The 144,179-nt window shown below is 45.6% G+C and overlaps 2 protein-coding genes across 2 annotated transcripts; one reads left to right on the top strand and one right to left on the bottom strand.

Annotated features, from left to right (window-relative positions):
- Positions 1 to 30,600: 30,600 nt before the first annotated feature.
- YIPF5 (Yip1 domain family member 5) lies at positions 30,601 to 38,284 on the bottom strand. Its single transcript, XM_052816568.1, has 6 exons — positions 38,152 to 38,284; positions 37,713 to 37,823; positions 36,094 to 36,266; positions 34,651 to 34,796; positions 32,413 to 32,594; positions 30,601 to 31,745 (listed from the first exon to the last, which is right to left on the bottom strand). The coding sequence occupies exons 2-6, from the start codon at positions 37,811 to 37,813 to the stop codon at positions 31,583 to 31,585; spliced, it is 765 nt and encodes a 254-aa protein (XP_052672528.1). The 5' UTR covers positions 37,814 to 37,823; positions 38,152 to 38,284; the 3' UTR covers positions 30,601 to 31,582.
- Positions 38,285 to 46,940: 8,656 nt separating this feature from the next.
- KCTD16 (potassium channel tetramerization domain containing 16) lies at positions 46,941 to 138,695 on the top strand. Its single transcript, XM_052771936.1, has 3 exons — positions 46,941 to 47,414; positions 47,687 to 48,817; positions 126,661 to 138,695. Exons 2-3 carry the CDS (start codon positions 47,986 to 47,988, stop codon positions 127,110 to 127,112), a joined length of 1,284 nt encoding a protein of 427 aa, XP_052627896.1. The 5' UTR covers positions 46,941 to 47,414; positions 47,687 to 47,985; the 3' UTR covers positions 127,113 to 138,695.
- The last annotated feature ends 5,484 nt before the right edge of the window (positions 138,696 to 144,179 follow it).

Below are 144,179 nucleotides of genomic sequence, written 5' to 3'. Positions count from 1 at the left end.
TCCACAGCCAGCCCCACGCACAGCTGACTGCTCACATTTGAGGGTGGCAGCTTTTCTCCCCAGCACGCTCTTTAATGAAGTCTCCGGTTCTTTTGTAATCTTAAAGCTAATTAATCCAGCAAGAGGAAAAGCTCAGTGTGGGGTTTCTTCTTTTGTCATTCTTGTTTGGTTTTGTTTTTAATTTCTACCTTGACTTTTCTTCTTGCTTTCTGAAGAACCTCAGTTCTCTTTAAAATACATTCCAACCAGACCTCAGGACTTATGTTTGTTATTGTAAAAACCCTGTAATGACTCCTGGCTTTCTTATTCAAGGGACCTCTTGCCAAACTAGGACTTACTGAGTGCAGCAGCTGAAGTTGGCAGCCACCGCTTTCAGAGAAACCTCAAAACTTTGCAGAGGATTAACTAAGGTGACATTGAGATTCAACAGCATCTTAGCACCATCTGTTCCCTGCTAAAAACCTCCTAGAGGGGAAAACGCACTAACCAGCTTTGTCTCGACCTCGAAGCTTCACAGCATGCTCCTGCTACCAGGCAGTCGTGCCCTCCCCGCTTCTCCCACCCGGGACTGCTGCAGGGACCTCCGAGCATGAAATGGGATTTGTTGCCTCTGCTGGGAAAGGGGCACCTCACCCAGGCTGCCGGGTCTTCGTCAGATGTGTTTGCAGCCTCGGAAGAACCTAGCATCTTCCTTGGTTTTTCCAGGCAGCATTTAGATCAGATGAGTAGGCTTTTACCACTCACACATCGCACCCCAGAAAAAGCTGGACAGACACCGGTTATTACAACTGCAGGCTCTTCAGGTCTGTGTTGTGACAAACGCCACCTTTACCTGAAGACACCCCCCAGAATTATTTTTTGTTGCTCTTGGGGAAGATGCTCAGAGGAAACTGTTCTCTCAAACAAACAAGCCGGGTCTGTTTTCCTCGGGTCTTGCAGCCAGCGCTCCAGCCACGGCTCTGCCCCCCGCACAAATGCTCCTTGCTCAGCACCGTTCCCTTCTCACCAATCCCCACACCTCATACTGACGTGGAGGGTGAATATAATCTCTTTAAAAGGAGATAAAGCAAACCATGCACCTCCTTCACCAGAGGTACCTGGTTTAGCTTGGGTCCCCGAGCAGCTGTGCGCACCCTGGACCACGGGTCCCTGCGCAGGATCAGATCCCTGAAGGAGAACCAGGCAGATCAGCTGCGTCCTCCTGCAGCCAGCCCCTTCCTCCCACCGCAGCCAGCTGAGGTGCCTCTGGTTTCTTTCCTTTGGGGTGGAGGTTTTTTTGGTTGTTTTGCTTTTTTTTTGGAAGTTAAAGGATACATAGTAAATAGCTTGCAAGAAGCAACATTGTGGGCTGGAGAAAAGCGTATAGTTAACAGAATTTAAATGATTAGCTGAGCTCAGGAGATGCAACCACCTCCTAAGTGACTATGAATATTCAGGTAAATATGTTTAGCTGAAACATTGAGTCATCAGCAGACACTACATGCACAAAATGTACTCCTGCCTGTTTTTCATTAATTTAAAACACAGTACTGGCCAGCACTCTTGACAGCTTGCCATGACACATCTGTAGTATTTCTCAGGTATGCTATCTTTCAGGTTTGTTTGCTTTCTTCTGGCATGTTACAGAAAACAGAAGATAACAGCTTTGCATAGAACAGCTAAATCTATATAGATAAAACTCAAAAGCTGGGGTTGGAGCAGGGACGAGAGGAAGAAAATAATTCGATAGCATGTTTTTCCTTACAGAGAAAAGACTTATTTACCATAAGACAGTGCTCCTGAAGTGACAATCTTCAAGGATTTCCAGACAGCAAGGATGCAAGTCTGGCCCAAGGCATCCACCCTTTCCTAGCTCTTGCGTGCAATGTATGCAAGCACAGAAATGGCAGATGAGGAGTGGGACGAAGCGGGAGCATTGTCCTGCATCTTGTACAATCAGAGGAGCAGTGGGCACTGGGCAGAATAAAACTTAAACAGAAGTAGACAATGCATGAGGATTAGGAAATGGAGATAAAACCATGCAGAAAAGGAATGTCTGCTGGGGGGGGGGGGGGGCAGGCAGGGAGGCAGAACAGCGTAATATTTTTCATTAATTGCTGAGAAATGGGGAGAGCTGAACTGGCTTGGATGAAGTTCTACACAACAGCAATGAAATAAAGACAATATATTTTGGGGATGCTAGAAACAGGGAAAACCAAGCAAAATTAGAGGAGGAGCTAAGCAAGGAAGAAGTCTGAAACAATGGTCCATAGCTATTATGAACATGATGGAAAGGAACTAGAAAGGAACACAGGAGGAAAGCTGAATCCCCTGCTCAGCCTGTTGAGAGCCAGTTGGCAGCTCAGCGTGCACAATGATACAAGGACCAGCCGAGATACGCTGCATGAACTGGCAAGAAGAGCTGTCTCATGTGTTTCTCACTAAACTGTTTGAAACGGGCTTATACTCATTGTTCCAAGACAGCATTTTTTTACACATCATTGTCCTAACAAGTTGTTTCAAGTCATACATTGTCTGATCCTGTGACAAATCTGGCCCCATACACTGATGCAACAAATTGCAAACCAACACGGAGGCTGGAAAGACGGTGACTAAGGGTCAACTGCCAGTGCTCCACTGAACTTTGCAAATCTACAGCAGCCTGCACCAGGTGAGAGATGAGTGCTGCACTGATTTTTAGGTACTTGTTTTATAACAGATGGGTATTGGGTAACAGGACCAGGAGCAGCTCCTGCAGAAGCCCCTGCCGATGGTCCCACACCGCACGGCTGCCGAGCGGGAGGCAGAGCAGCTCGGGTCACGCTGCTGCAGGGACATGCACCATCCCCGCTGACCCAGTGCTCCCACCAGACAGCATGACGTCAGCTTACAGTGGCAGAGGCTTGTGGAGAAAAACATCATTCTGGTAACTCCAGTGTTTGGCCATCCGGATCCCCCATGGGTCCCCGCCGTTCTGGTTTGGAGCAGATGCTCAAGCTGCAGTTTTACAGCCTGCTCTGAACAGAGGCCAATATAACTCTGTCACCCTGGGACAGCACTAGGAAGTCAGACGAGGAAAGCAGGAGGTAAAGATGTGACTCAGATCTCAAAGGGAAAGTGTTTAATCCATTTCACTTAGAAGTCACATTCTCCCCTCCAAGTCTGGCAACAGCTTGGAGGTTGAAGCTCAGCGGGGCTCTGGCAGTCAGCATCAGCATCTCTTCCCCTCCCAGCACACCCAGGGCTGGCTGAGGGAAGGGGCATTCTCATCTTTTTCTTTTTAAAGTCTGTCTATTCTTCTAGAAGGGTCTACAGCTACCACCTCTCTCCTTGTTCTGTGTTCAATTTGGAAGCCATGCATTCGTAGCTGGAGAAATCCCTGTTCCTGAAGGACACAGGATTTGCCAATGTCAACAAATGGTTTGTGTTTGTTTCAGTAAACCCTGCCATCTCATATTTTTAATGTGCTTATGGACTAGGACCAAAGCTTTCCTTACTAGCTGGTGTAGACTTCAGACTGCCTGTGATCTATTTCTATAGCTTGGCTACATTAACTTTTCCTCCCAGATCTCTTGTTTCTGTTGCATGGAATTTATGCTTTTGTTCAGCTGTTGCTGTGTGACTCCAGTTCTTTTCAAGGCTGCATACAGTCTTTGGTCATTCTGTGCTCGGTTCCCTATAAGAAAACCTCGTCTACCATACAAAGCCTATACTGTTCTGGAAGAAAATCTTAAGTACTACTGTCGTGGTTTAACCCCAGCCAGCAACTAAGCACCACACGGCCACTATAACCCAAACTATCCGCTGCCACTTCTCCAAGGGCACGTTAAAAATGCATGCTCTGCATTTTCAGAGTAACTCATTGGAAAGTTACCACCATCAGAAGCAAACCTATTTACCTGGTATCACCTTTTAACCCAGAACTTTGTCTTACATGCAGCAGAAGGCGTTCCATGGTTTGGGGAAGGAGTGAGAAGGGGAGAAGGGCTATGCATTTTGCTAACAGGTCTGGATTAGAAGGTGCACAATGGGATTTCTTTAAAGCTTTCCTTTGGCATCTTAAGAGAATATAATCTTTAAATTTGACCTCTCATCCCCAAGCCATTTTTTTTAATCTTATCAACAAAACACAAGTCATACAGAAGCCCAATTTACTGTTGCAATTAATCAATGTCTTTACATCTCCCCTTGTTTTAACGAGTGGAGGCCAGCGTCTATTTAGTGCAGATTTAATACGCAATACACATCTCAAAAGTTTTCTGATATTCCTTAGTCTTTCTTCCTTGAAGTACAAGTCACATGAATACACTTAAAAAGCCAACCACTGGCATCTCCTTCCTAATTTAAAGAAGTCTTCTGAAGATGAACACAAAAGGACCTTACCCTGCCACAGGGTAAATGGTATCTCAAACCTGTGAGTATGTGATAAAGCGAGCAACCACAACACAAAGTCCGCCTCCTGGTGTGTTTCTCAGAGAACTACAAAGTGAATGCAGACACGCTAACCAGCTACCACTGCATCACGACTCACCCCATGGGAGACTGAAGCCCCAGACAAACCATACAACCCAGGAGGAGACAGCTTCTTCAGCGGGTCTCCTGCTCTTGTTCAAACCAGCTGCGCTACGCAATGGTTCAAGCACTCCATCTCAGCAGGAGATGCTGACCTCTGAGGACTTGCACTCAAAACAGAGCTGCAGGTACCCAGCAACAGGGAGCGGGCAGTAAGTAATAATGAAAGCAAAAGCAAGAGGCAGAGTCCTGCCCCAGTAGCTGCAGGGGAAGGGGCCCAGTGCTCAGGGGGGGGACAGCTCGGAGGGACACCCTCTGCTCTTGCAGCCTCCAGCAGCCACTTAGTCCCCAGGGAAACCACAGATGTGGTGGGGCAAAAGGGAAGCTAAACTACAGGCAGCGATGAGCACTAACAGTCCTCAAGAGCTAATAAGCTACTACACCTTCCCATTAATTATCATTTACTAAGAGTGGAAGCCTCAGAAAAGGAGGGCTTCAGCATTTTCCAACACTCATGTGCTTCTCTGTCCTCTCCATATCCCAGGCATCAGTTCCTCCAGGTCAGCATCCAGAGGACAACCACCTCCTGAACATCCACAGCAACGAAGTCTCTCCGTGGCTTCTTGTGTGAACTTGCCACACTAGGACAGCAGTCCCACACCACCCTCCCCAAGAGGGCATCAGCCTCAGAAGTCCTTAGGGCTTGGCCCCACAGCCACGGCCGTTTCAGAGTTTGACAACCTAATGGTTTAAGGAGGAAGCTGCCACTAAGGCTTGAGGTAAAGTTTTGGCAATAAATAAAAACAAAAAAAACCCACAGCACCCTTAAGTGAAGATTTAGCATGCATAGAGTGTCTCTCTGGGGAATTGGTTAGCAAGTGGTTAACAGCACTGGAAGACTAGTTTGAAAGTGAAAGGTACCTGTTACTGAGGTTTGCTAACAAACCAAGAGAAGCGCAGGGTAGCGAGGCTGATGACAGCCCAGCACACTGAAACTGCACAGCCAGCTGGGAGAATAAATGTTTGATGAAACAAAGAATCCTTAGATAAGCAAAGCTGGTTTACTGAAGAGCTGTGAAAAAATACATTGCTAAGGAGCAGAGAGTATTGGTAATTAACCTCTGGCACTTCATCATAATGTATTCAGCAAAACTTAAGATTTGTTTATCAGCTTTAAAACAATTTTACTAGTAACAATTCAGGCTTATTTTGCTATCGCTTTGCCTTGCTGCTTTAATTTGTATTCTCCTGCCATTTCTGAGCATTCCCCGCTCTTCCCAGCCAGCGCTATGCACCAACCCAGTGCAGGCTGCAGTGGTATCGCCAGCTGTCACTCATCAGTGAGAGCTGGGAAACACTACAAACCTTCTTCAGCTCAAGTTTGGTACCCAGGCACAGCCCCTGCTGTAAAGATTTCCATCTTTATAAAAGATTCCCATCACTCTAAGGCCCACGATAGCCTTAATCACTTGCAATGGTCACAGTAAATGGAGCTGAACAAGGACAAACAGTGACGAGCCAGGTGCAGGTGAAGCACACAGCAGCACCTTCCTCCTCCTCCTCCTCCCACCGATGCTGCGGTGGCTGTCCCTGTGCCAGCCCCGCTCAGCCGGGGCTGTCCTGGCCGAGAGCCCTCCCTGCAAGGCTTGCTGCAGCTCCCGGCGAGGGCTGGCTTGTGCCAGGGCTGGCATGAGAAAACAGGCAATGCAACACTGCCCGGAGGGGGAGGCTGGAGCTGGAAGGTCTTTGTTTGATGGCAACTCTACTTCTTGGGTTGGCTTAATTGCGAAGTCAAACCGCACCTTGAGAGACAAGTTATGCGTGTGCAAACACAACTGTTGTAGGATCATTGAACGTTATTGTGCCATTCACCTTAGTAACCCCAAGGTATAACGTCCTGCTCACAAGGGTAGCTCTGATGCTCCTCTATCCCAAAGCTGTCTGACTTCAGCCTGCCCAGAAAAGCTTAAACTCTTGCCAGAGAATCATCCCTTGGGGCCTATAGAGCTGGCAGACATTTGCAGAAACACAGAAAAGCTTGTTTCAAATCAAGACCACCTTTTTTTTTTTTTTCTCTCTCAACTGGAATAAGATGCTCAGGACATTAAAAAGCAAAGTCCGTGCAAGTGAGCATCACCTCCTTCCTGGCCAAGGTATCCCAGCCCCGTGATGCTCTGCTCAGTACCAGCACTTTTGTCACCGCCTCAACACCACAGGACCTTCCGGGCCAACAGTCAGTGAAAGTTAAACATCCAGACGATGGTTTCAATTATTGGTAAAGAGCAACTTCATTTGCATACTGGCAACTCTTTACAGATTAACTACATTCAGCCCGATGCATGGATATTTCATCCCAATATTATGAAAGCAAGAAAGAAAACAGAGTTCCATAATTTCCTTAAAAATAATCTGGCCCTTTATCTATGAACTGAGGGGGTACCAAATATCTGTATTATTGACTGCAGAGAACCAGCTGTATTATCTCTAACCTTCGAGTGAGCTGTGTTGTAGCGCTCAGTGAACATTTTCTTTACAGTACACAAGCTCTTCTCACTTCACTCAACACATGGATCTTATTTAAACAGGCTTAGTGGTACAAGGAGTAAAGGAGAACTGGGAATAAAAAGTGGTGAGGGAGAAGTTAGGAGAACAATAAAGTAACAAGTTTCCAAAATCTTACATTTATTTACAAATTTCTAGCCATTTCAGGTCTGCAGGGTACAGAAATATATGCTTAGGAATACCAGTCTGCAAAAGTGTAACAATTAAGAAAAATGGTTAAAAAGCAAACTAGCCACAGAAAAGAAGGGCAAACCCAACAACTAAATGCATGTAAATTTCCATTAACTTAAGCAAAATCAGGATTTTATCCAAAAGTTAGTAGATATTTAGCCAATAAAATGGCCAAGGAAAACAAGGTATAGTGAGGAATGCCCATAGTCTTCCAAGCACTGGTTTAAGTATAGCGTATGGATAATACTGGACTTGCTTGAATCTACTCCCACTTGGCAGCAAAGCTAATCTTTTTTCCTCCCACAGCTGTCTATATAGATGTCCTGTCTTTTTTTTTTAATATGTCTAACATCTAATTTAATGCCTATTAAGTGTTCTCAATCAGATACCATTTCTTTCGTTTTAGGGGGGAAAAGAGATATATCAAACACACAGTTTGCTCACACCACAAGAAGAGCACAGAGATATTAATGAGACGATATTAACAGAAAACCAGTTGCTAAGGAGTCCTCCTGCAAGGCCACCTCTATGCCAACCAGTGGAATATTGCAGAAACTGAAGATAAAGCTAATGGAGGGAAGCCCGTACCAGCCATGGGCAGTGAAGTGCTCTAGGTCCTGGAGCAATCAGTGGGCGTTCTCCAGTTCCAGAAATACAATAGCACCTACAAAATGTTATAATAAGCAAGTGTCTGAAATGATTTTGTAAAGGACAAGTGATTGGTCATATAGCATCACTGTGAAAAAAAGCTAGTGCACTTTTTTCCGATGCATAGGCTAAGAGGGTAACTCACCAAAATGTCTCATTACAAACATTTTAAATATTTCTCTTCAGTTTCAGCATTTCCCTTTTAACTTTTTTCCAGTATAAGTTAATGACAGTTTTGAAAAGTTACTCCCAGCTTAACAGGTCATTTTGAAAAAGGTCCTCTTCTCTGAGCTTAAATTAGAAGACTTGGAAGAAACATACTGTTTTTATGAACAGTTTTTGTTTTATAAATGAATATTTTCCAATGGAAAAAAGAGGTCTTCACAACTTTCCAGACACTGCCATACACAAAATGTCGTGATTACTTTGGTAATTAGAAACATAATGACTCCTATCATACATTCCCTCAAATTCTGGTAACTGCATGCTGCATTTCTATATTCTTCCAATAGCTTTAAGACCTGACAGCATCATTCTTCCTTGCCTGTCCCAAACAGCTGAGTTTATCTGTAAAATATTCAAACTTCCTTCCCAGACTGGGGGAGGCAGAAACCCCTCTCATGCAGGAAAAAGTCTTGCCAAGTCCATCCAGAGCAGACAAAAAGGCCAACTTTATTTTGAAATCAACATTAAAAAAAAAAGTAAGATTGTGCTGGTCATTCTCTAACAAGACTGGAACAGATCAAGGGTACCTCTCCCTGCCTGCACAATGGCAATTCCTTTTGTTTCAGGTATGTTTAATAATTTTATTTACACAACATTCTCCACAAAAGCAGGCTAAAATTTGAGGACACCATGCAAGTTAAAGGAAGCAAAACTTACTGAAGAGATGTGAATATATTTAGATGACTGCACTGAACTTCATAGAAACACACCCCATGCTACAAAATATGTTAGTGTAGCCTACAAAAAACATGACCAGTAACAAATGCTGCTGTTCTACTTTACCAACCCTATCCACATTATAATATCAATCACAGTAATGTATCAGAACAGCAACCAGTTGAAACACCTGGATATGCAACTTTTTGAGCCTACTCCACCCGATGTTTCAATAGTTTCGGCTTTGCATTCAAGTATACTGACTCTTCAGTACCACATCGAGAGTCTTCCCCGGCAGTTCTAACAGCACATTTGTTTGCTAAATAATGACACTTCATCCATCAGGCTGTTGGCTTTTAAAATAGTCCTAAAGGTAACATCATATTTTTACTAAATGTTCATTTTAAATCCAACTGGTTTTCTATATTTCAATACACATATTACTGTCCAGCAAGGGCACTTGAGGATAGAGGGGTCACCATATGGAGACACAAGTCTTGCTCCAGAGAGCAAACACTCTTAATAGAAAAGACTGATGGAGTAAATAGGGCAATAGTTCAAGCAGCCTCTTGGTTCAGCATAAAATGCAAACATTGCAATGCAGCATTAAGTGTCACACTGGCTTAGATATGTGGCTCGCTGCCATTTCTTTGCATGTTTATATAGCTACACAGCACCGCAAAGCAGAGACCGCTACATTATTGACCTCTTTTTGGTGCACCAAGTGCCTATATCTTATGCTGCTTCCTCTTAAATTTAACCCTGGACAAATCCATAAGCTAAGGGCTGGCATTTATTATCAGTTTAACAGAGTAAAGCTATTAGACAAAAACAGTCATAGTTGAAACAGAAGGTTGGAGACCCAGAAAAGTAGGTTGCTTTACAAATCACACCATACATTTTATTTGTCATCCAGTAAAGATGGCAAGGTCTTTCTGGACAGAGATTCCTCATGTAAAAATGAAGCTGCAAACGCCTGTATTGCCACAGACGGTTGTAAAAGCTTCGACATACCAAGTGACAAATGTTGAAGTGTTACTTTAGGATAACCCAAACTCCCAGCATTTACAGTGAGACAGAGGATAATTCCCTGTGTTTGGGTTTCATTGGGGGTTTTGGCGGGGGTTTTGGTTTTTTGGTTTTTTTTTTACACTGGGAAATCAGACCAGCCATTCCCTAGGCTGCCCCAGTAACAAATGCTGGGAGCACAAGGGAGTTTGGTGGCATCAGGCTGGATTCCCTCGGGACACTCAGAGTCCCCAGAGGGTTTGGGTTTCCCATTTACCAGCATCCCCAACAGGCCATGGGCAGCTCTTCTCCCTCCCACAGCCCTGACCTTGGGCTTCAGCAGCCGGGGTTGGGGTGCCTGTACCCACACCTATGCCCAAGCTTGCCAGAGCCTCTGCACACACTGCTGCTTTCCATGAAGGGTGAAGGGTGGGAATCGCAGGTGGTAAGGAAAGAAAATACTCTGGATGCCATGCCTCCTACTCTAACGCACCCCTTGGCAGCAGGGCTGAGCCCATCTCTCCATGCCCGCTCCCCTCTACTACTACGGCTACTGCTGCTGGCCCCCCCTTGCCCCACACAGCGGTTGCCCAGAGCAGAGCCAGGAGAGCTGCCCCAGGCAACCATCAGCTCTTAGAGGCCCTTTCATCCCAAAACAGCGATAGAAGAAGAGGAGATGAGGGATGAAGCCAAACAGAGCAATGGTATAGCTGTAGAGACATCATCGACAGGAGATTTCAGAACCTCGTGCAGAAACCACAAGTTTTACTGTCTATTACCCCAGAATGCCACATCCCGCTGCAATGAGGGAAACTACTACGACAACCAGCAGCCATTTGCTGCAGTCTCAGAAGAGCAATTGAACAGACACAGCATCAGTGATGGCTCAAACACTCATTAACAAAACACGAATCAAATCACAAATCCAGGAGGGGCTCCTTGGTGGGACAAGGCATGCAAGGAGAATGCTCAGAGAGGGTGGAAAAAGCCAGACTTCTGCAAGCACAGCACCGCTCTCAGGCCATCGCTTCTCTGGATTCAAAGCACTTCCCGTCAGGAGCAGCCTCTCTCCTCCATATTTGCAATTTTTCATGCTGTTGCAATATAAACAGTAATGACTATGGGTAAATGTTAGCTTTCAAAGACAACCACTGTACATATAGATTTCATACAGTTTACTTTTTGTGTTTTGGTTAAAAGGTCAGAGTAGTGCTCAAATATTTGGAAGAGGCATGAAATTTATAGCACCTAAGAAATTACAGCACATAGTAAACACACATGCACCCTATTTGTATGTCTATACATATAAAGAGAAACAGCATGCCTCTGGCAGTTAATTTGTTCCTGCTGGAAGGCAGGATACAAGAAGTAAACCCGTGTGCACAGCCTCACCCCTCCCTGCTCTTTGGAAGTGCCTTCATTCGATGGCACACATTAAGCTAATGCATATTTCTATTTACATTATCTTTAATTAAATGCCGCTTTTCATACACACATACTATTTAGCTGACACTCACAGCTCTCCCTGTGAATCGAGGAAAATTTCCTTTCTGTGGCCCCTTCTCCAGATGTTTGCCTTTCAGCAGCAATGTGGGATTAACCCAGCTGCAGGAGAAGCAAGCGGTGTGCCTGAAACCATCCCACCTCAAGCCCAGCCGAGCCAGGGAGGTGCATGTTCCTGCCCCAAGGCTTGGGGGGGGGCATAAAGGCAGCAGAGGGGCTGTAATGTGTGGACCCCCCCCAGCTGGCTCCCACTGCAGTCATGGCACCAAGCAGAGGGGTGCAGGCAGCTCCCTGCATCCCTAAAAACCTCCCTCCTGAGCCCTGCTCCTGGCAGGGAAGCCTGACCCCCCCTTTTCCTCTGCACATTTTACTATCAGGAGGAAGGGCACAGGTTTTCCCGACTTCCATATAGGCAGCTTCACAGTCTGCTGGCGGGCACTGGCTCTGGAGGGGACACCCCACCATCAGGAAGGGATCACTGCCTCTCACCACACCTATGAGGCTACGCAGATGTTTAATCACAGCATTACAAGTCAAGAAACCTCAGCAGCAAGCCCCAGCAGATAGCCCCTCTCTCTTTTTTGCACTGAATACCCCAAAAAAGGGCAACTGTGAAACCCAGGGAAATCAGCAAAACCTCTCCAGGGAGCCCAGGAGACATGCTGCCATCCAGGGCAGAGTGCTACCTCTGGTTGTAAGGTGTCTGCCACACAGGGACCTATAGGTAAGGCAGAAAAAGCACACTAAATAGTCCTCTCCAAGCAAAGCGAAACATCGAAGCCTTAACCCCGGCACATGCGTGAGCGCAGGCAGGGGCAGAGCCGCGTCCTGCAGCGGGGAGCTGCCGCTCTCGGCCATCGGCAACAGCACCAGCCCCAGGATTTCCATCTGGGTCACCGCAGGCTGCTGGGATAAGGATGGAAAGCCCATTCTTCAGTGTGAATTTGCTGTTCTGGCAAACGCAGTAACCGAATGCCCTCCCCGCAGCCCATCTTCCTAGCAAGGGCTTTATTGCTCAGTCAGGCCGATGCAGCAGAAGGGAGCTGACTTGCCCAGCCTAGCTAGCACGTTCACGAGCAACTCCATGAAAGTTTAATTATGATTAATAAAAGGATTGCAGCTGCAGCTTGGATTTGACATAATAAAACTCATTTCTCTGGTTGTTCCAAGAATGACTTAAGTTCACTGTTCTTTGCGATTCAAACGTTAGCTCCCAAGCAGCACCCAGCGGTAGGAACAGTGGGCTCTCTTTCTGATAAAGCAGAGCCTTAAGATTTTGCAGTGTAAACCAGCTATATTTCATGAGTCCACCAAAGCAAGAATATGTTTCTTAATAATAATAATAGAAAACAGTACACTCAGTTTCAAGAATTGTCTTTCACAACACAGAACTAGTGGAAAAAGCAAAAAAAGTAAGAGCTCCTGACCTGAGTTACAAGGGATGGGGAAGGCAGCCAGTTCTGGACAGACACAGCACATGCACAGCAATGCAACTGGATGAAGATTACCTATAAAGTCACTTGTTCAAAATGTCAATATATGATTATTAGGATTAGCCTAATAATTGTTACTATTTGCCTGTAGAACTGCCAGCCCAGAAGCCCTATCCTCCCCCAGTATTTGCAGGTACAACCATAAAACAGCTATTGCTGCCGCCCTGGGTGGTACCACAAGGTCCAAGAACAGGATTTTGCACAGAAAGATTTTTAAGCTCTCTCAAAGGTGAAGCTCCAATTTCTTTTCCCTCAAAGGGGGTTTTATGACTACACATTCGAATTCTGAGCAGGAACCCCCAATAGATTTAGTTCCTATCCTTTATGTTCCAGTATGGCAGCTGCCACCATGGCTGAGCTGCTGCAAAGGCACACTAGAGCTGTCACTTGGCAGCTTCCGCAAACATTTTTGCAGTACCTGACTCCTACTAGGCTGTAAGTCACAAAGAGAAGGAAAACTTAAAAATAAACTTCAGAATTCTTTGCATAGAAAGCATTTAAAAACTCCTCATAATTGAAATAAAATGTGGTCATTTTGATGTACATCATCGCTTTTTCCTCGGTTTATTTTTAGCATTTTAGTTGCCATAACAACGTAAAGTATTTTACTGTATAGCATATCCTGAAATGAGTTTGTTCTTCCTTCTAGTGCACAGCAGAACCCTGACCACCACCCCTGCCCCAGAGGGGAGGAACGCTCCCCCTGCTCCAGGGCACTCCCAGGGCACCCGCAGCACCAGCACAGAACATTTGCGTGCCACACGTGGCCAGCAAGAACGAACCCAGGAGCCAGGACGACAGCTGCAGCAACCTGGGCACACGCAGCATTAGGCACGTGGAGAAACAAGTGGCCAGAGGAGCAGATACAGCAGTCCGATGGTGCCAGCCCAGCTATTTTCTGGGTTGCAATAACTATTGCACAGCCCTCAGGGAGCCCCTCTCTCACCCCCCAACTCCCCAAGACACCCTTACCTGCACCCAGCACCCTCCACAAGCAAAGTGACCCTCAGAAAAAAAGCAACCCCCCCTGTGGCTGCACAGATAAGCAGGGCTGTGTGGATGGGGCACACCTGTGTATATAGGGCACACCTGTGTGTGTGGATGGGGCACACCTGAATTGGTCAGGCAGTTGGACTAGATGATGGTTATAGGTCCCTTCCAACTGAAATTCTTCTTCTTCTCTCCCTCTTCTTCTTTCCCACGTGGATGAGGCACACCGGCAGTCCTTCTGCCCCTTTTAAACCAACACGCTGCCCAGCTGGCAAACGTCACGACCTGGAAGCGAAGAAGATGCTCTGTGCTGCCCGAGGGCAGGCCAAGCAATAACTGCATTTGCTGGAGGTCTCTGGCGATGGTTAACGGGCTGAGCTGCAGCCGGCTGGGCCTGAAGCAGGCAGCGATGGATCTCCTTGCTGCCATCCCGCCTCGGCTCCTACGGTCTCATCTCCCTATTTGCCTGCTCCGATTGCATGTGACTTTTTGAGTAGATATGTTTTTGCTAGTAAATAGCGTTGCTGCTGTAGCCACGATGACCTAAGACCATAAGCAAGAGAGGAGGAGATGCAAGAGTGCCTCTTGTGCTGGTGCCAATTGCGTACGGCTGGGGACCGAGGGGCCTTGTTAAAACTTGTCCTGCCGGCCAGAGAGCTCAGGAGGTGAAGGAGAAGGGGCAACACGCAGGAGAAGAGGGAGCAGAGCTTCAGCCTGTTCGCTCTGTGCTTTACTCGCCATCCAGCGAGCGCAGGAGGGCTTCGGGGGGGCTGCTGCTGCCAGGCTCCGGCAGCCCCAGGGCCCTCTGCAGCAGGCAGAGCCCCCTCGGGATTAGTTGTGTATGTAAACTGTTTATTGTTTCAAAACATGTTTTGTCTGAAATGCGTTTCTTTTGCTTAAATGGTACTTTACTTCCCAAGAGCTGCCTGGTCACCAGGTAACTACAAGAAGGGAGCTGTGGATGCTAAACCCAATTCAGACAGCTGAATGATTGCTAAATACAGTTTTAAAATGTTTTCAAATATTTACTCTCTTCTGTATACCTTTTTTTCAGCAAAAAATGACAGTATTATTTTCAAACAAAATAAACCAGAGGCAGTGACAGCAGGTTAATGCTCCTGGATGCTTCTGCCATTTCAAATCTGCATGGAAAAGCTCTGCCGATGGCAGCTCCCGCAGCAAACCAGGCTCCGTTGCCCGGTCCTGGTGGAGACGGATACGCTCAACCACAGTGCGTGGCTGAAGAAAGCACATTCCGTGTTCAAGCAACTGAAGGACTTTAATTAAAACCAGTGAAAAGAGTTTTAAGTATAGAAAATACTGATCTTGTGCAAAATTATTTGCTCTGCTTGAAAGCTAATGCTCTGCTTTAAGTCTGTTTTTATATGTCTCTTGGACTTGAATTATGGCACATTAATTATGGCCAGAGGCAATGAAGAAGTGTTATTCCTTTACAAAGAAGATGGAGAAATTAAGTTAAAAATAGATTATAAAACAGTGTTGTCAGGCACAGGCATTTTCCTGCCTCTGCTGGGTTTCTGTTTTCCATAGACCAAGGAGGAATTTGCTCACAGAACATATGGAATTTTTATATTACTCAGCATAATTAAGTGTAACTGGTTAAATGAGTGCAGCAACTGTGGAGGTCACTAGAACAGCCATTAACTTTTCCCTGCTAAGTGAAGTGGCAGTTCGCCAAAAAATCATTATCTTCCTCCACTCCCCCCCCCCTTTTTTTTTTATTGTTGTTGCACAGGATTTTTAGCTTCTGTCGGAAAGAATGAGGAGAAGCTGTGTGCACGTAACACACGAGTGTGCTGTAGAACTGCACTCCCTGTATGAGACAAAATTTGTTGCAAGATCTGAAATCAAACCTAGAACACCAGACCCAAGTGACCCAATGATCTTGTAGGACCTCGTGCCACCTGGAAACGTTGCTCAGCTTTATTCAACAGGAAAGGAGTAGAGAAACAATAAATGCCTACCACCTCCTTTGGAAGAAGAATGGAGTTTTCTTTAAAAATGTAAGCCATACAGTAAATGGAAGCTTTTTATAATTCACAGATCAACGTGAGGATTTCTTTCCTTATGCTCCGACCTTTTAGTGAATATTATTAAAATAGCATCGCTACTTCGACTGTCTGCTGGGCCACATTGTCATCCAACTCTGCTGAAGAGGATGCTCTGGCTCGTTGCCCCGTCCCGTCCTGCAGTGTTCGTGTGGTCCTGCCACAAGTCTAGGATCAGGGAACTGATTCAGCTGAAAACTAACCCAATCAAGTTAAAAGAGAACCAGTCGTTAGCAGGAGCAGTTCCTTGGGCCAGCGCCCTGAGCCCCGTGCACCCCTAGCACCCACCGGGCAGCGTTGGCACTTCCCAGGAGAAGGTATCCAGCAGCCTCCAGAGCGGATCCCATGAGCTAGTGAACATTAGAGCAGCGAAGAGAAGTTGGTATACACAGATTGCCATCTAGTGGCACATGAAAATGGGCGTTCATAACTTACTTGCTCCAAGTTTTGTTGATAGGGGATGCTGATTGAGTCTAAATATTGCTGCAAGGCTGCTCTGAAATTCTTACCGTTCCTCCTGCTGCCTGTAACAGTGCCCTCACCACTGCGATCAACAGGTTTGGAGGTCAGATTATATTTGCCCTGCTTCCTTCCTTTGTTAATCCTGTGTTTTAAATTTTCAGGATATTTTGGCTAGAAAGTAAGGCCGAAGAGTGACTTTGGGAAGAAGGTTCATTGTTGGTGCTACTTCTCCTGGGTGAAATACAGATTCGAGGTCAGAGATGCTCTGACCATGCTCGCGCCTTGCACCAGGAGGTGCAGGGAAACCCCAGTGACCTGGTCAAAACCCTCATGCGTGTGGCCAGCACGTATGAACCTGTAGGACGTGGCATTTTCAAGCAGTTAGCTTGAATTCAGCAGTGGCACTGGGTCAAGGCGTTACTGCCCAACTTTTAGTTCACTGCGGAGCACGAGGCTCCTGCTCGCCCTCGACTGCAAGGTGCCATATTGCACAGGAGATCCCCTCCTGCGAGGAAAGCTGGACGCGTGCTCTACGTGAGCCAGCCTTGCTAACCAGCGATCTGCATACCTCCTTCTGCCTTGGGAAGGATTCATCTCACAAGTTCGAGATCTCGTGTGTGCGTCTGAGTCACCCTGGCTTGACTTTACGGTCAAAGGGTGTGACTCATCTGACTTATTATGGTAGTCTGCTTTTAAGATAAGAAAAGTGCCTTATACAGCCTATTTCTTTCCATTGCCTGTAAAGCCTCGAATGATGTACTCATATCTACATCTGCATTACAGATATCCATCTGATAAGGCGAATCCCACAGCAGATGAGTTGAAATGAAGGCCAAAAACACTAAGTATTGAGAACCACAGCAATATAAATATAGCAGTTAAAAATAGTTCATTGGTGCAGAGAATGATGCCGATAAGTTGCTGATAATGGTATAGGTTAATGAGCAAAACATAAAGGTATGCTTTTATTCTGGTTTTGTTTTCCCAGCAGAACTAGGGCCCTAGACTGTGGTTCTGCTTTGCCTGCTTAGTGACCTCCAGACAAACTCTTCCCCTTCTCATGTCGCAATTTCTCCCTCTGTGATATAGAAATTGTAATAATTACCCAATGCCTTTGTAAACCGGATTGGCTGAAACTGGTGAAAAGGGAAAATGTATTTTATTGTAGGAGAAAACCGGAGCAGAATTATAATCCATGAAGCTTTGTTGGCTTTCTAAGCTTCATCAAGTGTTGCATTCATGGATAACTCTTGTGCTTGAAAGTCAGCGCTCTTGCCAAGATGTATCATCTGAAGATTTGCCACCTTGCTTAGCTGCAGGTTGTAAATAAAAGAAACTTGATGAGAAAAGAAAAAAGCTGCAAGGACCCGAGCTGGGAAAAGACATCGGCGTTTTGGTTTGGATGACCCGGGTCCGAGCCCACCACGTGTGTGTTGCACAAGCCACCCGCACCAAGTCACGAGCAATGTTGATCTTGGTTTGTGAGGGGCTGGAGCTGGATGTGCTGTAAATCACAGGCAACCCGGCGGGGCTGTGAGCGGGCTCCGGCACCGAGTGATGGGGTGGGGATGACGGCTGAAAAAAAATCTGCAGTTAAGAAATCTTGGCAGCGGTGCGGAGGGGATTGAGATACTATATAAGCGCAGGCCAAGGCTGTTTATACTGCCAGAGTTTCTTGGAAGAAACTAGTGGCGTTTCTGCATCTAGCGAGCCCATCTCTACCCAGCACGCACCATATGGTGTGTTCGTATACCAGTCCTCCAGCTTGTTGTGATGGTTAGTGTATTAATCAAAGGTTATATGAAAAAGAAAACAGGACCATAGCAACCAGACTAACACAGCCGGGTGGTATCTAAACATCAAGCCCATATACATTAGAGCGAAGTGAGTTGTTTGGGGGATTACACTTCAGGTTTCCATGGAAAAAACTCCCATAGAACATACTTCCAGCCGAATTACTGTGTAAACTGAAGAGAGGTTTCAGAGCTTCAGCTTGATGTTTTTAATGAGTATTATCTAGCTGCTGCCAGCACTTCACAATTTCAAAATTTAGCTTAGCTGTATTTTCTCCAGGGTCTAGAATTCTGCCTGTATTTGCTTTGAAAATAATGAAGGAACAAGAAATGGCCTCTGCGGTTATTCAATCATCTGCTTAGCAATCCAGAGTGAAAACAAGCAAACAAATGTGCTGGAGGTAGAAGCTGGGAGAGAGCTGAATGTGACTGCTTCAGAGCTACTTACAGCATGAAAACACTGGTGTCTCCTCAAAAAAGCTGCACACACAAAGAGCATGCCGACTCGTTTATACAGACAAAACAATCAAAGAAATAGGAGCAAAAATCCCTACAAATCACCAAAGCCAATTAATTACAGATTGTGGCAGAAAGGCAAGAACTGTTGTTGTATTTCTCCAATGTATATTTAAGAAGCTTTTGAGTGCCATGGTTAAAGGGGAATTCAGCATAACTTAAGGAAGATACCTTCTCTGTTTAGGGATGCATTGCCTCCTTTCAGCAATGCAGTGGAAAGTCATTAGCATGCTTAAAAGTAGCCTGGATTATGCACAGAAAGGAATAGCTCGGCATTGGCGAGGAAAGGGGCCGTATGATTTTAAAGACTTTTTTTTTTTTCCTTACCGTCAGCATTTGAAGTCCATTGGGATCCCCAGTGTATTAAACTCTGCTGAGTTTCAGCCAGTGAGATTCTCCAGGTCAGTAAAATTAATTTTCTCACCAAGAGCTGGACTCCAGGGTAAGAATAAGGTATTGTGCGGCAGAATTACTGTACTATTGAAAAACAATATTTTGCATATCAACTTGACACCTATTTCTGGCTGTGAGTTGCAGGTACTGTGCAGTATTGCTAGGACATATTTTAATAACAAAATAAGAAATTCTTCCTTGCTTTTAAAAACATGATCTGAAATAATCTAATTTGAATACTTTCATGCTACTCAAAATGGGTTAATTTTTAATAGATTATGAATACTTACCACATTCATATATAATTCATGACAGAGAAAAATTATTTTAATAACATTTATTATTTGAGAATAAGAAGGAATATTTGGTATGACTACTTAACAGTTACAGAAGTTAGGCTGATAGCGATTTTTACTGCTTCTGTGATTCAATCGGAAATCATTATTCTCATAGCTCCCTGCCAGTTCTTCCTTCTCTGCCCCTCTCCACCCAGCAGCACACAACCTTAACTACAGCTCCTCACTCCTGCTACAGGGGTGCTCACGGCCGCACGGGGAGGACGGGTCACCCCCAGCCCGAGGCAAAGGCAGCCTGGAGAAAGGCTTAGGTGAAAGGCGAAATTAATAATAACGGTGCTCATGGGCCCCAGGTATGACCAGAAGAGCCAGACCTGTATTTGCAGGAGTGCAGATGTTCTGAGAGCTGACAGATGTTGCTCCAGCTGCCTGTCCGACAGAATTGAAAGGGCATGTGCAGCTGGGGGCAAAGTCTCCGTTTTGCCTGCAGTCGTGTACCGGGGGGAGCAGATGGGAGAGGTGACAGCCCCCACGGCCGCATCCTTCTGGGCAGCACAGGCTCCTGCACCCCTGCACCCCATCGGTGGTCCAGGGTGGTCCTGACGGGAGCCATCCGGGCTGGGAGAGCCCGCCACCGTGTTCCCAGTTTGGACTGGAAGGGCGAGCTGATGAGCAGCCGAAGCTGATAATAAAGGATGATTTCTGAGCACAAGTCACACGTACACCAAGTCAGATTTCATTGATAATTGAGCGTTTAAGAACTTTTAACTTTGCCTGTTCACCTCCTCACAGTTTTGTCCTCCTGCTTCTTATCTGTAATCTGCAATAGATAATCCGTTCACAACCCGATACGATTTAATGGCAAGTTAACATTCTGTTCCTCTCCTTAGCTTGGGTTTCTTTTGGTTTTTCCCCTGCTAGCGAGGCTTTGCTGAGAGAACTAACGATGGGTGGTTTTGTAGCTTGTGGACGAGCTGCAGAGCAGGCTCTGCATCGCGTGAATTCGCTCCGCGAGCACTGACTTCTGTGTGAATACACCTGCCTGCTTATAGACCCAGTATCTCGCTGTAAAGCTCATGCCGGGCCAAAAAAGAAGTGACAACTGGCTAAACATGCCAGATCTAGATGTGAATCTAAAATATGTCACTGTTGCAGCTCTGCCTGTAGGAAAATTTCCTTGTAATTTATAGGAAAACTGTTTCAATTCTGCCGTAGCAGAAGCCAGGAGACAACCCAGCTCTTTTTTTTGTCATCCATTTCCCAATCCCAAAGAAAAGGAACCTACAAAAAAAAAAAAAATTAGTTATTTTGCCATTTGCTTGCACGCAAACAGAAAAGGCATTGCTATTCTTTTTGTCCCGTATTCCCCAATTAAACCAATCTCTTTTTTCACAAGGTAAAATTTTGGATGCCTTGTAAAACTATCTGAAAGATACTGAATACAAAAAGCACAAAGAAGAACCAAGGGGTGGGTTTTGTTGTTGGTTTGGGGGTTTTTTGACCATTTATCCTCTGCACCCTGTCTATAGCCACAGGCAGATACTGGCAGGCAGGAGGCAGAAATCTGCCGCAGACCCCGCTATACTCGGACAGAAAGGGACACACTTGCTGTTTCTCAACAGGCAGCTCGCTCTCCGCTTTGGGCGAGCCGTGCAGCTCCCTGCAGGCTCCGCTGAGTCCCCGGCACTGCTCGGCTCCCAGCCCCGCTGACGGCCAGATGCAGCCCGGAGCATCCCGCGGCTGCATCCCCTGGGAGCATCCCGCGGCTGCATCCCAGGGCTGCTCGCACACATCACACCCCGAATCCCGCTCCAAGGCATCGTGTAGGGCTCGGTACCGCAACGGGGCGGGAAGCGAAGGGCTTGCAGGGTAGAATTTACTACATATCACCACGTCCACTATGTACGCTGTGATGATTTATTTATGTAGGGAAAAGCCAAGAAAATACTCCTGACTGAACAGTGCTCCTGCCTTTTACATTTAAACAACTTCATAGCCAGGGAATGTGTTTTTCCTCTCTCTTTTCCTGTGTTTTTCATGATCATTTGTTAAATATATTACAATCCACTACTTACCTCACTCTGAAGCTCTGAGACCTTTTGTGGCTTTATTCCCTCCTGGCATTCTCTAAATAAATCACTGTATATTCACAACAGATCTTAGGAGAAGTGATAGGAGTAACATGTGGAAAATGTAATCCCATGCATATGTTTAAACGATCTGCTATAAAACTACCTCAGCAGCTATAGCAGCACATCAGCACGGCTGCACTGTATGCTCCATCCTTGCGTGAAAGTTTGAGCCTATTAATGGAAGCAATGACTGGGTGGGAAAACTATCACTAGCTAATATGTAGACAGGAGGATCATTTTCAAATTTAAGCTCTACATTCACTCCAAGTCTGAAACAAAAATAAGAATAGATTTGAGGCAGAATTAGGCCTTTTAAGCCTAATTAAAGCTCAGGCAGAACATTAAGATCTTCATACTTAGCACCCAAGTTAAGATCACTTGATTACTGCAAATTTATTCCAAATTAACAGTGGTGTGAAGGAGTGAAGAATTAATCCAATGATGTGGGCTTGGACCAATCAATCATTTATAATTATGATATTCTTGTCTTTTGTCAATATGCATATTTAAAATTTAATTCTGATACTTTATTCAGATATGACAGTGAAATCACCAGAGATTAGCAACTGAAATGAGAGAGGCCTGTTCAATTAAAAAAAAACCAACAAAAAACCCCCACGCAAACCTTGATATTTAAAGCTGGCAATGTTATTTAAACAATAAGTAAATGAACAGAAATAAACTACCCCATAGCATCAGAATTATCTTGATTGTGTAAACATGTGAATAAATAAATTCATTCAGTTTAAAAGATACTGAAATTAACATGAAACATCTGTGTCTCTCAGAAAGCTGTTACTGACATATAAAACTGTGAATTCTCAACCTCCAGAACAAACCTACTATTACATGATAGTTAAGTACATCTAGTTTAGATTAAAGGATTTAGATTATAAGAATTCCAGGAGAGTATAAAATACCCAGAGAAAACATTAAAGCCAATTGCAGCTAATCAAGCAGATGTTCTTGCTACTGAAATCCATGCTCAGGGCATTCTTTTTCCACGTAAGATTACATTCACAGATCCCTTTTCATTCTTTAGCTTTTAAGAACAATACAACTGCTGTGGCTTTTATTCAAATAAAATGCAATTAAATGATTTAATTGTTTTACTGAAGCACACATTTTTTATGGGAAAAGCACCGGATTGAGAACTTGCACAAGCAGATTCCACTCATAGCACAGTGCTTACCTTTAGCTGTCGTTAAAAATGACATTGTTCTGTTTTGCTTCTGCTATTTCAGTCTGCCTTCAAACAACCCCCCCATACTCCTCCGCAGATTGCTGCAGCTCCAGAATTAGCAAACCCATTTTACAATTAACTGAACTCAGGCCACTTAATTCCCAGATTTGTTTAACTCAAGGCTGGCTGCTAAAACCAGTGACCTGATTTGCAGAGGATTGTGCAAATATTCCTCCAAACAAACAACAATTCAAAGTGAAATAAGGACCCTCTTCTCATGTGTTGCATAATCCAAAAGCACTCAAAGCCACCATTTTGCATGTATTTAAAGACTGAAGTAGACCCAAAATATTCAGTGGTGAAATTGTATGTCTAAAAGGCATTGAGAAGGTTAAAATACAGAGTGCTAGGCTGATTATTTCAGCTTCTTCTCTAAATAACATCTCAATGGTTGATGACAGTAAATGAGGCCATCAAAGAAAATTTGATGCATATTCTTCTAGTAAAGATGATGAAAAAATAAGCAGCCTATGCTAAGGTAAAAGGAAGAGTAATAAGTGACCAATAAACAAAGGTACAAACAAGACTAACAACAGTTTCTATTAATACATTAGAACAAAAAGTAAAAGCAAAGTACATGACCGTTACTTAACAGGGAAGGAAAGCAAGTGCTGCACGATGGTAAGGAGGTTAACATGCCCTTTTTATGTGAGCCCTCACCAAAACACTGGCTGTGACCAAATGCTTACACCCTTAAAAGGTTTAGACTATTTCTGTAAATTGTTGTGTCCATGGAGGCTTATTAAATGACACTAGAGGATTCTCAGGGAATTGGACAGAGCAATTGCTCAGCCACCTGCAACCATCTTGAGAACGCATGCAGCAAGTGCGGGGATGGGGCCACAAATGCTGTAGTTATGGAGGGACAAATAAAGCACTTTTTAACAGCAGGACCTGAGGAACAGATGTTAATGCCTATAAGGAGGCTGGAAAATAATTAAAGGAATCAGTCTGTAAATACATAGAGGAAAATGAGGTGACAAGAAACAGCAAATATGGGATTGAAAGGGAGAAAGCAGGTTAGGCAAACCTAGTTACCTTCTTTCACAAGTAACTGGTCTTATTAAAGACAGGGAAGCAGCAGATGGGATATCGTGATTTACAAGAAACACAGGTCAGAAAGGTTTACTGTAAAGATTGAACTGTGAGCACAAATTTATGACTGCATCACTATTAAGCACAGGTGATATACCCCACCCTCAGTCTGCACTAGTGACTATTTTAATCAACTTGGGGGATGAAATTTAAAGATGATAACAAAGTGGAAGGCATTGCAATCACTTTGGAGATGGGATTAGAGTTCAAATTGATCTACATAAATTGGAGAAATGATCTGAATTTTTCAGATGGAATTCAGTACAGTGCACAATGCTATTTTAAAGAAGAAATGTCAATGCCTATAAACAAGATGGGTAACCATGGGCTCAGTAGCATTTCTGTAGAAAAGAATTTGGGGCTTGCAGTGGAGAGTCAAACATTTTTTTTTCAAGAAAGAGAAGAATGACAGGGGAAATTAGAACGAGTTCACCGTTATGTAAGAGGCTGCTGCCAAAAGGAAGAGAATAAGGTGTCTTTCATGTCTACTGTGGCTAGAATAGTAATAATAAAGTGCATTAAAGGGAGGAAGAAATAGGAAGAAATAAGCCTGACATCATGAACCATTTTCTAATCATAAAGTTAGCAAAGCACTGACAAGGTGTTCAAGGGAGATTGTGCCATTTCCCTCCAGCTGGAGTTTTAAAGGACAGGTCAGATATATCTGTCAGAAATGAGATAATCTTGCCTTTACACCAGGTGATGGACTTCTCTGGGTCCCATCCAGACCGACCTTCTACAGCCGAGAACAGAGGAGGAGGTGGGAACAGGCAACCTTCACGCGGGGCACGGGAGAGGCAGCCACGGAGGTGGCCAAGGGAACAAACCATAGGCGTTAATCCAACAGGCAGCATTAGAAAACCAGCGTGACAGCGGAGGGCTCTGCGTTCAGCCCTACGGAGGGGTCCTGCCTGCTCTCCCGTGGTGGAGAAATGGGGCTTCACCACTGACTCCCTGTGCCCACCCCAGCCCCATAACGGGGGACCCAGAGGAAGGGGCTTCCCCCGGGGAACCAAACTAAGCGCTCACAGGAGGGTGATGAAATGGGGCATCCATATGATTTTCGGAGATCGGTTTTGAGGCCTCGCTTCAGAAGATCTGCATCCAATTCCATGAGTGTGGCCACTAGACTGATCTTCCGCTGAGTGCGATGAGGCAGCGACAAGCTGGCCAGAAGTCTGTGGTTTCACGGTGTATCTGCTGTGCAGAGAACCCCATCTGACTTTCCTGGAACATTCTATTCCAAAAGATAAAACCCACTCTTTGTATCCTCAAGGGGAATGTCAAAATTTCTCAAATCCCATATAAAATGATTAAAGGTAATCCTGTACCTTGCTGGCTCAGGGCTTTTAAAATAAACCAAATGGGTATCTGGCAGAATTTGGCTAAATGAATCTGTAAGAAAGCAGAGGGGCAAGTAATGTGACATCTGCTGCTGGCATTAGTTAAGTGCAGACACTGCATACCTTAGATCTCCTAACCTTGTCTGAACCAGTAATTTTTAACTGGGACAAAACACTGGAATGAGAAAATCATCCTGAATTTAAACGTTTCTATCTGTGATTCAATAAAGCAGCCACACTACCAGCACAGCCTTGCCAAGATCCTAGATCATCTTTCCATATTGACAATTAACATTTGAACTGGCCACTAAAACAATGAGAAGATTGACTCATATTAATAAAGTGAAGATTACACAAAGAGAGAAAAAGGCACTGAACTCATTAAAATCCTCCATAAGCTGTCGTGAGTCTTTAGTGTTTGTCTTGATGAGGACAATATGACCTTCAATTTTCTTGGGTAATTGAACATGAACAGGTTAATACAGTAAGTTTTTAAGATGGATTTTCACTTCTGCAGATTGTATCCTTCACTAAAACAAAAGGCCTCTATGCACATACTTCTCAGACTCTGTACATTTCTGAGGTAAGGAGCTGGCATCGATCTATCAACACTGAAATTCTTTTCTCTGTGGACGCAGCTAGTCCAAGCACAGGCTCGGGAGGCTGGGCATCACTTGGGCCTGACGTTGACTGGAGCGGAGGTACTAGCCAAGTGCCCTAGCCTGTCAGGTTTATTTGTAAATGAGGATATTTGTCCAGAGTTGCCTGACATAATTATTGGTCAAATATTCATCTTGTTGATTCAGCTAAGTCTCCTGTTGAGCTAAATGGGAATTCTGCCTGAAAAAGAACCGAGAAGCTGGCACCCACCAGAGTGGGATAAATCACACCCCAAGTAGGAACGCCTGGATTTTACCCTGAGGCCCAAATGGCCTTGAGTTTAGATTCATAAAAACTGCTGAAGATAAGCCTTCGCTGGTGCTTGCTGCCAATGGGCCTGGAAAGACTCTGCCAAAAAGTTTTGGGACCAGAACTCAGCTGGACCATTAAACTCTGCATCTCTAGTGACCTCCCTCTGACAGACTTACTGGTGGACAAGCTGCGCGGGAGGAAACCCTGTGCAGGTCCGAGAGGTGAAATATCCTCCTGTAATGCATTTACCAACATGAGATGCAAACCACACATTCACAAAGGGGAAAACACACGCCGTGCCGCAGGAGCTACCTAACACTTTGCGCCGGAGAACAGGCAGTCTAGAGGGAATTTTCCTGACTCCTCTTTAGCAGTAAATCATTATTCTCCAGACTTGAGAAAACACAGGTAGGTAAAGAGTGCCTTTGGCAAGGTCTGGTTCAAAGCCCGATGGTAACTTCATGTCACTGCAGTGGCCGCGTGCAGGACAGAGAGACAGGCTCATGGGAACTGGGGCCATCCTTCCGATGGAAGCACAAAATGCTTCTTACCTTTGGCTTCAGCTCTTGCATGGAAGTGGATGCAAATTCCGTGTCTGAAAAGCCAATAGGTTGGGTAGATCAGTAGGTAAGGCAGGTATCCAAAAACATTAGATTTTCCTATGCTAACAGCAGAAAAGCAAGAATGTTGGGAAAAAAATGAATAGAAGTATGTATGGTAAGACCATTGTAATTCCAAGAATGATGTGGTGTTTAGTATGTACAGAAACAGAGCAACGCCCTTCTTCCTAAAGACACATAATTACAGTACAATTTTTGAGAGAGGCCTATTCCAGGACGAGTGTCTAATTTTAGGCAATCTTCCACTTCACCATTCCCGATAAGGACCAGAGAGTCCTTGCTTTTCTAATGTCAGTACTTCCTGCAATAAAGCAAAGAAGTAGCAGGAGAAAAAAAAATGCCCTTAAGAGCACAATGCTTGCAGTCCTTCCCAAAGCATGGACTGCTGTTTGGCTAATGGCCTGCTGGCTTTGATTAGGAAAGCACAAAGCTGGCAAACACAATCGACGGACTTTCCAATTACAAAGCCTCCTCCCACTTTCAAACTGTGTCCCAGAGAGCTGGACTGAGAATTCCCCCCTGGAGAAATACCCCGTTATGTTTTGCTGGGATAAAGATGGTCAAATGCAGCAGGACTTACACAAATTACATACATCTGACTCCATTCCTCATCTACAAAACAGGACAACAGAACCTCCCCATCTCTCAGGACACTCAAGAATAACTGCAATAAATAATCTGAGGTCCTCACATCTTAATGTATTAGGGCTTGCAACTCCCAAACAACAAAAAATACTTTAAAAACTCTTCTAATCCCATAGATCGTGTAAATAAATTGTTTAGTTCTGAGAGGGATGCTATTTAACTAAATTTAAAAGTATAGCAAAGGAAGGATGTGTCCACTTACGGGGACAAAAGGTAGCGAGACAGTGCTACAACACAACGTGATCCACACTAGGGAAGAGCTTGCCTGTCTGTATCACCCAACGGTTGGAAAGGCAGTGAATTACCCAGAGAAAAATAATTTTATGTGTTTATGGACTGCATACAGAAAACAAAGAGACTTGCTGGTAATGCGAAAATAAAGGCTGGTCAGAAATATTACAGCTTTATACAAAGAATGAGATGTAGCAAACGTTTCCTATTGCCAGGAGGGCTACCCAGCACACACCGCCTCTCTGCTAATTTGACGGGCCACGACTGAACTGAATCCCTTGCCCATGACAAGGAACAGAAACCCAGCTTGACAACATTAGCGGTTTGACTACCTGGGAATGTAAGTGCTATTTATTGATGTTGTGGGAGACAAGCAAGGAGAGGAGAAGGAGGGGAAAGGCTTCCCAATGCTGAGCTGTGCCAGCCCTGAGTCCTGCCTTACCCTACGTCAGAAGCATTGCAGTACAGCAGATGTATAGTAGTACAGCGGACGTGTTGTAGCACATGAGGTATGCTGCAGGCCCACCCAGTGGAGAAGCAGGAAACAGCAAGCCCCAGTCCCTCCATTTTTTGTTAAGATGCAGCATGTAACATTAACAGCAGACACTCCAAGGCATCTCGGTGAAAACACAGAGACTGAAAGCTTGTTCAGGTAAATCAACTGGCACAGTGAAAAGATGCTCTCTCTTTTGCAAACCCTGCTTCTGTGGTGTAACGTGTTATACCCCAAAGCGCTGGCTGTTGTTTTAGCTAATGTTGTTCCTAAAAACATTAGCAAACTTTTAAGCAATGGTATCAATACAAACTAACGCACTGAACTGCAGTCCCCAGCTGCCTCATAGCAAAACAAGTGACCTGAAAATACAGAGTCACTGTCAAAACATTGACAAACTGGGACGAAAAATGGACAAACTGGGAAACTTTTAACTTTTGTAAAATAGGAAGTAATTTCAAGATTGGGTGCGATAACAAAAGTGGTTTTAAAAAAAGCAACACTAGCACTCATATTTGAATGCTTTGTGGGTTACATGAACACATCAAGAGACAACGCAGGATGGAAGCAAGTAATGTTAGTATTTCATCTGAAAACTAGATGAGAATACTGATGTTAACAGACTGTGGGGGAGAGTTCAGATTTAAAAAGTAAAAGGAAAAAAAAAGTCCTACTAAATATGAAATGCACATGTGGGAGTAAAGAATTACAGCATACAATCTTGTCATTCTATGTGATGGCAAGATTAAATTGTCTGAAATGTAACTAAAATTGAAGCAAGATCTAGGACAAAACATTATTACAGAAAATCAATGGAATTGATTTTGGAAAGGCAATAAACACAGTCAGTGGAATCACATTAATTAATGTACCAGAAATTTGGGATATTTAAGACTACCAGTCTAGACATAACATTCTGTTTTTATAAAGTCCTCTATGAATTGAAGTGTTTGACCTTCTACTCCCATCTGCTTCTCTCCTGCCCCAAGAGACCAGTTAGAAATTCACTGATCAATTCTCCACAATGTGAGCTGAAGAACACAATATGCTCCTGAAACTCACTGGTCAAACCTCACTGCTTGAGTAGAGCATGTAGTATCCTCTACTGCCAGAGCAAGGATGCTGTGAACATATATATCTAAATAAATCTTTTCATATGGTCTTTCCAAACTCAGCAGCTGTATTGCCAGTGCTATACTGAGACAAGCTAATTTTAATGTTTTTCATCTGCATTTAGTTTGCTCATGCTGTGGTGAGAGAAAAGGTTATTTCTAACAGTTTAACACATAAGTAATCACCCTGGAAGCTATCTACAGAATCAGTGCAAGCTTTAAGAACTGAACCACATTCGTATATGCAAGGTAAGCTTAATTAGCCCGCTTCACAAAAATACAATACTTCAGTATTAGAACCTGACGTGCTCAAGAAAGTATGTGAGCTTTTATACTTACTAGAACAATTCCGTATTTAATTAGGCCTCATTAGTAAAGGTAATCACTGTAATTTATTTGCACAAATACAGGACATCATGCTCTATCAGCAGGTAATGTTCTTCATTAAAAGGAGTAAGAACTTTGTGCACCAGGGCACATGTGGTCTACTAATCCAAAGAAATCAGAACTCCGAAGTGCAAAGTAAAACATTTTGTTAAATAAAATCGACCCACCATTTTTACTTAGTATAATTTGTAATAACATATCAAAGTAGAAAATTATCTGGGCTCTTGAATTGGCTTCTGGAAGGAAACTAAAGTTTCTTATGTGTATGTGTTTTAAAATTAATTGTAACAGTATAGAACGCAAGTCAGAACGGTTTTGTGTATCAGTGTTTGGTTCCTAATGGCTTTACACTCATATGACACTTCCCACAACTCCCACTGACACAAGCAAAAGCTGGCTCTGGCCAACAAAGAATGACCTTGTCAGTAACTTCTAGTGGCACTAGGAAAGTATTTTTAGGAGAATGTGCAGAACTAAGGGAAGAGTGAACAAAAATGCGTGCTGAGCCTTTGAAATTATTCATTCATGTATCAGTAAGATGAAAGCTTTTCTCTGAAGATGCATTCGCACATTGAATCTTACCAGAAGGTGTTAATGTAACACGTCTGACCAGTGATTCAACTCCTGAAGTCTACAAATAGATCACTCCATGGACATGACAGATGAACATCAGACTAACACCTGTGGTAAATTCAACAAAATGAAATCCCTTGGATTAAATTGATGAAGAAATGATAGTTATAATCTACCATTTTGTTAGAGCTTTTTCATTTCCAAGGCAGGGGCAGGGAGTTACTACCTATGTAAGTAACCTCCCCTCCCCAGTATGAGTTAAAATATGTCTGTATCCTCTTCTTGCTTAAGAATTAGCAAGTGCTTACATGAAGAACAACCATTTTGCTGTCCCACTTCTCACACTTGTTAGTCACAAGAAGTCTTACATCACAAACTAGATTATACTTCTCATGTAAGATTAAGTATTTGTGACTGAAGCAAGTATCAAATCCACTAACTGAATACAATTTTAAATATGATTTTGCCTCAATATTGAAGTTTCTATTTTAGTAACTGAACTCCATTAAAAAAGAAAAATTAGAAAAATCAAACACCTTTTTCAAAATTTAAGGAAAATTTAATCAATATGCCTTAAATTATTTTACAGTAACTACAATACTGACAAGCATAACGTTTTCAAAATGGTGTTTTTCTTGGAAGTACTGCAAAAGAGATTACTCTTCATCTACTAGTATGTGCACCATTAGGAAAAGAAACTCTAGTTGAAGTCATTTTCAGAAATCCAAGTTAACATATAGCTACTTAGACATCCAAATGTATTCATATTTCAAGTGTGACAGAATTACAGATCCCTTTAACTTTTTAAGCATCTGTTTTCTAATTCATAATTTAAGTATCTTAAATCCTGAAATACTATCACATCAAATGAACAAATAAATGAGACCAAAGAGCTTAAGAGTATATTTGTTAAAATACAGAAAATTCTCTAATTGCTTGTGTTCATTTGTGCATTTTGCTTTTGGTAAGAGGGGACAGGAAATGGGTTCCATATTACTGCAGATTTATTCAAAGAGTACCCCAAATCTATGGCATCTGCAGTTCTGTTAACGTTTTCGGATAAAAATCTATCAATTTATAACTGCAACCCTTCTCCCTCCCTCACTCCCCTAAAAAAAACAAACAAAAACAAAAAAACCCCCCAACAAAACCCAAACACAAAAACAAACAAACAAACCCCCACCCACCCCCCAAACAAACAAAAAACACAACCCTCAAATAAACAACCAAAAGTTACTTTTCTAAAGATATAGGAATGGGAAAGAAATTACATTAACTTGATAAGCATGAACACTTATTAAAGCTATAGACACCTCAGGTCAATTGAAAACAGTATTCAAAGTCCTAAAAAAGTCAACACAAGACATTTGTTTTCATTGTTCCAGATGATTCAAAACAGGTCTAGGTTTTGCGATAGCAACACTATACAGTTGTTTGCAGCTGCTTCTGGTCCAACTAAGTGTTCCAAGTTGATGTTTTCATTTTGGCCCACTGGAGTCCAACAGTTTGGACAGTCTACTCAAAACACAGAAATGAGAGCAAAGACTCCATACAATAAAGCACAAGGGTATGCTACTAGAAGTTGTTGTCCTTCCATTGCTAAGGCAGAAATAAAGATTTTGGAAGCAGAAAAGCTGCACCAGCCAATAATCCCAGCTGTGAGAATAATCCCCATCACTCCCCTGCAAAGACAGAAATAAAAAGAGAAATCATGTAAGACTTGTAAGAATATATGCTTATAGGAGTCGTAACTGGACTCCTCCTAACACCTTTTACAGACTCTAAGATGAATTCCAGCATTTATCTTTGACTTTTTAAATGAAATAGTTCCAGTAAAGACTTCAGAATGATGTTATTCAATTATGACAGCATAAAAAAACCCCAAAATTAACTTTGTGCATATGAAATGTAAAAGCAGTGAGTAAAATTAACTGTAGCAAGTTCCTTCTTTCTAGTCCCTAATTTCATATAGCTATGAGTAATCACACTGATTTTCTTCTGTTTGTCAAATTCAAATATGCATCTTAAATTATAATTACTTTTAGACTTTACAGGTACTAAGATTTGTCAGATTCAAAGCTGACTGAAAACAAACTTGATATTGTTATTTCAGTCTATGTATTTAAAAACTGTGAATTGACTTAGAGATAAAACCAGTATTCACCTATCTTTCATCAAATAAACACCTGAAGACTGTTGATATTTATGTTTTTACACTTAGTACAAATTCCTGTCATATTCAAATTATATGCAGCTTCATCACTGAATATGAAAATTCCTTTTAATAACTTCCTTCACCATCTCATAGGAGAGGAATCTTTTACCAAATTATAAAGTTTAGGTACTTACTGCAACGAAAATACAATTGCAAAAGTGGAAAGTAGAATCATAGGAAGAAGACAGTATCCAAGGACACTGGCAACGCAGCCAAAGGAGACACCCGTCATGCTCATTAAGTTCAGGAGACAAAACATCCCTAAACATCCGATTGCACTTATTCCATAGACATAACCAAACTGAATTTTACCAGCCTGAAAGTCAAGCAGAGTAATGCACGTTAGTTACCAGAACAAGTAATGCCTCCCACAAACAAAGGGAAAAGGAAAGCTTTCTCCCCATTGTCCTCCACCCCTAATTCTTATACTCAAATTCAACAGGCAGTATTTTCCCACAACCTGAATTCCAAGACACATGTATATTCCAGGCACCCAAGAGGCACATTTATCCTAACTTTACCTATCTTGATGAACAGATTTTGATTGAATTGTTATTCTTTGATCTGGGCTGCAAAAGCCTATGAATTCTTCAGGGTTTAATCAACTACCTTCTCATGCCAATTGATTACTTGCAATAATAATCTTTACAGAACTGGTGTATAAAGACCAAAAAATTGTTATTCAGGAACTTCTTGACAAATCCAGAGCTAAAGTCCTTTAATTTGTGAGACTCCATGAAGTTACAGCACAACGTAAATTATAAAAAATTCCCAGAAACAGTTGAAGCTGAGCTGTAAAGCACTGTATATGAACAGCAGAATTAACTTGCATAAATTTTAAAAAGTCAAAATCAGAACTTTGTTTCCTAACAAGTATGCAGAAAGCATGCATGCATTATTTCAAAATGTATGTATCCTACGTCATCATCTGTTTTTCCAACGAGATCGACGCTTCCCTTATAACATCTACCAAAATGTGCACAAATGCATGGTGCTCATCACTGCAGGAACACAGGACTGTGCAGTTACTGAAGCTACGATGGTGTGTAGCTTCGAGGTCTGTCTCTCACCAACAACTTCCAAACTAAGTTTATTTATAATCCAGCTCTCTTCTTCTTCAAACGCTACAGAAAGCAATCACATCCGCTTTAATCTTTTTGCTAGGATAAGCTTGTTTTCTCTCACTACACTCAAGGTATTTAAAAAAAAATAAAAAGCACATAGGAAAAAGTGATAATTTCTTAGAAAAATAACATTCAAATATATCTATTACAAACATGTTCATTAATTCTACTGGTCTAGTTTCCATAAATAAAGGTTACTTATTAAAGTAGGCTTAAAGTGCCCTTGGTACCAAAACACTGTTCTAAGTGTCATAGCAATGGGAAGTTTTAGGCAAAAATTAAATGCAGTGCCTGAAGCCAAAAAAAGAGGAAAAAAACCTGCTTAAAAATATTGATGCTTTCAGTGACAAGGAAGGCTGTTTGCCGCTACTCTGTCATTTCGTAATTGAGGCTTTTAAGTCATTAAAGCAAAATCTTATTTCAATTAAGCTCAACTAAATAAACCACCAGGCTTCAACAGCTGCTGACGTATTAAGAAGTATAAACAATTTGAAAACAGGTTTGCTTTAGAAGTGTTTTACCAGACTGACTCTTGATAGTGAAAGCCATGCCTAATACATCAGTACTTATGAAATCACTTTTTACACATGAATTTTGAGTCTCCTTGCCACTTGAGTATCAGTAAAGAACAATGAATAGAGTATGGAACAAAGAAATACAATGAAACAAATCAGAGAAATAGACTCAAGTATTAAACATAGTAAGAGTTAAAAGATAAAAGAAATTCCTAAATGAAGAAATGAAATAAATATTCAAATATTTAATGTGTCCATTGTTCTGATTCCTGGTAAGACGGAAGATAACAGAGATGCTGCAAAAATCCAAGGTATGATTCTGAAAGTAAAATATCTCAATCTATTAAAAAAAACCCCAAACAGGTAAAAATCTGAGAACATGGGTCACACCCATTCCTGTGACAAAAGAGCGCCATATTCCTCAAAAGCAAAGTATGAAAAGAAATATCAATTACATTGAAATAATTGCCATGTAAAAACCAAGCACGAAGACTTAGATTCAAACTCCACTGAAGTAAAGTCATAGTGAACCCATTAATTTCAATCAGTGATGTGTGAAGCCCCAGCTCCTCTTCCATGTATACAGCTACAAATTCTTGGTCTGGATGTGCTTTTTTTGGCCTCCATGCCAAGAAGTCACTTGCAATAAACCTATAGGTAGCTTGGCTTTTTCCCCCAGTGTTTCCAAGAACATTAATGCACAAACAGTAATATTTTGCAATCAGTATCTTACCAGTAATAATGTGGCTCCAAAAGCTAGACAGAAGACCATTGGTCCAGCCAAATCAGTCTCATTCATGATGCTGCCATCTGCTACTTTTAATGGGTGGAGCACTGTTAGCGTCTTCTGCCAGATGTGGTCAAAATTGATCCCCAATTCTACAAATTACATGAAAAGAATTATGCATATTTATTTCATATTTTCCCTTCCTGTCACACCCATTTACTTCACTCTTAGTTTTCCCTGTCTCTCCACTTTTAAATCTCCAGATAACATCCTATGCAGATCCAGAGAATTGAGTCATTCCATCTTTCCTCAAGCTGCTAAGTGTGCTGCCTCCACAGATCCCAGGTCTCAAATGCTCGGAAAAGGTGTTTTCTAAAGGACCAGATAAGAGCATAAGCACAGTGTTCTGGGTCAACCCAAAAGTTCATTTAGCCCAGTACCCAGTCCTTGTAAGCGGCCAAAAGCAGATATGTACGAAAGAGTATAAGCACAGAACATGCAGACTCCCCATGCTTCCAATGACTGGTGGCTCAAGGATTTCTAATTCAAAGTAGTTTGTCTGTACTTAATTACCCTCAGTGGATTTCTCTTTCATAAACCAGCCATTGAGCCCACTAAAAAACCCACCCACCCCTTTTAACACTCAATGTCTCACGGAAAGGGAGTTTCACAGCCCCCTCCAGCTAGATATGATTTCAAGTCTCCATCCATACAGTTTGACCACAGTTGTGCATGAAAACCTAGCTATGAATGCAGTTACTATTTGCCCACCTCAGGCCCTGGGATGCATCTATGTAAACAAAATAGTTTTTCTTTAAGAATGCAAAAAAAGCACAGCAGGGTGGAAGGTATCATGAATAGGTATAGGTGATAGGCATCATGAATACCTATCTCTCTAAACAGTAGCAGTAAGGGTGTCTTTAGTTGTTTGGTACCGAACAATGATGGATATAAGCTGGAAACTGAAACTATCAATCCAGAGACTAACTACACATCCGTTCTGGCATTCTGCACAGGCTATATTCTACATAGGAATTTCTGCAGTGTTTAGCATTCCTCTTCAGCAATGAAAGATTTCAGTTCTAACCAAAGAATCAACTGAAACTAACTGCATCGATCTATTTTACAAAAAGTGGGCAAGTTTTATTTGCAACAACAGAAACAGTAAGTGTTGTCATGAGAGCTGTATGAAGTCAGGTTATCCCTTTAATTAATTATGTCTTCCACAGAACAACTAGTATGAAGTAATAAAGCACAATTCTAAAACTGCAGAAGTTCACACAGGAACATGTATTTCATATACCAAAATACAGATAAATAAAAAAAAAAATTATTAAGAATTTCAAATCAACTGTACACTTTCAGAAGTAGGGAATACACACCCTGTTACTCAACTTATCCCCAAATTGGGAGGAGTTTTGGATTTTGGCCATAAAGCATAAGTTATACCTTCTAATAGAGGAGGCTCATCCTCAAAATTACTTCCATAAAAAGACTGTGCTGAAGTTGGAGCGTATGTCTGTGTTGGCTGGTAAATCTGCCCTGTGTAAGGCTGCTGCTGCTGCATCATGTCGGGAGGGACAAATCCACTTTGTTGAGAGTATTCATAGCCTCCATACTGCCTACAAAGAATGACACTGCATTATGGACAAATACAGGATTTTACTTTAAACACCTCCCTGCAAAAGCAACGCTTATTTTCATTAAATAAGTCGCAGCAAACAATCCTTATTTCTTCTTTTTTAAAAAGTCACAGCAGATGATCTCCTACTCAGATCCAGGCCTTTTAGGCATAAAGCCACATCCATCAGTTCAAACCCTTATAAACAGTACTGTTAAGCTACAAGATAATTCTTGCTATATGTGCTAGTATTGCTTTTTGTTTGTAAGTCAGAGGCCTGGAGAAGTGAGTGTTACCCATTGACTGAATTACTACTACAGGCTGTAGACCTGTAAAAGAGTAGGAAAATTTTACATGTGAAGCTTATTTAAATATTGTCCATTAATTACTACTGACATCTCATTTGATGCCAGCATTAATTTGCTATTTAGAATGCTTATTTGCAAACTCACTGTTAGAAAACGAAGTCGCTCATACTATCACTTTTGGTCCCCACCATATTTTAAAAAATGAGCTTGTTTTCCCCTTCACTTCGGCACCATGTGTATCAAGTAGCATTATGACATATAAGAAGGACATATGATACGGATACTAAACAGATTATGACATCTACCTACAGGACATGATGTGGGGAAAAAAAAAAAAGGGTGATTTTCCATTTTCTATTTCACATATTCTCAATTATTTACTAACAATTCAATTTATACTGTCTTTGGAATACTTTCTATTATAGATTTTATATATATAAAAATATACATTGCAGTAATCCCTGCGATAGATGGAGCAGGTCAACGCCTGTTTGCGTCCTGAAAAGGATTACTGTGCTCTGATGAGGCTGAACTCTGCTAACACAAGGAAAAAAAGGAGAAGGAATTCTGGGTTTTCATTCTTTATATTAGTCACGTAACTGACCAAAACCCTCAGCCTGAGACTGGATATTCACACAGGACTCCTAAGAGCTCCCCTGACCTAGAAACATCCACCATGCTTTTCTACTAAAGCCTAGGAATCACCACTGACATCGCAGGCTCATTTATGTTGACACCATAACTAATTTTTTTCTCCCCGAGTGAGTACCTGGAGATGGACTTACAGAAAAACGGTATTTCTTTTCCCAAAGATGTGAAGACTGTTCATATAATTAAGACTACTCATATAATCTCTCTTTCAATTTCCTAATCTTTGCCTTACAATGTAGAAAGGAGAGTATTCAACATACAACTGCTTTACATCTCCATTTATGGAATGTAAGTTATGCCCTTCATAAAACAGAGCAACAGGAATTCAATTACAGGCGACAGTAGCTGGCTGAAATGCCAATCCTTTTCTGAATAAACAGACTATCCCAGAAAGTATCTTAACTTGGGCTTGGTCGCTAAAGAAGCGTGACTGAATGGCTCGACACAAGACATGCGTTACACAAGTTCGAAAGGCATGCACAAGTTACTTGCTGTACGGTCTCCCACTGTAGTCATAGGCCTGTGTCTGGTCATCAATACTGTAACTCGTCTGGAAGAAGTCTGTGTTGAAGCTGTCAAACCCAGACATCGCCAGTTATCTGTAAGAGAACGGCCAGCTTTGCTCGGGCCTCCAAACCTGGCCGGTGAGCCTCCCTGCCTGCCTGCCTCCCTCCCTCTCTCCCTCCCTCAGGGCCGCCGTGAGCTCCCGAAAGCACCGAGGCCCTTTCGGGAGTTCCCCTCCCCGCCGCCCTCTCCCTCAGGCCGACCGCAGCCGCGCCGTGCGCTGCCCCAGCGCCTCGCCTGCCGCCCCAGCGCCTCGCCTGCCGCCCCAGCGCCTCGCCTGCCGCCCCAGCCCCTCTCCTCCTCGCCGGGAAGCCGGGAGCGGGAGACGCGGGCCCGGACGGACAGAGGGACGGACGGACCCACCTGCAGCCCCTCCGGGCCCGGCCCCACACCCGCCACCGCGGCCCCTGCGACGTGTCAACCCAGCGGCCCGAGCACTTCCGGGGCCAGCGGGGCCGCGCACGGCGCGCTGGGCGGAGCGCCTCCACTGGGCATGCGCCGCCGCCGGCACCGCCCCCCGGCTGCGTGGCGCCTCCGCGTTGCCAAGGAGACGGGGCGCGGGGCGGAGGCAAGATGGCGGCGGAGCGGCGCGGGATGGCGGCCGCGGCTGGGAGCCGCTGCTCGCACCGCGCTGCTGCCGGCGCTGGTGGGGCTTGGTGGCCTCGGTCAGCCCCCTCAGGGCCGCGGGCGGCCCGGCGATCGCGCAGCTCCGGGAGCTGGCGTTTTTCCCCTGCGCTGTTCAGCCTTCCTGTTACAGCCGAGGCTTCGAAGCTTCAGGACTTGTGTCTCCCATTGTTTTGCCTAAAATCTGAAGAAAAGCAAAACATTGGCTTTTAAATACAAGCGAGGAATAAACTGCTGGCCGTATTTCACTGGGCATTAAAGCATTAGTAGTCGGTACCTCCTTTCACTGTGTTCGGCTGAGAGTCGGGTACCCCAGCTGTGACACGGGAAGAGTTACACTGATTTATCCTGAGGTGAAGCTGTAATGCACCGTGTAACCGCTGATTGTTATTTGTTTTAATGTCCTCTCCTGGTGCAGCCACCAGTGACATGTAAAAAAGTGAATAGCAGTTGTGAATCCTTCCATCAATATTACCCTGTCTAGAGAAGCCCAGTCAGCAAATCTTGCTGTGGTCATGAAGAGGAGATGCGATGCTGTAACAAAAATTACAGAAAAGCTGACCTTTTCTTCAGGAGGCATAGAAACGGACAAAGACAGGGCTCTAGCGATGGTAATGGTCACATGTTCCTCCAGTCTCTGTCACTCCCGCGTTTGCAATTAGTCCTCAATCAGTCTGGAAGAGCTGCAGGGGGAGCAAGGCAGGATTTGACAGGCACAAGGAGAGCAGGAGCCCAGAAGCGATGCCCGCTCCAGCAGCGGGGCTGCGGCTGGGGCCTGTGCTGCAGCCTCGTTGCCCAGGCTCGGGCTGGCTCACCCCCGCGCCTCCCTCCCACGCCATGGCACCTTCGTGGGACCAGACTGTTCAGGGTGTCGTGATGCGCCGCGCTGCATCCCTAGCGAGCAGCATACTCACTTTTAATGTAACTTCCTGAAGTAAAGCACAAAGACTATCGGGCTTACGGCACCTGCCAGGTTCCCTGTGTTTGTTTACTTAGCTTAGGCTCAGCACCATCATCTGCTTTCAACTGGATGCAAAATTTTGGTTTGACGACAGTTTACGTACGCAGGTAACATCAGAAGGTTTTCAGTGAGAGTTTAGTGTTAATGCATTTGACGTCACAGAGGAATGTATTACTAAGCAACTTTTTTATTGCCAAAAATCTCTTTCTTTCCAGGATTTTTTTTCCTATTATTCATGAAAAAAAAAAAGGTATTGTGAATCCTTGTATAAACATGGAGCAGAGTAGGAATAAAATGCTCTTCGCATGATTCAGACGAATTCTTGTTGACATCAGTGAAAGTAAGAGAGTAGACTTTGGCCCTAGAGATATTATTTTGCATAATGTTCACTTAAGGTGTGGTTTGTTTTTTTTCTCAAGGCCACAGCTTAGTTACATGAAGTGGTTTTGCCTGCAAGTTTAGCACCTTGCCCCGTGATCTGTCTAGATCTCCTAAAGGGAACAGGGTGTGCTCTGTTCACTGCATGGATGGGAGAGTTTATGTGAAACTGCACGTACTGAAGGAAATGGAGTAGGTGATGGTGCTGCTGAGTGAAAAGTAAATAATTGCTGCCATTTAATGTTAGACCTTCATACCCTTTCACATGTCCCCATCAAATAAAATTAATATTTTCCTGAGGCCAGACAAAAAATTTGCTAGAGCCATGAATCTTCGTGTCTTTACCAAAGACCAGCTGTTAGCCTGTCCCTCACAAATAAGCTGCGGGAGCCAGGAATACTGTGGAATTGAGAAAAAAATTGATTGGGACTGTGAGGACACTCTCCTGTGTAGAAGCTCCATTCCTTTGCAGTCCGTTGTCAGTCACTCCATGTATCCTTCTAATTTCATTATTTTGCTCCCTTATTTTCATGTAGGGCCAGGGGAAAAGGCTGTACTCAGACTATTAACTAGAATTTGTTTTTATTAGCTACCTAAAGTCCTGGCGCTGAGCACCGGAAGAAGTGAGCGTGCATTGCTGACTCAGGTGGGCTTTGTAGTGGACAGAGTCAGGGAAAACCCTGGCTGAGGTAGCTCAGCTGAAATTTCAGAATGAAATGAATCGTGATTGATTGCCGCTTTATTGTTGTTGCTGAATAGGTACATGGTAATGAGGTTTAGAAATACCTTAACTGTGCACACATAAACAGTTGCAATCCCATGCTTGATGTAGCCTAACTTCTTATCTGCATGCTGGAACAGAACGCTTGCCACTTGGGCACACATGCTTCTGCAAGTGTGAGTCCCTGTTTTGAAGTATGTATATGTTTTCTTTTTTTTTTTTTTTATTCATTTTGGCTCAGGACACAATTACAGTTATTTTGTAACAAACTCTCATGTATGTAATCTTCTTCTAGTGAGATTATTGTATTTAAATTATAGTCCTGTTACAAGCCTCTCCTGCAAAACCTATCTTGTGGTTCAGTGTACATGGTATCTCCTAAGAACAGCCTCCCAGAAAATACGTATGTTTGTAGAACTGAATGAAATAACGGTGGGGGAAATACAGCCATGGATAATACAGAGATCAGTAACTGTGGCATAAGCTGCTTCTTGCAAATTTATACTTTAGGTAAATTAGTGTCTGAAGGCTGAGAAGATCCCAGCTTTCATGGAAGACCTGTAGAGTGTGCAGGCTACATCTAATGTTGATGACTTAGTGCCACTTCACTGAACTGTGTGACTTGGTTGCAGTTCACTAGACAGTAAAATGAGACCCAAATCCCAGGCAGTGGGCTGTGTAATTGTGATCTGCTGGTGAAATGCTCTTTGGCTAGAAATCTGCTTGGATTTGCTTAGATTATTAGAATTTACTGACGGCTTAGGTTGAGCTTTCATTAATTAGTTCTCTCTGCACTAGGCATCTCAACACTGCTTTAGGGTATCATCTGCTTCAGCGTTGCAGGACACGATCACACTCATCTGTAGCAGTGTGTAGTCTGATACAGGCTGATGGGTTCAAGGGAAGGCAAGACACTGCAGCTACACAACTGCATCCTTCCTGCATCACTTGGAAAGGGCATTATGTGAACAGCCCAGCTCACTGTGCCCAGAGGTACAACCAAGTAAGGCACCAAACACTCCCTGGCAAACACCGTCCCTTTCTTGAGGGACCAGCTCCAGCTGCACCTGTGGTCATCTGGACAGGGGATCTGGCTTTGCAGGAGGCCTTGAAATGGCTCCATGATGGGAAGAGTAAAGATAATCATAAAATTAGTACATGGATTACACAGTGCTGGTACCATAATAATGCTACCCAGTGAGGATCAAACTTTGTTTTAGCTGTAACATTAAAAAACACACTATAATTACACCAGTGTTAATAACAGGATAATTTGAACCAGACTGAGAATAAAAGTATTATTCAAAGAACTTTGGAAGTGTGGGAGGAAGGGAAAAAGGAGGGGAGGAAGGAGTCTGTTGAAGTAGGCTTTGCTATGGCAGAACTTCTAAGAAAGAAAGGAAGTCCCTTACAGACGGGTGACTGAAAACAACAATTTTTGTTTGAGTTTAATCCTCGGCTGTTGATGTGAGTGCACACGAGGTCTCTGTCCGCCTATACATGCTGGGTCTATTGAAGTGTCAGAGACAGGATTGTCTGTATAGTGGATTGCTTTGTTGAACAGTGTCCATGAAATTCTAAAGGATTTATCAGCATTGGATATATCAACTCTTGGTCAAAATGTTATCTGATGTACAATGATTGTTATCTAAATCGGTGGAATATGATTCCCCTTTACTGTCAGTTTTTGAAAACCTAGAACCTTGTGCAATGCATTTGCTCTGGATTTAGTGTTTGACAGGAGCATACAGGTTTTTTTGCAGAAGCTGTGCCCACACTCTGTATGTTACATGATAGAAAAAAAATGTTGTTGCATGTCTTCTATTTGAATTGTCTGCCTTGCACCATGCCCATGCTCACGTGCTGAGCAGCTGTGAAAGCTATTCTTCCCCTTTGCCTTTTTTTGATGAAAATACATTATGCACTTGAGTTATGAATAAAAGATCAAGGGCAGATCTGTATAATGCTTTGCTACGTACTTGTTAATAAGTCCTACTTTATGGCACTTGCGCTCTCTTGCTAGCAGATCCTTTTCTTAGAGAGATTCTGCCATTTACTGTTTCTTTATGCTTATTCTTCAAAGCGCAAGATTTGCTAGGGCTTCTTATTCACACCTCCTGCTGGATTTCAGCAGATGAGATTTTCACTGTATGTAATTCACACTGCTGGATCAGTGGATCATGTGTTATTTTAGGTCAGTATCATACTTTTTCTTGCCTGGCTCACTTCTTGGGAACTCAGTTTCTAGAGCTACCTGAGCGATGTGAAGACCACTCCACTCTCAGAATGATATACCCCTTTTAGAAAAGTGTCTGGATTAAAAGTCTGTAACTCTTCAAGAGCCTGGAATTTATTCCTACCAGGGCTCTGTTACCGTTCTTTGCTATGGATTGAGATTGGATTGGAAGTCTTGTCTGGAAGCGCTAGCATCTGCCTATAGGACATGGTGACTGCTTCTCAGTGAAACCACTGTCCCTTTACGCTGCTCTGACAATAACCCAGGATCGGGCCCCACGCACCTGCTGGGGCCAGACATTTCTTTTTCTCTTTGCCATGCCACCCTTCTCAGAAACTGCACTCTTCTCTCTGGCTTGATGGAGTTTTGCCCTGGCGAAACGTTGCATTGGCCAGCATTTAGATATGAGACTGCAGAGGAGCACTGAATGTTACAGGCTATGTGGCTGAAGGATCCTTAGGTGGCACCTTGAAGTCATTTCTGAATCAAAGCGTAAGCCTAGAACTGGAAGTACTGTTTTTCTTTCTTTCTTTTTTAACTATTGTGTGTAAAAATCACCCAGAGTGATGAAAGTTCCCATGTGGCTTTTTAGCTGAAATCTTCTGTCCAAAATCCAACTTAGATATTTTTTTTCTTCCCAGAATTACTCCTTCAATTTCTGCTACTTTCAATTGCTATTTCTCTGAGTGCCTTGAAGTTCTGCACGGTGTTGCTAAATGCTGATAAACAGCTTCAACATTTCTCATTATGCGTGGGCGATTTGATTCGTATTTATAGCTTGTGTATTCACACTGTGAGATGTAAGGTGATATATATACATACCACTGCTACTACAGACCTAGCTGAATACTACCCTTTCTTTCTAACGTTCATTGCTGCTTCTTTTAAGACACCTTTTTTTAGCACCCACAGGATTTGATGAAGTCAGTTGTCCCATGATTTCCTGAAAGCATAAATGCTAATTTAGCACTTTGTCATAAGGAGTGACCTCAAACCTGTGAATGATGTCACATCATTAGTATATCGGGTTTAAGCATAGCTCTGCTGTGACTTTTGGAACATACACTTTAAGCACAGGCTAAATTTTCCCCTAGCTGTATTGAAGGTTATGTAGGCATCTGTTAAAAGTGGAACATGCTTCATCCTCCTCCCTTTGACAGATGCTGCTTTTCTTTTCCGTCAGAACTGTAGCTGCTCTTCAAATGAGCTGCGTTGGTTCTGCAGCTGAATAGGTGAGACCTTCGCATAGTGCTGACACATATTTTACATTTAGGTCACCAGTGTGTTTGGCCCAGATTTTCAAGTTTCACTCTTCTCAGGCTGCATTTTGATGGATTTGGCCAATGGTTTGTATTTAGCTGGGAAGCATTATGTGATGCTTTTACTACTGAAGTCATTTCATCAAAGGAAATTATATTGTGTTCCAGTAAAATGATTGGAACATCCTGTGTAAAGAAATAAAAGCAGGTGTTGAATTTCTTTCATTTATTATTTGAAAAGTGCAGATGCATTTCTAAAGCTGTTGTGATTAAAACTCTGAGGTTTTTGTTCTTTTCAAAGGGCAATTCTGATTATAATTTTTCAAAAAGACTTAGAGCTTGAATATCTCTGTATTCACTAATCACATGGTATCCATGTCAGAATGCTTCACAGAAGCTTGTCAGGAATCACAATTTTTTATAAGACTCCCATGTCACCACGCCATTCCCTAAGCGCCAGCGCATCAGACTTACTGTGTTGTCTCCACTCGCCCCTGAAAAGTTCTGCCCAGGTGGTCTTTATCCCCCGCCTTGGTGGTTTGGATCTTTACCATGCTGTGTGATCACAAATGGCTTCGGTGCTTGTTTGAACAAGGTTAGTTTTTACTGGGGAGAGTGAATTGATTCTTCAAGCCCTGCCAATATGGCATCACTGGATTTATTAAAGTTGATTTAAATATTATTACAGCATATTAACTAACATTAATAACTAAAATATTTGAAAAAGCTGATGCAATGCTCCTTGCTTTGAACCGGAGCAGCACTAATGAGTACCTAACGGGGGCCTACAAGAAAGCAGGAGAGGGGCTTTTTACAAGGGCACGTAGTGATAGGACGAGGGGTAATGTCTCTAAACTGAAAGAGGGTAGATTTAGATTAGATGTAAGGAAGAAATTCTTTACTGTGAGGGTGGTGAGGCACTGGACCAGGCTGCCCAGAGAGGCTGTGGATGCCCCATCCCTGGAAGCGTTCAAGGTTGGATGGGGCTTTGAGCAACCTCGTCTGGTGGAAGGTGTCCCTTGCCCACGGCAGGGTGGGTGGAACTAGGTGAACTTTAAGGTCCCTTCTAACCCAAACCATTCTAGGATTCATTCTATGGTTCTTAAATCCCAAAAGAAGCTATCTGACTGGTCATGTAGAAGTTAAAGCCCGTATGTGTTGACTGTACCAGACTCTTAAAAAAGTAACGAAGACATCTAAGTTAACATGTTCCCATATCACACCTTTAAATCCTCCTTGTACGGGTTATGGAGCACTTGGCAAGTACTTCTTCAGCTGGTCTACCAGAACTGCAAGGGAAGATGCACAATACTTTGTCTTTTCTCTTTCTGAGATACAATGAGCATTCTCTGTAGTAGTACCAGATTCTGCTGGTTTAAAAATTAGAAATTAGATCCAGAAGTTAGAGACAGAACCTTGGCTCAGGAGCCCAGCAGTTGCTTCAGAATTAAGGAATTGATTAAAGTAAAAATCGAGGGTTTGATTAACTGTTCAACTCTCAGGTCTGAATTTGAGAAGTCTTTAAGTATAGAAATGAATGATTTTCTGCCCTAGCCCTGAAAGTTGTACTTTTTACATTAGCATGATGTGGGTTTTGTTGTTTTGGTTTTGTTTTTTTTTTTAATTATAGCCATGTTTTCGGAAGAATCTCGCTGAACTATCTGCAGCTTAAATGCAGTCAGCAAAAACTGTCTGCGCGTGGTGACTTCCTCACACAAGGATTTCACTCTAAAGCTTCCCCTCCAGGTTTTGGTTAACGTTTGAGTAAAAGGCTTTATTTTACCGTACCTTTATCATGCTGACCAACCTATTTTTGCCCAGAACTGATGTGTGCTAGACAGAAAGCTGGACTTCCCTGTAACCCTTGCATGACCAGCCGTGAAATCGCTGGTGGGCCGCGTCTTGTGGTCGCGATTCGGTGAGCTCTTTAAGCAGCTTCATGGCTTTAATTGCAGCGGATGTTTTGCCCCGTGCTTATTTAACGTGAGGCAGCTGCTTAACGTCCCGCTGAGCGGAGCGGGCCGGTGTGTGTGGGGGGGGTCCGATTTACCGACCCGGAGCCCACACCCAGCAGCGGCAGCAGCCCGCACCGCAAATCCCGCCTGCCCCGCTCCCGTTCAGCTCTCCTCTTCCCGCAGCCCCGCTCCCGTTCAGCTCTCCTCCTTTTCCCGCAGCGCTTGACCCGGGAAGAGCAGCCGGGCCGATCCTGCGCGATCGCCGCCGCGGACGCGAGGTGGCGGTGCCGCCGCGGCCACGGGGCGCGGGCGGCGCGGGGCGGGCGCGGAGCCGCTCCCCCCCCCCCCCCCGCCCCGTTAAAGACCCGACAGATAAAGTCGGTGCGGGACCGCTCCCGCCGCGCCGAGCCTCCTTGGGGGTCCCACCTCCTCCCTCGGCGGATCACCTCGCTGCTGGCTCCTGTCCTTGCCGGGTCGCCGCTGGGGAGATGAGGAGCGCCAGCAGCGTGATAAAATCGCGGTCCTGCCTGAAAGCCACGGGCGTGCGTGCCGGCAGCCCCCACCCGCCGGGCGCTCCCGCCCTGCCCGCCCGCGTCGCCGGCTGAACCCGCCGCCGTTGTCTGCGCGGAGCCGGGAAAGGCCACGTTTCGGCGGGCGGGCGGGCAGGGGACGGGCGCTGCCGGCCGGCGGGGGACGGCGAGGAACGGAGCGGGGAGGAACTTTCCCCCAACTGGAGCCGGGCGGGCTGCGGCCCCTCCCGCAGCCCCGGCCCCGGCCCCGGCGCTGCCGCTGGCCCGGTCCCGGCCCGGGGCGCCCATCCCGGCCCGACTCCTTTAAGATGATGCAATCGGCATCGCCCTCCGCGCTCCCCTCCCCGCGCCGCTGAGCAGAGCCGCGCAGCGCGGCGCAGGGGCGCGGGAGCGGCCCCACGGCCCGGCCCGGCCCGGCGCAGCGGGGCGGGGCGGAGCGGAGCGGAGCGGGGCGGCCCCGCAGCGCCCCGGCCCCGGCCCCGGCCCCGGTCCCGGTCCCGGCGGGGACATGGGCGCGCCGCCGGCCGCGCTGCCCGGCTGGCTGCCGCCGCGGGAACCGCCGGAGCCCGCCAGCCCTTAGCGCAGGCTGCGGGGTTTCTGCAAGTCATCTGAGCCAGCCGAAACGGCGCGCCCCCCGCGCTGCCCTGCCCGCCCTCACGGAGCCCGGCCGGATTCATTCGGGGGGGTTGTTGCGGCTTTTTTTTTTTTTTTTTTTTCCTCCTTCTCCCCCATCGCGCTGTGTGTATTGGTTTCTCTCGTCACCTGCCACGGTTAACTTTCCTGTGACTCGGTTTAACTCTCGAGACCTACACGGATGTTGCTCCGAGCACTTCTCTTGCCTTTGCTGTCCCTTGCTGGGATCGGATTTCATACTAACTGGACTCTGTGTGCCTGTATGCGTGTTCCGAGTGTCTTGAAATTTTGCTTTCCTTTACAAGAGCTATGCATTAATTGTAACCAAGGTAAGACTCGCTGTTCTTGGTCCCTCATGTGCATGTCTAAATTAGATGTTTCTTTAAAGATGAAGTGTGTATTTTCTTTTAAACGGTGGAGTCGTATGTAGTCCTTCCATTGATTGGTACTTGTGAAAAAGAAGCGTAGAACTTGCAAAAAAATAGACCTATTTAGCAGGAGATCTAGCTTGGCTTTCTAAACTGATCTGCTTTTCTCTGTTGCAGCTTCTGTGATGCTTAAAAGAATAATTTGTGTCTTATTTTGTTTTCCCTTTCGACAGACCTGTGAATGACCATAGGCTTGGCTTGACCTTGATTTTGATGGCTTTGTTGGAAGATCTAATGATGTGATTGCATTTCATGAAGCGATTGCTCTCCAGCCTCTCTGACTTAGGGTATAAGGCACTTCTGCCACACTGTCACTCATGGACAGTTCAGATTTCTTTTAAGCAAACCTTTCGGCTATTTTTCTTTTCTCGCTTCCCCTTTCCCCCCTGTTTCTCCTTAATGTTGGGAGCCTTATTCTACACTTTGGTGTGATTGATAGTCCTGCTGCTTCGTGCTGCTGTTTTAAAGTACAATGGCTCTAAGTGGCAACTGCAGGACTTACCTTCCTTCTCGAGAGCAGGGGACTGGGCTGCACTCCTTCCCAGAGGTAGTGGAGCTAAACGTGGGCGGCCAGGTTTATTTCACTCGCCACTCCACCTTGGTTGGCACCCCTCACTCCCTGCTGTGGAAAATGTTCACCCCAAAGAGAGAGACAGCCAACGATCTGGCGAAGGACTCCAAGGGAAGATTCTTCATCGACAGAGATGGCTTCCTCTTCCGCTATATTCTGGACTATCTCAGGGACAAGCAAGTGGTTCTGCCTGACCACTTCCCAGAGAAGGGAAGGCTCAAGAGGGAGGCTGAGTACTTCCAGCTCCCGGACTTGGTCAAACTCCTGACTCCTGATGACAACAAGCAAAGCCCCGATGATTATTGCCACAGTGATTATGAAGAGGTCTCCCAAGGCAGTGACACGAGAATATGCCCACCCTCATCACTCTTACCGCCTGATCGGAAGTGGGGGTTCATTACCATCGGGTACCGGGGGTCGTGCACTATTGGCAGGGAGAGCCAAGCAGATGCTAAATTCAGGAGGGTCCCAAGGATTTTGGTTTGTGGAAGGATTGCTCTGGTCAAAGAGGTCTTTGGAGAAAGTTTGAATGAAAGCAGAGACCCAGACAGGGCTCCAGAAAGGTACACCTCCAGGTTTTATCTCAAGTTCAAGCACCTAGAGAGAGCTTTCGACATGTTGTCCGAGTGTGGATTCCACATGGTGGCCTGTAACTCCTCGGTGACGGCTTCCTTTGTCAACCAGTACACAGACGACAAGGTCTGGTCCAGCTACACCGAATATGTCTTCTACCGTAAGTACAAGACACTTCTGAGGGAACTGCAACTACCTGTTTTAAGCTGCTCTCTTCCGTTGACTGTACAATTCTCAAAGCACAAAGAGCACAAATTTCCTTGCGTCTGCCGCCGACTAAGGCTTTCTTTAGATCCGGGGGGATACGGTTCAGTTTAAGCTTTCGAAACGTAAAGCAAGGCTGAACTCAATGGCTTGGTCTTGGCTAGGTGGCAGCACAGACTGCCAAAAGCTGCCCATCCCCGTGGCTGGAGGATGCCGATGTCCCTGGCTGTGTACATCAGCCATCTGACTGCCTTGCACGCTTCCCGAGTACGTGCGGGATGCAACATAAGCCTTGCAAACACACTGCAGATTTAATTACAGAAAATCTTCAAATGGGATTCAATTTGCAAAGGTAATAGCTGCTTGATAATAGTCAAGCACAGTCAGCCAAGCCATCTGTCAACAAACCTGACACACTTACACGCAGGGAAGGGAAAACAAAATCCTGTCCCTCTGGCTGCTTTTCAACAGGGGGTCTGCTCAGAGCCAGCTGATGTGCTCTGAAATGAGGGCTCAGAGCAGAGAGAGGCAAGTTGCTGTGCCTTGTTATGCAACATGCCTATGAAAAACAAACTACCCTCATAATGAGAAGAATCTGCCCTGCTTACCGCAATCACATCAGATCACATACTGTTGTGGTAATTTTAGCTGATAGCTCTAGCGAGCTCATTAACTTTCTAAGCTGATATTCAGGTAGAGGCACCGTTACCAATGGTAACACAAGGGGAATTTTGATTCTATAATTCTGTATCAGAAAATCATTCCACAACTGCTGTGCTTAAATATTTGAGAGGTTCATGAGGCTGTTTTCCTCCATTTTCATTTCAAAAGGATGAAGGATGGAACATTTCCCCAGTCTGTTTGTAGAAATGGGCTTTAGCCAGCTGCTGCTTTGGGCAGTAGGGTTTAGAGCAGGATAATGCTTTGCTGGCAGACCTGCTGCGCTGTGTGCGGTGCTTACAGTTAGCAGGCTCAGTAGCGTGGAGAGCTGACAAAAGTTTTAGATGAAAGATGTATTGGGAAGTGAATAGTTTGTGTGTAATACTAGATTCAGCGCCATCTACTCTTGTGTCTGGGCTCAACAGGCAGCCCTAATCTGCTTGTGTAATGATGCCTAAGTCAGCATCCTGAAAAGCCATCTGTATTTTTGACATGCATAGATTTACTTAAAATTAGTTTTCTAGCTGGATTTCTTAGCAAAATGGTTCTAAGGTCATGGATCCGCTTATATTCCGACAGGGATGGATGATTTCTATTATTAGGCTTCTTCTGTTTGAAATCATAGTGTCTTGTACAAGTTATACAAGGAGAATTAGTGTAGTTATAGGAATGGATTAGAATAAATTGTGTTTGCATTTATATTTAAAATCAGAAAAAAATCTAAGTTCCGTATAGGCACAATGATTTCCTAACTGAAGAGCGGATGAATGTAGGTTTTGCATGAATTAGCAAACACAGACTCCTGATTTTCATATTACTCAAATTTTTACTGTCAAGGATTGCTCATTGCTTCCACATCACTACAGCTAGGGTTAGGTACTGAGATGAGAGGGACCTTAGAAATTTTGGAGAGTGAAAGTCTAGAGTAGGTGCCACAAAATCTTCTCTCATCAGTGCAGGGAAAGCCCAGTCCAGTGAAAGTTCCTGGAAAGACTCTTACCCAGTTCAACAGGCTTTGCGTTTGGCTCATATCAGTTTTGTGGATTTTTGACACTGATACGGTTTCAGAGATGGATTTTTCAAAGGGTCCTTCCCTAGGTAAAAGCTAAAGCAGTGACTGTGATGCCAAACCACTCTCCTCTATCTCAATCCGAATCGTTCTGTTAGGCTCTGTGCCATTTGCTGCTTGCTGCGTTAGAGCCGCTGATGGGCTGCAGAGCTTCTCTGGCCGCGTGCTTGGGGTCTGGCTGCAGCCAGTCGACCTGAGAGCAGGCACGGTATCTACAGAATTCACCTGGAGCAAAAGAACTGCCTTCCCAAATTTCACTAAATCATTTCATTTGAAACTCTGAGGACCAATAAAATTGACATCTGGCTTTCCAGTGGAGCATTACAACTTCTCTGCAGCTGCTTAGCCATAATTATTTAATTAGAAGCTGCCAACTGTGTCTATATAAGCATTAATTCATCAAGCCGTTGTGATCAGGTTAATGGGCCTAAACATGGGAGGTGTCTAATACAACTGGTTAGGTAGATGCAGAGGTGGTCTTTGCAGAGCTGCTTAGTAGATCCTGTGAAATGCACAGTTGGAGGGACTCTTCAGAGCTGGGAAAGGATGCTTATTTCCAAAGGAGGAAGGATAGAGGGAGGAATATTTTTTTTGATACGCCAAATACATTGTTTGCTCCAAATACTGCTCAGAAGGTAAATGCCTGTGGTTGGCAGGAAGATAAAGAACATTCTTCATGTGCAAATCCTTTTGAAAGTAGATCAGCTGGACCGAAGAGGGTGTAAACTGCACAGCTACTTACATGGGTACAGTGTGTGCTGTTAACAGAATTGCACCATTAATATTGTATGACGTTTTCTCCCCTTGTTCAAATTCAGGTGCTATTAAGGCTAATGGGAGATTCATGTTCTCTGTGGAGGAGGTTTTCCCGAAATGCAGGGCACGCAGAAAGTGTCCAGTACAGCAAACCTGCAGCTGCTTTGCTGAGTGGGTGGCAAGATGGGCTGCAAAGCTGGCACTTGGGATGACAGTGCAATCCTCGGAGCGCAGCTGGGCTCCACTCCAGTTTCAAATAGGCCGATGCAAAGGAAGGTTTGGAGACAGACTGTGTTAATACATTAGAGCCATAATTAAACGGTTCTTTGAAACGCAGTTCCTGTGTGGTGGGTAGGCAGGAGTCACAGCCTGGCTCCTGCTCACAGGTGGAGGATGAGTTGAGGAAAGGAGGTGAGGTTCTGCTCAGGCATTTTCTCTCCATCCAGTTTCTCTTACGTCAAAGACGTTTACTTAAATTTTATACCCGCTAAGGTTGGATTTCTGACTTGAACCATTTTGTGGGTTCCACCCCCCTGTTGTTTTGATGATCTCTCTTAAAGTAAAACCTCATCTCCAAACACTCTCATTTTTGAAGAGGGTGATAGCCTGTGCTTGGATCTTAATTTTTAAATGTTTTCAACCTTTAAGATGGGATGAATCAAAAATGTGCACTTGGAACATCTGGTAAATGTTGTGGCGGGGGTGAGGGGTGTTAAACCATATGGGCTGGCTCAGCCTTTTGTAGCCTGGCCCCATTCCTGACTTCACAGCGGCAGCAGCACGCTCTTTTTCACCACCTCCAATAACTTACAAACCAGCTCTTTTTGCCTCACTCTAATCTTGCAGCATTGCCAGGACTGAGGGTGACAGTCCTGCACGTGGATGTTGTGATTGCCAGAAGAGCGAAATAACAGGTTGGAAACGGAGAAGGCTTTAGCTTCAGATCAGCGACATGGCAGGCTGCACGCGTGTGTCTGCCGAGCAGCTAGGAACCGAGTGACATGGCAGTGGGATGGGCTGGGGAGAAACTGCATGGCAGCCCCTGTCTGCATATTGCTGTTGCCCCCAAAACCCTGATGCCACATCCCTTCTCTCTCTGCTTGTCAGTGGCTGAGACTGCAGTAGGCTCTCAGAACTGTTCACAATACAGAGGGGAGATCTTAACTCTAATATATCACATCAAAACCCCTTGCTTTTACTCTCATGGCTCCCAGCACAGCTGTGGGTAGCACCAACAAGGAGCACAGTTGGCACCACAACAAGCAGGTTGCCCTCTGCTCAGCTGGAGCAATAAAGCGGGGGCAGACGAGAGCTACTAGGCAAAAAGGAGCAAATATAGAAGAAGTACAGATGGAGGAAAAGGAGAGAAAATTCACACACAATCTGGAGAGAAAGAACTAGGGAAAAGATGTGGGTACTGACAACTACACCAAGACACGGTGAGGGAGAATTCGTTAGATACGTCAAGCCTTCAGTTTAACCCAAATGTTTTCCTGCAACAAGCAGGTGGAGAGGGGTTGACATATGCTCCTTCAAGTTCACTAGCAGAAAAGAATATGGGGATTTAGACAGATGGCTGTCCCTGCCCTTCCTAAGGCCGTGCTTCAAAGTCTGAGCAAGCATGAGAAAATCAGGACAATGGCCTGATTTGCTTAAGCCTTGCCTTGCCCTGCCCTGGCCAGTTCACATCTGCACATGTGGAGCAGCTCAAGCACCTGCAGATGTTCAAAGATGTGAGACACTCCTGGCACTGTAGCTCTGAAAGCCAAAAATTAATTAACAAGGCTCTTGCTCCTGAAGGACATGTGCTGCCTCTACTTGCTCTAGGGACAGTTGTAAATTTTGGCATTCTCACCTTACTCTTTCAAGAAGATGCAGGCTGGGTGTGCTTTTCACTTGCTAGAATATCACCAATTCCCCCTCTCTTTAAACTGATACCGTTCTATGTTCTAGTAGTTGGTTCTGTCTAGTTTTAAATCAGTGAAGATCAAAATGTCCCAAAAGATAACAAAGTCTAATCCAATTAATAATGCAAGCTTCCTCTCCTGTTGACAAGAGATGTTTCTGTTCCCAGGTAATTATTGTCATCATCAGTGAGCCTGGTCCATCTTGCCAAACAAAATTCTCTCTCAGAAGGATGCTCGTCTGCAGGCGATAGGGCTGTAATCAGCCAAGTCTGCTAGCATATTCATGTCAGAAGGACCTTGTTCTGAGCTTTTTTGGTCAGACTTGAGTGATGGTTGATTTTTTCCTAGTTTGTCACGGCAGACTGAAAAGCCTGTAGATTTTGTTCGTTTGATAAGAGTTATTCCATAGATGAAAAATGCTATAATTTATTAGAAACCAATAGTGTCAAATCTGACTGCTAGATCAGTCTAAAAATCTCCAGCTTAATGGATAACTGAAGTAAAAATTGGTAAAAATGTTGGTTGGATATAGGACTCAGAGTTCATTCTAACAATGTACAGATAGTGATGTTCAGGAACCAGCAAGGATGGCTTTTGGGTACTGGCCTTTGTCCCTACCCAGGTTTCACGGCACGGCTGGTTGTTTCATAGCCCTTTGGTTACGATCTTCATCGACTTGAATGTTTGAGATAGATGTTTAGCATGATTATACAGGTCTGTTACCTTGCTGCTCCAAAATACTACTGGGCAATGCAGATCCTCCCGCTGTCACCTGCGCAGCAGCTAGGCAGATTTCCTGCAAAGCAACGTCCCTGCCCCTCTGTCCCATGTCCGTGCTGGCCTCTGCAGTGGAAGGGGGTTTGTGAGTTCAGGAGATAAAACCAGCACTGCCCAAAGAAGTGGTTGAGTGGGTTTCAATCTGGTGTTTGCCAAGCTGTCAGGAGGGCCGTGCGTGCTTCGTGCGGTGCAGGTATTGGGGAGGCAGTGGAAATATTTGCGCGGGGTTCGGTGCAGTGAGGGCCTGGCCACGGGCGCAGGCTGCGGTCGCGTCCTCGCTGCGCCCGGCCACCACTTCTGCTGCGGCAGGACCAACAGGTACGGACTGGAGGCAGAACCTCACCTGTCAGGCTTGCACGCCTGCTGCTGCTCTGTGATCCAGAAACAGACTGTAATGACTAAAGGATTAACCAGGGAGGGCTGGCACTTAGGGGCGGGGCGGGGGGGAAATCAATGTATTTTTAAACTGCAGTCTTGAGCTGGATGTTTTCCAGGAACGGTGCGCATGAGGTCCCAGAGCACCGTTTCGGTAGACTGATCAGAGGAGGGGTTTGCTGTAATAAAAGTAGACGTGTGCCAGTGAGATATTCCCCCACGGGTGTCCCAGGGAGGTGTGGAAACAGGGAATGCCTGGCCTGTTGCCCTGGGACGGGAGAATTACGAGTGGAAGTGACCCAGTGTCCCTGGGCTGCTCTCCGCGGAGCAGCGTGGAATGGCTCCCACCAGCCGGTTTTCTGCAGCTTTATTCAGCCTGGTGAGGTCTGTCCTTTCTAAAATTTGCTGAAATGTAGTTGTGGTTCTTATGAAAACAAAACCTGAAAGAGCAAAGGAGTGTAAATAAGAAAACACAACACAGATATTTGCCATACAATGAATATCAGCAACATATTGTACACACAGACAAACACTTCCTTGCAGCAGGTTGGTTTTTTTTCTTTCCAGCCATCCTGGATTTGTTTAAATTTGTAACCACAACATTTTCTCAGTTTCTTCTCCTTTTTTTTTCAGCTTTTCAAGTTCAAGGCTAACATACAGTAAATACAGAGACAAGAAGCAAAATCTAAACTATGTCTTTGCAAAGAGCAAGAATAACCTTTTATGAAACTTGCTCAAAACTGTGTTTTTTGTAAAGGAAGAAAATAGACTGAAGTGAGTTAGACTTGGAGGAATTGCTTGAACTTGTCGCTAAAGTGTAATGGCAAATGAGGTGGCCAGTCCAAAGGATCCTGCTCGAGTGATTTCCCCCTGCTACTTTCAGAAGACGTGCTCAAGTTAATACTGGAATACAGTAAAACATTGCTGCCCTTATTATGCCTCCTAATGTTAACCCAAGTGCTTAAGGAACATTGGAGCTCGAGCTTCAAATCTGATGATGTAAGGGAGCATGTTATTTTGATCATTTGGGAAGTGCTGAACACCTGCAATGCCTCTTAAGTCCACAAAGATTCAGGTCTAAATATGAATATGCAATATAAAAGCTTAGTGCATAAGATAACGTCTCCCTTCACTGGTCCAGTGTAGGAGACTGGTATTTATTTCTGTGCTAATGGCCCTTACTAAGGCCTTCCTAAGAGCTTTGGACTTTTCTTTTGGAATGAGTGACCCTCGGTTTTACCTCTGCTTGTAGGATCTGGGTAAATAAAATAGAGAATGAACAGCAGTATACTGGGCATCAGAGTACTGTGTAGGCTGTTTTCCATAGTCTTCCCAAATTAGCTTGCTATATTAGTTTTCTAATAACGTTTAAAAGAAAGCGAGAAGTGTAGAATTGTGCAAATACTTTTTACATTTCAATAGCTGGGTATAACCTTTGTTGAAATACCCATAAATATAAACTGTTCAATTAGAGTGTGACCCTGTTGACCACTTTCTATTGACTATCAGTTGTGTAAAGTGCCTTTCCATCCATAAGCCCAGTGTTGGTGTGAGCACTCTGCAGCTGTAATAACTGCTTGGACTTAGGAAGCTGGTTCATAAATCACTAGTGTTAAAAATTTTCCAGAGCTTCTTCTGAATCTACTAACAAAGTGATAGGCGATTTATAGGAGCTCATTGATTAGCTACTAAGGCGGCTAAAAAAATTCCTCTACCGAAAATATAGTGAAGAAAACCTTGGCCATGCTGGTTTGCAATCCATCCTGAAAACCTCGAAAACAAACTCCTTTAAGTCTGCATGTGAAAATCTCTGTAGCTGTGCTCCAGACACAGGGCTCTGGAGTTTGTTGGAAAAAGACTACAACATCCCCAAACCTTTAATTTCAAGCAGGAAAATGAACCCGAGTTTTGGTGTGCGCTTCTAGAAGAACAGAATTACGTTGGAGGCAGCAGCAGCCCGAGGGAGGCTCTCCTCCTTGCTCTGAGCTTGGACCGCAGGTGGGAATGGAGACCCATGGCTGCTGTTCGGGCATTAGTCTTTGGCCAGGGCCTGCAAGCCAAATTTAAAGAAAAAATTCTCTCTGCATATTTTGGAGGAGACTTGTTTCAAGACTTCAGATTGAATTTCCATCAAACTGAATCAGAGTATGTTTTTACAGCAGAATTAAAGCAGGCTGAAATAGAACCCCATGGTACGTGCTGATTTTGACTGAATTTTGCACTTTAAATATTCTCAAAGCCAAAAACTCAGAGCAAAGCTTGAGTGAGCGAAAAGCATGCCATCAGAGAGCTTGAAAAAATGTTTATTTGTGCTCCTACAAAGGGAATTTTACTGAAGTTTTCTCAGATCAGAGTTTTCACTGGTAGTGTGGGAAAGTCCAACGTTTTGTTCCACAAAGGACCAGAAGGATTGCAGAGGGTAATCCCGAGACTGGGAAGTGAAGGTGCCTTTTTTGCAAATTTACAATTTGCATGCTCATATGAAAATGTGATTACTGATCATCACTTAAACTAAATATAACACCTGTATCGATAATGGATGCTTTCATATAAAATTTGAACAGAATATTCTCCTGCAGTGTCATTGCCTTAGTGTGTTGTCATATGGCAAATGAGCGTAGGCTGGGCATCAGAGCAGAAGACTGGGGCTTCTGAAAAAACAAGAGATGCTTCACTGAAGATCTAAAACCTCCTTGCTTATAACAAGCAAAAATCAATAAGGAAGAATTTGATGAGTTGCTGATTTTTTAAAAAGTATGTTGGCTTTGGTTTTCTTCGGTTTACTCTCTTAGTTTTTAGGTGATCATCAAAGTCAGTACAGGGAGCCAGTCCTCAGGAGGGTACCTGGTTCTTTTCTTTGGGTACAATGTTGCAGCATAATTGTGGGGAAAAAAAATTACCACTGTCCTCTTGCAGAATTAAAGCGAGAATTCTGTTTCTGAATTAATGGCCCAATAGTGGTCAGTGGTAATATAATTTTTATGCATAAATAATACTATTTATTATATTATTTATTACCATTATTGTTAATATTTGTTCTCAATGTTATATTTATAGACAGAAGAGTAAATATGAAGAGCTCAGTTTAATGACAGCTCTGCTGAGCCCAGTAAAGCCACACCAGCTACAACAGCTGAAGATCTGGCCAAGCATTTCTGCAGCACATTATCCCTGTACTGCTTCTTACGCTGACAAAAGTGTATGCTCCTATGTGGTTTGGCTAATTAGAAAGGTTTGCTATGGAAGATATCTCACTGTTTGACATAGCAAATATATTCAATGTATTTTATTTAAGTACAGCTGTGCTTTCTTGAGAGGTCACTATCGGAAACATGCTGCTGACAATTTCTTGAAAGTTGGGTTCCTTTTGTCTCATTAATTTGATCGTGACATGCTATAACCTGAGCGCTTTTCTCTGACTGATTTACCTCTCTGTCATTCCTGCCAGTATTGGATATAATGACTTTCTCTCAATCCTGCCATCACCTCTTAAACCACAAGACTTGTAGGTTAGAGAGGTTTTGTACCCGTGGCTCGAATAAATTCTTTCATTCCCTTGGACGTTGTTTAACCTAAACCACGTGCAGCCCAAGGGTGTCTTTACTTTCCCTGGTGAAGCCACAATTATCAAGATGCAAAAGCATGTGTTTCCTAGCTGGGGGAAGAGTAGTTTCTAGGTGTTCTTGATTTCATTCATTTGTGAGCATTCAAGAGAACGAATCCTCTATTCTTTCAAGTCAATGCACTTACATTACGTGAGGATTAAATCATTCCCTTCCTTCGATTTCGAGTCTGCAGATAGAAAGCTAGTCTGCCTTACTTTAAGTAGACAAAGAATATTTAAATAAGGATGCTGATAAAAATGCTTTCACCAGTAAGGATTTGATTAAAGAATCTGCTGCTTTAAAGAGTCCTGTAGATGAAGGCAGAAGTCAAAAGACACCATTTCTTGCAGAGGGATTGAAAAGTTGGTTTAAGTTTGGTCTGTGGGAAGAATTTCCACAACTCGGTGACATCCGCACTGCTGGGGAGAGACCACGTCCCACCCTGCTCCTCCGCTGCAGCCCCCAGGTGGGCTTTTTGCTAAGGCCAGTTCACCTCTTCCAACCCAAGTGAGGGTGCTTCTGATTTCAGAAGTCCAATGAACATTTTCACATGTTATTGCAAAGATGAACATTTAGTAGCAATAGTATTTGTTCTGTGCAGGGGTTTTGATGTCCTTCATGATAGAAATAAATAAATAAAATAACTTCCCTCCCAGAAGGACAGTATTGTCACACTATTTGGACTTAAAATAGAAATGGATGTCACAACTAGTTTTTTTCCTGTTTTATATCTTTTAGTTGGTTTGGATTTTTGGTTTGTTTTTTTTTTTTCAGAATGGGCAATGAATACAAATGAGTCCACCTCCCATTATAAAGATAAAACAAAATTTCCCAGGTGTGGGATTAGGCAGCACATGGTAGCCTGCATCCCATTGAGACTGGCAGACCTATTGGAGGTCATTAATAGGGAGAATCAAACCCTGCTCTAACTTACTTCCGCTTTTAAATCTTCAAAATACTTGACTTGTACCTAGGAAGCATCAGTATTTACTTTATAGAGATTTTCTGGGTTTAAGAAGTCAGAATAACCTTTCCTGTGCCAAAACTCGAAGGACTGGAGATGATGATCCATTTGAAACTCTTAATAATTGCATTCTTTCTTCTCCAACAGCAGCCCACGTGTTTCCAGTCAGTCTGGTACAAAGCACGTGGCACATTAGCAGCCAAGTGCTGTTCATGTGGGCAGGATGACTGATTCGTCTGCCTCTTCCTGGGCATCTCTGCAGTCTCTTTGATTTCAACAGATAAGCCAAGAGATTCAGACCTCCTGTCTGAGGCTGTACTGTTCCCTGGCCATGAGATGTTTTCCATCCCCTTTGACTGGGTGTTGCACACTGTGCCATGCCCAAATAAGTTTGCTGCAGTAGCACAGAGATTTGAGTTTGTGTATTTGCAATCCAGCAACAACAGCAACAGACTTGGGATCAAACCAAGTCTGGAGGCAAACAGGCCACAGCCACGGCTCCCACAGCATTCATAGCTGCTGGCAGCGGAACTGAATTTTGTTCATTTGCACATTTCTTTTCCAACTTTTGCTAGTGGCTTTTGTACAAACGGCATCATACTTGAAGTGCATCTAAATACTTCAATAGATTTTCTTTGCAAGAAGACAGTCAACCTACAGACAGCAAAAGAAGAGCAAACCTTCCCACAAACCGTTTGGGAAGCAGCCTCTCTAGTGTGCGCCTGCTGATGAAAATGCAGCGGAAACCAATCATTTTCTGGATGAAAGCTAAAAGCTACATGGCAGATAGTAAATAAATAATTGCAGGGAAACATTGCACATAGATTTCTTGGGGAACAGAACTTAATTAAATTTTGTGAACATGCCTACGTAGTTCCATTGATCAGGAAAAAATGGATATGTGCTACGTCTTTAAGATTTACTTGCTTGACAGTGTTTTGCCTTCCTCCCCTCCCTCAGTTTCATTTGCTTTATATCCTGCAGTGGTAAGGGAACACATTTCTGTTTTTCTTTCTTGAAGAAATTGATCCTAAGCAGCACAGGACATGATGTATGGTTTGTAACTCTACAATATTGCTAAGCAAAAAAAAAAAAAATCACTGAAGAAGGCTGGGCAGATATTATATTAATTTCCATTTTAAAATAGATTTTTTCCCACTAGGACCAATAAAAAATATGCAAAGGCTTTCAACAGCCTCTCTAGTAATAATTAGTTAAAAGATGGCATAAATCTTGCTAGGCTGATTTAGCAAGGTAGGTTTTTTTAGACACTTCGCAAGACACTTTTTTGCCATTGAATTAAAACTCATCCCTGAATTCACCATACCAACCACTCTGTGTCTTTCTGGGATCTCAGCGTCTCCTCTTTGGTCCGTCACAGAGACAAACAGAAGTAACAGAGATGACTGTGGCTGATGCCTGGTGCAGGTGCAGAAGGACCAGACAAGACAGGCCAGCCCACCACCGTGGCCCGATGAAGGGCGTTGGGGTAATGCCAGGGGACTTGAACCTCATCACGGCAGTGATGGATCTCTCTTCTGGAAGGGCTTCGCTGGGGCTGCCAACGCTGCGGTATAGCAAATGCGCTGCATTGTAGAGAACAAAATATATTCCACAAGAACCCAGAGAATTTTTTCTGTTTATTTTTTAGTCTTCAGATGTCCTACTCCAACCGCCTTTTTCTGTTAGGGCTGTGAGGGCAGCTCCCGGAGGTCACTGACGGCCCGGGCCTGTTTCCCCCACCCTGGGGTGAGCAGTAAGCACCCGGTTTCATTTTGCTCCAAGTTGGCTGCTTTTCGTTCCCCGTCTCATTAAAGTACGGCAGCAAGTTGTTTGGTAAATGAGGAGGCTGCTGTCCTTGCTAGCATAATTGTGATTTGGCATATTGGTACAGTATTAAAATTCCAATTGAACAGATGGTGTCAGGATTTTAACTTATGCTTACGAGATGCAGATGGTCCAAGGAGTGAACTTGTACACTAGTTATTTTTATTTTGAACAGGTTAAGAACAAATTACTTTTTGACTATTGTTATTATTGCTCTACTTGTCATTTTTCTTTCCCTGTGTGCGTGTGCATACATGTATGTGTGTGTCTGTGCACATGTGCCAGTCTTCTCAGAATCTCTTTTCCTTGTAACTTTAGACTAAAAACAGCCCTATTTCTGCCTAAAACTCCTCTTTCTCTCTATTTACTGTTTCCTTCCTGGTAGCCCTTTTATTTCCCCCTAGACCTGTTCCTGCTCTCCTTGAGAGGTGCAGGGAGGAGGACCTGCCTGGCAGGGTTGCAGACCGGAGCTCTGCAGCGGTGCCGGTGCTGAGCGCTCAGCCCAGCCTGCCCCAGGGGAAAGCCGACCCGTCCCTGGGGCGAGCAGGTCCCGTGCTGGGCTCGTGGGGAGGCAGCCGCTCCGAAATCTCCCGTGGCAATGAGTCCCGAGGCAGGGCTGGTGCAGGCGGGGAGTGCTGAATGGGCCACGTACACCTGGTGTGACTGAGGATGCTAGGGCGGGTTTCTGGTCTTGGTTGCACTGGAGTCAATCCAGATTGACCCCACTTTTACACCAGTAAGGATCTGAGACTTGCTATCTAATCCTGTCGTGAAACACAGGGTTCTATTTTCATCATAATTTATAAGCTTATTTAATCTTTTATAGAAAAAAATATCTACTGCTAAAAGTTATTAATGTCCACCTGAATATTTTACACCTACTACATAGTACTAATTTGCATGCAAAGATACCAGTGTTATGCATAAAGCACCTGCGTACATTTTCCGTACTGTTTCTCCTGCCCCATGTCACATACCCAGGGGAAGGACCTGTGAGCATACGTTTCAGGCAAGTCTCCTGGGTGCCAACCTTGATTCTGCTTTGGCTTCATGTCTGCTGGGGGCTGCAGTTGGTAGCGTCTCCTCGGAGGGACGAGGTTTGACGTGGCTTGTTGATCTTCCTTCTCGGCAGGAGTGTTTGCTGTGTGCAGCTGGTCACAGGGAAGCTTGAGCCAGTCTGTGGTGTCGGTGTTTAATCTAGAGCTCAGTCCAGAAGGCAGGAGAGTCCCAGTGCCTCCTGCATTTGAAAGAAGCTGTAGGTATTTGAGATCTTTAGATTGGGGAAAACAACATTTCCCCAAGGGCCAAGGGTTAAATCATTGAGTGTCTACCCAGCTTACTCCTAACAGGAGAACATATTTCTGAGGTCTGACTGTGATCAGGTGACTGGACCAGCAAAAATAAATCTTAGTCCATTACCTGTCCTTGATGCATTTCACATGTACGTCCTGGCAATATCGGCTGCAGGGGAGGTTTCCACGAAAGACGATGCAAACATATGGCATAAGGGCAAAGACGCCAGTTGCAGGTGGAGGTATAATCAGGTTCATTTATTCCTCCCTCGTGCCTGCTGCCATTACTCATTCCTCTCGCATGCAAATGTGCAGATCTCCCTACTGCTCGTTAAAGCCCACAATGATATAGAAGATGCTGTTCCCATCCTTAAAACGCAGCGGGTCTGGGAGCACGGTGCCAATGGCATGGAGGCACTTTCCCATGGCAGGGACCTGGCACCCAGGGACCCCATCTCCCCAAGTCCCCACCCAGGGCCCTCAGTTGCTTTTTTTTTTGGCTTCTTGGGAAACTGGTGGAGAATATGAAGGGTTTTGGTGGCGGCTGGGCTGGAGGGTGTGGCGGGGGCTGGCTGGGGGCTGGCTGGGGGGCTGCAGGGACACTTGGGCAGCCCGCAGACCAGAGCGCTGCTGGAGTGCATCTCCAAAGGCTGCGAGATGTCTCGTCCCCGTGGGGCTGGCGTGGCCCCTCTTGCTTGGGCAGCCGTGCTGATGCAGAAAGGGCTTTTGGGATTCCCTGGAGCGCAAAAAATTGCCCTCCCACCTATTTCTGATAATTAGTATTTTCCATAATTATCCCAATGACATTGACCGAGAAGCCTGTGCCATAGCCAGAGGTGTTTGAGCTAATTTGGTTTTCCTCGGACTACCCGGGAAGGGTAGGCTGTGTGCAGCGCCCGGGGCTGCCCAGCACCGCGCCGTCGAGGGGCATGGATCAGCCTCTCCTCTGCTCAGATGCTTAAGCACTAATGGGGACAGGGCGAGTGGGGATGAGTAATGAATATTTCATGGGAAAACATTACAACACTGTATACGAGAGCAGCTGACTCCATTGCATCCTCGCAGCTGCCTCCTTGCTTTAGACAATGTATTTTTTCTCTCTGATTACCTGATGGGAAGTGAAGCAGTGACGGAGAAAAGGCACAATGCACTGATCCAGGCTGCCACCTTCTCCCTCGCAAGCATAAATATTTGAAAGTTTGTGTTGCTGCTTCTGAATGAGGGGATTAAAGAGCTCTGATATATTAACTTCTTGCACTTTATGCTGTGTTTGAAACATTGACTTCAAAACCACAGCCCCTCTGGTCTGTGGGATGGGAAAGGGGTGTCCCTCTGGCCCCAGAGTTTACAGCAGCAATGACCCCATCTCTCCATGCCCAGTGAAGATCTCCAGGCTGGTGGGGCCTTGGTCCGCCCACTGGTGGCTGGGTCCTGGCTGCAGGGAGCAGGTTATGGCTTTACACCGTCTCTTTTCCCTGCTGGGAACCTTGGGGTGTCCCCCCCTGGCACATCCCATGGGACTGAGCATCAGTGGCTGCTCTACCATGGGGGTTTGCTGCCGCTCTTCTCCATGCGGGCGAAGCTGTTACTGAGCTGTCTGCTGGCACAGCCTGGCACCGGGATGCTTCCTCCTCGCTAACGATGTCCCATGTCCCCTCAGCAGGCATGTACCACCCTCCTGCCTGCTCCCTGCCAGCCGTGTCTGCGGGATTTTCATCCCATGCAGATCTTGCCACGCTTCGCTCCACCTGCATCTCGATGGCCTGAAATCAAACCAGGCCTTGAAATCAGGATCAGTATGTCTGATTAGGTTATACAGCCATAAAACCAAACCTGAATTCCAATATCATATTCCAAGTGTCCACCATGCTGTTTGGTGACATAAACCATCACCTTGGGGAGAGAGAAATTTTCCTGTACCCGAATTTCCTGCACCTGACCCTGCCAGGTTTCTCCACTGCACGGGGAAACCCAGAAAAAATATCAGTGATGAAGACATTTGCAAGTTCTGTGACCTGATTTTGAACACACTCCTAAAAGAAAAAAGTGAAATTTAGTAAGTAAAACGTTAGCTAGAATGTGTTTGCTCAGCTGTAGTGACAACTTTAGTTACACACTGTATTTTTTGTTTGCAGATGCAGCTTTTACAGAGCCGTGGCTATAGAACAGATTAAATATTGTTTGAAAAAGTGATCAGAGATTTTGTTTGCAATCATGCTGTAGCTCTTCTCTAAATATTGGAAGCATTTTAAATTGGTTTGTATTGATAATGGCATTGTAATGCCTTTTCTTGCTTGTACAGATCGTCAGTGTTTTAATGCGCTTATTCCCAAGGGGTGAAGTTACTGAAGAGAACAGATTAAGTTAAATGTTAAAGAATGTTTCGTTAGGGAAAATCATATTTCCTTTAAAACGGCTTTGCGTAAGGTTATTAGGTATTTGATTGTTTGTATTTCTTATGGCTTATGTAAATGGTGCTCACGGCTAGAGCATGGTTATCAGTTTTCTGACTGCAATGCTGTAAGTCCAAATGCATAAATATGCATAACCTAAGTCAGGGATATTTCAAGAGCCTTTCAGGAAAGGCTGTTCCCACCGTGTCCCCTCCGTGGGACCAGGGTGGGAGGTCTGTGCTGACAGGGGGGTACCCTGAGCTCCACCGTGCATTTCTGTGCCCGTTCCCTCCCCTCTCCCTGGCCGGGTTGTGTAGGAGCCAGTTCATGTCGCTGCCAGGGCTGAGGGGAGGCAAGCTGGAGCCTATGGACTTTAACAGACACTGCATTTTTAATCTAAAGCATTTTCTTTTACTCCTTTCTGAAAATGCAAACCAGGGGATGCTTGTGTGTATGTTGTAGTGCTCGTCCGTTTTTTTTGCCTGTCGTAATACGCTCCATCATCTTCTGCACTAACTTGGCGTGCAGTGACACAGCCACTTCGAAAAGACAGATCAGGTTTGATAAATTCATAAAGACACAGTTTGCCAAAAGCTGTTTGGATGTACAGGAGTCACATTTTCACTGAGCTGTTCTGAACACGTCCACCTGGATATAACTTCATATAAAACAATCCCCTTCTGCAGGACAGGGACACGTCCCATATGTCCCCAAAGGAGACTGAATCCATCTGACAAGCCCTTGCTCATCAGCCCTTAGAGCTGACATGTACTCACCACAAGGCCCTGAGTAAAAATGCGTAAACCTCTTTGTGACGGTGGGATCAGAAGGATTGCTGTGCCCATTCACTAGCATTCTTAAAATTATTTCAGTGAGACCTTTAAATTATTTTCAGCCTTTGCAGCTGAAGTTTTATTTGGTGTGTATTGCACGCCCTGACAGCAATGTGCCAAATAACGCATGATTTACTTGACCCTCCCAAATTCACCAGAAATACAGAGCTAGCTTCTACAACAAGGAAAGGCTTCCCTGTGCTTGGAACTGTTGTTTAAATATGGGATGATACAAAACTGTCCTGTCACCATGTTTTCTCCTCAACGTCTTATTACTGGGCATTAAAGACCATCCAGTGTGCTTTCCCTAAGAACACATCACTGGCTACCAAAATAGGAAATATGATACGGATTAGCAGATCTTTAAAATGACACAGAAGGACCACTTTCATCTGATACCTGTGTTGGATTTACTGACAATAGCAAGCCACATGCCCCCGTCACTGGGGTAACAGCCTTTTCCTCCTGGCTGCTTTACCTGGGCAAACCAGGAGAAGAGCAGGAGCCTGGGCTTATAAAACCAGTGGCTTGTGAAGCAGCTGTATTGTCTTTGACAGGATTAAAAAGCCCTCACTAGTAACCTGGCCCCCAGATGTAAGCTTACAGGTGTTTCCTGCAACCGCAGGGTCAGCACTTATATAAAAAAAAACAAATTCCCCCAGGCCCAGAAGCCCCCCGGTCTCTAGACAGGTGGATGAAGATAAACATCAGCTGTCATGAAATGCTCACAAAAATTACAAGAGTTGGCAGTGTTGATGCATATGTGATATTCTGTTTATGTTTATTGCAATAAAGAATATGATAAAAATCCCACATATCCAATATTTCAGCTGATCAGAAACTGGCTTATTTGTTCATTTTTATTGACGCTCTGATCTCTGGTGAGAAAATAATTGGCTTAAGCAGCAGAAACCTATTTCATTTAAAATCAATGACAGCTTTGTTCAGTGGAAGCAGTAGGTGACCCCATACAGAGTAAACAAACAAATATTCTTACTTATGTACCAATTATGTGCTAGATAATTTAAACTCTGAAGTATCCAGTTTGCTTTTCACTAATTATTGTGCTGTCTCCTTGCATATGTCTCCACTTGGCTAACTGCAGTTTTTAAAACTTTTGATTGCACTGTAAAATATCGACAGGTTTGCAAAGCCGCGAGCTGCAAGCTCTCCTAGGAAAGCGTATGTGTTTGAGAGCAGCGTGTATGTGTGTATGTATTTAAATTACAGATACCTGTTGTGCACAGGATAGGAATGTTCTATATTTTAGCAAAGCTCAGACTGGGAGGAGAGGCAGAGGAGGCTGGATCTGAGCTCTTCAGTTCCTCTTTCAGCTCAGAACGCGTTCGCCCTTGCAGCATTCGCAGTGCGAGAGGCAGGTGACGGCAGGCGCAGGAGCAGCGGTCCCTGGCACGTACCAGCAGCCACCGAGGAGATGATGAAACAACCTGAGTCACTGGGTGCAAGCGAAGTTATGCGAACTGAACGGAGCCTCGTCAGGGAACGAGTTGTCTGCTAAAAATAAGCGTCTTTGTTTCCTAAAGTCATTTATTTTTGATAAATGCCTCAGCCTTGCATTTGTTTAGCAGTAGGACAGTGTTCCTGTATTCCACTGGCATTGTCTTAGCTGCAAGTAACTTCTAGGGCCTAAAAGAGCTGATTTTAGTCTTACAACAGCCTCTAAATTCCCCACTCATTGCTAGTGAGGAGCCTGTCTTCATCTATATACTGTAAACAGCCCCTGCTACCAGTTGTAGCCCAATTTTTTCTATTTGGCACAGCTGTGGTTTAAAGTCAAGCACATTCATCTGCAGGGGGTGAGCTCTGGGGAAGTAGCAGAGGGCAGAGCACTGATGAGGTGTGTGTTGGAGTGTGCAAGGGGTGAAGGTAAGATGGGAACTGTAGTTGGAACGTGGTCTTCTCAGCTTCTTTAAGTATTTATGCATGAATTTTTGGACTGGTTTATTTTAAAGATAAACTGAACTTGAGAAATTTTTGTAGAGAGTAGGTTCTGTGTCTGTTTTCATTATTAGAGACACATAAGCTAACTTAATAAAACTTAAACTTCAATGCATGATTTAACTATATGATCAGCTGAGTTATCCTGTATGTTGAATATATTTGATGCTTAAGTGACAACATAAAGAATGTGTGTAGTGTAGAAACCTAATTTTCTGTTAAGATAATCTCCAGGCATGTACAAATCTTTCATAAGAAAGCCCAAGCTAAAGGAGCCATTTCTTTGCTCATATTACAGATGGAAGAAAGAACTTGTTTTCACATCAGCTTAGAGTTTTGCTCTGCTTAGGACTGAGTATGGGATAAAGCTGATAATCAGAAACACAGATTATTTTACTAGCAGTATCATTTTAAGCGCTAGGGATGATTAATGTAAAGAAGATGTGTGCTAGTGTTCTACTGACTTACAGAAAAATGTCAGCTAGGGATGTCAAAACATATGTGCAGCCACCAGCTGGTCCCCCCGAACTTGTTGGGCAAGTGTAGTTTTCTTCTGAAGGCTGCAGGATATGGTCTGCATTGTGAGCCTGTCCCTTTGCGGTGGAAGGCTTGGCTAAGCAAGAGGGCTGTGATGGTGGGGAGGAGGCTTCTTCTGGGCTCTGCCTCAGTGGGGTGTTTCTGTTTGGGGAGAATTGGGGTTTGTGAGGGTTTTTCTCTTCCTTTTTTGCCTTAGCTTGTCTTTGGCTTTAGCTTTTGTGAAGACTCTTTCTGATTCTCAGAAACTCTACCCAGCCTCTCAGCTTCCTTTTCCCAATAATCTGATGGATGTAAGTGGTACTGGATTGATTAGAGGAGAGGAGGGTTAGCCTGTAACCCGAAGGCATAAATGTAGTAGTACAGCTTAGATACTACAACATGCTCTAAAGAGATAGGGGGAGTCAGAAGAAGGTTAAAATATTCCTTTTATTGAGGAGAACAGGAAAGAAATCATGCTTTTGTCTATCTTCACTTTTGATGTTGTCCTGGTTTCAGCTGGCATTAAACCATGACATGTAGAAGACAAGCTGCTAGTTACTTAACTTGCAGCATGGCTCAAGTGAGACATTACCCACCTAAATTATTTATAAAGCTATAGTGAGCTCCAGCAAATGGCCCTTTAGAGCTTACAATCCCTCTGTGGGTCTTTGCCCACCAGGCTCAGGCTTCACCTAAGTGCTCTTGGTCATGATGAGGGCTGAGCCACTGGTGATTTGCTCTTCAGCCTTCTCTGCACCAGCCCAGGTCTCACCACGACCTTTCCCTGCAAAGCACATCTTCAGTAAGACTTCCCCCTCCCCCCCCCCCCCCCAACAAAGTCCAACAAGGCTAGGCTGTCTCAAAAAAGTAGTTTTCTTAGAATTGTACTTAGCAATTCGGCAGTTCTCGTTTCCCCCTCAAATGTGAATGTTGTTCAGATAACAGTGTTCACATGAAAAGATTTCTTGAAATTCTTTAAGTGCACATTAAAATGCAAATCGGTCTTCTTATTAAAGATTTCTGGAACTTCTCTGACAACACATTTAAATGCAAATCACTGAAACGTAGACTCAATATTAAAATCCAAACAATTATTTGATCCACATGCTGAAATGAAAATGGGACCATGTTATATGTGTCCATAAAACCAGTGCCATTTTAGCAGCATACAGGAGGCAGGTCTGCATGGGGCTGGTCTGGCCTTTTGGGGAGCAAGAGGGGCAGGATGGGGTGCAGTGCTGTGCCCGATGTTGTGTCCAGGGTCATTGAGCTCTCGTGTCCCACCATGGGGATGTCACAGGGTCAGACTCTTCTTTGGTGAGACAAAAGTTCCTGACATGGATCTGGACTAGTGGAATGGAAAAGCCCAGCTGGAATTTAGGATAAAGTGTCCCTGATGGCACCAAGTCCTCTTTTTGTCCAGTTTAGATGTTGTCAACATAAAAATATGCATGTGAGGAGCAAAGGCAGAGCACTTGAGCTCTGCCTGTGCAGATCAGACTCGTCAATATCCAGGAAATACAAGTGGGAGCATGTGAGGCAGCAGAACAGACTATTAAAATACCCTTAATAAGTAAGAAGCTACAGCTAGATTTTGAATTTTCCCCCAAGTTATGCAGTCTGAGGTTAAAGCTCTACTCCCAACCAAATTGATAGTAATTATTTGATGGAGCTTTAATGGGTGTGCTCCAAGGCCAGCTGTAAAAGCTCTTGGTGTTATGGGATGCAGCTCAGCTGAACGCATCTGATCTGGTTTATTTTAAAGTATGATAATACATTAGGAACAACAGGCTTTAAATATCTTTAAAACTGAATGAGGACTTTTTTTCTTTTGCTCTGTTGTGCTTATAAAGTTCCTTCAAAAGACTTGAGAGGAGCAAAAGGTGCTTTTCCACCACTCTCTCTTTTTTTCCTCTCTGAATTTAGCTGCTTCCCCTTAGACTTGGCTTTCACTGTTAAGGAATTTGGAGCAGCAGAGCAAGGGCCTTCTCAAACAGCGTGAGAGAGGTGGAGTTGGTGCTGTGATTGCAAAGTGCTGTCCACTACACTAAGGAAAATGGTTCTTTTTTTATTCCCAGTTTCTTTCAGTCCTTAAACTGTCAACTTGGAATATGGCAGTTTTGTTTGAAAATGTTGCCTCTTATTTTTAAGACAATGTTGTTTGGAGGACACTAATGATATTGAGGTATGCCAGGAATTTAGGACCAATATATTTGGGAAAAATACTGCCTGAAGTGCGGGCTTAGCAAAGCTCTGGGAGTGTGAGCTGGAGGCTGCTGTGGGGCAGAGCCAGCCTGGCTGCAGAGTGGAGGGCAATACAGTCCCTTGCGGGGTTGTATCCTGCTGGTATTGCTGCCGTGCACAAGCCGACACAGTTGAACTGTGACTTAGTACAGCAAGTGCAATGGAGTGAAGTCCTGGTGAAGTGGGGCCGTGCCTTGAGGGACACTGAGTGTCTGCAGAGCATCCAGGAAAGCAGCATGTGCTCTATCCACGCTCCTCACAGCCAGCCCCGGTGCTCTACTGAGGTGATTTTCGTGGTCTGATGTCGGCATACAGGCTTCCCTTCCTAAATCTTCCAAAAGGAGATGCATGCATGCTTGCTTGAGCCCATGGCTGGATCACCCCGGGGGTGTTATGTCCTTACCCCAGCATTCCCTGTAGCTTGCTGCAGAGGGAAGTCGGCATGTGAAACCTGCTGCCTGCTCGCTGATAGACTCTGTGCCAAGCTGGTGGCAAATGGGTCTCGGACCTCGGTGAAAATGAGCAACATGATGGAAGGAAGAGTGTAAGAGTTACGCTGTCTGAGGAGTCAGAATGAAGGTGTAGATAGAAATGCTTACGTGGCTCCTTGTGGTGCAGCATCTGACAAACCCCAGGTGTGACAGATGCAACTGTTGGTTTATAAGCTGATTGCTTTTGGTTTGCTCAAAACTCTGTGTTATTAATTGCTGCTGTGTGGCTTGTGAGCGTGGCTTTGCTGTGTGCAAACCGGGAACGATTCATAAGCTGGATGCTGCGACTTCTCACATGGTGTTCATCCAGCTCCTTGGCTGGAGACAGCGTGTTCCAATAGCAGATATACAAAACATGGATGTCAGAAAGATGAAAGATTAGCCAACTTTTAGCATGGATTTGCTGAATGTAGAAGTTTAATGGATGTTTTTGTCAGTACCAGTCATGGCTCATGAAGGATCCCATGTGTCATCAAAAGGAACAGAAGTGTGTTGACTCTTGAGCTGTATATTCAGAAATAGTTGGAATTATTTGCATTATTCAGCTTCAGACAGGCTGAAGGGAGAGAGGACAGTGCAGGATTGCTCCTGTCTTAGTTGGTCATGTCAGTTTTTATTAATGGCTGATGTATAGCTGACATACAAAGTTTCCCCAAAAGAAAAGGTGGATTCTTTTCTCTCATGAGTTGGATATCCCACAAACAACCTTTGCCAACACCAAGGCTTTATTTATTTAGGTATTTGTATTTGAGGGATCTGAAACTCTGCTTTTGTTTGGATCTTTTATGTTATTTCATGTGCTAATCAGGGCTTTTTAACTTGACTCTGTCACTCAAATGCTTCTTGATGATGATGAGCAAAACTAAGCTATTTTACTGCTGAGTGTGTATCATCAGTGAATTTTAATTTTAAAGGGAAAGTTTAAGTATTTAAAAAAAACAGGATAGCGGTGTTGGACAGATAATCTTCTAAGTAAAATTGAATCCAAAGTACGAAAAGAATCGGGTTGTTCCCCTCTCCTCCATATGCTGTTTGTGTTACACAAAAAATAAATGTCATGCCCAAGTAAATTTGAGTGATACACAAGGAGAAAATGTCCAGTAGCTGCTATCTATCAGTATTCGAAAACAGAAAAAATGGGTAGCATTTCAGCTTGTGATATTCATGGGTTACTTGTCTGTGCCCCACCCTTTATTGCAAATATTTCTGTGTTGGGGAAAGTTGAAAATCAGATCATAAACTGAAAATGACAGAAAATGAATTTTATATGTTAGTGGGTGGGACCCTTGGGAAAAGGGAAAAAAGTTACAGTGTATAAAGAGAAATCCTGAGTTCCTCACATGTGAAACCAAAGTAACCTCACCTCTTTGGGTGTGGATTGACCCCAGCGTAGCTGGAAGAGGAGGGGGCAGCAGGTTTATGGAGGCTGTGCTGAGGTGTGTAGGGAAGCAGGCGGTGAGCAGCAGCGGTCCATGGTGGTGGTGTCTGATGCCTGCCTTGGATGTGTTTGGCATCGGTGCTGATGGCAAGGTAAGCACAAGCCAGGTCTGTCACCACTCCTGCTTTTTTGGCTCTGATACGAAGGAGCCAGCTACTGATTCCTGTTGCATCTCGCCCTCACGGGACAATGGTGTATCTCCTACCGTGAGGGGTTTGGGGGTGATGGGGATGGGTCCTTCCCTCTGCAGCTGGGCTGAGGAGACTGACACTGCTAACCTCCTCTTATAACTTGATGGATCGAGCCATTTTCTTCATGCAGCTAGCTTTTGAACTGATGTACTGCTCCGTGGGCCTTAATTTACAGCAAAGATCTGTATTTTCCAGTGACATATACTGCAGAAGTTCATAACTGTGTTTTTTACCTTCTTAGCCAGCAAGGAAGAATAGCTTCTGCCACTGACTGTGGGTGATGAAATCCCTGACATGTGCTCTTTATTATGGGCTTAAGAAGCCTGGAAAATCAGGGAATTGGCAATCCCTCAACGTAATACATGTTAGCTGCAGCGGATAGTACAAATTATATTGGAAGACGGTGTTATTCTTGAGCTATTTGTCCATGGGTTTTGTTGCTAAATTGGTGCTTTCTCATTCAGAAGGGGACAGAAATGCAAAGTACCTGTCTTCTGTGGGTGGTTAGATCTGTGTGGAGAACATCTGCTTTACATTGGGAGTGCGTTACTTAACTTTGTTCGTTTCCCTGCTCAGACCCCCAAATTCAGTGTCAATACTGGAAGTGTCTTTTTATGATATTGAGAATTTGTAGAAATTCCTTGAAACAGTCACCTTCTGGGGTGCTGGCGCTGGAGGAGCTCAGCACCCTCCCCCTGAGCATTGCCAGCTGCCTGCACCCACCAACTGCAGCGTGGGGGGGGGACAAGCAAGCCTCTGCAAGGCGAAGAGGACTCTCACAGATACGGTCATGTGCTGCTTTATGGGCTTAAAATTCAATTTCTCATCCTCTCAGACTACGTTTCTTATGCTCCTTTTTAAGTGCTGCTCACGCATTTGTCATTACATTTGCTCCAATTGTACTTGCTTGCTGTGGAGGCAAATGCAGTGAGCATCGATCGGCATCTCGGCTCTTCCCGGATGGGGCCGTGGCAGTGCCGGGGGCTTTCTGTGCTCACGCCTTCCCTGGAGGGAGTGAGGTTGTCTGCATTCGACTGGGTGAGGTAGCACCTTCACCCTGCTCCAGGCACTGGGGTACAGACCTCCAGCTGCTTCATGCAGCATTATTTTCTATATCTTTTTAATGCCTTTGATTTTTTTTTTTTTTATTTCTTAAATTTTTGGTTTTTTAAGCATGTAAAGGAAAACTGGAATTCGAGATGGTGAGCTCTACTGCCATGAAAGGTCCCTGCAAGCCCAGCAGAGGCTGGTCTCCTGGGACACTGCGTGTTGTATGCCCTGTTGTTCTCTTCTTTTTTTCTCCCTCTTCTTGTGATCTTTTTGGTTCCAATGTCACCTCTCCACGTGTCTGTTCCACCCTCCCAGTTGACCTGCTCTTGCTTTCCCCTATGGTGTAATGGAGGATATTTCCATTTTGCTACTGAATTTACACTCTCAGCTTGACCCAGCTTTGGAAACTGCTGTCCCTGGGCTTTATTTGAGATTTCTGGGGAAGGGAAAACCCAACAACAACTAACCAGTGACCAGTTCAGTCTGCCCTGCTTCCCCTTCCTCCTTACTGGGGTAGAAAAGGCATTTCTCCTAACAGAAATTACCCAGCCCCCTCGACCTGCCCTGGAAAATACTACCCAAACACATTTTCTGTAATGATCCCAGAGCAGCAGTCAATATTTAACAGTAGCTCTTTAAAGCTGCTTTCTGGGCTCTGAGGAGAATTCCTAAAGAAACAGTTTGTAGGAAATGTATTGGAAAATTAACTTCATATTCATCAACACATCATTAACAGTTTTCTCACCCTAACAATCAAAATGTCTGTGATTGTTTCCATCTTGGAAAAAGGTGAATGCTGGCACCAGGCAATATGTTCTCTCATCATTTACTTATGGCAGTGCTGTTCCCAGGGGGCTGCAGCTTCCTAATGAGTGGGGACAGCAGAGAAAAAGGCATCTGGTGTGTTTATGAGCCTGTTTACAGCACAGAGTCCAAAACCAGTCAGTGTTGGAAGTGATTCCTCCCCCCACCCCCCCCCACCCCCCCCAGTTTTTACAAGAAACAGGCATCATTCATGAATCCTTTCTACCATTCTCAGTTTTCCTTCTCCTTCCTGGTCTCCTTAGCCATCCAGTGCAGCTTATGACCTCCTCTTGTGTTTTCTGGCATCTTTTTTTCATTCTGTCAGCCTTCTCTGCTGCATGAAGAACACAATTTTTTTTTTTTTTCTTTTTGGATGCAGGTCTCTGAATGTATGATTAGCTAAAGATGCCAAAGCTTAGTTTTCCTTTTACTTGCATGGGATAAATAAGACTACAACCTTCCCCCCCTGTGCCCCCTACACTTATGTGAGTCTTAAGTGAGTTGTCTTAGTGTCTGTGATTCTCCATTGCTTCCTATGAATAGTGACAACCAGAATTATCAGATAACTTGGCTGATGGTCCCCAGAGAAAAACTGCTGAAGGTTGGCAGGCGGGGTATTTGCAGGGATAAATGTGGGCTGTGGAGCTCCTTTCCAAGATAGGTCGCTGCTTTTAGGTCTCGGTATGAGAGGCTGTTCCCTGATAGCCTGGGAGAGGTCACCCTTCCCACAAGGGTTTCCAGGAGGACAACCACGAACCCCGTTTCAGGCAAGAGGGAGGTAAAGCAGCAGCTTATGGTTGTGAGGAAGAATAGGCAGAGAAAGGGTTTGCAGGGTGACATGCCTGAAGTGACACCTGGGGATATGACCTTTCCCAGGATCTTCTGGTAGTGTGTGAATGGCAGGAAGGTAAAACAGGCAGAGAGAAGAGTTTTGTAATTATGGAGATGAGGATTTTGTTTACATGGAAGTAGGAGAGAGATTGCATCCTTAATCATTGGAGTAAACAACTGGCAAGGTGTGGATATAGCCAGGAGATGGGGACACAGAGAGACCCAAGCTGAGGATGATCCCAAACTAGGAGGCTGAGTTACTTGTACAATCAAGATGTTGACCACAGTGAGGGAGAAAAGTGCATGGTGAATATGGCAAGAGAGAGTGACCTCTTTGGTGTTCACTAGACCTGAAGGACGGACCTCTCCAGGGCTGGGAGGGAGGGAGGCAGGCTGAAATTGGGGGTTGAACTGAAGGAGAAATATCTGGAGCTGAAAGGTGCATCTGTGAATCATCAACAGGAACTGTTAATTAAAGGTGTGTTGGTGGATAAAATTATGCAGAAACAAATGAGAAGCAAAGACAAACAAGGCAGTGTGCTGAGAACTGCCCAGAAAACTAACAAAGATATTGAGGAGGGTTCTCCAAATGACAGGCTGCAGGAGGGATTTTGTGTAAATATGTGGAGTTTAGAGGAGAGAAGAGGACCTGTCTGAACCCCTGTGTCAGATGGGATGACAGACATGCATCATCTCCTGTGGGCACCAGGGAGTCTGGAGATGTTCCAGCACAAGGTGGTGGCTAGGACTGAGACTGATCATTTTGGGGTGGAAGTGAAAGAAAGGGCACCTCGCAACTGAGACAACATCTGTAAACAGTGCTTTTAATGACCCTGGAGAAAACAAGGACAGTGGAGGAGCAGTTGGAAGGTGTGTGGGGTGATGGGGATATTGTTCCCTTGACAATGGGCTTGTGGGTGGCCAGTCTGGTGGCAATGGAGAAGTGGAGTTGTGCTGGAAAATGATAAAAATTAAAGAGGTGGCACAGGACTTCAGGTGGAGGACTTCAGTCTGGTCACTAAATTGTTACAGGATGCCTGGCTCGCTGGGATGAGCAAAGTACGCAAGAGTGAGTGCTGGGAGCCATGCGCTCATTTGCATTTAAACTGCGTTTGCCCTTGTGGGTGAACATCGCTAAGTAATCTCCTGTTTTGCTCATTCTGACATTAAAAAGGGAATAACAATAGGGTAAAAAAAATTAATTTTTAAGCAGCAATTGCCTTTCTGTCGATAGCACTGACAACTCCCTAGCACCTTCCAATTACAGTATTTGTGTGTCTTCCCTTTGCCTCAGTTCGTGCAGCTGCATGCCTAGAACAAGATCTGCAATGTCAGTCACCAGCTTTTAATTTACTGCCGTTCCCCCTTGCCTGTTGGGAAAGTGAGTGTGAAAGTGGGGTTTGTCTTGTATGAGGAAATCTGTTTGTAGTAGGTGTTACCAGTGTTGTTTCCTCTGACTGCAAACAGCTGCACACATTAAGGAACATTGCTGAGACCTGATGCACATGTGTTTCATCTGCTCCTGGGCTTTATCTATTTATTTTTGAGTCTTTCTGCTTAGGGACAGTGCAGGAGAGGACAGCAGGTCCCCAGCAAGGCAGGGATGGTGCGGGCTCCAGTGGGGACCTCTCTGTGCAGAGAGGCCAGGCACAGCCACCATTGCTGACATTTCTGCACTTAACTGGTAGCTCTGGAAGTCCCAACGTGTTACTGTCTCCCTCTGCATGAAGGGCTTTCCATACAACAAAGGCTGGTGGGAAGTGTGCAGTGTATGTCTGTGAAATGTGTCTTGATAATCTGATTTTGACTGCAGAAAATACGTAGTTCTAGAAAAGTTTTAATAATGCCTCATACTTTCTGTAATCGGACTTTCCACAGGCTGTCCTGGGGTTGTGCTCTCCTAAATGCCTGCAGCACTGAAATGGCTTTGTTCATAGTCTGTGTTTAATGCTCGATAGCATGAACTGCCTTGGCAGTATCCGTTGCTCCTTCTGTAACCCTGTGGGAGTGCACGCGTGGTCCTTGAGGAAGTAGCTTTGCCAGATGCGCTTGAAATGTGCTGGCAGTGACAGGTTAATGTGTGTTTCGTGGGCTCGGAGCCCTTGTTGTCCCCAGGGCTCGGGCACCGTGGTGGGGACAGGAGTGCCTGCGCCTTGTCTTGCCTGGGCTGGGGCAGCCCTGGGACTTGGTCCCTGGCCTGGTGTCCCCAAGGAGAGGCTGCAGGTGTTATGTTATGCCTCAGCTCAGAAATGGCATCTTTGACAAGTCCAGGTCAATACAATCATGGTGAATGTGCCCTCTGTTTAACAGCTGGGGAACGAGCTTTCCTTTAGTTTCTGTTTTTATTTGCATTTATAACCCAAGCAAGTGTTTAGGACAAATAGATTTTAAAAAAAATCAATGCCTGTTAGCTGTTCTTCTAGAAAGGCCACAAGCAGTGCAGTAAACCTTATGCTTAAAAAGACTTTGAGGCCATCAACAGACTTGTAATAATGCTCCTTAAACTTTAGGCTCACTTTTTGCATGTGTACCACCCAGCTCTTTAGTTCCTTCCTTTGCTCATGTTTTTCAGTACCTTAAATCATGACCCCAAATGGGGCATGGTGTACTGTGTGTCCTGGCATCCCTGCGCCCTGATGCAGTATTTGCCCTGGAAATGCAGTGCCAGGCAAGCACTGACAATCGGATTTTGTAAAACACAGATTGGTACCATGGTAGCGTTGCAGATTCACGCCCAGAAATCCCAGTTTGGTATTTGCAACCAACTCCAGTTTCACCACACGGGTGCTGCTTTTTCCCTTGGTCCCACAGATCTGTTGCTTCAGTAGTGTCAACTTGAGCATCTTGCCCTTGTGCAAGCAGATGGGAAGTGTGTGCTGCCCTCCGCTCACCTCCCTCCAACACTGATCATCTTCTAGACCTGGGCTATTGATAAGATTTGAAATAGAATAATTAAATAATTTAAATAACTATATAATATCTATATGTATAAATTCCTCTGAAACAGGATAATAGTGATAGTGTAAAATAAGTTATTTTAGCACTTACTTGTTCGTACGGTTCAGAACAAATGATCAGGATAACTGATGTTGCCAGTGAAGAGATCTGTGCAAATGCACGTGTAACATGAGGAAAAAGACTGGAAGAGATAATCTGTGGAAAAAGAGAGCGAAGAGTTTCTGAGCCCTGAGTCTGCATCTGTGTAAACAGTAATTCCGGTGGTAGGATGTTGTGCTGGACCCTGGGGGAAGCCCTTGGCTTTAAGTGGGGCTGAGCTGGCAGACAGCAGTAATTGCATTTCAAGATCTAGAAGCAGATTCTGGACAAATTACACTAATGCCTTCAAGGGGAATGACTTCATCTTTGGACCCATGCAACTGAAAGCCAGATCTGACCCAAATGGGGTGCTGCGCACAGCGTGGTACATGCGCAGCACGATGCTTGCACGTGTGCCGGGCACGTTCGCGGGATTGCTCTGGGTCCTGAGTGCACCGGTGGTCCTCGACAGCCTGACTGTCCCACTGATGTGCCTGGAGATGCCCCATTGGGCGGATGAGCTCATTACAATGTGCAATTATAGCACTTGTGTTTAGGGCTGGCATAATTACATGCACAAGCTATCTGTTCACATAGCAGTGATGATCTAGCCCTAAAACGAGAATACATTTTCTTAAAGTTATTTTCTGTTTAAATGAGTTGATTTCATTCTTGTCCTTGCTTGTGGAAATTGGTGCAATACATATGCTAAGCATAAATGAGATATGTAATATATTGCCCATGGGAAACATTGCAGGTTATGGTAATGCTGGGATGTACGTGTGAGGGCTGAAAGAAGCTGAAGAGATGTAGAAATGCGCTTTGTCAAGTGTAATTCATCCCCGGATAATGTAGGTATATGCATGTAATGGGTTTCTCAACTCCTTTGCTCAGTGCCCTTTGCTACAGGACAAGGGTTGCATTATTATGCTGCTGTTCCCACACTCATTACGTCCACTACGCCAGAAGGCTGATCGTGCCATCTTTTCTGGCTGTCTTTCCTCCATAAAGTCATTTCCCTGAGATCATCTCTCAGCCTGTGATTTATCGGACTCCCAGACTAGGTGCTCTGAATGCTGCAGTTCTGCACGTGAAGACATTTCCAGCATGTCTGTGGTTGTATATCTCCCAATTTCCACTAGCCTCTTAGTGTTTCTATTTTTATGGGTGCTAATGCCTTCTTGCTTGCAGGGGGCAAAAAAAAAAAAAAAAGCTGCTTTTTGGGAAGGAAGAAAGGATGGAGTACCTTTGGGGCAGCAGGGATTTCCACAGTCTGAATGCAATTGCTCCTTTTCTACAGCCCTGTCATTTGGAGGCTGCAGATTCCCTGTGAGCCAGTGATCTTCACCAATAACACCTTCAGTTCCTCCCTGGATTTCTGAGTGCTTTTGCTGAGTAAAATACAGTGGCTTTGTAATTCTCCCCGTGTGTTTCATGCTACGGCAGTTGTCAGTACCACCCCTTGCCTGGTCTGTATCTACTGGCTCCACTTCATCTCCCTTTTCGCTGCAAAAAAAGAACATGTGAGAGGGGCTGGAGTCACTGGGGGATGACAAACAGTGCCTGAGGCTGGTGTGTGCTGCTGAGAGCATTTAGTGAGCCATGCTTCATCTGCAGGTTGCATCAGGAAGCTGGGGGAAGAAAGAGACGCACAAGAGGCTGTACAAGCTGACAAAAATCAGATAAAAGCAGCCTTTTAGGAAGAGCAGGATATGGTATTTGTGGTCTGCATTCATTTATTGCTTTTGTCCACTCACCTGTTTTAGTGCAGAGAGGTGCTTGCTTGTAGCCACGTAAGTGATATGGATTTATACTTGCACAGGTAAAATCAGAACTACTTTTTAAAGCTGCATTTAAGCTGTATCTGGGCGATGAGACACTGCCTTCAGTAGTGTGTTCTGCTGCTGGGGATTTGAAAGACTTCCTACCAGCATTGCCCAGGGCCTCTAAACTCCCTGTTTGCTTTTACTCCAAGTTTTTTGAACCAAAACCAAGATGGTCCATTTACAAATACTTGAGCACTGAGAACCAGCAGCTAGGGAACTGGAAATGGGAGGCTGTGTTGAAAACCTCTTCTCAGCACACTGACTAGTGATACGGTGATGAGCCTGTGAACTGCTGCAAAACTGTGTGTTCTCTGCAAGCCCTTGCTAGGTAAGGTGGCAGGAGATGACAGTACAATAACCAGTGTAAGGTGGGGGGAGATACAGATGCTCAGCAGATGCAAACCTGTATACTAAAGGTGAATTATTCTCTTTGTTTGTTTCAAGGAGAGCCAGCGTGTCCAGGCTGTTCCATCTCTCCAGGGAGAGCAGGAGTACAGTGTGGTTTTAGATTTAGTTTCTGTTTGTGTTTGAATGCACATCAGTAAATATTTATCCTTTTGGAGGCCCCAGGTGATTTGGGGTGCAGTTTTAGGGTCTGAATTCACCGTTCACTCAAGTCAGTGTCTCCCCAGCCTCTCTGTTCCTTTTGTCTTTGGGATCATCCCAAGAGCAGCATAGGTGCGTGCAGGCTCTATAGGTGTTTCTTAGCTCGTCCTATGGTGTTTGCCCATCACAGAAGGGAGCAAAGCTTGAGACCCAAATTTAAACTTTTCAGCGGATACTGGACACCTTTGGATACAGACCCCCGAACTGTTCCATCACAGGCAGCAGGGCTGGATGTGGAGAACTGGCTCTGAGCTGGAGTTTGCCAACCGAGGAGGGTGTCCTGAGGAGTGCAGGTGGTCAGGAGCCAAGGACCGTGCCTAGTGTCCGTGGTGAGCTCATTGAGCTGCCCCGGGCACCTGGCAGCATCTGCCCACTGCCCAGGAGCTCTTTTTGGGTGGGTACAGCCCTGTGAGGGATGCAGGGAAAGCCCATCTACCTGTCGCTCCTGGTTCCCACACTTGGGGGTGATTTATCTTCTTGTTTTGTGGAGTTTCCTTTCTGAAGAAGCTTCAGTGAAGCATATCTTAAGATAGCAGCAATCCTTTCTGCCCGGTGTTGTGGTGATGACAGCTGATATCAGCCTGGCTCCCGCTGGCTCCGCTTCGCTGCTCCCTAATGAGCAAAACAAATGGGATGTAGGCACAAGTCTGTGTGGAGGAGCAAACGAGTAAGAGCAGGAATAAGTGACCCTGGGTGTCTCTTGCTATAGCCAGACTCATGTGTCTGTTGGTCTCTAACACTGGAGTTATCACTCTGCCTATCTAGTCCTGCGTAAGTGGTTTTTTTTTTCAGAGTGCCAATTACAGTATAAATAATTACTTGATTACACAATTTTTGCTAACTGCTTTGTTCTCCATCTTGTCTTTCATCGTTCAGGAGCATTTCAGGGTGAAATAATTGCATGTTCAGGGAATTTGCTTAGAAGCTGGTAATTATTAATTTCCTCATTAATTCATTTTCCATGTGCATTTGCTGCATGATGGGCTCTGAGAGCAGCAGGTCGTGCTGGAGAGTGGGTAATGGAGATCACAGGCCACTTCTTCCCTAACATGGAGTCCAATTACAGATAGTGACTTTCCTGCTGCCTCCAAGGAAGGACGGTGACATTTGCTTTGTTTTACTGCAATTACATCATCGTAGTTCCAGTCAGCCTAATCATTTCTTGGTCTTAACTGATTTTCCGTATCTGTTCTGTGCCTTTTCAACTGCATGGTTATATAATATAATTATCTTGTATCTTTTATTTGATGACCCTGTTTTATTAGTAATGATGTGCTAATTATTCTGGTGCTGTGTGTGTTGATAATTGCTTCATATTATGGTAGTAGTTTAAAGATCACAAATAATATGTAGCACCTCATCTTATGAGCTGTTATTAACTTGTACTGTAGCCCACTGAAGAGTTTAAACTCGGTTTAAAGCTCCCATTGCCCAAGTGGAAGTAATGTATAGGTGTGATGAATGTGATAAAATCCTCACCTCCACCCCCCTCTGGACTTCACTGCAAATGCCTAATTATTCTTTCCCACAGTTAGACCCATTCTGAACTTCCTAACTTGAAATAAAAACTCCAGTTTCTTGTCTCTCCTAAAAATACAGTAGTGAAACTTCCACACGTGCTCAAGCTGGGTGCAGGACGAACATGGCAGGGGAGACCTGAGGCTCCCTCCTGGCCCTGACGCTGTGTTTCACTAAAACTTTATGCTATGCTATAAAACAATGAGACTGGCCTTAATTCTTTTATTCAGCTAGGGCTTTATCTGAAGAGCACTGAAGTCAATTGGCCTTGAAGACCGCTGGGCTGTGAGTGCATAGGAAGCAATCCATCGTGGTGGAGTGGGGTTACCAAGGGGGAAATCCCTCCTGCGGGGCTGGGTCCTTGGTGATTTGTACTTCATTCCTGTACCCTCTTGGTGATCTTCAGAAGCGAGTTTCTGATAAGAGAGAGAATTAAATTTGTCCTGATAAGCATCATGAGATTGCTCTCATGATAATATCTTGCCACAGGTTTTCTGTTGGCCTCTTTGACTCTTGTCAAATGGAGCGCAGAAAAGTTGTACAAAACCTAATTTATTTTCCACATTTTATGCTCATAACCAAATTTTGGAATTTCACTAAATTCAGATTAACAAACTAGATAAGTCAGTGTTGCTGTTGTTTTTATTTAGTTTCTTTTTGGATCTTCTAGTTAGCAAACACTGTGACTGAATTTCCATAATTGTTGGGATAAATTTAAGTTTTAAAGAAAATGCTATTGTGACTAAAACATTTTAGAGGAAGAGAAATAGCTCTGTTAATGATGGGGAGAAATACAGGGGCTTCTGGAGCAGAAGCGCTGATGGCACCTTGGCTGGAGCTGCAGGTGCTTTGGAGGCAGATGCGTTGCCTCCTTTCCCATAGGTAACTGTGGAATTGGCTATTCACAGGGAATAATTTCTGTTGGAGACTCTTTCATGCACTGAATTATGGAATTTTATATGCTTGTTTTATACATCTCAATGCCTTGATAAACAAGTTTCACAAATGCATGAATCATAAAAATGTCGTCTTTACAGCTGGTGCCTGCTCTTGGCCGCAGCAATGCCCGGCAGCTGCCAGTCCCATGGTAAAAGGGCAGGTTTCCTTGGAAAATTGCTTTAGTCTCTCATTGAACTTAAACTTTTGTACTTGTGTTCTTTTTCTTTTAAACTGAGATCGGTATCTTGGCTTCTGAAAGATATATGTGGAAACACTTGAACTCTCTCTCCTGTATTTTGCAAGAGTTTAGAAAGACTAAACAAAATCTGACACACAAGACAACAATTATCAAAGCGTGTGTATAATTGCTGAATACGTAGCAGTGGAGGAACATAATTTGCAATGTGTTCTGTAACAAATAGGAAACAAATAATTGTTTGAGAAGGATTTAATTAACCTGAATGAATTTAGTTAAGCAGGCATTAAACATTTTACCCAGAATATACACTGTCTTTTTTCACTTATACGTGAAAATGTTCCTTGCTATATTTGGGCACGCTACCTTGAGATTTTTATTAACTTCAGTGTTTTCATTAGCTACCTGTAATTAAATATTTATGGTACAGTACATTGACATTTTTATAAAATATTGAAAGTGGAAAGGAAATATATTTTCAGGAAATGGAGACTCGGGTTAATACAGGTGTAGAGTTCAGTGTAATGCTGGATGGGGTTGGATTTGTGCCCCACAAGGATGAGCAGGTGTTGATGTTTGGTGGTGTTAAGTTCTGCTCTATCCAATGTTTATAGTTGAACTGGGGTCTCTGACCAACCGTGAGCTTGGGACCGACTGGGTCGTGAGAACTAAGAACATAAACTGCAGCTGCTAGGAAGGGCACACAACAGTGATCTTTCACAGCAGCAAACTTGCCTGCCTGGGCTCTGCTGTTTTTCTGAAATTAATGGGTTCTGTCAGGATGTGTGCTAGTTCATCATGAGTGGTGTAGCATTTAGCATTTTTCCTCTTAAATCACGTTGTCAGTGTTTGTAATTCAGGCTAGTGAAACAGGCATGAGATACTTGTGTGGTAGACCTCATGGGGCCATAAAATTTGGGAGGTTTAGTTAGATTTAATTAGTGACATGAAATGGTCTTTGTCAGAATCTTTCCTTGCGGAACCCCGGCTGTCTTCCTTGGCTGTGCTGGCTAACCCAATGTGGCTCTTGCAAGAGAGATTCCTTTAGCTGAGGATCCTGTCTGAGTCCACAAATTAGTTAGAAAAAGGACAGCTTGACAAAAAGTTAATCTTCGTCTATTACTGTGAAAGGCTTCCCAGGAAGAAAATCAAGCCTCCGGCCCCCTGCAGCAACCTGCCACTGAGGACCCGGGGCCACTCCATGTGTCGTGCCTATAGCACAGCTTTCATTTAATCCTGCTGCTGCACGATGTCAGGCAGAATACCTCTCCCTGTGCAGCAGAAATAATACTTAACTTTTAAGTAATCATTTTTGTTAATTCAAAGACCTAAGTGGGAATTTCTGAGAACAAAGGAAAATCCATCAGAGACCAAAGTAGGATGCGTTTTTGTCTTTTTGTCATTGATTTCATTGAGGTTGTATCAAGTGTAGTTGATATTATATAAGGCAAAGAATTCAGAAAACAGTTTTGACTTGTCGGTTTAAATAAAGAAAAAGGCAGGATCTCTTAGGCAAAAAGCTCAGTAGCTATTACAGCAAGGCTTTTTTCTTTTTAAACAAGTAATGCATTTTTGCTTAAAGAGAAGAAAGAACAGACTATTTATTATTGTTCAGAAATCTGGATGGCATTAGCAGCTGTGTAAATTAGTTTAACTTCATTGACTTCTGCAGAAATAAACCAATTCATCTCTGCTGAGAATCTGGTTCCATGGGACTTAATTGATTTTCAAGCTGACATTTTTATTAGTAATAACATTTAAGGTTCAGATAATACTCATCAAATATTTGCTTACTGGTCTACACAACATCCTTTCTAGGTAAATAACATTACTGTACGTATATAAATCTGGATAAGTAGATAGATAAAAGTTTAGACATTAGGCTTATAATTAACTACTAGATAAGATGTAGAAGGTGAGGTTGCCTGTCCTAAACCGTGCAACAAGAGCTGTGATTACAGTGAGCAGCGTACGGCTGCCAGCACATCTTCAGGCCAGGGAGCTGGTGTCATATCGTCACCTGAGATGAGGTGGGTTCAGCTCCCAGGGTCCTGGTTATGAAACGGACCTCAAAGATTCAAAAGGTCAGGTTGATTTAGTGAACACAAGCACCAAATGGTTTTCATTTTTAAGCAATGCAGGATATATGCATGTTCTGCAGATGTATGTTTATGTATATATAAAATATGCATAAAGTACATGTTATCGTGTAAATGGTTTGGAAGAACTTCACGGTGTTTCTGTGGGTGCTGTTGCAGGGATGTCCCCTGAGCGCTGCTCTGTTATCTCTCACCTCACTGTTTTTACCTTTTAAGTAAAGGGAAAATAAGAGCCCCGTTGTCATCTGGATAGCTGCAGACCGGTGCCTGCATTTGCAGTCTCCCACACGCTCTGCCTGACCCAAAGCCACCCGCTGGGCAGCCCCCGTGTGTCCGTACCCCTGTGTCCCATGGGGCTCGTGCCTGCCTTACCTCCCAGAAGGGCAGGTCAGGAGCAAGGTCCTTGTTAAATTCATTCTGAGCCCCATTGGCTGCATCCTTGGTGCCGATGGGATCATGCAAGGTATGGGTTTGGGGTCTATTCTGGGCTTTATTCTTGCAAAACCAGTAACGTTTTCCCCTTCAGTATTGGGGAGCTCAGACGTTCTTGCTCCTGTGAGTGTGGTCACCATCCCCTCATCCTCTGTGGAGGAGCTGTGCTGAGATCATGGCTCTGCCAAGGTTTCCAGTAGCTGAAAATAATGTTTATGACTTTCACTATGTAACAGCACCGAGTGCCTGCTGTGGGCTCTCAGCATAAATGCAAGGATGGCAGCTGCTGTTCTGTATAGCAGCACCCAACTCACTTGACATCAAATTGGTAAACCAGGATCCAGGCCTTGCCCAAAAGTTGTCCTCAAAGCAAAACCCTCTGAATGAATCCCTGTGAAAAAGTGGGGGTTTTATATATGTATATGCACACACATAATACCATATATGTTATAATAGATATGTGATATATATAATATTACTGTATTATATGTTATATATATTATTATATAATACTGCTCTGGGTTGCCTAAAGGCAGGAGAGACAGTGAAATCCAGCATATGGACCACGCTGTACTGTCTCCTGCATGTGCTGGGGAAGTATGAGCTGGTTTTGGTGGGGCAGTGTGGCTGTGACTGCTGCCAGGGCTCCTGTTTGGACGTTTGTCTCTCTAGGAGCTACTTAGCCTGTCATTAATTCCAGCTATACATTAGCGTGTGACTCAAGGGCTAAAAGAAGTAGGAGGAAGTAAGAAAAAAAAACCCAAAGGAGGAAAGTGTATCAGATTGGTGCTCATTGACAGTATTTAGTCTTAAACCGTAAATTCAGTGACATACGTAAAATACTGTCTCTGGCACCAGCAAATTGTTCTTTGAGTAATTGTATTATGTACTTCAGTGCTTCTTTGATAAGATGTAATTTGTGTGAGGTGATAGCAAGTCAGTAATCCCTAGTGTTTCAAAATCAATTTACAGGGAAAGTTTCTACTGATGGAGACTGTTGGCTGAAACCTGTGGGGGAGAAATGGGCTCCTTTCAAGGGGGGGAAATGTTACTTGCAGCTTAATTAAGGTGACCCTTGCATTTAAAGCCTGATACACTTCACTGGTTTGAAATGTAAGGACATGTAGGAATTTTTACCCTTTGAAAAAAGGGGGTTAAAGTGCCAGCTGCCCAGAGGTACGGGTTTCTGCCTTGGGAAGGAGATGCTTTCTCCCCGGTGCCTGCTGGATCGCTGCTGGGGGGTGCAGGAGGGGCCAGGCTGCCCCGGGCAGGTTTCCGAGTGCTCCCTGCCTTCATGGGGGCATGGTGAGCTGCATTGGCAGAACCGGGTGGGAACAGGAGAGAATGTCAAGAAAAATGACAGCATCTCCCCTTACTTGTTATTGAGAGGTGAGATATTGAGCCTCACTTAGGATTTCTTGTTTTCAGTGTGTTCTGGTTGTCGTTGGAGTCATTCTGGCAAAGGAAAGATGTGCATTTTTGGGTATTTTTCTTTTTTTTCCTCCTAAATTTCTTCATTTGGCAGCAGTAGACATTCCTGTTCGTAGAAAGCAGGGGTGGGAGGGCTCCCTGCTGCTGTCCTGGGTCTCCTCCCCAGGTGGTTCTGGGCAACGGGGCTTGCAGCAGAGCAAAGGGCTGTGACCTGGCTGTTGTAGCCAACCCCACTGATCCAAATAGGTGTTTGTAATATATGTCAAAACTCAGTCTCAGAGAATAGGCTCTGTGTGTTGTTAATGCAGATTAATTGTCTTTCTGTTGATTCTGAGCCAAAGTGGTTTGAAGTGAAAGAGACTTTGAATCACTGGCTTTGATAGCTTTGCTTTTTTTAATTTAACCATTTTGTCTCCTAGCTGAGTCGCAGGAGCCAGGTGGGACTTCTATTGGGTAACCTGATTATACAAAATGACCCCTAAGATGACCGTAGTGCTGGAAGGTATGGACATCGTGGAAATGTTTGTTAAATTTCTTCCCTATTCAAGGATAGGCAGCCTGAGATCTCTGCAGGTTTGGGTTTTGTCTTCAGTTTAGAATCTTCATAGCATCATATGCAGAAATAACAAAACCAGGCAAATACAGGTGGATGCCAGGTATTCTTTTCCTTTTTATTGCTACTGTATTAAATGCTGCTACTCTAGAAACAAATGTGTTGTGCAATAGTTTGGTTAAGTGCCAAGAACAGCATCTGCATTTGCATTCTGTGAATTAGAAAGCAATCTGTTGCTAGAGGGGAGCTTGTGTATTCATTTCTAGCTCAAAGTACTCTTGAGATACTGCACTGAAATACTGTGTGTCTAAGGCCTTTCCTTCTTCATGTCTCAGATAAAAATGGCCATACAGGTGCTCTCTGAAAAGAATAATTTATAGCTTCTTGTGTCACTTGCCTCATCTTGCTCTGGAGAAACAACTGTCCTAAGATGGTTCCAAGGAAAAACAGGTTTGGTTTGTTTTTTTTTTTTTCCTGTGTGAAGCTTTTCTTAGTAAAACTAAATGCTTGGATTGTTTTGTCTTTCTGTTCAAAAAAATGGCAAAATTTTTGCTTAGATTCTTACTAATGTGTGTAGTACACCAGATGATGCAGTAAGATCAGGCTTGTGCTATTTGCAAGAGACAGGAAGGTTTTTACTGTGACTGAGAGGAGGATGACACTGGGTAGCTTGGTTTGACACCAGCCTCTTGGTTGTTTGTTTTAATCTGCTGGATGGATATCATCAAAGTCTGAAGTTCATTAGGACTGAACTGAATTACCAGCCTGCTGTGGAATTGGGTGTCACCTTCCACCTGCAGGAAAGTGAATTTTGGGTGATGCTGATATACAGCTCCTGCATTGCCTGGATTAACTGTAAACATTATGAGCCTTGCCAATCACCTTCCTGAAACGTGCTCTAGATTTTATGTTGTACAACAATATAAAATTGATTAAGTTGCTCTGAGTATGAGGGGTTTGCAATGAAAGCTTTATGTTCATCTGTAATGGTCTGTAGGGGAAATTCTCCTGTGATATCTCCCTACACCCCTGGGTGATATGGGCGAATAGCCCAATAAGGCGTGCCAGCACTGCAATGTACACAGTGCTTCCCACAGATAGGGAATAGGGTGGGCTAGTCATATACCAGTAGCATATTCTTCTTTTCCCTCTGGGTACTTTGAAATGCCATGGTGATGACAGCCCTGTAAAGAGTGCTCAGGCTTTGCTGCCAAGAGCTCAAAAACGGCTGAGTTTGTGAGCATATATACTTTGTAAAATGAAAATAAGAGCCTGAATCCATAAATACCAGCTGGGACAGCGAGCGCTGTTTCAGTGGGTTATATAGATACTCTGTGCTGGAGTAATACCATATGTGACCTAGATATATGGGTGGTAAATGGAGACTTTTAAAATGGCACCTGTTACTGTTCTGTTCTAGAATAAAACCTGTGGTGATGACTTTTTCCCACTGAGCCTTCAGCTGACCGTGGCTGTCACTTACTGTCTTGCTGGCCGCGCTGTCCCCAAGATGGCAATTTTGGGCAGCCTTGATGAAAAAAGCAGTAGAGAATCTGGGAGCTGCTGCTCTGCCTGATCTAACCTGACCAGACTTATATATAGGAGTAGTTTTTCCTCCCACTCTTTCAAATAAAATAAGCAAACCATTGTGAGTGACTGAATTCACTGGACCAAAAGGAACTGAGTAACAAAAGGCAACAGTACCCAGTGAAAGCCAGCCCAGGGCAACGGGCACCTTTTAAATCATTTGCCTCTTCTTGTGTCCTCTTTGCTGTATCAAAAGATGAAAGCTTTCTATCTCAGCTCAGTCTTACTAATTAAACTGGTCTGTTCAGCTCCCACAGCGGCAGCAGCATCAGCCCCACCTCTGCTTTTAGCCTCTCCAACATGCTGCACTTTAAGATAATATGGACTCTGGGAAGGGTTTTTGAAAGCACGCTGCATTAAATTCCTCTGCTTCCCTTGAAGCCAGGGATTAGAGTCAGCCAAGTCCTTGATGCTTTTGAAACATCTCCCTCTGAGCCTGTGTGACCTTCAGACAAAGGCAGGGTTAAAACAAAGGGTAGAAGCCTCAGTTTGGGTAAATTGCTGTAGCGGGGCTAGAGGCAGTGGAGCTTCAGCGGTTGAGACCAGGAGAGAATTTGGCCTGGAGTGAGGAGGCAGTAAAGGGAACAGCCCTCTTGAAAAACATAAAAGTTAATTGTTATGCATAAGTGGTACATATTTTTCAGCTCTCAAAGATCAGTGCTCATAACTTCCCCATAAAAAGTGCAGCTGGCCAATATTTTTCACTTTTTCCTGAGTGAATTGAAAATGAAGGCATTTTTCATGCTCTCAGATGAAACTTTGAAAGAGAGGGGCTTGGAATAAAACCTCAGGGCTCAGTGGCAGCCTAGCTGGTCCCTAGACACCCATCAGTGGTACCTGCAGCCACACACCCCCCTCCGCTGTCCTTGGAGCCCTGGTGGGAAGTGGGGATGCTATGGGGCTGTCCAGGCACTGGCAGCTGGACTCACCTCTGGTTGAAAGAGCAGGAGAAGCATTTACCTCAAACTGTCAGGCGGGGACTTGTGCTCTCCTCCTTACCCTCTCTGTGGCGGGTCTCGGATCTCAGTATGAATTTGGCCCCAGCACGCTTCAGCCGCAGGGGCTGGATCGATGGCTAGACCTTTTGGGTGCCATCCAAAGCCTGCTGGAGCTAATGGAAGGACTTCAGTGAACTTTAGATCATACTCTAAGTGCTGGATTTCTTTCATTGTGAAAGAGCAGATCCTGATTTTAATGCCTCTTTGTCAGCATCCCTGGAGGTTTTATTTACTTCAGCTGCTTTCTTTGCAAACGGTGCCGATTCATTTAGCTGAATCTTTGTCAAGTTGCTCAAGCTAAAATTGAGATGCAAATGTACAGCAGCTATTCCTGTTTTTTCAGATGTAGAAAGCAGGCTTTGGAAAGATAAATTACCGTAGTTCCCTTTAAGCACATATTGCTTAGAAGCAAACACTAAAACATCAAAATAAAGCCTTTTTTTCTTCACTCTTTTTAAAGCAAGAATATAATTATGCTCTGTGGATCTCGCCAGAGCACAGATCAAAGCAATTAAGTAATTGCTCTTGGCTTTTTGACTGTGGTTTTGAGTGGCACATACAGTGTTTGTACGGATGCCATGGGATGTAGCTGTCACTGTGGGGAGCAGCCCCGGCACCCAGGGAGGAGGCTCGGTGGGTGCAAGGGCACCTCTGCCCCATCCACCCTGGAGCGCTGAGAGGAAGAGGAGCAGCACCAGGCCCCAGAGAGGTGGGGTGGCCCTGCCCTCAGCTGCTGACCGTGTTTTCCAAGGCAAAGGCGTGCGGTTAGGGGAAAATGCCTGCAGGCTGATGGTAAAATGGATGCTCATGTCGAAAGTTGCTTGTAGCTTCAGTGGTTGCTTGGCTTATTTCTCATTTAGGATAAAAATCTCTCTCTGAATCTTGGGGATGCCTAAAATGCGAGTTCCATGACTCATACAGGACAAATTGCATCCTAAATCCAAGCATTGACAACCCTCAGTTTGGAATTTGGCAGTGGGCGCTGGGTCATTTTTACTAGTACAACAAGGAGACTGAGCAGAGATAAGACTAACCATAATTTTTTACATAGGAAGACTTGGCAAAAAAAGGCATTTCAAAATTGAAAGCATTTTATATTTCCCCACAGAAATGTTCCCCTGTTTTAAAAATAAAATAGTTCCCTTCTTGCCTTGCTTCTGAATGCGTGACCCTCTTGCAAGGCAAGTTATAGCACTGTTTTGTTTCTAATTGCAGGGAAAATTCCTGTTTCTGATTCACACTCTGGTACTCAATAGTCTTTGTGCAATTGTTCCTTTCATGGTACTCCTGGTACAATCAGTATATCAAATGAGCAGAGAATTTATGACAGCAAATTGCAATACAGATGAGCTGTATAATGTGGTTCAGAGGAGGATTCTGTGCTCAGTGTTCAGCTGTGGTTGCAGGCAGCTGCCTGCCAGCCCTGGGTCAGCACCTGGGAACGTGGGGCTGGCTGCAGGCAAAGCTCCCGGCTGCGTCTCCTCTGTTTTCCCGTTGGAAGGCTAAAGGAAGAGGCTGAAGAGAAAAGCCAACTGTGGAAAGGGGGGATGAAGAAAAAGGATGAGAAGGAAAGGGAATGGTCCAAATGGGGGAAAAGAGGGTGGCTCTTGCAGGCACGGGAGCTGTGGCATCGCAGAGGTCCTGGCCGCGCTCAGCTTTAAAATCCAAATTCTGAGAAACCCACCTGCAGCTGGGTCAATGCAACACAATGTTTGGTCAAGACCTGGACCAGGTCCCAGATCTGCAGGGATCCACTTTGACCCATGTGCCACATAATTGAAAACCAGCTTAAAATGTGCTCTGTGGTGTAGTGGTGATGACGGTGGTAGGTCTGTGGCTTTACTCAAGATGTCTTTGAAGAATGACTTCTGACAGTTGTCATGGTGACCTCACCAAAACCTGCAAATGTAAATTTGTTACGCTGCAAAAAAGGTGCCTTTTGCAAGCAAGAGTGTGAAAAATAGATTGCTATTTGTCTTGGGTTAAAATCAAAATTTTCATTTGAAAGAAAAAAAAGTTTTCATGAAATAATGTTCTTTATCTTTTGCACTTTTTCCCAGGCTGTGGGAGCAAAGCTCTCAAACCATGCTATGGATGCAATTTGATGCTGAAGAAGTAGACTTAAAGCCAAATAAACCCAAAGTTTCTCTGAAATGAACAAGGATATTAATTACAATATGTAATTGTGGAGTTCCCTTAGAAAGTAATGATAGGATGCATAATTGTTTCTCTGTGATTCTTCTTAATCAAGAAGAGAGCCAAAGAAACAATACGTTAATCACAAAGGTGAAGATTTTTGAGAACATAATGGTTGATAAGGACCCAACTGTCATTGATTATCACTGGGAGTTTTACACACAACAGTCTTTTGTGCCTTTCAAAATCTGCCTGAAATGGAAAAACCATGAATCCTTTCTAAGTCTGGGCAATGAGGAAGGGATAGTAATTTGTCTGTTATAATTGCATGGCGGTTTAGTAATAGGAGGATTTGAGCTTCTATCTGGGCACCTGCAAATCTTGAATTCCTGCCATCGTTACTGGTTTGCTGAAATAAAAAATGCTTGCCAGATAGCATGGCTGGAAACAGTTTTACCTTAACTGATGTAGGTGGTCCTCTGTCTGGTTTAATCAAAAAAAATCTCCTCAATGGAGCTGGAGATTGTTGTTCTGCAGAGTACCCATAATAAAAAGAATACTTCTTGCTGTTCCTGGAGGGGCATGTAATCTAGCACTTTCTATGACCCCAGAAGGCACAGGATTAAATTGAAGGACTTGCACCTAATTTTTGAGGTTTAAATAACTACCAAGTATTTATTAAGATGTAGCTGCAGAGTCTTTACAGGGCTTTTCTCTGTCCCTTGCATAACTGGAGGAACGAGGACTCGAGTGCATCGTTTGTCACGGCGGTTTGGCGTGTTCACAGCACTGTGTGCTTAATTACAACCCCATTCACAGGCTCTGAGTAAAAGTAGTAACCAATAAAAAGAAAACCAACAAGTAATTGCTTTATAATTATTTTTAGGAAAAACCATCTCCACAAGAGCAGCTGGAGATGGAGATGAATGTTTAGCCTGATAGAGCAAGCCTTGGCTGAAATCCCTTTGCGGTGGATCCCCCAGCCTGCTCGGGGTTGGGCTGGTTTGTTGGGGCCTTTGTGGCCTTTGGGATTGCCCACCTGAGCAGAGGCTGGGGAACAGCAGCATCTCCTCAGGGCAATTTTTCCCTCCAAGGGATGAAGAGCTGCAAAACAAATCGTCTGACCTGGCTCTGTAGCAGCTCCTGGTTTCTGTGCAGGGTGGTATATCCTCTCCTGGGTTATCTGAGGCTCTCCTTATCTCTCAGTTAATTCTCTCATCCCAGTTTTACTTCTGGTTTGAAATGTATTTGTTGAGCAAGCAGTAAATCTGTCATTCCAGCAAGCACTTAATTGAGCTATTCAGTCCTGGGAAGTCTTTGTTTCCTTTCAGAAGATAAATAAATACCACAACTGACGTATTTCTTCTTCCTTCCCCCCTCCATTCATCCCTTTTTCAAACTAAACATTTCCAGCCAGTGGTATTTTTCATCCATTCTGCATCCCTTGTTGGACAAGTACAGGCTGACGCACAGGGTGGCACCAGCCCTGAGTCCCTGCGTCAGAGCCGGTGCATCTCCAGCACAGCGTGGGAGCGGTGGGATGGGTCCAGCAGCTCCCCTTGCCATTCCCATCGCTCGGGGCTGCTGCTTGGCTCTGCTGAGGATTGTTCCAGGTGGCCTAAATTAGAGCGGCCCTAGGTACTGTCTGAGGATAGCGTGAAGAAACACAAGAGTGGGCGTAAATACTTGTGTCTCCTCTGCTGGCTGCATTCAGCTCAGTTATGGCCTGAAATCAGCGCCAAGGTCGTTACATCAGGCAGTTTCTGCTGGAGGCAGCTTGCGGGCTCCCATGGACCTTGCTCAGAATTGTCCTTTTCGGGCACATCAAGGTGTGCTCTTTCAAACTCTCGGCTGTGTGCAACACTGAGCTCTCGCCAGAGCACCTGGCTGGCTGTGAAGGATGCAGATGCTTGGTGTCTGGGGCCAGCTCTCCCTGCTGCCCGCGCACGCCTGCGTGGAGCTTATGGAGCTCTTTAGCTGTGACCTGAAAGCTGCCAACAGCCCTTAAAAATCTGCCTTTTTTTTTTACTTTTTTTTACTGCTAATTAGATCAATAGGGATCTTATTCACCAGTTATTGAAGGAGGCAGTTGTAAACTAATTAGACATGCACTGGCTGAGCACTAGAGCTTCCTCTCCTGCCCCTCTGTTTCCTGCGAGCAGGAGGAATCGCCCCGGGTGGCTGCGGGCTCGGGCAGCAGCACAGAACCGCTCCTGCACGAGGGTGGCTTCTTTTTGCAAGCTTAATTCCTGCAAAATCCTCCCACTGCCTGTGATGCCGCAGAGGTGAGGTAGGGAAGGTGATTAGGCTGCAGCCTGCCAGGTGATGTCTTGCTATATTTAGATCTTTGCTCTGAGGATAACATTGTGAAGAGGTGAGATGCTGGGATGGAGCAGGACAGCTGGTTCATCTCGGCCCCCCTTACTGCGCGTGTAATGCTCTGCTGTCTCACAGGCCATATATGCTAACCTGAATGTGCACATCCCAGTGAGTGTCTGCTGGGATGCTTGCCCATACAGTGATCTATTGCATTAGGCTAATTGGAGAACAACGCTATTTGCTTTTACAATAATATTCAGTGTCAAATATTTTACTGTTAATTTGAGCACATGAGGGTTTCTTTAATGCTGTTTGGGGCTTTGAAGTTAAATTGCAGTTTCATCAGTTGCATCATAAATCACTTAATGGAATTTCCCAGATGTTTTGAAATTAAGTTTGTATTTTCCTAAAAGAATGTCAGGCTTATTGCTGTGATGGGAGCTGGAGGATCTCTCACAGTTTACTAGAAACTTAAACTTCTTTCTCAGTAGCTTGTAGTCCAGCTCCCGCTTTCTGGGTATTTCAGAGGGGGGCTGAGCAAAGTCTTGCCTGAGCTGCATGTGGTGCCTGCAGAAGCACGAAGCAGTTCTCAGTAGCTGCTCCTGGAGATGGGCTGATGCTCGTGGCTCAAATTGCAACTGATTTATATTTCAAATCAGTTCAGACTGATAGTGGGGAGTCGGGACCCACCTCTAGGGGATTTTTTTGTTCTGATATGGGACCTATTCTTTGACCCATCTGGCTTGAGCTTGGCTGAAATCTCCTATTCCTGCAGAATGACGACATTACCTAGGCGGTTCAGTTGTCTTCTGAGGAGTCATTGGGGTGATTTCAGAAATATGTTTGATCATTGTAGCCTGAACTTGAGAGAGGAAAATCTTGCTCCAAGTGAAAATCTCAGTGTTGCTAACCAACTTGTAACAAAGAAATGAAAACAAGTGAAATGCTACCGTAAGCTTTTTGGTGCTGTGGGAGCGAGGGGAGGCAGTTCGTGCCGGTTTTCCTTTAGTTTGAATGCAGATGAAGTGCACGGCCAATACGCGCTTGTGCTGGGCAGTGCTATCGGTGGCTGCAAACTGGGGATGTGCTGGGGAACGGGGACAGCCTTCAGCCCGGGGACCCCCAGGGACCTGATGTGACCCACAGGTGCCCTCCTCGCCCACTGCGATGGGCAGTGCCTGGCAGCAGTGCAGAGGGGACGTGGGATGAAGTATCAGGCCCCAAAGAAATTGGTACATCATACTGCAGGCTGCCATGTACTGTGGAGAGAGCAGGTCAGCTAAAACACCTGAGCCTGGTAGCTTTTAATTCAATAATCGCATTGCTCTGATTTGTTTAAAAGTTGCCTGTTGGCTATGAGTGCCTCAAAACATGATTGTAGATAGAGAAGATGTCAGGATTCAGACAGGGGTTTTCAGGAGATCGATCTGGAGTGGCAGTGCTGGCTGGCTTGGAGCAGGAATATAGTTCAGATATGCTTATGCGTGTGGATGGCTGCTTGACTTGCCTTTGACTTATGGTCTGGAAGCACGGGTTGAAGGGCAAGCAGGTGTTGCAGCAGCAGTCCTGTTTCAAGGTGTCGGTCTTGCTTTTCCTGTTTGATGTATTTGACAGAGTTTTTGTCTCCTGCATAACCCATAGCTGGGTAGGCAGCTGCAGCTGTGACGCAATGAGCTGCTGAGGTAGGCACTAGAAATACCAGTCTTCAGCTGCTGAAGTGGTATAATCACAGTGCAAATTTGTCAGTGGACATACTGTGGTTATACAGGGACCCATTTTAGGGTCATTAAATGACTGTGCTAGACCCAGCACACGGTGTGAATTACAGTATTTCTGACAATGCTGGTGCTTCTTGGTGGCAGAGAACAGGCAGAATAACTGACCTGCCTGTCCTGCTGGCCAAGCTCTTCAGCCGTTCCTTCTGCTGGATGAGCTGACCTGCCTCCACATCATGTAGTTATAGTGCACAACCTGGAGTCTTTAATTAAACCCTTTATTAGTGACGGACTGAAAGAGGGCTAGGTAATGCACTGGGCCAGCTCTCATTTGTTAGCATGGTACTTCTGACGATGTGAATTAAACTCCTGGCTAAGGTTAATCAGGCAATGTCGGTTGTGTTGCCGCCTTCTAATCCTTTTTTGTGCATATCATACAATTATCAAGCATGACTATGCAGTTAGTAATCGTAAGGTAGTGGGGCAATGCTGGGATTCGAGGAGGAGGAAGCCCAGCCTGAGCTGAGGACTTGCTTTCCATATGAATTTTCTTTCCCTAAAAGGTACTCAGGTATGTGCTTTCAGACTCTTGGCAGTATACATCTGTCATGGTAGACATAAGGATGTTATCTGCCTTTAGCTGTCTACACAAGCTGTTTCTAGCAAAAGACTGAACACTGGTCCCTTTGGGCTTGTCTACGTGACATTTCAGATGTGCTACAGGCTCTTGAAGACTCTCTATTTTTTGTGAAGACTGACTTTGCTCTTCCTAGGATGTTAATGACTGCCTAGATCACATGGCTTTTCCTTCAATCCACCATCAAAATGTTTCAAGTGGGGGGCTTCCAACTGAGGACTAACAGTCAATGGGAAGCAAGCAGTGCATTTCTGGTGTGAGCAGTGCTCCCCTAAAACGCTGGGGAGTCGTCCAGCTGTGTGATGTGAACGTGCTGTCGGCTGAATGTCTTTGGGTGAGACCTGGCGTGGCCCCACATCAAGCAGCAAGCCACCGCAAGGCTGAGGATCTCCCTGGTGCCGGAGCTGGCTGCACGCTGAGCTTCCAGTTGCTGTGCTGGCCAAAGGGAGCCGAGTCCCACGCTGCACCCGGGGGAGAAGTGCTGAATAGTGTGTCGGAGCGGTTGTCCCGTGGAAAGGCTGTGGGGTCTGCGAGGCTGGGGCAGCCGCTGCTAGGGACCTGCTTCCTACCCCAGGAGTGCTTTGTGCCACCGGATCCCCATCCTTCTCATGCAGAGGCTGAAAGATGCTGGGAGACAAATACCTTTTGCTACTTTTATGTGTACCTGTTCGTTGTTCGAATTTCCACTTCGCTTTTTTTGCACATATGCACAGTGCAGAGATGAAGGGAGGCGGGGGATATTTCTGTAGGCATGGAGCAGGAGGGTCCTGGGTGCGCGGGGGGAGCCGGCGCTGGCGGCGGCACGTACCACGCAGCCTTGCCGGGATTCCTGCAGACTCCGCTTCACATGTTGGGGTTTTTGCATCGTCTCCAGCCTCTCTTCAGTGCTTTCATAACAGTTCCAGCGAAGCCATCAATTTTTAAAGAGACTGCAACTGCTCATTTCCAGAGCTCCCTGGACGCAGGCAGTAGTATTTCGCCAAGCGTAGCACTGCATATAAAACTTTTGCTGGGCCCTCCTCCCTTTCTTTTCCTCAGGATGGATTTGACTCTTATTATGTATATCCTGAAATGAGAATACCAAAAAACATATATTAGACCAATAACCATATCATAAATATGTATTTGTACTAGAGTGGACAAATATATCTGCTGAATGATTTTTTTTAAAACAAAATATATTCACAGGATAAATTATTCAATGATTAATATTTGACCAGTTGCAATGTATGCGGAGTTATCTTAATATGTTTGTAGGCTAAAACTGACTCAGTAATACACAGCATTTGTGCAATATTTTTACAGCTGTTAAATATTAAGGGCCTGTTGGTCATGTGCACCGAGGCTGCATAAATCATTTTGGCTCTGTAAAGGGGCCTTGAAGCATAAGTAAATTACATTGCTGCTTATTTTATGGCCCTCGTATGCAGTAAGAAAGGTATAAAAAGGCTTAATGTGTAAATGAGAATCTGACTTCACTGATTTTGGATTTGTGAAGCTTTCCAAATGACAAACTCCCTGCAGTAAGTGGGATTTTGGCTGGAGGCAGCATGTGCTGTGGCAGAGCAGCTCCCTGCCCCATCCTGTGGGCCGGCAGGCTCCTGGGGTCCTCCCCACCGGCTGCCCCCACCCCGGCCCTGCTGGGGACCCACTGCCCCCTGTGGGGTGACCCCAATCCTAGTGTCTGTGCTGGGAGGATAGGGTAGCCCTGGGGCTGCTCTCGCATTGATGAGGTGTCTCAGGTCAGCTCATCAGCTGGTAGTCAGACCATGTCTCAAAAATGAGTAAAATCTGGAATGGTTTTTAGGCTTGGCAAGTCATTAGCCTGTGCTCCTTACAGCCCTTTTTGCCCCCTTGTTAAGGACCAAACATCCATTTTGTAGAACATCTCAAGTCAAACATTACCCCCACAACGAGCTTCGTTAAATAGTACCTTCTTCTGGCTTTCAGTTTTTCAAAGCAGTGCCTGGAGACTGGTAACACAGCTTTGTCTTTAATCTCTGAGCTTGGTAGGATCTTTTCAGAAAGACCCGGTTAATACTGTAAGGCAGGAGACCAAAGAGGATTGACTTGAGCCGTGCTGGAGGTGCTGTGGTTCCCTAGGAATGCACTCCCCAATGGGTGCATGCTATTACGGATAGTGCTGCAGGAAAAATCTGTGCTCAGGCCACTTTTCTGGGTTGCTGCTCAGAGGACCGGTGGTGGGACAGGACTTGGCAGAACCTGGATGAGGTCTTTGTCGGCTCCAGCTTTATCTGCCCTCTCTGCTGGTTCAAAGGGCTGGGTACCAGTGGAGGAGCAGAGCATGTCCTGGCCATGCATGTCACTGCTTTTGTCTGTCTCCAGGCTGGGGCTGGTACAAGGAAATCTGCTGCTTGGCTCTGCCCTCAGAAATGCCGTGTCCGGATCAGTTTTCTCTGTCCCTCCGCACGGGGTGAGGAGGCACAGTCTCTTTGCACTGAAGCCCCTTCTTTAGTCAGGTTGAATAACTATAATAAAATGTGTGCATCTTTCCCAGATACTGGTAATGTTTGTGTGCTGGTTTTGGCTGGGATAGGGTTAACTTTCTTCATAGTAGCTAGTATGGGGCTATGGTTTGGATTTGTGCTGAAAACAGTGTTGATAATAGAGATGTTTTCGTTATTGCTGAGCAGCGCTTACACAGAGTTGAGGCTTTTGCTGCTTCTCCCCCCACCCCACCAGTGAGGAGGCTGGGGGGGCACAAGGAGTTGGGAGGGGACACAGCTGGGACAGCTGACCCCAACTGACCCAAGGGATATCCCAGACTATATGCCGTCATGCTCAGCAGATAGAGCTGGGGGAAGAAGAAGGAAAGGGGGATGTCTGGACTTGAGGCATTTTGTCTTCCCAAGTAACCGCTATACGTGATGGAGCCCTGCTGTCCTGGAGATGGCTGAACACCTGCCTGCCGGTGGGAAGTGGTGAATGAATTCCTCGTTTTGCTTTGCACGCGTGGCTTTTGCTTTACCTATTAAACTGGTTTTATCTCTAACCCACAAGTTTTCTCACTTTCATTCTTCCAATTCTCTTCCCATCCCACTGCGGGGGGGAGGTGAGTGAGCAGCTGTGTGGGGCTTAGTTGCTGGCTGGAGTTAAACCATGACAGTTTGTTTTAATTTTATTTTCACTTAATATGTAAGAGAAACCCATTAAATTCAATGAAATACATAGGCTGGCAAAGTGAAAACTGTTTCAGCCAAGATGTCACTCTGATATCATGAGTAGTGCAAATGGCTTTTGATTTGGTGATGGCAATGAGACAGACCTTGAGCTGTAAATTATTAATGTAAGAGACTAATACAGCAAACATTACAGAGCTATGCCAAAATACTACTTGGTTATTTGTTATGCTTGACTGCAATATAGACAAATGATTCCTTTGTCTTAGGCAGTATTTGGTGATACACTGATCTTCAACTAATGCTTATCGTAGCACAAATGCAAGTACCCATGAAATGAAATTTCAGTGTATTAATTAAATATTTTGTGTTTGGAGATTAATCTCCCATGCTGAGTATGAGTTTGTTTTATTTTTTGAAGGCAATAGGTGGAACTTGAAGAGTATGAAATGTAATATTAAGCCCCTGAGAGTGCATAAATCATGCTAACCCGTGTACCCAGCCACAAGCATCCCACACCCAGGGAACCTGCAGCTTTCTGGGTGTAAATGGTGTGCTTTCTCCTGGCTGGAAGCTGTTGAGCTTCTCCCTCCTTTCTGCGAAGAAGGGAGCTGGCTATACCCACTGCACCTGGACCCCGATGGGTCAAAGTCCCGGCTCCCCGCACAGGTCTGCTGCTGCTTCTGTTATCCCAGTGCTGGGACCACCACATGCTTCTCCTGCTGCACTGGGACCCAGCCTACATCTCCTGCTCAGCCCAAGCCCTGCCCGAGGCTGTCGGCTGGGGTGAGCTGTGCGCGCAGCGCACCGTGATGTGTGTGCATTATTGCGCATTAATTCAGGTCTCACAGCTCCCTTTAGAAATTACCCACTGGATTTGCAGCTTCTTCTAATGGCTGCAGAGCAAAGCTGCCGGGAACATCAATTCCCCCAGGAAGCAGGAGGTGCCTTTGGCCAGATTCGTGCCTGCCTGACAGCAGCTTTACAAGGGTGCAAAGCCACCAGAGGCCAGTCAGGATGGAGCACAGTGGTGACTCAGGCCTGAGCAGCTCACAAGGAAGATGAGAATGGTGTAAGCAGTAGCTTTTCTTACACGGTAGTGTATTGAGTTCAAGCTGAAACATTTAGACTCTACAAATTATAGTTTGGCCCTTTTTTCTTCAATTTAATAATTATATTTCTATTTGTCTGCACTACTTAAAAACTGGATTTACTGCTTGCTTAATCGTATTTTTGGCTGAGCAGTGATGCTGAAATGAGGCTGGTGCAATGCACAGGGGAGCCTGCACATCTACTGATGCGGAGGGAGCCTGCCGGCGAGCTCCCCTTCCCGCTGCCAAGCCAGTGCTCCCATTAACTCCCAGCCCAGCTCAGATAGCTCGGAGTACCAGATTTGGATCTCCTGGCTGATCAATAAAGACCATAAAACACTAAAGCAAGCCTCTTGAACAGCAGGTCATGCGTGCATTTAGAATATAATTTATCTTTCCTGAACAATAGAACTAGGTTGCAGCGTTTGGTTTTCACCAGATAAAGCTGAAATAAAGCAATAAGCAAGATCTGAGCAGCCAGTCTGTGTTAGCATCAGTGACAGATGCAAAAAAAAAAAAACAACAACAAAAAACCCCAAAACCCAAAAAACCCCCCAAAAAACCACCTCCCAGAAACTAGCTCTAAATCACTTCCTTATGTCTGGGAATTTGAGAAGAGGGGAGCTGGGGAAGATTTTTTTTAAACCACACGCTGCTGAGGTATGGAGGAAAAAGAAGAGAATGGACTTGGGGAAGCAGGGGGGGGGGGGGCTGATTTCGGGATCTGTGCTAGCACCAAGCCTCCCTGCCATTGCTGGGATGTGGTCAGTCATCCCAACAGTGGGCTCCGAGGAGGTGGAGCGGGATGTTGGCCACCCTGGCACGGGTGTCTGAGGGCTGAGCTGGGTCTCGCAGCCCTTCATGTGCAGGATGAAGCCATCCTCCTCCTCCTCCCCCTGCACCGAGTCCCTCCGTGCCAGAGAAAGCCCCTCTGCTGTGTTCGGGTCGGTCGGTCTGTCAGTCAGGACATCAGGGTGGATGGACCTTTGTGGTGTTCTCTGTTTTCTTGTGCTGCTGAGCTGCGTCGTGTGTTAATAAGCTTCTTACTTGACCAAATTACTTTGTTTCTGTAGCTGATTTGAAGGCAAAAGGGCCCAAGAGGGTGCAGGAGGGAAGGGAGAAAGGAAATGTCTCAAGTAATTAGTATGATTAGAGCAGCTGAACACTCTGCTTCACTAAAACTGTGCTGTTTTCTCGGGAGACTTTTACTATATAATCGCCTGCATGGCTTTAGTGTGAATGCTTCCCAGTCAGGTGGAGGCTGGGAGTCCCATTATGAAGCTGGGCTGGTGCATCTGCCTTCCAGTGTGGGCCGTTTTCCTATACATTGGCCTTGCTGTGGGTAGGGAGAAAGGTCTTTTTGAGGTCATCTTATTTTTGTAATTACTTTTCATTTTAATTTTTGTGTGGGAGAATGCCTTTGCAGGCAATGCCTCGTGGGGTCTGTTGGGCTGGAGCAGGAGAGCAATGAACATCATGGGTGAGGGCCCCATGTTGCCCGCACGGACCCTGTGCGTTTGCTGGTGCCTCCCCTCTTGGTTATGTTCCTTTTCCATCTAGAAAGTGTAAAATGCATCAGAACAAAACTGGCAGTGCCGAGGCCCCTGAGTTATCACCCGCTCGCCGAGGGGCCATGTCCTCAGGACCTGCGTGTGCACCCATAGAGTTAAGATATAAACTCCTCCGCTAAAGCAGAACTGATGGGGTGTAAACGTGGCAAAAAAGCGCAACGTTTGGTGAAGACCCAGCTTGGTGCGGGGTCAGGAGGGGTTTGGGATTTTGTATTTCTGGTGAGCGTGTCCCCAGCCGGCTGCGGAGCCGGGAGCACGGCTCCCCCTTCTCGGGGCCCGGGGCGGCGAGCGATGGCCCCCGCGCTGGCGAATGGCCCTTCCTCACCCTGCGGCAGCTCCTGGGGCAGGGACAGGGTTTACCCCTCTCCTTCCCTCGTTTATATCACTGCTTTACTCCTGCTAGAAAGCAAGCACGCCTCCAGGTAGGGAGAGCTGGCTTGGGAGTCGCGTTTCTTTCCAGTATTAAACTGCAGCAGATGAAGCAAAGGAATCTGTCCCCATTCTTAGGTATTATAACTCCAGAATGTTTCTTACTTTCAGTCTTTCCCCTTTGGCAGTGACAGGGCTGTGGGCAGGGAGGCTTCCTCAGCCCTGGGACCCCCAGGGTCTCCCTTGCCCTGTGCAAACCCCAGCGGGCAGCGTGCAAGTGCAAATCGTTTCCGAAGAGACCGAGCAGAAGAGCATGCAGTTGGTGTCTTCGTCATCGTATCTGATAAACTACTCTTCATCTAAACCAAACGATGACAACTGAAGGAACAGCTTTAGTCAAGGTGGAGTTTTGTAGCTGTGTTTTGGTTTGCTGTCACAAGCTGCATGTGAAACTCCCGGTGGCATTTATTCCCAGCCTACCTGTCAAACGAATGCTATTGCACCTATAGCAAAAAAAAAAAAAAAAAAAAAAAAAAAATAGAAGGCGCCCTATGTGAGTTAATGAATGACATTTCCAGGCACTAACAAACAACAGGCAAAATGATTTTTCACAGTGCCAGAGGTAAATATGTGAAGATGTAAAAACACTCATAATGTGTCTGTTTTATTCTGAATCTTTCAGGCATGCATGGGAAAGTGTGTTTTCCCTCAATATAAAATATTTAGAAAACATTGCAAGGTGTTTGCTGGAACTCTGACTGAAATAGCTTGTCTATTGTGGCAGCCATAAGGCAGTATACGATATCTGCTGAAATAATTGTGCTGCCCATTTATCACTTCAGCTAAGCAGTTACATGCATTTTAATATTTCAGAAGGCCTTTTATATACGTGGCCATGGTGGTCCCTCAGCCAGGATCTGTCCCCGCCAGGAGGGTCCTGCTGGGGGCACTGGTTTGTCACCCACCCAACACCCTGTGGTGCAGGATCCACTTGTAGGGCAGCAGATGAGGGTCTGGAACCGGAGGCTGTGGGCAAATGCCTTGCGCCTGGGGAACAGGTACATGGAAATTCCCCTGTAACAGGCAAAATGAGCCCTGCTCCATTTCTCGGTGTTGGCTCCTGATGGTGGGAGGTAGGCTCCAGTCCCTCTTGGCCCTGGCCGGATTGGTGATGTGATGTGAATTCCTGCTACCAGCGGGGCATCTTCCTTAGTGCAATTTTTGGAAAGCATGTGTCTGCAGGGGATGTTATGCCCATGCTCCTTGGGGTCGGTTGCCCACATATCTCAACATAGATTGAGATAGACGACAGGCTGCAGCACGAGGGCATCGTTCTGTGAGCAAGGGTGATGTCTCTGAAGCAAAGAGGAGCAGCTCTTGACCGTGAGAGCGGTATGGGACCTCCAAGTGATGCTCTGTCAACTGCTGGAAGGAGCAAGATATTTTCATGGCCATTACCTTGGCAGGCGTCCCCCCAGCCCGTGCCTGCTCCCTGCCAGGTCTGCAGAGCTGCATGGAGCCCAGCCTGGCTCTAGCTCCCGAGGATGCCCGCATGGCAAGAAGCTGCCCTGCTGTATCTCCAGCTTGTGACTAGAGGCTCCTGGCTCGGCTCTCGGGGCTGCACGCAGCAGAAAGCAGACGTTCCCAAGGAGAGGCAGAGCACAGCTCAGCTGGAGGGAGGCAGGATGGGAGGAGTGATGAATGCTCTCCTCTTTAATGACTGTTTTTATTACCAGCGTTGTCTACAAGACCAGGGTGAAATAAATTTCCACTTTCTACAAAGCTCATTTCCCCTTCTATCTGTTTCTGTTTGTGGAAATAGCTGGGGGAAAACGTCGCTCAAAATCACAATGCAAACAGGGATTTCTTACTTTTGCCATGAATGGAAACTTCTAAATTAAGTACAAAATTAACCTAGGACAAACATTTTTTCCTCCAAACTTGATTTTATAATGATTGTTTTCTTTGAAATGCAATGAAAAAATCTAAATGAAGTTTTTCAACAAAACAAAGATTTTGTGTTTAAAGCAATGTATTTCTATTGGTTACCTTTATTTTGCTGGAAAGTGTATGTGATCCAGTGCTAGGATGTTATAGAATAGAGTCAGGTAAACTTGTTGTTGTGGTTTAAGCCCAGCCAGCAACTAGGCACCATGCAGCTGCTCGCTCGCTCCCCCCCCTCAGTGGGATGGGGAGGAGAATATGGGGGGGGGAGTAAAACTCATGGGCTGAGACAAGAACAATTTAATAACTACAGTAAAATAAAATGTAATAATAATAAAATATAACAATAATAATTGTAATGAAAAGGAATATAATACACTTAAAAAAAAAAAAAAAGCAAGCTGAGAAAAGACAAGTGATGCACACTGCAGTTGCTCACTAGCCCCTGACCCATGCCCAAGCAGCAATCCGCCCCTCCTAGCCAACTCCCTGCAGTTTATATACTGAGCATGATGTTCTATGGTATGGAATATCTCTTTGGCTAGTTCAGGTCAGCTGTCCTGGCCATGCTTGCTGGCAGAGCACAGGAAACGGAAAAATCCTTGACTTAAGTGCTACTTAACACAACGATGTTTTAGTTGTTGCTCTCAACATTATTCTCACACTAAATCCAAAGCACACTGTGCCAGCTACTAAGAAGAACATTAACTCTACCCCAGCTGAAACCAGGGCACCTGTCTACAATTCAGCCTGAATTCTGGCATCTCAGATCCCTGCCTGCCTCTGTTTTTCATATTCTAAATAGTTGCTTTTCAAAATACAAGGTCCATGGGTTTAATTAGAAAAATAACACATAAGTATTACTATCTGTGTAGACATCACAGAAGGAAATACATGTACAGGGAGGTGAATGAAGACAGGTGGAGGTGGTGCAGGTGTACAGAGCAGTACGGAAAGAGTCATGGTGATGACCAAAAGCAGAAGAAAACAGGACCCACAGGCTGCTGAGGAGAAATGTTCTTGAGAATTTTGTAGGATCTCAGCTCTAGTTTAGTAAATTCCTTTTTCTTTTCTGGGGAAAAAATTACTAAGGGAAACCAATGTGGAGGACCATGGTGAAGGAGATACCCCATGTCTCATTACAAGTCAGAAGCAGCATGAGTTTGAGGACCTGCGGAAGTTAAGGCAGTTTCTCCTGTTGTGGGAAGGTTTCCCCAAGTTCTGCTGTGGATCCCATTTCTCCTCTGTGAGTTGAGCCTTCTCAGTGTGCGAGCTGGTGAGACCAGTCCAGGTCCCTACTCAGACCGAGACCAACTGGGCTGGACTGGGGCTGCCTTGGCTTCTGTTGTATCAAGGGCTGTGTTTCATGGACTGTGTGGAAGAGGTTTCTGTAATTGCTGATTTCTGATGCCATTTTCAGTTGCTCCAGAAATGCATTACAAGCACTTCTGATCAAACATAAAATGAATAACAGAAATCAAGAAAACACAAATTGTATGTTCAGTTACTCCTTTGCTCCACCACTTCAAGTAGACAGAGGCAACAATGGCTGCTCTTCCAGGGCTTCTCTGAAACTTCCCTTCCATCACTTTGATGTGATGGTGGTGAACCTGACTGTCATATATTCCTGTCTGTGTCTTGTTTCCTGCAGATAGAGGTTTTCTCTGCAACGTCTGTAGGTCGCGTTGTGCAAACAGACCAGTTACCCAAGTGGCCGTAGCCAGGTTGCTACTACCCATGACCTGCTCCTGCTCCATCACCAACCTACTAGGTGCTACACTGAGGAGTAATTACTAAACCAGCCTGCGAAGCCTGACATACCAATCCTGGAATTAACTCTGTACATATATATTTTTTTTTTCCTCTGAAAATTTCTTTAGAGTCAGCCTGCCTTCACAATCTGCTTTATTAGCTTTTGGATAGCTGTGAGATGTAGTGATTTCTAGAGAAATAAGGTATCTATAAGGTAAAGAGTACAAAAGTACACCACGATGTTACAGCTGCAGCTGGTGTGCCATTTCAAAATCTTCTTCAGTCAGTGGAAATGCTCATATTATTTCCAGAGGGATTAGGATCAGGTCTTTACATAGCTGAGAGCTTGCTTAAATTTTAAGTGTTTCTTCTAGGTCAAAGGACAGTTGGTCTAATTTTTCCATGTTTGACGCATTTCCACATTACAGCGTGTAGAAAAATCCTTCCATTATTATTATTTTGAATACATCTGTAATGCTCTGAGATTTCCTGTGAATGTGTTTTTCATCCACAGAGGTACTGGACTCATAATCGTTGAGATTTTCTACATTCTTGTGGAGAAGTTATATGGAATTTAATAATGCTGATACCAGTAGAATCTCTGTAAATGACACTAAAACCCTACAGAGTTTAATAGGAACCACTAACATCTCTAAAGACTTTTTGCATACTCCTGTAGAAGTATATGGAGGAGAATATCTAATAAACTGTTAGATTCGGCAGGGAAAAAAAAAAGTATTTTCTTCTTCTATAAATACAGGGGAGAGCTGTATATTAGTTAACCAAAACCAGTTTAGTTTCCCAAAACTGATCCAACCCAGTGTGCCCACCTCAAAAAAAAATCACATTATCCTCTAGACCCATTGTCGTGGTTTAACCCCAGCCAGCAACTAAACACCACGCAGCCGCTCACTCACTCCCCCCCACTCAGTGGGATGGGGGAGAAAATCGGGAAAAGAAGCAAAACCCGTGGGCTGAGATAAGAACGGTTTAATAGAACAGAAAAGAAGAAACTAATAATGATAATGATAACACTAATAAAATGACAACAGCAATAATGAAAGGATTGGAATATACAAATGATGCACAGTGCAATTGCTCACCACCCGCCGACCGACACCCAGCCAGTCCCTGAGCGGTGAATCCCTGCCCCCCCCCACTTCCCCGTTCCTAAACTGGATGGGACGTCCCATGGTATGGAATACACCGTTGGCCAGTTTGGGTCAGGTGCCCTGGCTGTGTCCTGTGCCAACTTCTTGTGCCCCTCCAGCTTTCTCACTGGCTGGGCATGAGAAGCTGAAAAATCCTTGACATTAGTCTAAACACTACTGAGCAACAACTGAAAACATCAGTGTTATCAACATTCTTCACATACTGAACTCAAAACATAGCACTGTACCAGCTACTAGGAAGACAGTTAACTCTATCCCAGCTGAAACCAGGACACCCATTAGGGAAAAACCCTGCAGAACCTGGTAGAAAAACCTCTCCCCGGGATATGTGTGCAGCTGCTGGTGTTCAGTACCAAGCAGTGTCACTGCCTCAGGATTTGTTGGGTGACTCCCGTGGCTGTGGACAGCAAAGGATGGCACGTCCCTGCCTGCCTCTCTTGGTGCCTGTCTGCTCCTCACTTTCCAGTAAGAGATTTCTCTGGTTCGCTGTGTTCCAGTGCATCCCCTCCATCACCTAGGCATGGGTGCTGTGTTTCGTTTAGTTTTCCATCTCTAAATGTCACCCACTCCAGATTTCACTTGGATTTACTCCCACGGAGCAGGTTCACAAATGTTACTGATTCATGTTCTGGAATTACTCATCTGAAGGCCATGTCCCCCTCTGCACAATGCCTTCTTCGAAGTCGGAAGCGATGGGGCAGTTTAGGCTTTGGTTGCTTTCTACATTTATTTTTAATACATTGCAAAACCAGAAATAGTCGTGTATTTCATTCATGCTAACAGTGTGTGCTAGAGAGCTTCAGAGTGACCTACATAGAGACCTGCCTTGCGATGGGAGACGAGCCCAGCTGCGGTGTTTGCCGTCCCTGCCAGGCTGCTGCCACAGCTCAGCTCTCCCCTCGCACCCCTCGGGGCCCTCTACTTCATGGAAGAGAAAAGCTTGTGATCTCGGAGCATTTAGGATTGCCCAGGCATGGGTAACTTAATTGGTCTTGAAGCTGGTGCTAAAAATGTTTGGAATAAATAGCTGGATTTTTTAAAGCACTATCTGGAGGGTCTCCCACTACATGCATTTATTTGATGCAAAAGTGCTTTGGTCTAGATGCTAAAACTGATAAACCAAACCATTCATTTCTTAAAGTTCAATTCACCACTTAGAGGCTAGAAAATAAACCAAGCTAAGCCACAGCAACATTAAACAGCAAGATACGGGATTTAAGGCAAAGCCTACTGTGGCAGGGAATGTTTCTCTCACATAAACCAAATTTATCTCTATAGAGCAGAAGGCTATTTTATGAGGTTCAGACAGGAAAAAAAAAAAAATGAAAACTTCCAGAGAGAGTGTCTTAAATAGCTTGTAAAAAACAAGTATCTGCCCCTAAGGAAGGGGATGTCTGATACTCCCAGAAATGCAGCAGCCCCGATGCAGAGCTCCGGTACCGTCCACGCCCCTGGCTGCAGGTTCGGACATCCCACCTTTGTTCTGGCAGCAGCTGCCTTTGTCATGCTCCAAATAATTAACACAGAACAGCCCTGCAGGGCTGCTCCCTTATCTCGCAGCCCCTCACTTTCTGATTTTCTTTGTAGCCACAGTGTTTACCACGGCGCTGGTGGGGAGCAGGATCCGGCGGCGCTGGGCAGCGCTGGGCTGAGCAGCGGGACAAGCGTGGGGTGGGCGATGAGCCACCACTGCCCACGCCGCTCCCTGGGCCACGGCTCTGGGGCTGGGACCCACTGCCCCATGCAGCGATCCATCGCCGGGAGCGCCAGCTCCACACAATGTTGTTCTTAAGAAGCCATTTATAAAAAATGAGGCGTGGTTCAACGCTGTTGAAAACGGGCCGCTACAGCAAAGAATATGAGTTATTTATTAGTGCCCGTTGTCAGAGTGAAATGCCACAAAGAGTTTTCTGTGATCCTAAGTAATAAATGAGCAGGGAATGTGCTGCAAACACCACTGGCCGGGTACTGCAGTCATCTGCGCTCCTCTTGCAACATTAATTCCTGTTAACTAGGGAAGTAATTTGGGACTTCATTTGGGGATGCATCCTGACGATGGAGGAATGGTGCCTTGCATCGACTGGTGAAAACCACCCAACGTGCAGCCTGTTTGGTCAGGAGGTGCCGCAGCCACCGGGCAGCTCCTGGCTGTGCAGCTGCTGTCCCTGCATGGGATACACGTGGCCATTTTGCGCAACACTAAATGATAAGTGAAGGATGTTAGATTGTTTAAAACAAGTCCAGGATAAGAAGAAAACCGTATCATGGTAATTAGGAGATTAGTAATGGCTTTAAGCAGGGAAGAAGGAAGTGATTTCCCAAGTAATTTTTTTCAATAAGCAACTTTTTCAGTTGGATCTCAGTAGGAGAACCATTTCTGGCTGTTTAGCTGGTCCTATACCCTCTCCCTGCCGCCTGGTCCAGGTGCACAAGCCATGGTTCATCTCACTCCGTAATAACGACATACATCACGTCACTGTTCGCCATCCAGAAAGCAGCTGTTCCTCTCAGCTCTGCCAGTGCCATCCAGGCTCGGGGGGGAGCGCCGGCAAACGGGGCTAAACTAGGCAGAAAAGAAACATCGCTAATAAACTCATTGTAGGTTGATGACTCTATGCTGCTCCTGCAGCTGTCTCCGTTGCCCGTGCAGGTGATGCTCAGCGGTGCTTAACAGGCGGCTTCAGCCTGTCTGAACGGTCGCGACTCCCCTCCGGGCACGCAGGTACTGCTGGCAGACCTGCAGGAACCAGCATTAAAGAGCTGCTTTCCTCTGTCGCCCACCCTTTGCATGGCATCCGACACGGGCGCTGAGTTTTGCCGTCACGCTGGGCAGGCGTGCTAGGAAAGGGGGGAGCCCTGGAGCCCCCTCCTCGAGGATGGGAGGTGGGCTGACTGCAGCAGTCTGCAGCTCTCCCGGGAGATGGCAGGAGCCACTGGCTGCTCCCCTCCTCCCTGGGAGGTTGTTCAGCCATCCTGGCTCTTCAAGGATGAGCAGCCTAACCTGTAGTAACCTTGGGTTTTTTCAGTTGTGAGTTTTAACGGCTCACTGCCTATTTTTACAGCTTAATTATTAGTTTATAGCATCATAAACCCCCATGCTGCGTATATGTAAAGCGAAGGAAAAGGACTGGTAAAGAAAAGAGACAAGAAGTCGGTAACCCCAAGGAAAAGGAGAACAGGACTGCAGAGTGACTGAGGAGCCCCTGTAAATAGTTCATGGAAAGGGTGACTTTTGGGAACGGCACTGGACTAGAGACAAAGAGGCAATGGGAGGATGCTCCAGGAATAGCAGATCACTTGATACTAAGAGTAAAAGATGAGAGAGAAGAAACTGGAGCAACAGAAAGACTGCAAGAACAGAACAAATGAGAGGTGAAAGGGGGTGAATTTATCCATGTGATGATGGCAAGCATAATTGTGCACAGAAGCCACTGACAGGATCCAAGGAGATATATATTTATATATAGCATATATTTATATACAAGGACCAGGTGGAAAATTAAAGGGAAGAGAGTATGTGATTAAATAATCAGGTGAAAAAAGTTTAACTTGGGTCTTTAAAAGGAGAGCTGAGTTTGCTCCAACTATAAGCATAATAAAATGCAATGAAAAGACAGCAGAACTGTAGATTGATTACAAAAAAACCCGTTACTGGTTGGTTGAAACCAGCACTGTTAGCAGAAACTCCTCATTTAAGAATTAGTTATCTCTTTGCCTGGGGATTTTTCTACTTGACATCATGAAATAGCTTGTCAAGCTGGTGCGTGTCTGAATGTAGATGCTGAATGACAGACTTGCTGTTTTTGAGCACGCTGGTCTTACTCATAAATGCCTCTTGCCTCCGAGAATTATATCCCTGCTGGATTTGCCTGCTCCACCAGCTTTTGCAGTAAGCATCCAGCCTGTTGTTGAATGCTGTACAGCTATTTAGGTCATCTGATTTTTATGTCAAAATAACTCTGTCAGGATTTGGGGGCCTTTGTTGTAAAGCCAGTCAAGCTAAGGACACAAACCAAACCGCTGTGCTGCCCAGTAAACCAATTCCAAATGGTGCTTCCTTTCCCTGTGAGTATATGCACTTGTTTTTGAATTCTGAACATATTAACATATGAAGCGTGAGTGTAGATTTCAAGGCGGTGGCTTTGGACAGGGCTGCTGGGAGCGCACTCCTTTGTGCCTCTTGGTTTCAGCTCTGGAGCATCGTGCACTTACTTGTAGGTGCACCTCTCCCGCTGCCATCGTTAAACCCGAGTGTCTCTCAGCTCCCACGCTTTGTTTCACCTTTATATTTGGAAATCACTAACTGGTTAATAACATGTTTGTTGCCTATGGCAGTTGCCCAGAAATGTGCCTTTCTTGTGCCCGGCATGGACAAGGGGAGGAAGCCTGTGCCTCTCCGGGGTGATGGGCGCGCGTCTCCCCTTCTGCCCGCATCCCTGCTGCGCAGCACCGTCCTCCTCCCCGCCTTGCACCTCGGCGGGCACTGCCTTCATCTCGAAGGAAATCAGGAATCAGGCTCCTGTTACTCTTTTTTACTCTGTTTCCTGAGATTTCTTTGCACCGATGTCGTTTGTGGTGGGGGTAAAGGGGAAGACACAAATTATTCTACATTGTGTTCAGAGTAATGACAAGTCTTAAAATAGCTCTAAATTAGCAATTGATTGCAATTAATTGGAACAACATAGGCTGACATGATAGCTTCATATCTCTAGAGCATTTTTGAGTTCATGAGTTCTAATTTTCAAAAATTCAAGAATTGTGGCTCCCATATTACCATAACCATCGGTCTGCAATATCTATCTTCAAGAAGCAGGACTAATACGCACTTTGGCTTTGCTGATTAAAACAGGTGTCCAAAACAGGGCTCAGGTTTGAATGTAAACTGTGTTTTTTACATATATGTATGCAAATATATATATATGTATGTATGTATCTCAAGGTCTTTCATACTAGATCAGAGCTGTGCGCAGTCACGTATACAAAGCATTGGGGTGAGCTTCTGCCCCGGCTCAGTGCCAAGGGTGGCATAGCTGCACTGGGGAAACTGCCCCAGCTTTGCATTGAGGTGTTAATGCTTTGTTGACACTTATCTAGTTCTGAATTTCTTTGCTTTAGCTGCTGAGGAGTCTGCAGTAATGCTCATGTGGGCAATTCTAAAATTAGGACACTGGGAGGGGATGTATTTTTTGATTATTCAGACTAATTTGGTTTTACCTGTGTTTTAACTGATGGATGATTGGAGTTTCTTTCTTAATAACCATCAGGTACATGTCAGTGCAAAACAACTGTGGGGGTTCAACCCATGATCCACCTGCATTACTTCCCTGGTTTCTGGCTGGTTGATTTAATGTCCTACCAGAAGGTTTCACGTCTTTTCCTAACAGAAAGGCGGTGCAGGTCTTGGCTTGTGCCATAGTTAACTCCAGGAGATTGTTCAGAGGAGACGAGGAAAGCTCTCGCTCTTTAACCCGGGCTGGCTTAATTAAATCAAACTTCACTTTCAAGTTCTTGAGCATAAATTTAAAGTAACAAAAGGTAAAAGGAAAGATGGTATTAAGATAAGGTATTATTACAGGAATACTAAATCAAAAAAAGATACAGAAAAGTCTTAAATTTGAGAGGGCAAGGCTGGACTTGAAGAGTGAAGATGCTGGCAGTGGCAGCTAATAATTCTCTGTGCACCAAACTTAACCGAGCTAGAGATGTTTGACAGAAGGACAGAAAGAGCAAATGCTATTGGCAGAAGAAAACTTCTGCGTCAGTTTTTCATATCAACGTAATTTTCCCAGAGGAAGATATACTTAAATGCCACAGTCCTGACGGCCAAATATTGTTTCTAATCACAGTATTTGGAAAGGGGAGTACAAAGCAAGGAAGCCAGCAGCACTGAATTACAACTTGAATTACTTCTTACATTGGAAATGCTGAACAGTCAGACCTCTTCAGCTCTTCCTGCAAACCAGGCTATTCATTTTACTTTTCTTCTTCAGGCTAAATGCTTGCTAAACTGTCAATGAAAAATACAGGTGAGAACTGAAAGAGTGTTGCTCAGCTATGCTCTTACTTTGGTCTGGCCAACGATTTTACTTATTGGATGAGAACTAAAAGGTAGAAAGGCAGATAAATCTGGGTTGTGTGAGCCTGAATGATTTCTACAGTGCTACCAGAGAAAGATTTGGTTAAGCAGACAGCTATGGTTAGGCAGATAAAGAGGTTTAAAAAAAGGATTGATTTGAAGAGACCACAATCAGAAACAATTAAAAGTTGACAGATGACCTGAATTAATGATGGAGACATTTGCTGAGGTATCACCACACATCTTCATAGTAAGAGACAGACGGAGTTTTCCTGATCACAGAAATAACTCACTCAAGGGTCGCGCGTACTGAACCGCAGGGTCTCCTGCCAGCCTCCGACCTCTGTTTAAGAGCTGCGTGGGCTTCGTCAGAGCCTGCCGCGAAGCCTGCCTCAGTCACTCTCCGGGCTGAGCCTTCACCACGCGTTTTGCTGCTCGGAGGGTGCAGAGCGGAGCGGCCACCGCATTCCCCGGGAAGGATGCTGATGCCCTGGTAAGGCCAGGCTGCTCCTGCAGCGGGGGCGGCCGCCGTCTCCGTCTGCTCGCCCAGGCGGGGGACGCCTGAAGCTGAAGGGTCCTCCCAGGGCGTGTTTGCTGGTTTAGACAAGTGCTGGGTAGTAGCCCAGGTACAGTCTGTGTCTCCAGGCAGGCCAGCACAGGGGACTCCAGGTAGAGTCAAAAACGTTTATTGCACAGCAAAGCGATGGCCGAAAGAATAAATTGACCACAGAAGCGGTTTTCCTGTGATAGAAAGGCTTTTGTTAGGAAGTGCAAGGAGGAGTCTGTATGACTTGGGGTACATCGCAACTTTCAGAAACAGTCTGACAATGTCAATGACCAGGGTTGACCAGTTTCTCTAAACACTTTCTGTTTCTTACCATACTGCTGCTCACACTTTGTGCTTCTCTTTCCACTCAGAATTTTAACTTCATCACATGTTACTTTGAGAAAGATTCATACATAAATATCTTGGCTCATTTAATATGCCTTCTGGTATTTTAACACCAGGTCTCAAATTTTCTCCACCATTTGGGGAACTTATTTTTATTTTCAAACAAATTTGATACTCTTACAGAAGTTCCTTTCCAGAATTGAGTGTTTTAGGAAAGATCACAGGAGTGCTGGTAAAATGACAAAGTGCTGGGAGACTCCTGATAAGAGTGTATGTGTTGGCGAGGGACTGGCTGAGATTCTCTTCCACAAATCATAGACCTCCCCAGACAGAGAGACCCTGGGCGCACAATTCTGGTTTCTACACTGGGTTGGCAAGTTCAGAAGGTTTAAATGGAAAAAAACTTTAAAATAGAAAATTTAAATTAGTAGAATGGACTAGGAAGGAACCAGGTATCTGCAGAGAGCAGCTCAAGTCCTGGCTACGGCAGCACCCAGGTGTCCGCAGCTGCTCCCAGAAGGGTAAAAAATTGTGTTAGCTTACTAACTGTGCCTGGCAGCAGCCGTTGTCTCTGCTGATTCCCTTCCTCCCCCTTCGCTGCTGTCTTTGAACATATGGGAGAGTTCAAACCAATAACATTACTGTCAAGTCCTTCCCTGGTTTTGTTTGCTTGCTGAAATTTTACTGAAGATACTTGATCCTAAATGCAAATAAATCTACCGCATGTCCATCCTGCTGCCAACACTGATCCCAGAGCCAATTACTTGCGTGGCATTTGTCATTGTTCCTAAGCTTTACCTTGGTAATTTTATTTAGACAGGGACATTTTCTGCTGATAAATCTAGCTCGATTACCAAGTCAGAATGTATTTATTAAAACACCAATTAGACCATGGTCCCTCATCAATCACAACACCTTTAATTCATGCATGGATGCAAAAACTGTTTGAGGCATTGCGCATGCATGAATGAGTGATCTAAATCAAATTGTCACTTTACCGACATTACCTTATCTTCAGACCTAGAGGCAATCAATTTTTTATTTACCATATGAATAATGTGTGATATTTTTAAAAACTTACACGCTTCATTTTTTTGGTGTTGAAAGGAGAATCCTTGCTTCACAAGGTTGGAAACAAAGGTGAGTGTGGAGGTGAGGGCACCGGCCCCTCAAGCGCTCAGGTGATGGGACCCCCGAGGGATGGAGGTGATGGGGAGCTGGCCAGGGGGTGGCCCCGGAGGCTGCCTGGCTCAGGGCAGGGGCTACCCTGTTCCCACCTGCCGATGGTCCTGCCTACCTGGGCAGTGTTGTTAATTACTGCGCATAATGGGGATCGGTTGCTGCAAGTAGCCCCAGCAGAAGAGATAAAGTGTGGAAGAGACAGCAAAAACCAGAACAGTTGAGTGGTTAAAGTCACGGGGACGAGGAAGAAGAAAAGGAATGTGAAATAGAAATAAAAAACCAAAACCAACAACAAAACCCTAAAGCCAAAGAAGCAGTAAGGAGAATAAAAGGTGAAAGGACAACATAAATGGACGAGATTGGATTGAGAACAGTAGGATGGGAAAATGGCTCAAATTAGGATGATCACAGACTGAGAGGTTGGTACAGCCCACACACGTAGAGGTAATGAATGTCTGGACGCTGAAAATACCTCTGCCTGCCTCAAAAAGCATCTGGTGCGTGACCTCCGTGCCCTGCCTGAAGACATTGCCCGTCCCCAGCCGTGTCTCCCGAAAGACGCTGCTGGGGCTGGTGCGATGCCCGTCCCCGGGAGCAGCCTCGCTGCGGAGGCGGCTGATGGGGCTGCACAGTCTGAGCGGGCAAACCACCCAGCAGCGTGCCTCCCTCCTGCCGTGCTGCTGGTGAGGTGCCTTTTTCTGAGCAAGAAAACTCAGTCAAGCCTTTTGATTCATTGCTATCTCGATATCTGTAGCAACAAGCCTGCCATTCATTTTTTTATAAGACAGGCTCAACCATCCCTCTTCTGCTGGGAAAAACAAGGCAGATAACCCCCAAAAACCCCCAAACCAAAAACAAAACCCCAAACCTCAAGAAGAAGGGTTGTGAAAACTGTAGAAGCTGAATAAAAGGAATATTATCCTGAGAACAATGAACTCTTCTGCCTGTGAGGTCAGGGCTACATGAGAAAGCAGTCTCCATCCCATTGCATGTTCTCACACACCAACATGTACTTTCATTCCAAATTCAGTAGGAAAAAAAAAAAATCAATTTTTGAAATTTCTTGTAGAATAGTAATTTGCAACATTAATTCTGAAATATCACAACATTGCATTTTTGTAACTCTGAAGCATTATAACAGAAAATTACTATATGTAGTGTGATATTAAAATTAATATTATAATATAGATGTCAAAATGAAAGGAGGTGTTGAAGTGATCTAGCTAAGCACTTTCCCAGTGCAAATGTCATCAAAATCACCATGCTCAACTTCAAGACAACAGCATTTATCCGTGAAAAATTGCCTAAGAAATGTTCAACCCTTTCTCCTGGGATCTGTCAGAGGTTTCACACATTTGATTATGCTCCCTCTGTATTTCCAGGTGGGCTTTGAGAGCAAGGGGTGCCAATTTCTTTCCAGTGCAGCAGCTGGATAATTTGTTAGCGGGATTAAATCTGGGGGTGATCACCTGGGACAGGTGGAGGCTGAGACTGGTGCCGGTCCCAGAAGTGGGTGCAGCTACATGGTAAAACAGCACTTTGTTGGAAGTTACTTATGGATAGCATTTAAATTTGAATACTATTAAATTTTCTGTTAGCCTTTTTCTGGGTGAACTAATGCAAAAACCTAATTCTTGAAGTTCGTAGAAGTCACGGAGGGGGAGATGTCCCAGCCTGCTGCAACAGTGGGGTTTGGGGCAGTTTTAGATGCCTCAAAGTGCTTCTGCGAACCCCCCACAATTGGAGCATCGCCGCTGGCTTGGGGGGTTTGCAGAGGGACAGGGAGGAGGGGGAAGCGCTGCCCTGCGAAACCCAGGTCTGTCTCCATTGGGCTATTTGTCCCAGGCTTAGCACTACCAAATTCAAACACCGTCGTATCTGAGATGGACTTAATGATGGCTAGGGTTAGGGTCTATATGCCATTTCTCACAATAAAAACTCTTCGTTGATTTTGGTTTGAAGGTCTTTGTGCTAATTTTATTTTATATCATAACTTCTCTCTCCTCCCTAGTTTTCTGCACACCAGCCATCCCTCTTGTGGGGATTTCCCGTTCCCCGCTTGCAGCGTGTTTGTCGTGAAAGAGGGAGAGGAGAAGAGAAAAACTGGATGGCTGGTGGTTTGTGTGTCAATTATACATCAGAGGCTTTGCTGCTTCTTCAGAAGCTTCTAATAATAATAATTATAATTAGGGCACTGGGAGAGAAATGTGCTGAGATCAGGGAGAAAAGCAGGAAAGCCAGGCCAGAATTAATTAGCCCCTTTTATCTAAGAATCTCAAAGCATTTAGACATTAATTAATGAATTCTGTGGTTAAATCAGCGCGATGTTTGATTTGCTGCTGGAATGGTGGCCAGTCTTGGGACTTAGCACCCATCCTTGCTCAGCCGTGGGTCCTGCGTGGGTTGATACTGCTGCAGATGCTTCCCTCTCACTGCAAAACACAGAGAAATATTTCTTTTTTTCCTGTCTGCTCTGTCTGTCACCCTTACAGCACCCAAAACCGGGTGAGGAGACCTGTCCCCTGCATGGGAATGCAACCAGGCAGGTTTACATGGCTGGGAACTCTGCAAATCCCCACAAGCCCACCAGATGCGCGTCCCCTGCACGCCAAAAGCTGATGGCTTCCCATGGTGAATAAAGGTTCTCCGCTGACCCAGACCCAAACTCAATGAAATCTCCCACCTGTGGCACTTAGATTATCCCTGGGACTCCAGCAAAAATGTTTATTGCATGACAAAATGGTGCCCAAAAGAATAAATTGACCCCGGCAGCAGTTTTACTCCAATAAAAAGGCTTCTGATGTGCAGCGCAACGGAGTGGCCCATCTTGTAGGGTTTACGTCTCTCCTGGCCTTCTAGGGATGTACGTTTTTGCTTTTGATACGGGATTTAGTAAGAGAGCTAACTGTTCTCTAATTCAGAGATGCTTCTGCATCAGACACCGTACCCACCTGCGCGTTACGCGGCAGCGCGCAGCCGAGGCAGCAGTGCCATTTAGCAAGTCAGAGCAGTCCTGGTACGGAGCAGGAGGGAGCGCGGGTTCGTCTCCGAGGGCTACGCATCCTCTCCTGTACTTGTGAGCACACTTCCACCCGTGGCGGAGGGGTGTCCTGCGGAGACGGCCCAGCCCGGCCCGGGTGCTCTGAGCCCCGGCGCAGGCGGCAGCAGCCCTGTGAGGGTGTTGGCGTGGGGACTCTAGGCTGAAAGTTGCTAACTTCTCCCCAGAAATCACATTCTAAGAAGTGAATAGTTGGGTGAGACGTCCTTTAGAAGTGATCCAGAAAACGCTGGGAAAACACTTGAAGAGCGCCCATGCTGTCCTGGCACAGGGGTGAACGACTTGCCTTAGCTCCTCTTTGTAGCGGCTGTGGTAGTTCTTATTTTTTAATCGATTTCAGTTCAGTTTGCAGCCATTGCTTTTAGTTAGCAGCAATCTGCAATTTTTCAGTAGTGCTTTATTGATTTCCTTTTATGTGTGGTCACTCCACAACACATACAGCTCTCAAAGACTGTGCTCCCAGTCTAGAGAAGTTGAGGTAGCCCCAAGCCTAAACCCGTGGCCGATCCTGCTCCCGCACAGGCTGAGTTCACCAGGAGGGTTTGCAGTTTGAACACTGCTTTTGCCAGCGGTCACCTTGACCCGGCACAGTTCTCGCTGTTGGAAACTCATTGTATCCGGCAAAATAATGTGTGTGCACAGAAGGTGTGAAGTGCACTGCTCCGCCCGTTTCATTACAGTGTAATACAGAATCATTTTCTGATGCAACCTGAGATCTGTCAGCAGCTTCTAATTATGCCCAGATACAGAGGGGTTCACGTGGAGGTGACACGTGGCACAGCTTTGAATCAGTAGCCCTTTGCCCCCCATCCCCCCTTCCATGCTCCAAAACATCTTTTATAAGTGACCTTTTTTTTAAATAGCCAAACAATGTATTTATTTTCCTTTGGCAGGGGGTGGCTGAAATGTTTTGATTTAACATTCCTAGAAAAAAAATACAAATCAGGCTGAGGCAAACAGCAGTGATTTTTTTTTCTCTAAATCCTGAGCTCTTTTGCGTCCCTCTTTGCCAAGTGACCTGGCCATGCAGCGACAACCTGCCTCACTTGCTAACGCACATCAGCTCCTTCTTACCTTTGGCCAGCTCAGGACCGAGCGTGCCGTGCTGGTGGTAGCGCAGCTCTGAAACCCGCTACCCATCTCCCCGATTCCCAAAGGGCTTTCTCCTTCCTAATGGTAGTGTTGAGGATTTTATTTCTAACGGGCTGCGTCACAAACGTACATGCAATTATCTGCAATTCCCGAGTCTGGTCCACGTGTCTCTGTCAGACTGACCGATCGTTTTCCCTCGCTTTGATGTCAACTAATTGATGTGATACAGAGAGTAATTTAGTTACTTAAAATGATAAAATTAGGCCTTGTACGATGTGTCCAGAATCTCCAACTTCCTTGTTAGAATTTTGTTGTTGTATTTCCTTACCCCATAGTCTCTGAAACTCTGTGGGCAGAATGAGTGTATCCTTCAATAAATTCACTCAGCTGGCGAATTTGTGTGACTGATAGCTGGCTTTCGACTTAGGCTTTTAAATGTGTTTTGGCAAGTCTGCCTCTGGAATACCCTGGCATCCTCTGGCTCCCGAGGAGATGACAGAAGCCATTCCACTGAGCCGATGTCTGGAGTTGTTTGTCAAAGCGCGTGGGGAGCAGAGGCTTCCACAGCCCATGCCTGACTGAGTTAAAATTAGGCAAAGGGAGTTTGCAAAGCAGTAAATTAGACAGCTATGCCCGCACTTTTCGTTGTGCACCTGCAACAAAGTGGAGCTCAGCTTGCTTGACTTGAGATCAGATAATTTTACAGTACTGTTTTAACTAACAGAGCCAACTTCCTAGCATGGTAATTACTTTGATCCTGGTTGGCACAGATGTATTTTTCATGTATTATTGCTTAATACTGGAACCTTTCTTTTTTTTCTTTCTCTGGTATCTGAAGATACCCTAATGAAAATTATTTTTTTTCCCCTACTTCATTACATGCTAAAGGGCAATTCAATTTTCTCCATAGCTTTCCCTCTCTCTAGATTTTCTTAATGTACTGCTCTGGCTAGCCTGATATGTTGTTCTTGTAATGATTATATTAAGGTCTTTTCGGCATAAAACTTAAGCTTATTTTGTAGCTAAAAGTAAAAGTACACGTCTGGCGATGCCCGCTGCCCACACACCCACTGGGGTTCTGGCTGCGTGATGCTGGGCTGAGGCCAGCAAGGGCAGGGGTGTTCGGGAGGCTGGAAGCCAGACTGGCCGGATGGTTTCTGAGAGTGTGTTTAACTGTGCATACAGACTTGCCCACCACTTCAAGGTGTCAAAAATGTATTTAGCAAAAAGAAATCTGTTCACCTTTGCCCCTTCTTTTTCTGCAGAGCAGAGCAGTTGTTCAGGTTGCAAAAAGGAGCTCGCTGGTTTTAGCTCTCCCTGCTGCTGCGGCAGCTGCTCAGCCAGGCTCTCGCCTTTCCCTGGGGCGTTTGGAGATCTCTGCCTGCATCCGCTGCAGAGATGCTCTGCACACCCAGAGCATCCGCTGCTGGTCACCAGCTCCCCTGCCAAGCCCTGCTCCCAGTGAGCCAGCCCAGCCCAGCTCGCTGAACACTGGTGCTGGCGGGAGGTCTCTGCCCGGGGAACCTCTCCAAACCCTGCGGCTGTTTCCAGCACCCAGATCTTGCCTGGTTTTTGCTGTTCTGCCTCATGAATAGATGAATTTCTGCCTCCTGGCTCACCCGCGGTATGCCCATCGTTGGTGAATATTCATTAAGTGAAATTAGCATCTATTAGGTCTTAATTAACTTATAAAAGGCTTGTTTTGTGGTAATGAAGTATATGCTCTAGATGTGCCTGATGGCAGCTGGTGGGTCCCCCTGCCCGAGCAGGGTCCGGCCCCTCCAGGAGGGACACGGGGCGGGGGGGCTGGACCCCTTCTTCTCCCCCATAGCTATGAAGTTACAGCAGTGAGGAGGTGTCTGCGACCTAAGTGTGTGCTGAACATCAGCTCAGGTTTGCAAGGTTTCATTAGGTAGCAATGTCCTGTGCCACTGCAGTGGTCTGATATTTGGTGTCTGGTGTTCGGTGTCTGGGCTGTTTGGGGACCTGAGGTGCGTGTTGGGGTTTTGTTCCTTGGCTGGGTGAGTGCAGCCCTTTGATTTGGGTTTCAAGGGCTGTCCCGCTGCTATGGGGTGTGGATGGGCTTTAGCTGAATGTCCCTCTGAATTTGCTTAGGAACTGTTAGGGAGGCACCAAAACCTGCCACGCTCAGGGCCAGTGGTAGGATGTAGGAGGAGGTTGCACGGTGCGCTAATGGGACCTGACCTGAGCAGTAACCTTTTCCCTCTCAACTCATTTTTCGCCGTTTTTCAGACTTCATTCGGTTCAGCGTGGGGTGGGGAAGCAGCAAATGCAGTGGGAGCGCATCGTCCTGGCGTAGGAGCAGGCGAGCATCCCCGGCACTGAGCTTGGCCCTGCTGTCCTCTGGGGCCGTGATGGGGAGGGAGCCCGGTGTCCAGAGGGGGGAAAACACGCCGTGAAAGGGCTGATGACAGCAGTGGTGCTTGTCAAATGTATTTCCTCTGTTAGGATTCACTGTCGTCCTTAAATGCACACAAGCAGCGTGGGGAAGATGACTGACTTCACAGGTGAGAAGAGAAAAAGTAATTACAGGCAAGTGCAGGCAAACGCTGCAAAGGAGAGCAGGAGCTGCCCTCCCGCCGGCCGGGATTGCCGTGAAGGAGGCACCCCCCTCCCAGCATCTCGGTGTTTCCACAGGGCCAGTCAGAAACACCCTCACCGCTTCCCTTCCACCTGATTAATTTTTGCCTTTCAAGCACTGGCGGTTGCTTGCTGGAGTAAATCGTTCTGCGTTTAGGAAGGGCAGAGGCTCCGGAGCAGTCCCTCCCAGGGCGCAGTCAGTAGCTGCAACGCAGGAAAACCCTCACCGAGCTGTAATGTCAACTGCAGTAAGGAGCTGCAAATCAATACAGCTCACGGATGTGTTTTTCAGGAGCACATGATCAGGATTTTGTAAAGGCTCAATACATAATGCCTTTGTCAAAGCTGAGCAAATTATAAAAAATTTCAATTAGCCATTATTGACTTTTTTCAGACAAGATACAGAACAGGTCTTGAAGCAAGTCTATAAATTAAATTTAGCCACACAGCTCACAGACTGAAAGACTCCTTCATCATTGACAAGGAAGAGGAAGGAAGAGATGAGGAGGGGCTTCCTGACTTTTGTTTTTCCACCTGTTTCTGTAAATTATATGCACTGTGTTCATGATTGCAAAAAAGATGGAGAAAAGGGAGCGCAGGGCAGTGACTATCAGTGGCACAGTTTTTAACAATTTGCTGCCATGAGCTTGCAAACCCCCTTCGTCCAGTGTCTGCTCCCACGGCTTTGGGGTTTGAAGTTGGCAGCAACATTTTCCATTTGTTTCTTCCCACCCTGCCCCAAATTTTTTTGATGGGGACCTGTTTCTGGAGCGGTGGCAGCAAACGGTCACCTTGGACCCTGGCGTGAAGAAGAGATTCCCCATCAGCCTCACCCCCCCTCTGTTGCCCTCCCCGCAGCCACGCAGGAGCTGCCGGCGCGCCGCGATCCCAGCACCACGCGTCGCCTCTCACTGCTGCAAAAACCACTGGGCCAATGCTGCAGCTCTGACCTGGCTGTTCCCCCTCCCCATTCCCTTCTCCTGCCCTTGCACCGCTGTAAGAAATGCCACAAGCGCCGGCATGCAATCCTGGCAACGGGGCCCCCGGTTCCTTTTCATGGGTGAGACCGGGGGCTGTATTGCTGGGCCCAAGCTGCAAAGCTAAATTATGCTTTTCTTGATCTGGATGATGTTACCAATCTGCGTGAGTTGGAAATGATAATTACATTTTAGTGGGAAGATGGATGCTTCCAAATGACATTTAAATCCATGATTATTGCAGTGGTTTGGTCAGGGAACAGTTGTTATCAATGCCAGCTCTTCCTCTTTGTCACGGATTACTGCGTTTGGGCAGGTCTCCAGCTGAAAAAGAAAAAAATCAAGCCATGCGCTACATGAATCAGGAAATAAATTAAGCACTCTTCAGGGGTTCCCATCACCGATGGGTTATGCAAATGAAGGTCCATGTTTCCCAGAAGCCTCTGTTTTGTGCATGGCCAAGCCCTCGTGCATGGGGAGGCTACCTCCGAAGTGCCGTGAGTTGTCCGCAGGGGTCAGGGTCTGGGTGGGCAGGGGGGACGCTGGGGGAGTGCTGCCCACCGGGACGGAGGCTGGCGGCTCTGGCTGCACTGTCTTAAAGCCAAAGCTGGCTGTGCTATCAAGCCTGAAAGAAGAAAAGATGTCTGGAGAAATTAGGGGTGCTATAGCTGTCAATAATGCAAAAGACAATTTCCCAAATGCTATTCCCTGGAGGCTGGGGAAGCCAGCCACCTTCTGATACCCAGTTCTGAATTGTATAACGGGCTGCATATATCCTTTTTGTTGCAGGAGAGACGTTTATTGACATAAACAGCCAATGGTTACCTGAATGCTGTTGGATTTCTTACTTTAAAAAAGAACAAATAGTCATATTTAATCGAATGAAAGTTTAAAGACCATGATGATTACAAGCTAGAATAATAACAAACATTTTTCTGAGCAGTGAGAGCACTATTGTCTGAACGTTTTGTTTAGACATGAGGAGCATCTTGTTTTATTTTGTTGTGTTTCATGCCGCTGGGAAAACGTGTGATTTCCAGGGCCACGTGTCTGCGCATCCCGTGGCGGTGTCACGCAGGGACGCTGCCTCCGCAGGCTCGCTGCTGCTGCGAGGGCTGCCCGTGCTGGCGTGCCTCCCGCAGCCCCCCGGCTCGCTCGCCGCGTGCTGGGGGCTAGACCGAAACCCCTAACACTGAATTTCTTTGTGACTGCCAGGATTTTACCTGTAAGATCCGGAAAGAGATCAGCGCGAGCTGCCTGTACCCAGGATCTGTCTATTTTGCTTTTTGTACGCGTTCCTCTGCCGTCCACTTCTCCCGTTTAATTTGCCGCAGCACCTCGCGCTGCAGAGTGCCAGCAGTGATCCCACGCGGTCCTGCTCCCTCGGATGGGACCACACCGGGTGGCTGCGCCTGTCGTGCCGGGAGGAGACGGAGGGAGCGGGTCTGGTATAGCCTGGCTGCCGACAAGCCCACTGCTGGGTGGTTCCGAGCCTGGCACCGGCGTGTTTCTCCCTGCGGGGTGTTTGCTGTGAGCCAGCATGCTGTGGGGTTGGAATTTCATCTCCGCTGTACGGGAGAGCCGTCGGCCCGTGCCACGTTGCTTACACCGGTCTGTTCTGGGGCAGAGCCCGTGGCAGGGCATTTGCCTGTGCTGGTTCATTATGTGTGGTTGCTAATGAAGGGTAGGACTCTGCTGTTGTGTGTAATTGTGTGAAGAAGATCGTTGGAGAATCCCTGGGTCTTTGGTTTTAACCTGAGCATGGCAAACAGGGAAAAAACGAGATAGTTTGGATTTAACAGCGTATCTGACACTGTCCTTTTAAAGGCAGAAGAATGATGAGGCTAGGAGTGTGCAATGGGATTTAAGCAGCCTGGCATTCCCAGGTGAGACCTGTCGGTCCCTGCAGCCGCTGCAGATAGAGCCTGACTTCTTTCACCCATCAGCACAGACAGACCCTTCCTATGTGAACAAGTTTTATTCCCTCCTGTCTGGACTTGCCTTTATTAAGCGCAAACCCAGGGAAGAAGATCAGTGCCAACACAAGCTGTTGGACCCGTTGTGTTTTGCAGAGACGGTAGCTGGGATGGGAAGGGGCAGCAAGTTTTGCCATGTCCTGCCTCCTGGGCGCTGCCTTCCTCTGGCAGCTGAAAATTCATCATTTGTTTGTCTGTTTTGGACTAGTAATCTTGGCCTTTGCCCAGTAACCTCTATCCACACCTATGAGTTTATTGGCTTCAAAGGAACCCCACATACAAGTGAAACTTGGAGGAATGGATTGGGAATGACAAAATCTGAAGTCCGCATTCTGTTTTTTCTGTCTTTCCTCAGGCAAAATTTCTGTGGACTTCTTCAGGATTTTCTCTTAAGGGAGAAAAAACCCTGTGCGATCTGCTCAGGGTTTGGCCTTGTTGGTGGGTGGAGGTAGTAGCAAATCATTTACAAACCTGAAAAGCAATTAGGGTTCCTGAAGCGATGGTGGCTCACTCTGGTTAAACACCTGACTGGGTCCTCGCGTGACTCTCTCTCACTGAGGATCTCAGAAAACTTTCAGACACGCGTTGGGTGTCTCAGGAGACCCGCAGGGGACCTGAGCGTCACGTGCAAGCGGAGCGGATGAAGGAGCTCCGGTGTTGATGGAAATCACCTCCCGCTTGAGACCGGGTGGAGGTTTTGCTGCCAGTTCATGGTGACATTCAGGAAAGATCCCCGAGAGGTTTTCCGCTGCGCTGGGCGGCTGCATCCCTCCCTGCTCCCGCGGGTCTCGGCAGGCAGCAGCGAGCCCGGCGGTGGGCGAGCAGCCTGTTTCTGGGTGCGGGCGAGGGGTTCGGAGCTGTCGGTAACCCCGGCGCGCTCTCTGTTCCTCTTGCAGGTGAGCCTTCCCGGTGGTCCTCGTCCCACTGCGACTGCTGCTGCAAGAACGGCAAAGGCGACAAGGAGGGAGAGAGCGGCACGTCGTGCAACGAGCTGTCGACGTCGAGCTGCGACAGTCAGTCGGAGGCCAGCTCTCCCCAGGAGACCGTCATCTGCGGCCCCGTCACCCGCCAGCCCAACATACAGACTCTGGACCGGCCGGCCAAGAAGGGGCCGGTGCAGCTGCTGCAGCAGTCCGAGATCCGGAGGAAGAGCGACCTGCTCCGGACTCTCACCTCCGGCTCCCGAGAGTCCAACTCCAGCAAGAAAAAAGCAGTGAAGGAGAAGCTCTCCATTGAGGAGGAGCTAGAAAAATGTATCCAGGATTTCCTCAAAATCAAAATCCCAGATAGGTTTCCGGAAAGGAAACATCCCTGGCAATCCGAACTGCTGCGGAAGTACCACCTATAGGCTCAGGGTGGGGAAAGCACACGACCTTATGACCATTAGAGCAAGATCCTAAGCGATACGAAAATAATTCCCAATAATAATTATTTGTTAGGTCACAAAAAAAAAAAAAAATCCATCTCTGTAGTACTGCCTAATTTGCCTATTTCACCTTAACATTTATAGTCATAGGGTAACGATATTTTTCCAGTGGTGGAAGCACAATGACAAACGCTTTTATTTGTAAACTCTGAGTCTTACACAAGCTGAATACCTTAAGGGCACAACCATACCGACAACAAGAGACGCTCATGTGCAGATGCTGCTGACGCCGGTGGGAACATGGCACGTGAGCAGGCAGTGTCCGGGGGTGTCTGTGGACTGCATGCCTTCTGCGTTCTCCTTGTAGTGCGTTTGTTTGGAGGGTTGTACACAGCTCAAAGAAACAAGCTATGCCATGACAGTTTACCTTAAGCATGTGTATATATATATGTGCATATATATATATATGTGTGTATATATATCTCTGTGTATATATATATATGTATATATATATCAATATATATTGCTTAAAGATTTTCTGGCTCTCTCCTTATAACTGCACTTTCTCAGAAAAGAGCATTTTTTAGCAGTCTGTGGATGTTCCGTTTCTTCTTCAGGTCTTTGAGGGTTGAACAGTAGAAAACCCATCTCGCTGTCTCTCTCCCCTGCTCCCTTTCTCTTTTTTTCCCCTGCTTTGAGACACTGTAAATGCATTTCAGTGGAGACCAGGGAACAGTGCGTGGGTCTTTGTTGCTGTCAGCAAAATATTCCATTTGTTTTTGACGATCTTGTTCCCTTTGTGTCCTCCCCACACCTCTTGTCGTGTTTCTCAAGGCTCTCTGGTGCCAGTGGGTTAAACGTGTGATGATCCCAGTTGGAAAGCTGTAGGAATTCTTCCGGGGTCGAGTGCGGTGGCAGGTGGAGTGGCCGTGCTGGTGAGGATGGCTGGTTTCTGCAGGCTTGCCAGGCGCGTGTGCCAGGAGTGTTTGGCCCCAGCCAGCAGGGAGAGTGGGCGCTGGGTCCTGTCCGGCACAGGAGCGAACACAAGAAATTATCCGCCGAACAAGCCACGTTTAGTGCTTTGACTGGCGGGGGATCGCTCGCTAGAGGACAGGAGCAGCACCGTTCCGGCCGTGTGTGTTTCAAGAGAAAACGCAAACCCCAGAAGGAGGTACGCGTATCCCCTCCCCTCCCGCAGACGCCTGTCTCGGTGTCGGTCCCGTCCGCAGCCGGTGGCGGGACGTTAGCCAGCAAACCGCGCCGCGTGTCCTGTGTTACCCACCACGTGCCGGCCGGGGAGCCGTGGGAAAGGCTGGTCCTGCACTGATCGGAGCGGGGGTCCCGCAGCCCACAGCCCCCTGGGGCGCGGGAGCTCGGGGAAGGGGAACGGGTCAGTCTTGTGGGGTGCAGCAGGCTGTTGTTGCCGAGTAATGCGTGAGCACAGCAGCAAGGGATGGAGAGCACCCAGGAACCGAGCGTTAGCAAGCGGTCAAAGGCATAGGGCCAGCAAAACCTGGAGCAGGTAAGCGTCGGGGGGCGGCTCGGCTCAGGGGGGCTCAGCTCAGGGGTGAGCTCGGGCTGCTGGCATGGGCGAGCCACGGAGAGAGACGGAAAAATGAATTGCTCCAGCTAACCTATTTTGGCCATAGCTGGGAACATACCAGCTAGAGTATTTGAGATAAATTATTCGTTTTCTAAAGGTACAGGAAGGAGGAGATTTTATATATATATATAAAAAAATATGGGAAGTGATAGTGCTGGTAACACAAAGCACTTTGATTCTGACTTATTTAGCGTCCTGCAGGTTCCAGGGCTTCCCCCCTCTTAAATCTCAGAGACTGCTATGAGAGATGATGTCAAGTATGCACAGATTATTTCTGTTGATCTTCATGCAGTTTCAGTAAGGTGGTATCTTCGTGCTTGCAGGGCCCCATTGCACCCACACACCTGGCTGTGACATTTTTGTTTTGCCAGAAAAACCGTAAGGTCTGCACGAGCACACGGGCAGAGGTTCATACCCATCGCTCAGCTGCAGATGTTATGCAGGTGTTTATTGGTGAGGATGCAAATCTTACCAGCAAAAAAGGAAGCAATACGTGTCCAGAGTGATCCATAAGCATGAGCTGGCTGTAGGAAGGTGGGAAAAACCCTCCCAGCAATACCTCTCCCATTCTTCGGAGAACAGGTCTTGGATGTGGCAGCTTGGCATCATCTCAGCTGAGGTTTTACACGTGAGAAGGGTGCTATTTCTTACAGTGGACATGCAGTGATGGTAACGCAGAATAAGGATTGTGAAATAGAGGGTCTGACCTGGGAAATGCTGGGCTCAGTGAGAAAACTCAGCACTTCTTGGGGTCAGGCTCTAGAACCAATTCAGGTTTTAAGACATTCACTCACATTCGAGTTCAGGCATGGTAGTTGTGCAGCCCTCCACTTACCTGCTCAAAAGGCATATTTTCACATGGAAATCAATGTTTTGCACAAGATCCACAGATTTGGCTCCTCTTAGTTATTTGTTGGTTAGTTTAGAACGTTTTTCTTTTCCTACTCAACATATCCTGCATTTTGCCCCCCAGCTCCAGCACCAAGCAAACAAAACTGGGGAACAGATCGGGCTCTCCCTCGGGATTTCCAGCTGAGTCTGCAGTTCAGGATGGATCACCCCTCTTCCTCAGCAGCAGACTGCAGCTAAAACCTTGTCCTTCCCACCACTCCAGATCATTCCCTGTCTCTTTTTAATATCACAACTATTTGGGCTATAAAATCTATAAAATACATGTGATGGAGTAGAAGAACAGGCGCTGGATGTGTGTGTGTGGTGGGTGGGGGTGTGTGTGTGTTCCCAGACTGACGTTCAGGGTGCACAGGATTGCACGATGATTAATAACTGTAGAAAAATTAGACCAAATGAAATGCGCCCGAATGGGCTTGATTTATGTGGCCTTCATGTCTTCAGTTTTAGATGAAATGGTTATTACTCTCCAGTGCTACAGAAATAAAGGTCTTAAACTTCAGTAATCACAGGCAGGCCAAACCTGCTAGGAAACACGAGTTAGGATGGACCGGGAGGAGAGCAGGTGCCCAGGCGTGTGGGTGCACACTCGTGTGTGCGTGTGTGTGTGTTCGTATGCACTTTCTGCTGCGTTCCTGCAGGGATCTAATTCTGGTCTAACTTCATGTTGCAGTTGTTTTACAGGTGGCTTGGTATAGGAGCCAGGGGCTGTGCTTCAAGGCTTTTTGCTGTTAAGACTGACTGGCGGGCTCTGGGTAGAGCAGCCTGTGCTGTGGAGGAGCCCCTGGGCAATGGTGGGGAGCCGTCCCCCCCTCCCCGATGGGGGTTAGCCTAAACGCTGGATGCTGCACAGCATCTGTTACTGCTGCTCAAAGGTCCCCTTCTCTCCCTCCTTGCCTCGCTGCTTTTCTCTGGACCACCAATACCCCACAGCGAGAACCACATCCCACCAAAGAGCCACACTTCAGGCACCTTGTTCTGCCACTGTCGGTGGCCACAGGGCCACCACCGGGCACAGGACCCTGCCGGCGCGAGCCCTGGCAGCTCTGCCGCCAGGGCTGGCGGGGTTGGACAGAGGATGCCGGCACCGTGCGATGGTGTGGAAAAACCATGGTCAGGTAGAGACAGGCACCAGGGTAATTAAAACTGCTGCTCTACGACGGCCCCGTAGTTCACGTGCGGGCAGCAGCGGGTCGGGAAAGAGTGACCGAACCTTCTCTTGCTGGTGGTGTCCCCCCCGTACAGGCGCTGAGACGGTGATTTTTCTTATCACAGATGTATTAACTCTGAAAGACCTCTTCCCAAAAATAATGTCATGCACGCATACATAAAAAATAATGTCATGCACACATAAGTATACATGTATACATATATACAAGTACATATACATAACATATAGTTAGGTAGATATATACATGCACCTTGGGATGAAAGGCACATACTGATGCCTTTTTGGCAAGGTTGTTCTCCCCCATCTGCAGGACATGGCACCACTCACTCACTGTTAGAAGGGGCAGGAGAAATTCCTGCAATAGGTGGCTATCAAAACGATACCTCAAACCAAACCGTCAGCTCGGCAGAAGGAGGGAAATACGGCTGGTGCTCAGCACGTCAGGCACCTTCCTCCCTCTGGGGCTTTTCCCCGGGGCTGTGCAGGAGTGGTGGGCTGCAGCCCCCCCCTGCTCACCTGCTGAAATGAGGCAATGAGGGAAAAGAAGGGAGACGGATGCAATGCAGTGGGGGAAAATGAAACTGGAATAACAGATTGTCTAAAAGGTAGCTGAATTTTGAGCTCTAAAATTACTCAGCTCAATTCGGCTTTGTTTCCATGAGAGAACCCATGTCTATCCCTAGGATGTTTTTGGTCACTTATCGGTAGCAAGCCAAAATGAAACTTAGTTAACAGAGTACTTTATTCTTTCTAAAATATCTGGGGAGCAAACTGGGCTTTGGGCTACTTTCCACACATAACAAAGACCAAATATAATTTCTCTTGAAACTACTTTGAAAACTTACATTGACTTCAGTAGGACTGAGACTCTACTAAAACACCTTTTCTCCAGAAAAATGGGCACTTGCGTCAGTGAGGCTGAGAGAAAGCCATTAAGCTGTAATAAAATTCACATCCGCTTACGTTGCTCGCAGTGTTCATCACTTCTGTGTATAGCAAACGGGTCTGGTGGTTTGGTGGTGGTCTTGCATAGCCAGTCTTCAATTACCGTGGTCTCTTCAGTAGTCTTGCCGAAGCTTTGCTTAGGACGCTGGGCTGGAGGAGCGTGGTGGGCGCGCGCAGCCCTGCAAAACGCGCTGCGGGATGAGTGCCTCGCAGGTGGGTGATGCAGCCGCGGGTACGCGCGATGCCCTGGGCACTGTCCTGGCCACGAGTGCTGCTGGCGCCCGGGCTCAGCTCGACGCCGCTCCCATCGCAGCCGCGGCCCGCGCCTGCTTCTGCCTTTCACGGTCAGAAATGACGTTTTCCGAGGGCTTTGTTACACACCCAAACGCCTCGAGACAGGCACCTGAGCAGGACGCAGAGCATCGGGGGGAGAGAAAGGGAGAGACCATGTGAGTTTACATAGACCCATGGGGACCAAATTATTTTCTTTTTTCCCTAAATCATCTGCGTGCACCATATAGAGGCTTCACAGCACTCTGGAGAACGTGTTTTGGGTTTTTAATTCTAGTTTTGTGAGTCCATTTATTAATTTTCTTTGCAAAGCTGTGGGCTGAAGGGGAAAACAAGGTTGATTTTTATTGGCAACGACCGTAATGTAACCGAGACCTTCAGCCATATCTCACACTGCTCTCCTAGCCCTAGAAAGGCCGGAGAAAACTTTCTTACCCTGCCCTGAAGCCCTTTCCACCATTGCAAGTACGCACGTGGACTTGACTTTCAGAGTAATTTTTGCATAAGGCCCCATGTATATCATGGTACAAAATAATTGTCCAGTCTTATGGATAGTTTATGCCCCAACGGGGTTTTGTAGATTAATAGTAAAAGAACAAAAAAGCACTTTTAAATTATTTATATTATAAAAAGACATTCTTTATTTTTCTTGGCATCGATATCACTTAGCTAAAAAATCAGTTTATAAGTACGATATTACAGATTTTAAACTATAGCAATGATAAAGCAAACACGAAAAAGCAGAATTCAGAATTAAACAGACAAAACTTACCAACGTGAAGCAGAAGGATGGCAGGCCCAGCTGGTTGAACGGGAATTGCTGGACTTCAGCGGGGGGTGTCCTCCCTGACGTCCCTTCGCGCGTCTCCCCTGGCCGTGCCGCCCGGGCCCCGAGGAGTGGGCGCGCGGGGCAGCGAGGGGGGGCTGGCCCCTTCCCCGTGTTTGCAGGATGTGATCCAACCCGGGCGCTTCGGTTTATCCAGACCTACGCGCGTTAGAGGAGCGAGTGCTGCGAGTGCAATATTTTCCCAGCCAACACAGGATTTAGAGGGGGGTTTGGTGATTTTGTGATCTATTCGGGGCCTTGCTCATGTTACATTTTCGGACCTCATACAAGCACTTAATGACTTTGCTGAGGCTGAGTCAGTCTGTTGCACATTGATGTAGATTAAGTGGCACCCACTGAATTACCTCTCTACTTTCCAACGTGGTTCACTTGTACATAAGTGTAATGTCAAATTGTTTACAGGTTATTTTGTGCGTAATTGTGGAAAAAAAAAGAAGTTTTAACTACAAATTTAAAGGAATCGATTTTACTGGAAGGTGTTTAAAAAAAATGAATGTGCTTAATGCAGTATAGACATCATTGATTATGGTCTCACATGAATGCATGTATCTCCGTGTTGTCAGTCCCCACCAGTGAGGTTATTGGCAATATTCTGCAGTCTGTGAATAGCAAATATGCATAAACTACTGTGACTCTGACAAATATAACTCGGTAACTGTTTCTACTGTGGTATGTAAAAAAAAAAAAAATCATGTAGCTTTTAGCCTGCTGTATTTCCCTGGTACAAATAACACCATGAAAGAAAGGCATGTTGGAAAAAAACAAACAAGTCATAGCTGTGACCTGTGTGGAGTCATTTGTGCAATGACACCTGCCAGGTAGCTGTGGTCCAACTGCTAAAAAAATGCCTATTTATAGAGGCTCGGAGGTGGTAAATGAGGGTGTTGCTATTGCCTTCTGCTCCAGCATCACTGCTGGCGGAAGAGCTGACCTTTTGCTTAGGATGACGATAAATGAAGAGAGCCACTCCATATTAGTCGTTTCCCTGTGCGGGTTAGGTGTTATACAATATGCTGGTGAAAAGTACAGCTATCAGTGTTGTGGCATTGGGTGGCTGAAAACTGCAGCTAATTTGTGTCTTGCCATTCAAATAAATCAGTGCATATACACTGTAAGAGCACAGACAAGAATAAATAAGTTGGTATCCTTCAACTGTCATATATATATACACACACATAAATATAGAGATAGATACATACATGCTTTCTTGCCCACTGTGATTTAGCATCAGTTTATGTTAACCGGTTCCCTGCAGACTGGGGATTATTCTCCCTTGAAGGTGATGGGGTTTTTTTCCTCATTTATTTCTGGGTTGGGCTGAAGATAACAGTTCAGTGGTCACAGGGTGAGATTCTTCTGCCTCCCTGTCTTGAACAGAGATTTTCTGATGCCATGATTTGAAAGTACTGTCACCAGCAGCAATACTTCTGGAAAAGCCGTCATTGCATCAGGGGTTACCTGCCAGAGTATTTCCAAGAATACTTTGAAATACTCCCATCCTCTGTCATTTTAAAGACACCTTGGCAAGGGACGGCTTCGTTACAGCCAGCGGCTGAGTCACAAATGGAGAGAGCGCAGGGCACGGCAGGAGGAGAAGGGTATGGAGGGAAAGGCAGGGTATCTATCTCTTCTGGACAAGGAGGGGCAGCCAGCTGTGGCCTTTCTCGGTGCTGGTCCCCACGCCATCCATCCCAGGCAGGTCCCAGGGTCTGCAGATGGTGCCCAGCTGTGAGGCTTTACGTTCCTCCAGTAGCTGCTGCAAAGGTAAAAAGAGAGAAAGGCTGCTGGGGCTGGGAGGAAGCCGTTTGCAATCCTCTCCCCCAGCGGTGCTGTTCTTGGAATGACAGACTCATAATTTGGGTTTATTGTCATATCTTCTTCCCTTCTGCACAGCAGTCTGGGGGGTAATTGGGGCTCGGTACTGCTGTCGTTGCTGCTCTGGGTGGCCCGGCTCTCATTGCTCTTCCAGGCATGCATACACACGAATACGACTCGAATCGGGAAGCATCGCTGTAGGCAAGCTGGGTCTGAAAAAGCCAGAAAACCAGGCAATTGCTCACTTGTGGGGCTGAGTATCCCGGGATGATTTTACTATTATTATTTTTAATCTGTGGTACTTGGCTGTTCTTCAGAGGAAGCTGTTTCCAAGGCCCCCTTCCTGGGAGAAGGTGAAAGATCCTGTCTTTGCAGAGCTCCCCCCATATGGTGCTTCACCATAGCAGGGATTTGGATGTTACAGTATCTGCACAAGCATATGGAAAGCAAAGCATTTCTGGAAGTTACGTCTCCTCAGATGGCGAGGCGTGATGCTCGCCGAGCGCCGTGCGGCAGTCACAGCCTGCTGCACCAGCTCGCTCCGCTGGCAGCCTGCAAACGGCCGACGCTGGAAGAACCACGAGCCAGATGATAACGCGATTCCCATCCCAGCAGATGACTCTGCAGGAGACACCTGCCTTCTGCATCGGTGACAGCACGCCAACACCTGCAGAGCCAGCCGCGGGGTCCCTGCGGTCCCTAAACTGCCATCACAGCTCTCGGGTGAGCTTCTCCCAAATTAAGCACCCCTTGCCTGGAGTCAGGGAGATGGGGAGACAGGGCAGGGATGAAATGAGGAGATGGTTCTGCTGCTGTTTCTAAGCAAACCTGGTGGTCTGTAACCCCGTTTATCTGCCTGCTTTCTCCTGAGTGGCATTTGAAACCCGGAGTTCATCACTGGCTTGTTGGGTGAGCAGCATCCTCCTCCTCTTGTGGGGCTGGTTTGGTCAGGGCCACTTTGGGGCCCTGCGGCTTGGAGGGTGAAGATGAAGATCAGCTCACAGGGTAGTGCACTCGCCTTCATACAAATAAAGCAAGTACTGATGCTGCTATCGCCAGTTTTTTATCAGAAATGACACAGGTTACTTCTCTGGGTAGGCGTTTTTGTCCTAATGGCATATATCTAAATTACTGTAGGTGTTCAGTGCCGGTAACATGAACCAGTAACTGCAAGTAGCCGGACTCCAGATGTCCGTGGAGCTGTTGCACTTGTGTGTGGATGAGATCTTTGACTTTGCTGACCAATTATTTTTTTAAAAATGACAGTTTGGAATAAACAAAAAATTGACTTTTTTTTTTCTTTTTTTTTTAACGTGAAACAACAAATACTATTTTGTCTAACCTGAAATGAAAGAAATGTTTTACTTCAAACAAAAAAGAAATTAATAGTGATTCATTACACCCATTTTTGCTCTTTTTTTGTTTGAATTAGGTCAGTTTTGAACTGAAAAATGAGAATTTGTGAGAAGAAAAGTTGAAATCCTTCATGTTTAGAATGGCAATGCATGCATTTTTGCACATGTCAGGATGTCCCCCTTCCACACATTCTTTTTCCCCATCCAGGCCTGTTTCCCAGATTCACCCTGCATTCCTGAATAATCTCATTTCCATGGACCTGTTGACAACCTGTTCCCCCGTCCTGGCCACCCGCTTTACGCCCCACGGCAGCGACCCTGGCAGGCAGCGGGTGGGCTCGCTGCGAGTCCCGGCGAGCACAGCCGCTGCTCGCAAACCTGAGCATCTGTTATTAAAAGACAACCCCGCTCCTTCCAACTTCTGTTATGCCTTTGTAATACACTATGGCTTTTTCAAAACAGCACATTTTGCGTATTTTAAGCAGCTCCACTTGTTAGCATATGTTGATTGAAGCCGTGCTCTGGGGTTTAAGTGGGTTTGGGGGGATGCACACACCTGTGTGCAGAGATGGCTCTCGGGCAGCAGCACATCTTGTCTGAGACCCCTGAGGACAAGCATAGACATTTGTCCCAGGAAAAAAGTCCTTTAAGACCTCCTGAGCTTTTGGGAGGTGTAGTTAGATGTCCTAGACTATTTCCAATTTCCTGGGCAGACAAATAAAGACAAAATGAAAGAAATTAATTTAAGATCAAAGATTGCTTTGTAAAAATGATTTGCTTTCCTTTGGTGGTGCAAGAGACCACAAGCAGAGCAGGAGCACTGTACCTGTTCGTGCACTTCTTTCAACTTTATTCACTTACGATAATACTTATTATGTCTTAGGCAACGTTGTGGTAGTTCTGGAGAAGCTGCACTCTGCGAACGTGCCCTGCTACAGAGGTGTCACGACTGCCGGGTCCGGGTACGAGGTGTGAGCAGACAGTCCTCTCCAGTGCGAGCACGCACCGTGCTGCTCAGCCAAGTGCCAATTAGCAAGGCTCTGGCCAGCTCCCTAATAATAAATCTTAAGAAAAGCTGAACTGTTATGGGATAAATTATTGTCCTCATTCCCTTCCATGTGGAGAGAAAAAAACCAACTTGTTCTTCTTTACTGACTGCTGAGGAGAAGACAAATTCCAGCAGTCAGGAGCAAAAAGAAACGTTCCGAGGCGTTGGTCCGACTCAGCCCGGGCTCTGGCTCCGGCTCCCCCCGCTTTGCCCCTCTCTGGGGTTTGGTTTCACTGCCCGTCTCTCTCAGCCCTTCCAGTCTGCAAAGGAGGAGAACACGTCGGAAGCAGCTGAGCTCTCTGCTGTGGTGGCAGGGTCTTCTCCCCGGCAGGTCGCACCTCTGTCCTGAGCAGGGGCTCAGCTCTGCGGCTTCCCACGTGTTTTCTAGGGCGGGAAGCTGAATTTTGCAATTCCTAGCACTTCTGAGTACTGTCTTGTCTTCTTTTCATGTCAGGGCAGGTGTGAAAGAGCAATGGATGTTCAGGTTAGAATACCTGTATGATTATTACTGAGGATTTAACTACCTTCCCTACGCAGCACTGTGTGATGTGCATGGAAAGTAGGAGAGATTCCCTTTGATACCAGGTGATATCAGAAAATAATTTTAATCTACCTTACAACTATATAATAAAAGGAGCTTATATAGAGAAATATATATATACTCATATGTATATTTCTTTTTCTCACTGAGTGAGTCGTTCTAGCCTGTGATCAGTGAGCAGCATGAGGCCAGGTCTGGACTTGCTCTGTGCCTGGAAGGTGTGTTGCTCTAAGCCACACAGGTAAGTGCTGGTGGGAAGAACGGCCCTAACTCATCGCTTGTTCAAACCCTTGTCAGAGGAGAGGACACCTCTCCCCAGATGTAACCTCTAACCGCCCCGAAATGACAAGCTGTCCAAGCACTCAATATGCAGAGGAGAAGGTCTGGGATGGGAAAGCTGCTTTAGTACCAGTGTCACCCTTTCTGCTTGCTGATCTTAGCAATTCCCACGAGAGGCAATGGTCAGGCAGGCTGAGGTGTGACTGTGCAAGCCATCCATGGGCTTGACAGGAATGGGAATAAATCATTACTGTGCCCCAAAACCAGAGCAAATGAGGAGCTCGGCAGCTTGCTCGATGGTATCCAGTGGAAAAGGAAGATCCTTTCTGCTGTCAGGCAGGACTCGGGTGGGACTGCGGCGTTTGGGACGCAGACCCACGCACCCTCCAGCCTGCAGCAACAGCGTCTCCCTGCTGTACCGAGGGCAGGGGCAGGGCAGAGAGAAAACCTACTGCAGGGAACCGAGACAACGAGATTGTCTCACGCGAGAGCAGAAAGCAACAGATACTCGCTTCTTGCTCGACTTTTCACTCCCGTTGCTGCTGCGGAGTGCCGAGGAGCTGGTGCTGCCCCGTCCTCCAGCTGGCAGCGACCACCCCTCGGGCTCCTGCTGGCGAAAAGTCTGTAGGGGAGAACCCTGTAAATACAGCAGGTTAAAAGCTGGCAAAGTAACAGCAGATCTGTATTTAATGCAGATGTTTCCCATGTTTTGTAGTATTGTTTTATTGATAAATAAAAATCAACCAAAGACAAAAAAGGCATTGGGCATTGTATGCATGACCTGGACCGAGCCACTCGTGTGCACTTGCTTACGGAACGGGGATGCTACCTGTCACAGGAGGGGCTGCACAGCCCTCTGCCTCTGACCCCAGCTTCACGCTCTCCTGGGGAACTGGGGGGGGCGGTGACCACAGGAGACCCTGTCCTCGGCCGTGGGTTACACCGTGGCTAATCCTCGTGGTGTTGCTGACGGTGGAACCAGCGCTGGGCTGGTGAGTGTGGCCGTCGGTCAGACAGTTTAGATTAAAATTTGGGGAGACGGTCTTTTCAAAGCTCTTCATTGAACATATAGTATGAAGCAGGTGAATACACACCTATTACCTGGCCAGCCACAAGCCTGTGGACTAAATGAGGGATTCTGCATCGAAGCCACGAAGATGTCTTGTGATCATCCCCGGTCCCTCTTCCACCACCAGCACAGGGAGCTGCCGGGATGGAGGAGGCTCTTTGTCCAGTGAGGGCACGGAGATAATTCCCTTTTTATTCCCGACAGCACACATCATCTCTGCTGTGATCGGTCTATATCCTGCTCCTAGATCAAAAATATGGCACAGAAATTGAATTTCAAGACAAACCAGAGTTTTCTGTCACATAAGAAATAAATAAAAAAAGAATTAAAAAACATCAAAAGTGTAGATTAGAAATGTAAATGTGAACAAAATTTGGGAAAGGCATTGGGGTTGGGTTCAAGGATACTGATTAAAAACCAAACCAGGCTCTAGATCTCAAAGCCGCTTCAGACTCATTTTTAAAGCAGGCAGTGAAACCAGGGGTGCGGTTCTGCAGTGGCATCACTGCCGAGGGAACCTTCCCCTGGCAGAGGGAGTCTCTGTGCCCCCCCAAAGCGGACACACTGAGGGGTTTAAGTGTGGATGCTTGAGCTCCGCTTGCTTCTGATCGGTCAGCTCAGCACCTTTTGCGTGCTCTGCAAACATTTAATTTTAAATATTAAAAGCAGAGTACCTTTTGTAGAGAAGTGGTGGGATGAATTGATTCAGGGCTGAAAGATAAGAGCAATTCTTTAAATATAAATCTTGCCTTCAGCATTGGCATTGAAGTCTCACTTCATGGACACTCTGTTTTGGCCTTTATTTTCATGCCTAGTTACGCATATATGTAAGCCATTAAAGGTTAATAGAAACCCAGGAAAATTGCATAGATTTTAGGCATGATATAAGTGTTATGCTGCACGCTTCATCCGCCCATTCCTTGTTTAACCACAACCGTACAAGAGGGTGAGACTCCTTCAGGTTAGCAGAATTTTAACAAAGGAAAAAAATACCTGGAATTTGCAATTTGGTCCCTCAAAATCAGGGGAGGCAGGACCTAAGTGTGGTTTTGATCAAGTCCATTCCCAACCAGAGAGAGAACACTGTGTATATTAAAAAAATAGCCCTCCTGCTGTCGCCTGGTCTCTGAGAGCAATATTTGTACGGCTGAGAGGAGAATGACAAAGCGGCAGCTCAGATGTTCGTGGAGGTGGGTGCGAAACTGGAGGGGAAATTCATCTGCCGTGAGCGGGAGGCTGGACCAGATGACCTCCGGAGGCATCTTCCAGCCTGGCTTATTGTGTTGAAGGGGGAGCTTGCCAGAGGAAAGGCAGATTCATTTTGGCAGAGGTGGGGTGGAGGATTACGAGACAGGGAGCAACCCAGGAACAGAAATAATGAAAGGTGGGAGATGAGAGCAGCCTTCAGCTGGAGGAGCCAGAGACAGGGCTATGGAAGAGTCGTGGAGAGCGGCATAAGAGGAGAGGAGCTTCCCCTTGGTCCGAGAGGTGTCCAAGGGGCAAGACCTTTGTGAGTGACACCAAAACTATTAATTTTGCGACTGGCTCCATTGAATTGCTTGGCACAGATTTAACCCTGGAATCGTGTATTATTTGCTCCACATATTGTTGAACACCAAAGCCACGGTCCTCCAAAGGGAAGGACAAAACTCATTTAGCTGGGAGCCAGGAGGGCAGTTCATCTGTGAGCTGATTGATACCCGGCTTTTGTAAACTGCTCTCAAGAGGGCAACTCCAGGAGACCCTTGCAACATTGCGTCCAACGTGCATTTTCTTCTCAGCAGAAGAAGGTACTCTCAGCGTAGAAACAATAATTCCCACACATGTCTTTGTTGGCAAGGGGTGTGTTTGGAGCCACCGGTGAGCCTGAAACAGCCCCTTTCGCAGCCCAGCCGGGCTGCAGCACTGGGCAAGCCTTTGAGCAGCCCTGCATGTTGCGGCTGGAAGGCAAAGCCATGATGGATTCAAAGTTCAAAGTCAATGGGATTTTTTTTTTTAGTTTTTTTATTTTAGTTTTTTTTTAGTTTATTTATTCATTTATTTTAGTTTGTTTATTTATTTATTTTTATTTAGTTTATTTTATTTTTTTAAAGTATTTTTTTTTCTGAACGAAAGTACTGGCACAGGGCACCTCATATCCTTTGATGCATACAAATAAACGAGCACTGATGCCTATATGAACTCTAGTTATTTATTTCTTAAACACTACCTGGGACAGGCAAAGAATAGCAATGCATGCATCCCTCTGAAACTGAGTTATCACAGATAACACCCTGCTGAGCGCAACAGGCACCGGGTGAGGATGTCCCTGCTGTCTCTGGAGCACCACAGCTTGACAGGGTTCACATCTATCCCCGCCGAGACATCCTCCAAGAGCTCAGGTCCCCTCCGGCTTCAGGCGCGCTGTGCTGGGCGCCCAGAGCAGTGCTCTCTTTGGTCTGAATGACTCGCTTAAAGCCAAGTGGGGAATCGGTAGTGGAGGCAGAAATAAAAGCACAGACCGCCTGAGACCTGCTGCGTCCTTTTAACCACAGACCCCGTCCTTTCTTCCCCCTCAGCAGGTTGACACGGCAGGCAACTGCTGGGGGGGATCCCTCGGCGGGGGGGGAATCCCTCCCAACAGAGCCCCTCAGCCTTGGTCCTTCGCCCCTTCCTAGTGCTGGTGGGGGTGCAGCACGACAGTCAGCATTAAGAGCCCCAGTAACCCCATCTCAGCGTTATTCAGCTAAGGGCTTTCTCCAAATACAAACATTAGTTTTCCTTCTCCATCTGAAACATAAGAATTAAATTACAAACCCTGCCCTGCAAAATCCCCACAGTGTTGGAGCATGGGCATAAGCAGTTGGTGACATTACCATAAAAACCTGCTCCTATGCCCATTTAAATTAACGAGAAAACATCCACCGAGCGTAGTGGGAAGAGGAGCCGCGCGCTCGTCACCAGCTGTGAAGGCATCCTGCTCCACAACAGGATTGTTGGTGCAATACTGAGTCATGAAGCAGGACTGCGACGACAAAAGTATCACTAATGGCTGACAAATTATCCCAAAATGCTCAGGATTTTTAAAGGACAGCAAGACAAACAAAACTTGAAGCAATTTAACTGGATGTAAATTAGCTTCTCCCAAAGAAAAGTTTGCGAAAAATGGTTTCATCAGAGACTCATTAAAAATCACTAAAAACATTAATACTATAAACATCCTCTCTGTGGCATAAATTTTGCATCTTTCCAGATGTATTTTTATTATTATGCCCATTTTATGGGAGGAGAAAGTGAGGTGCAGCTATGAAGATTATTTTGCCCCAGAGATCACAGCAAACAGTAGCCAAGAGGTATTAAAACCATCTCATCTAATCCAATTCCCAGTCAGGTGTGCCTGTGCTGCACCAGGCTGCCAGATCTAAAACCCTTTATCAGATTTTATTTAGTCTTTACTGAAGCAAAATTTTCCCCGATTTCAAGACTTATTGCTGATGGAACCAGGAAGCCAATACCTGTGATTCCTGGGAATGGCCGTTTACCCCTGAAATAGAGCTGGGAGAGCAGAAAGAATGCGGGAAGAAACTCTGCTTGGGATTTAACCCCTTGAACTGCCTGGGAAGTATTTTCAGAGGTATTTGAGCTTTAGACAGTACTGGATTGTCAAAAATTATTTAGCGCATTTTAATGTAAACGTATTTTAGCATATAGATTTGCCAAGCTGCTGAACATGACGTGATGGGGCTATTTCTGCTTTGCTCCATCATCCTAGACCTCATCTGTAATCCTGAAATCCGGAGGTCGGAGCACTGCGTATCGACAGCTTTGTGCTAATAAGAGAGTGACCCGGAGAGCTCTGAGATCTCCCAGGGGAGAAGGACCGTCAGGAGGAGCGATGTGTGCCGGCTTCTCCGGCGGGGTGGGGAGGGAAGGCAGCCGGGGCGGCGGGACCCTCCGTGCCCCCCGGGCTGTGCTCTGCCGCCGGCCCCTCGCTGACGGCAGGAGAGACGGAGGGGACAGACCGGGGCTAACTGAACACCGCAGTCCCTCTGCACGGAACTGGAGTTATTTCGGTTCGTCTGACTCTAATGTCATTATTAACTTTGCTCCCCCCACCCCTTACTCCTTCGTTATGAGTTGATATAAAATGAAGATAAGCTACAACAACAGATGAGCAGTAACAGATAAAGGGCTCCAAGTGTGTAATGGACTGTACGCGTTGACGGCAACAGCGATGACCTTGGCTGTACCTCTGAAGATAAATCCGCAGTTTCCTTCTTTTTTATTTAGTCACAGACATTAACCCCCAAGTTAAATTAGCAGCCTGCTATGGCACAGTCCCTTTCCAGGACATCTGAAAGGGTGCAGGCGCTTGTAGACACATATTGAAAATGTAATTTCTGCTTTCTCTATCATCTGGCCTGTGTTACTTGAAGTCATTATTAAGCTACTCTAATTATTTTTTAAAATCCAATAAAGACATCTAATACGTGTAATTTTAACATAATGTATTGGGAATAGTATGTAGTTTAGTGATATTACCAGTGCTAAAATAAATGGTGCTACTCATGTAGCTATGAGCTTTTATTTTCATCATTAGTCCAAAAGAACAGGTCTTGATCTCTTTATAATCATTCATTAGGACAATTACATCTGCCCCCCTTCTTTCCTTTGCCATAAGACACTCTCTGTCTTATTGTAAGCGTTGTGAAACCACAGAATTTTGCTTATGTTGTGCTCTTGATGGTGTATATGACGTGTAGATGGACAGAAATAGGTGTCAAAAGTGCTCAGGCAACATGTGGTGTGCGGCTAGGATAACCACGTGCGACAGAGCCGTGAGAGAGAGAAAAAAAACATAATTTTTCCTGTTGCCACCAGATCTCTCCCTGGCCTTTTGCATTAATGAATTAATCCAATCTAAACCTGAGAGAGCTGAAGAGAGCAGGGGCTGAAATAGCACAGCTTTAGGCAGAATGATAACGAATACAGAGGATGTAGGCAAGGCTGCAGCTTTGTAATAGTAATAACCAAGCAGGATTGCCAGTGCTTAATGCAGCCAGGCTGCTGGGCTGCTAAATTACATGGGTAGACTGTGACGTACAACCTGGGATGGGTGACAGTGAAGGTCAATGCCCACACACGCAGTAATAGAAGGATTAAAAAATATGTCTCTACTCTAATAATCCCTCAATTA

The sequence above is a fragment of the Harpia harpyja genome, chromosome 20 (genome assembly GCF_026419915.1).
Source record: "Harpia harpyja isolate bHarHar1 chromosome 20, bHarHar1 primary haplotype, whole genome shotgun sequence".
Lineage (NCBI taxonomy): Eukaryota > Metazoa > Chordata > Aves > Accipitriformes > Accipitridae > Harpia > Harpia harpyja.
The sequence above is the reverse complement of the archived record's forward strand: the minus strand, read 5'-3'. Positions and strand labels throughout refer to the sequence as shown.

Coding starts and splice junctions, on each gene's coding strand:
- YIPF5 (XM_052816568.1), bottom strand. CDS start 37,813: ATGTCTGGGTTTGACAGCTTCAACACAGACTTCTTCCAGACGAGTTAC. Junction 36,267..37,712: donor AGTGGGAGACCGTACAGCAA/GTAACTTGTGCA, acceptor CATTCTTTGTAG/GCAGTATGGAGGCTATGAAT. Junction 31,746..32,412: donor GCAATTGTATTTTCGTTGCA/GTAAGTACCTAA, acceptor CTGTCTTTGCAG/GGGAGTGATGGGGATTATTC.
- KCTD16 (XM_052771936.1), top strand. CDS start 47,986: ATGGCTCTAAGTGGCAACTGCAGGACTTACCTTCCTTCTCGAGAGCAG. Junction 48,818..126,660: donor CACCGAATATGTCTTCTACC/GTAAGTACAAGA, acceptor TTCCTCTTGCAG/GTGAGCCTTCCCGGTGGTCC.